Source organism: Clarias gariepinus, chromosome 24, assembly GCF_024256425.1.
Source record: "Clarias gariepinus isolate MV-2021 ecotype Netherlands chromosome 24, CGAR_prim_01v2, whole genome shotgun sequence".
Lineage (NCBI taxonomy): Eukaryota > Metazoa > Chordata > Actinopteri > Siluriformes > Clariidae > Clarias > Clarias gariepinus.
The window spans coordinates 3326599-3441086 of record NC_071123.1 but is presented as its reverse complement, the minus strand read 5'-3'; the positions used below and the strand labels follow the sequence as shown (position 1 = coordinate 3441086).

At 38.0% G+C, this 114488-nt stretch overlaps 7 protein-coding genes across 10 annotated transcripts; 4 read left to right on the top strand and 3 right to left on the bottom strand.

Moving 5' to 3' along the window:
* The first annotated feature begins 8122 nt into the window (after positions 1-8122).
* fubp3 (far upstream element (FUSE) binding protein 3) lies at positions 8123-36058 on the top strand. 2 transcript variants are annotated; one of them, XM_053485487.1, is made up of 19 exons: positions 8123-8330; positions 18277-18388; positions 24169-24202; positions 25348-25397; positions 26476-26547; positions 26828-26885; positions 27908-28043; positions 28151-28249; positions 28475-28582; positions 28877-28979; positions 29899-29999; positions 30128-30266; positions 31870-32030; positions 32784-32857; positions 32951-33027; positions 33303-33371; positions 33580-33651; positions 33835-33962; positions 34494-36058. In XM_053485487.1, the coding sequence occupies exons 1-19, from the start codon at positions 8196-8198 to the stop codon at positions 34500-34502; spliced, it is 1737 nt and encodes a 578-aa protein (XP_053341462.1). In that variant the 5' UTR covers positions 8123-8195; the 3' UTR covers positions 34503-36058. The 2 variants fall into 2 exon arrangements, with proteins under 2 accessions (XP_053341462.1, XP_053341463.1); XM_053485488.1 differs by lacking the exon at positions 33303-33371.
* A 9294-nt stretch (positions 36059-45352) lies between these two features.
* LOC128512525 (PR domain zinc finger protein 12-like) lies at positions 45353-50547 on the top strand. The gene is made up of 5 exons (XM_053485844.1): positions 45353-45647; positions 48152-48342; positions 48537-48692; positions 48984-49098; positions 50097-50547. The coding sequence occupies exons 1-5, from the start codon at positions 45368-45370 to the stop codon at positions 50522-50524; spliced, it is 1170 nt and encodes a 389-aa protein (XP_053341819.1). The 5' UTR covers positions 45353-45367; the 3' UTR covers positions 50525-50547.
* Positions 50548-61796: 11249 nt separating this feature from the next.
* LOC128512320 (vasotocin-neurophysin VT 2-like) lies at positions 61797-63147 on the top strand. Its single transcript, XM_053485540.1, has 3 exons — positions 61797-61955; positions 62311-62515; positions 62893-63147. The coding sequence occupies exons 1-3, from the start codon at positions 61833-61835 to the stop codon at positions 63030-63032; spliced, it is 468 nt and encodes a 155-aa protein (XP_053341515.1). The 5' UTR covers positions 61797-61832; the 3' UTR covers positions 63033-63147.
* A 163-nt stretch (positions 63148-63310) lies between these two features.
* Positions 63311-92884, bottom strand: LOC128512442 (3'-5' RNA helicase YTHDC2). 3 transcript variants are annotated; one of them, XM_053485715.1, is made up of 31 exons: positions 92829-92884; positions 87595-87762; positions 87323-87413; positions 87048-87247; positions 86171-86373; positions 85898-86064; positions 84541-84643; positions 84049-84205; positions 81671-81778; positions 80741-80889; positions 80479-80614; positions 80222-80348; positions 79351-79416; positions 78492-78670; positions 78070-78166; positions 77891-77978; positions 77682-77762; positions 77494-77576; positions 76944-77049; positions 76681-76800; positions 75557-75829; positions 73088-73214; positions 71988-72193; positions 71688-71886; positions 70708-70817; positions 70314-70594; positions 69529-69715; positions 68267-68479; positions 67933-68115; positions 65176-65247; positions 63311-64081 (listed from the first exon to the last, which is right to left on the bottom strand). In XM_053485715.1, the coding sequence occupies exons 2-31, from the start codon at positions 87755-87757 to the stop codon at positions 64076-64078; spliced, it is 4281 nt and encodes a 1426-aa protein (XP_053341690.1). In that variant the 5' UTR covers positions 87758-87762; positions 92829-92884; the 3' UTR covers positions 63311-64075. The 3 variants fall into 3 exon arrangements, with proteins under 3 accessions (XP_053341690.1, XP_053341691.1, XP_053341689.1); XM_053485716.1 differs by lacking the exon at positions 92829-92884 and adding an exon at positions 91719-91783 and having other exon boundaries at positions 69622-69715; XM_053485714.1 differs by lacking the exon at positions 92829-92884 and adding an exon at positions 91719-91782.
* Positions 92885-95194: 2310 nt separating this feature from the next.
* LOC128511795 (homeobox protein goosecoid-2) lies at positions 95195-97192 on the bottom strand. The gene is made up of 3 exons (XM_053484781.1): positions 96934-97192; positions 95388-95620; positions 95195-95296 (listed from the first exon to the last, which is right to left on the bottom strand). Exons 1-3 carry the CDS (start codon positions 97190-97192, stop codon positions 95195-95197), a joined length of 594 nt encoding a protein of 197 aa, XP_053340756.1.
* A 5152-nt stretch (positions 97193-102344) lies between these two features.
* hspa5 (heat shock protein 5) lies at positions 102345-106316 on the top strand. The gene is made up of 9 exons (XM_053485868.1): positions 102345-102473; positions 103154-103294; positions 103386-103617; positions 103722-103859; positions 103965-104077; positions 104168-104558; positions 104651-104888; positions 104980-105147; positions 105267-106316. The coding sequence occupies exons 2-9, from the start codon at positions 103179-103181 to the stop codon at positions 105827-105829; spliced, it is 1959 nt and encodes a 652-aa protein (XP_053341843.1). The 5' UTR covers positions 102345-102473; positions 103154-103178; the 3' UTR covers positions 105830-106316.
* A 731-nt stretch (positions 106317-107047) lies between these two features.
* Positions 107048-110938, bottom strand: rabepk (Rab9 effector protein with kelch motifs). The gene is made up of 7 exons (XM_053485704.1): positions 110844-110938; positions 110529-110683; positions 110252-110407; positions 109988-110149; positions 109329-109478; positions 109092-109241; positions 107048-107414 (listed from the first exon to the last, which is right to left on the bottom strand). The coding sequence occupies exons 1-7, from the start codon at positions 110894-110896 to the stop codon at positions 107191-107193; spliced, it is 1050 nt and encodes a 349-aa protein (XP_053341679.1). The 5' UTR covers positions 110897-110938; the 3' UTR covers positions 107048-107190.
* Positions 110939-114488: the final 3550 nt, after the last annotated feature.

Sequence of the window (114488 nt, the reverse complement as noted above, 5' to 3'; positions counted from 1 at the left end):
TAAGTATATTTAATGTAAAAACTAATCTATCTATCTATCTATATTACTTATTAAACACAAAATTTAGTTATTTTATCTTTATTGACTATTTCGCATAAGAATTAATGTATTTGTGAGAATCAGATCTTTCTTTTTTCACCTCAAGCGGCAATACTGTTCTCTCATGTCTTAAAATAACAACTGACTGTTGTTGCTAGTACTTAATTAACAAAATCTGTTTGTTATTTCGTAGTTATGAAATTGCTAGTGTTGTTCTACAGTAGTATGTACAGTAGGAAATACCTATAAAAAATAAACACATTGAATTATTTCAAATTTTTATACTTAAAAGGAATCTGGATATGTGTGCAAATAATTTCTTCATCAAAGGGGTACAGTAAGCTGTTGGTCATTGTGATACCTGTAATGTGATGTAAAGCCTCACCAAGGACGATCATATACAATACAGTGTTGGTGTGATTATATAATCCGTTCATACTGACCGAAAAGGATGAATCACATTTTCATGAGAGATAACCCAAAAAAAATCATCATTTTGCATCAATAGTCTTCTCTGTACAGGCACTAAAGCTGCATTTGACTGGAGGTCATGATAGACTTCCCAACCCATTGACAATGAAATCCAATGAAAATGTCATCGCATGTCAGAAAACTTTCTTTGGACCTTTCTTTGTCCTCACGTTGAGTTCCTCCGCATCTGTACTGTAAGTGATGTCAGGTCAAAATGGCTGCAAACATCCTCAGGAGTAAACTTGAGTAAAAAGGTACTTCTGACTTACTTAAGATCAGTCAATCAACATACTGTACAAACATCACTATTTTGATGATGTGAATCTACAAATGAGGCCAAAAACAAAATAAACATATGGGCAATACTAAACACCCCCATGATGCATTAGCTTGTAGATCCATCTTTAGCGGCAATAACATGAAGTCATCGTTTGCTGTATGACTTTATCAGACTCTCGCTGCATTTTGGCCCATTCCTCTTTACAGCATTACTTCAGTTCATTAAGGTTTTCAGAAGTTCAGAAGCTCTCTCAAGGTTCTGCCACAGCATTTTGATTGTGTTAAGGTCTGGACTTTAACTAGGCCATTTCAAAACTGTACAATTTATTTTTTTTAGCCATTCTGATGTGCTTCAAAAACAATCCCAGAACATCACATGTGCTTCATTCAGATGTAGTTTTGCCAACCTCTGAGTTCTTTTTAGGCAAAATAAAAATTTTCCTGGCACCTCTGTCAAGCAAACTGTACTTTTTCAGTCTTCTTCTAATTGTGATGTCATGGACATTTAAAATGCTCGGTGACATCTGTAGGGTGTGTATTTCATGATGTGACCTTGGGGTGAATGTGTAGATTGACAACTGTCTTAAATGCTTTTCACTTGTCAGTAATATTTCTCACTGTAGAATGTTGAACTAGAATTGTTTGGAAATGTTTTTACATGTATAACCCTTTCCAGATTGATCTTCATTGCTTATGTCTTTCTTTCTTTCTTTGCATTGTGTTAACACACCTTAATGACTAACAATTTACAAAGCTTCTGCTTTAATAGATGTCTGCACACCTGCTGGTGATTAATTAATCAATGGCTAATGATTAGCAACACCTGGCTGCCACTTGGTCTCTTAAATCCCGTGGAAGCAGTAAGGGGGTAATTAGTATTGCTCACATGCTTCTTTTCTTTCTTTTTGCCTTCATTTTCATTATATAAATAATGACACTATGAACATAAGCTATATGTTGTTTTTTTTGTCTGAGGTTGTATTTGCCTAATACTGAGACCTGAGTTTTATTATGTTTTATACCAAATAATACCAAAGAATTGTATTCATTAGTAATACTGAAGAACCTGCGAGATGCTAAATTTACACATATCTGCCAACCTTGCTCTAAATGCAGGATCTTGCATGTTTAGTGCATTGCAATATCACAAATCATATTTTTCTTCTATCGACTTTTGCACTTTTATGATTGTTAGATTGACTTTTAATCATTAACCACAAACCAGCACCTTTAACCACAGATCTGGAGTACGCTGTGTTTCGGTTTCTATGATGCAAACCGCTTTTCAGTAGGTCGCCGTTCGTAAAATTTCATTATGTCTCTTATTATGTCTGTCTGGAGCTGACAGGCCCACACTCTAGGCAGTGAAAGTTTGATTTTGTGGTTTGGCAGCCATCCCAGACGTCTTGAAACACTCTTGCACTCAACTCAGACCTTCACCCATCTGTTAATACGCACATGCAGATTATTCATGAATTTGCATTACAGTCTTTTGTTGTGCGACACCTGATCAGCCCTGTACCGATGTTTAACTGCCCTGAGAACGTCTACGATTACTGATGTGCAGTTTCCCCTATCCTGCTGGCCTTCTTCTCACCACGTCTGCCCTTCTCACACCTGCTTTAAATCATCATTCCAGCTGAACCGGTTCATAACGGTTGCGACAAGCTCTTTGATGCCAGGATTTGACTTTGCAGCCCCACCTGCTCCAGAGCTGGAGTTCAACAAAGAGCCACATGTTAGTAATATCCAAGCACAGGTCTCATTTAAAATGGAGGTTTTATCTGAATGTGTGAGTTAGGCAGAGGTAAGGGCAACCCCGTGATTCATTTCCTTTCTGTGTTTTTTGGAAGTGACATAGTGCCTGGGGTTAACAGGGAAAGGAAAACATAACTGTCTGCTTTGCTCATATAATCGCACAATGCACAATGCATGATGGAGCAAAAATTAGTCAACTCCACATGCATAACTTTTACATGATTAACTTATCTTACACCCTTTGTCATGGCAATTTTTTTTTTCACTAAAACCTTTACCCCTTTGCCTGTTCGTCATTTTAAAATCACTTTTACGTACTGTACTCTGGGGTCTACAAGCTAAGGATTCCTTTCCCAAGCTTGATCCTGATGTTTCTCACAATATTCAGTGTAACTGCAAGACATTCGTTGTTGTAAAACTTTAATGCCACATGCCAAAAGCTCATATTCCCTGTCACAGGGTGAACGAAATCCAGAAGTCAAAGGCCATGTGGAATTTGCATAAACAGACTTCAGATTTGCACCTATTTTAACACATTTTACTTGCACCACTTCCAAAAATACTTCGAAGTCCTCCAGATGTTCAACGTTAGACGTTTGCACATGTGCGGGATAAGGGGAAACTGCGAATGAGTTCATCCTCTAAATGCAAACGGTCTACAAGAGTATCATGTTCACAGAAACTATATAATCTTTAAATTGTGTTTTTTTTCTTTTGTTTTATGATTTACAAAAGGGCACATCTGATGCAAATATGTATCATGTAATGCAGAATTATTTAATATTTACAATCTACCCCATGTTTAAACGATGACCTAGTGATGTTCCTCTATAACTGTTTCTCAAATAAATACTACAGCTTAATGCAGATCTTGGGACAAAATAAAGATTTTGAAAAACACCATGCATGTCTACAGTGCCAATAAAAATCCTTTACAATAAAGGGTGGCATGAGATTATAGATCATACAGTTCAAACAAAAGGTTTAAATAATTAACATGACCAGCTGTATTGTTGTATGAACTTCAACACCACTTTATAGCCCCTTTACAGCTGTTATAACATAAGACAGTTTATAGCAGCAAAGTGACAATAACAGAAACTATCAAGTCTAATGGATGATGTAATGGAATGTAACAAAATTTAATGTAACTATAAAAGTTTCAAAGTACAATAAGTTGTTTTTTAATTAGTTTCAAAATGAACCATGGCTTAAGTGCGGCTTAAATTTAAAGAAACTTAAAATATAACCAAAAGATTGTGCTCATCACACCCCTATGCACCTGTCAAACATCTCATTCCAGATATATTCTCCTTTTGCTTTGAGTCTTCTGGAAATGGTTTCTACTAGATTTTGGGGCATGACCTAAGGAATTTGTGATCATTCTGTAACAAGAGCATTACTGAAGTGATTTCAAGGCAGGTTCAGGTCCTGTTCATCCCAAAGCTGGTCGGTGGGCTTGTGTACAGTCAGGGCCCTAATCAGGACACTCAAGTTCTTTGACTCAAACATGTCTTTGAAGCATGACTTCATGAAACAGGATTTACACACATGGAGCATTTTTATGCTGGAATATGTATTCTATGAAAGGTATTCTAGGGAATTGTTTACCTTCAACGTTGTAGTAACAGTTCCAAGAACTACATGTCCAGTACTGGGCAGAAGAAACCTGCAAATAAATTCTGTAGAGCAAGGACGGCTCCAAATAAAAGAAGGCACGGTAGTGTAGTGGTTAACACTGTTGCCTTGTACATCCAGGGTCATGGTTCGATTCCTGCTTTGGGTCTGTGTGCATGGAGTTTGCATGTTCTTCCCATGCTTGGTGGGGGCATACTCTGGTTCCCTACCTCAGTCTAAAGACATGTACAGTAGACATGCTCACTTATTGGTCCCAAATTGCTCCTAGCGTGTGAATGAGTGTGTGTATGTGAGCGTGCCCTGTAATGGATTGGCACCCTGTCTATGGTGTACTATGCCTTGTGCCTAAAATGGATTGAATTAATTTCTAATTTTCAAAAAAAGCAGGCCTCAATGGTAAAGTGGCCAGAGAGTCTCATCAGACCTGAGAATTTTGTTTCTCATGGTCTGAGAGTCCTTCAGGTGCCTTTTGGCACACTCCAGAAGAGCTGCCATATGCCTTTTACTAAGGAGTGGCTTCCATCTGGCCACTCTACCATATGGGCCTGATTGGTGGACTGCTGCAGAGATGGATGTCCTTCTGGAAAGTTCTCCTCTCTCCACAGAGGACCTCTGGAGCTCAAACAAAGTGACGATCAGGTTCTTGGTCACCTCCCTGACTAAGGCCCTTCTCCCCCGATCGCTCAGTTTAGATGGCCGGCCAGCTTTAGGAAGAGTCCTGGTGGTTTCAGACTTCCTCCACTTACGGATAATGGAGGCCACTGTGCTCATTGGGACCTTCAATGCGGCAGAATTTTTTTTGTAACCTTCCCCAGATTTGTGCCTCAAGACAATCCTGTCTCGGAGACTACAGACAATTCCTTTGACTTCATGCTTGGTTTGTGCTCTGACATGAACTGTCAACTGTGGGACCTTATATAGACAGGTGTGTGCCTTTCCAAATCATGTCCAATCAACTGAATTTACCACAGGTGGACTCCAATTAAGCTGCAGAAACATCTCAAGCATGATCAGGGGAAATAGGATGCGCCTGAGCTCAATTTTGCAAATGCTGTGATTACTTATGTACATGTGCTAAAATCTCAAGTAAACTTTTTTCATGTTGTCATTATGGGGTGTTGTGTGTAGAATTTTGAGAAAAAAATTTATTTAATCTATTTTAGAATAAGGCTGTGACATAACAAAATGTGGAAAAAATTATGCGCTGTAAATACTTTCCGGTGCATTGTGTATATACACTCACCTAAAGGATTATTAGGAACACCTGTTCAATTTCTCATTAATGCAATTATCTAATCAACCAATCACATGGCAGTTGCTTCAATGCATTAAGGGGTGTGGTCCTGGTCAAGACAATCTCCTGAACTTCAAACATTTGTGAAACCACAACACGCACAACCTTAAAGCGGATGGGCTACAACAGCAAAAGACCCCACCGGGTACCACTCATCTTCACTATAGAAAAAGAAGCTACAATTTGCACAAGCTTACCAAAATTGCACAGTTGAAGACTGGAAAAATGTTGCCTGGTCTGATGAGTCTCGATTTCTGTTGAGACATTTAAATGGTAGAGTCAGAATTTGGCATAAACAGAATGAGAACATGGATCCATCATGCCTTGTTACCACTGTGCAGGCTGGTGGTGGTGGTATAATGGTGTGGGTGATGTTTTCTTGGCACACTTTAGGCCCCTTAGTGCCAATTGGGCATCGTTTAAATGCCACGGGCTACCTAAGCATTTTTTCTGACCATGTCCATCCCTTTATGACCACCATGTACCCATCCTCTGATGGCTACTTCCAGCTGGATAATGCACCATGTCACAAAGCTCGAATCATTTCAAATTGGTTTCTTGAACGTGACAATGAGTTCACCGTGCTAAAATGGCCCCCACAGTCACCAGATCTCACCCAATAGAGCATCTTTGGGATGTGGTGGAACGGGAGCTTCGTGCCCTGGATTGTGAATCAATGCCACGTAGAATTAAGGCAGTTCTGAAGGCGAAAGGGGGTCAAACAGCGTATTAGTATGGTGTTCCATTAGGTATAACATCTTTTAGGTAAGTGGTGTGTGTGTGTATATATATATATATATATATATATATATATATATACACACAGGAAGGTTTGGCCAGTACTGTATATATATATATATATATATATATATATATATATATATTACACATGTGGAGTTATGTACATAACAAAAAAAGGTATTTACATTCATCGGACCTGAACCCAATCGAGATGGTTTAGGGTGAGCTGGACCGCAGAGTAAAGGCAAAGGGGCCAATAAGTGCTAAACACCTCTGGGAACTCCTTCAAGACTGTTGGAAACCAATTCAGGTGACTACCTCTTGAAACTCATCGAGAGAATGCCAAGAGTGTGCAAAGCAGTAATCAGAGCAAAGAGTGCCTATTTTGAAATAGCTAGAATATAAAACATGTTTTCAGTTATTTCATAATAACTCCACATGTGTTCATTTATAGTTTTCCTGGAATACAACTATTTTTCAACTTATAATTTTGTGCTGGAATACTGATGGTTAAAAATAAAAACTCTGAATCAATAATTAAGTCATAAAAATCAATAACAAAGTTTGTACTAAAAACAGAAAAAACAAGCCAAGAAAATTTGCACAGTACTGTAGGTGTGATGGTCAGGGTTTCGCAAAGTGGGTCGTATGTTATAGATTAAAAAAAAAACAAGATATATATATATATATATATATTACATTTTGCAAAAGTCTGCCTGAGGGGTTAACCTGCACCATAAATAAATTACAAAATTTTAAAAGTAATGGTATGAATAGTTTTTTTCTGGATTTAACAATCTACTTAAAAATAAGCTACTAATAAGCTAAATACTTGCTCAATGTAAACACACACCTGCACCAATAGATATTACTTAGAAAAACTAAACTGAATATTTTTCGCTGCTGAAATAACAGCGCTAAAGTGGTATGAGTAAATTTTAACGCATTGGAGTCGTTTTAAGACAAAACTTAACCTTTATCCGATCTACTTTTTTAATTCCTCATCTATGATTCACTTTCCGATTACTGAAGAGGGAGTGAATTTGGCTGACCACGGCAGAAGTACAACTCAGCGTAAACAAGGGATAAGATACTCATCCTTACAGACTGTGATTTTTTTGTATTAATGAGTTAGCCATAGAGTTCTGCCGTACAGAAAGACAGGCAGACATGTCCATGGGCTTCATCCTGGAATAGTAATATTACTGATTACATTAAAGCTCATAAGATCATTTTTAGCTTTCTACAAACTCTTTAACCATCAACAACAGGTACTGATGGTACAGTAGCATAGTGTATATACAAATATATATAGACACACACGCGTGTATATATGCTAGTTTTTATTCTGGCATACAACTATTTTTCTATCATTTTTTATTTCTTGTAGGAATACTAATGGTTGAAAAATAAAACATGTTTTTTGTACCGATTCAGTAAGTGAATATTGTCATAAAACATTAAGTTGATTTATGACAATTAGTCATAAAACATCAATTAAGTTTGTATTTAAAAAGCAAGACTTTTGCATATTATTGTAGATGTGATGGTCAGGGGATCACAAACTTTTGGCTATATTATATATATGTTGTTTTAAGTCTATGTTGTAGATTTAAAAAAAACAAAGAAAGAAAATGAAAAAAAAACTAATTAAAACAAATACATTATCCTTCAGTTATCCTTGAGTTTTGATTGACTAAAATGTAACATCTTAAATGTTGTTTTTTAAATATATTTGTGTAAGTAAATGTGGATTATAGTGTGTCCGTGTTTTGGATGAAATTAAGTTTATTAATCAGTAAAGTGTTAATGAATTTATTTATTTATTTAGCGCGCAGCTAGCCGGCTAGCGCTGACTGTGAGCGTGCAGCGCGTGCAGTGTGGTGTTTCCGGTTCCGGGGTCGGCCTCGCTCGGCGCTCGTCGTGTTGCCGCGTGAGCTGCCGCCGTGGTGCTCGAGAAGGAGGGAGGAGGAGGATGATGATGATGATGATGATGGCGGAGCTGGCGCAGGGACAGGCCTCGGTAGCAGCAGCGCAGGCGGCACAGGCGGCGGCTCAGCCCGGGATGAAGACAGACGGCTTCGCCGACGCTTTGCATCGGGCGAGACAGGTAACGTGAAGTTATGCGTGCAGCGCGAGCGCGGGTGTTAAAGGACACGGAAGTGTTTTTCTTTTCTCGCAGGAGTGAACTTTTCTGTTTTAAAGCGGCGCAGAAACCCTCCTGTACGCACACACTCACACTAAGCTAGCTAGTTAACTTAGCTAGCTAACGGGCTAACTTGGGCAGATTATAAAAAGACTTAATCTAGGGGGTAAAAAAAAAAAAAAAACACGCACGTGCACGAGGCACGCGCAGGTCGACGTGCACGCGGAAGAAACTTTCTTCACACCCTCCCCAAAAAACTATCCTGTTTAAAGTTTTCTTTAAAAAAAAAAAAAAAAAAAAAACCCCAAAGACACAGGAACAACCTGTTGCAACAACGCTGTAAAAGTTACTTAGCTGCTAAGCTACATGCTAAGCTACATGCTAGTGTGGCCTAGTTCCGCAAAAAGCCTCCCAAACACCTTATTTCACGCAAACATCCGGCATTATCGTGTTTCTTTACACGTCCGGGGGTTAAAATGTTCGTGCACACGTTTCCACCCCTGTCTGTCCCTCTCCCAGGGGCACTTTGGGTGTTTGAGCGGATTGGGGGGGGAGAAAATGCCAACTTTAATGGAAATCATTCTGCACGCGCGTGGACACGTGAAATAAAGTTGATTTTGAGCGACGTGAACGCGCTGCCGTGCGGGTTTGTGCGTGTGCACGGCGTGTGACAGGGTGTCACTTGGGATAACTGGCCTGCTTGTAGCATGTGCCTGGGAGCGAACTTAGCTAGCACACGTCAAAGACGTGTAAGAAGACGTGTGTGTGTGTGTGTGTGTGTGGGGGGGGGGGGCTGAAAACGTGAAGCGATTACACGCTGCGTATTAACGTGTGCGTAAGAGGTGCGAGGCCTCGGTGCACTCTGTGATGAACTAAATTAATATAAACCTCTTCCTTAGGTGATGCCTCAGTGCTGACTTTATAAACTCCTTCAGTGAGAAATACAAAAATAATTAAAGCTGAGAGCTTCTGATTTAATTTAACTTGGTTGGCGTGGGGGTCAGAACTGTCTACCCGGGGTCCAGGTGCGATTCCCGCCCCGGCGTCTTGTGTGCGTGGGATTTGCATGTCCTCGCTGTGCTTGGAGGGTTTCCTCCGGGTCTTCCGGTTTCCTCCCACAATCCAAAGACATGCAGGTTATTAGACATTACAAGCTCTAATTGGTGTTCCCAAATTACCCGTAGTGTGCGTGTGTGCCCTGCGATGGATTGGCAACCCATCGGTGTACCCCGCCTCGTGCCCTCAGTCTCCTGGTATGGATTAAGTGGTATCGATGATTAAAAGATAAGTGAGTAGATTAAACTTAATCTAATAATGATAATAATGCAGCCTGGCATATTATTGATGTGTAATGCGTTTGTCGAAATAATCTAAAGGTTTAATAGGGTTTAAATAGTCAATGTAATTTAATCAGTGATATTATTTTAGGTTAAAGCCCAGGTACATGTCTACCTGACTTTGTGTTAGGCAGAACTTTCTAACTTATTCATACTCAGACTTAAAATTTTTTATTTGTATCACTTGACTTGCCCCTCTTAATTATTTGATCAAGTAAGTTCTTATTAAAACTTTACAGGTTTCTAATCCGGCACATAGCTAACTTCCCTTTTACTCAACGTGTTGATTTTACTTATGGTGCAGGTTAAACTTCATGCAGAGTATCCAAATACTGCCATTAAGTGTCATCAAATTCTGTCCCGCTGTCAATTTAAGATGTGCACACAGTTTATAAAACTTGCAGTTTATATATTATCCAGCACATAACTTCACTTCTACACAACATTTAGATTTCATTCATGGCGTCGGTTTAACTTCAGGTGAATGGCAAGTAAAAAATGGACTGCCGAAGTTTCATTAAGTTCTGTCCAGCCAGTTTTGCGGCAAAATCTGGCTGGACAGGCTGGGTTCAGGTCCTCCAATGTGTGAAACGATTTTTTTTTGGTATGAAGTGGACATTTCCACGTTCTCGAATTTGATCCCGAATCTTATAAATATCAGCAATGTAGTCAGGAAGTTTGGGCCGGGGTGGTTCAGGGGGTTAAGGTGTTGGACTGCTAGTCAGGAGGTCCCTGGTTTGAGCCCTGATGCCACCAGGCTGTCACTGTTGCACCATTGAGCCAATGTCCTTCACCACCGAGTGCTCAGATACATTTTGTGCTGGCAACCGTCCCCCCTGCCAGTAACTGTTACCGAAACGATGGATGTGCCTCCAGGGTGGGGTGTATCCCTGTGCCGAGCGGCAGGTAGACGGACCACTCGCTCTTTCAGTCGGTGTGTAATATCTTTTTAGGATCGTAGCAGTTCTTCAGGTCCTCCCTTTGTAATGCAGAATTTGAAAATGTTTGTTCAAATTAAACTATAATCTGATTCCTCTTCAAACCATGTGGTGATACAGAATTGACATGTATGGCACTGCTGAGTCTTTTAGGACATGGAGGATGTTTTCACAGTCACAATTGATGTGTAATTGTGCACAGGAGCAATTGCGGCCCCGTCCATATCCTCCTACTCCCATGTATATTATCTTTGCTCTTCGTACTCTGGTTCGCTTGCAGGTTTCGACTCTCCGATACAGCAGGTGACGGCATGCACCAACTTGATTTGTGAGCCGCCGCTAAACACGAGAGAAGATGAGAACCAGGAAGTTAATCTTCGCGCTATGTTTAATATTATCGATAATAATATAAATAAAAGTCATGCCTTCCTACTGTATTAGATGTGGCTGAGTAGGTCAGAGATTGGGATCAGCACACGCCGAGATTAAGTAGGAGGCCGATGACGTCGCGTCTAAACGGCAAACTGATTTTGTTCTTATGTACTCTGATTCGATTCGTGCTTGAGTACGACGTATCTGTCCTGAGGTGGACTCGGGCACAGATCTCACGGAGTTCACACAGATCTAGACTTTTGGGGTCAAGTGTAGTCTGAAACAATCCCCTGCTATTAATGTGAAAATTTCCGCCAGCAGTTTAGTGCCATTCAATTGGAAGAATGAAGAGATCTAAGGATCGATTCTAAACCAACCGTGAAGTGCTTACTTTTTGGCTAGCTGTACTGAGACTTGAACACATGCAATTTTATTTATTCAAATGTTTGTGTCCAAAAACGGGGGCGTCCTGTCAGAGTTAACTGGTGAGCTGATCTGATGGGGCGGGAATTAAATCTTGGACGCCTTTTTATATGCGGTCCGTGAACCTAGCAAGACTTGACGCGTAGGTCGTTTTGGCAAAATCGTGCAGGACGATGCATAGCGATTCGCAAGGTGTGGTCTGTGCTCCGTGGATAAACTGTAAGACGTTTTGCGAGGGTTAGTTGCAAGTTTGGGACGGGTTAAAAGACCATCGTACGTGATTTGAGAGTCACAAGAACCAAGAATGTTGACGAATTTCAATTAATTTTTATTAATACTAGGGTAAGATTAATACATTTTTAATGAGTTCCATTTTCATTAGCATCAAATTAAGTAATTAACATCTCTAATAAGCGGTCGTTCCCTGATGAGATTCACAATTTTAATCTGAAAGACAAAAAAAGCTACAGCCTGCAACTGCATGTGTTACCAAGATGCATAAACTCTTCTGTCCTTTACCTCTGACTGTAGCACAGCACCGACACTGGAGACTCCTTCCCTGAATGTTTTAATCAGCATATGCTTACAGAAGGTGTCTCAATACTATAGAAACCGGTTAGCTCAAGGGTTTTAAAATAGAAAACTAATCAACACCTTTTGAGGTGTGAAAACTTGATAACCAAGGAACGTGCGAACTGTGGTGATCGAGTTTTGAGTCTTTCTTTTAACTTTGACCAGAAATGCTTCCTGTTTCTCGTCAGTATTTTTCAGGAAGTGGCTGCAGTTCTATAAGTGTTTTTTTTTTTTTTTTTTTTTTATCAGTATCACCCCGCAACAGCGCGCTTGCATACGGCGTGATGTTGCGATTATTAATAATTATAATTTGTGCAAATTGATCAAGGCATCATGCGCAAACGTTACGAGGCCGACCTTGCTTCATTCTGTTACACTTGTTTAGTCACACTGATTGAGATCAGTACTATAACACTAAACAACAGTTTAAAAGCATTAAATAAAGCCGTATAGAAGTCAGTGCTCATTTGCAAAAACGTTAAAATCAGGGGGGGGGAAAAAAACAAGCAGCCTTTGCCTACAAGTTCTTTGTAAGAGTTCTGGTATAACGTGAAAAACCAGATGTGTGCAGCAAACACTCAACCCTGTGTCCTTTTCCAAACTTATTGTATAGCTGTGCTCTGGCTGTGCCGTTCTGTTCCATTAAAATAAACAATTCTCCTGTTGCTTTATGAGCCTCGGTGTGATTGTGGTTGGGTTTCTCTTTAGAAAGTGATTAGACACTTCGTAATGGCTTGAAGACAGTGTGTTAAAAGCCCTTTAATTAAGTTTCACAAGACTTTCAGCCTGTTTTTTTTCTGTCATCGCAGCCAAACTCATTAAGGAATTCTTCGTTCGTGAGCTGGGATTCTTGCTGCTCGCGCTCTGAGATGGCTGCCTCCGTCTGCTTTTACACTACGGACAGGGGCATGGATCCGGGTACACGTTCAATACGTTTTTCAGTAGTGTGAACATGCTGTACCGTGCCTGGTACATGGGCATGGATCAACTTTCCATACCTGTGAGATACCTCTGCTTAGAGAATTTTCACCTTAGGGTCTCGGGATCGTTTCCGAGAACGCTTGGCTCCAAAGTCTGGTTCGTTTTTCGATCAGCGTGAACACAAACGTTCCACACTTCGGAACCGTGCCCGAGTCCGAGTCCAACAGTGCAAAGCGGTGTTTTCGAGATCGATACGACATACTTGGGCATGGATTGAATCGGATACGGAAGCCAGTCGTACCTGAAGACCGTCAGCGCCGCCTGACTCCCCTGAAATCTTCGCGCCTCTTACACCGTAGTAGCTGAAAAAGTAGAAAACTATATCCAAACTATCGCTATCATTAGACATAGCATGAAGATTGACGTCTTCGTTTTCTGTTTAGTGGCGGCTCGCCAACCAATTAGGTGCATACTGCCACCTGCTGTATCGGAGGGTGAAAATATACAACTGCACCCGAGTACAGAGGGCAAAAATAATGTGAAGGGGATGAGCCATCGTTCCTGGAAATGCTAATCACACGTGTGTAGTGTAAAAGTTCCCTTAAAGGTGTGTACTACTGCCAAAAACACAAAAAAACAGAATGTAACAGATGTATTTACTTACAATGTTGAAGAGGGTTTTTTTATGGATGTAAGATGATTAAATGTAATAATCCATTTTCACTATAAAACTTTTCCAGGCAGCCATTTTGGACAGCTAGGATATATATTTTTTTCTTCTTCTTTTTTTTTTTGACCTCAGGGAAGTTATGCGGAACACTGTATACCTTAACTTTGGAAATAATTTAGTAAAAACAAAGTGAACAGCACAAGGACCCAAAATGTATTATTATTTTCCCCTTTTACTGTACAGTAACATTACACACAATAGAATTTGTCCTGTTCGGTTTAAATTTCCGGGTTGAATTACGTCATTTATGATGTCAGTGCGGTCCAACTCGGATTACTGATCCATAGTTTCCTGTTTAAAAAAAAAATCAGTGTGTGTGTTTAGTGTAATTTAACATTCACGATTTAGCAGTGAGAAGTTTTTCCCGGTTTTATTTCCGTTTATTATTGCGTGTCTTCTGTTTTGTCCTCCAGCGTGCAAAAGTACCAACAACGCCATCACCAGGTGCAAATAATGTTTTAAACACTATACTAATATAAATATCCCTTATGTAGAAGAACCGTGGTTTGCACTGGTAGCCGTCACTGGCCCTGTCGGTGTTCTTGCACCAGATACCCAGCTGCAGGTTTGTGTATTTGTGGAGTCCTAATGTGTTCAGGTAATTATAGCCAGTCTGTCACCTTGTAGAAGTTTACATGTTTAAAATTTTTTTTTTTAATGCACCAACCCGTAATTAAAAAACAGAGGTACGTCTTGAACCGTGACTTTTTTTCGTTTCCCTAAGGCGTTTTGCTAAACTAGTTTTATTCATGTTTATTTATTTTTCTGAGAATTTGACTCAAAATTGTCAAAGTATTAGTGTTGCGATATTTCCAAGATTTAAACACTATTTATTTAATTATTTATTAAATTTTTATTTTTTAGTTCCTTGCTGAAGAAACTACAAGCTTTAAGATGATAGACGTTTAATTTTTTTGTACACACTCGAATGCGCTGTAGTTTTTTGGACTACACACTCACACGTGTGCCAGGTTTTTCTTTTCTACCCTTGTCCTGACACTCGGCTTTCAGGTTTCTGAAGGTTCTTTGCCCGTTTCTGTCAACACGCTGAACTTTTATCAAGTCCCGCTGGGTGAAAAATAGACCCGGGCATGACTCCAGCGAGGTTTTACAGCCTGCATGGAAAAGCCAGCTCTTAAAACATGACGTGGCTACCGGCTGGCACAAAGGGGGGGTGGGGGATGTAAGCGTCCTGTCGTTTGATGTTCCAGTGATCCTACACGTTGTGTTCTCCAGTGCGTTTTTTTTACCGACGATGCATTTTTGTATTTATTTATTATTCATATAAAAAAGTTGTTTGGTAGTCGAGCTCCGTTTGTGATTCGTCACGGTCAAAGTCGTCGCCTTATCAGCGAGTTTACTGCTCGAGCCGAGCCAGGCCTGTAAACACACACACACACACTGTACTTCAGACTAATGACAGCTGGTACAGTCCTGACTTTGGCATTACGCCACCACAACTGTTGTAGGTGAGGAATCAGACCCTGGTGCACCAGCTGACTCGCGTTGTTTCGTCTTTTGCGTACATTAATAAGCACTGATGCTCTAGATTAGAGATTGGACGGAGGGTGGGGAAAACTTTGGTTTGGTTATTATTCGTGATTCTTTTCTGTGCTGAAAAGAAACATTTTAGGTTCTGGATCAGCTTTGGACGTAACCAGTTCTGTGCTCTGAGTGCACAAGCTTAAATCGAAAAAAGCCTCTGATCTGACTTTCTCTAAAGTTTGCGTCTCAAAACCCACTTATTACTAACTTACACTTACACCGGTCTCAAAACACCACGAGTTAAAGTTAATAGTCTGGAAACATACCAGACGAAGACACGCAAGAATTTGAGGCTGTAAATTGCCACTGTTTACGACCGAATTATTGGTCAAGTTTAATAAGAAATGATAATTATGGCGGATGACGGAGAAAGTATAATTATAGGATTTTTTTTTTCTACATTGGTTTTAAATTGAAGTTAAATGTTAACCTTTTGTATTAGAAGAAATAGTGCTATGAGTAACAGGCTACATTTAATTACTCGTGTTCAATAACTTTCAAGTTTTCAAAATGTAAACAATTTTTCTTATTGTTCAAGGTCTTTTAAAGTATTACAAAATCAGTCTCCCTCTCTGCTTCAGGAGTTAAAAGGAGATAAAATCATGATACTTAGAGAATGGCAGTATTAAACAAATTGACTCCTAGGTATCATGACATCGTATCATGTGATTACTAACTTGTTAACAAACAAATTTTTTTTTTTTTTTTTCGCCCAACCGCCTTTTTATTCTTGACTGCGTCGCCCTCGTCAACGAGACAGAACGCAGAAAGCTTGACATTCGCCAGTACATACAGATTTAATCTAATCTTATCTGATTGCTTATTAAAGAGCGAGCTTAAGTTTAAGTGTACCGTTTGAGGTTTTAAAATGCGCCCTGGTCAGTATAAAGACGTAAAGGTTTTTTATTTAATTTTTTTTTACTGTAGTTAAAAAAAGGTCCCTTTTTTAATAAGTTTTTAAATTTGCTGAAAACTATTTTCTTCGACACTTTGAGAACACTTTTACTCACGATCTGTTTTTCTTCTTTCTGAACCCCCTGGCATTAATGTTTGGATTTAAATCCTTTCGTTTTATTTCAACAGAACGAACAAACAACGCGCTGACTAGGAGAACTTTTAAGAGAATATAAATATCGTGGCTTTAACTGGGATAAGTTTTGCTTTTCAGGAATAATAACCACACTGCTGGTTTGGAACGGTTTTGGAGAAGCAAACAAATAATTTTTTTCCCTCCTCCTTTCCCTGAGCAAGACGGTACAGCTCTAGTGCATTTCCCTCTCTGGCCTGCGACCCAAAGTTTCTGGGCAACAAGTGGCCGGTTGTTGGGTCTGAATTCCTCCGGCGGCCATCGGAGGCTTTTTCTTGCTTGAGTAGCAGATTTATTCACATGCTCACTCACATTGCTGACATTCCAGCATTCCCAAGGAAGAGGCTTTTCGCCGGAGGGGAAAATGTGGAGCGCTCTGTCTGTCTCTCTCTCTCTCTCTCTCTCTCTCTCTCTCTCTCTCTCTCTCACACACACACACACACACACACTGTCTTGTCTTGAAGGGTTTGACACTCTGAAGGTGATGCAAGCCTCTAATTGAGAGACACTAATTTGGAAACATTATATTTTGCTGATTTTTTTTTTTCCTCCGTTCTTTTCCCCCCTGGTCCTTTCGCTTTGTGAAAAGCCATCAATCATTGCCGCCAGGCAGTCATCTCAATTTTCTGTAATTTTCTGAAAGCCCATACTTTTCAATGTCGAAAGACAACATGAGAAAAGAATGAAAGAATTCAGATAGAACGTACTTCCTTTTGTGTCCGGTTTTTACTTTTGTGTTTAGCGTAAATGCCTAAACTGTGGATCGGAAGCTACGTGACATTTATTTATTTTTTGCTTTCTTTTTCCTCCTCGCTCAGTCAAAAGCGCCCAAACGATTCGCGGGACTCGCTCCAAAAGGCGATCTTGCCACAATGATGGCAAAGACAATTGTTTAAACGTTGGCTCGTAAGAAGGGAATCGAAAATCGGCCGTCGTTCAATGCACCGCTGTGTCGCTTTGTCGTGGCGCTAACGTGGGTGAGGAGTCGAGTGAGTCTTTGTGCCGATGCAGGGTTAGGGTTCAGTCTAAATGAACATCAACTGGAGCTCTTGTGTGCGTTTGAATCGGATTAAACGACAAATCTGACTCTTTAAAACGAGTGTTTGGTCCAGTCCGGTCATGTCTGTTTTTTGTTTCTCCATGACGTCAGGCATGATACATTTTTAGTATTAATAAAGGCTGTAGAATGAGCCTTAAAAACACGTTTTTTTACTTAGAAAAACAGCCAAAGATAATATAATAAAACAAGCATGTAACAACATGCAACACTAGTGAAAATTTTTATCAGATCCTTAATCTCTAATATGTTCTTGTTGATGCGTAGCTAGATAATTTTTTTTTGAGTGTATGTGTTTTGAAGTACCCTACACAGCGTGTTCGCCTTTTGTGAATCACCCTGTACACTCTGTGTCTAGAATGGTAATTCTAATTTGGCAGGGGGAAAAAATCGTCTATGAAACGTTAATTTTAACATGAGTCAAGTCGTGACCTGGAAACGTCAATCCGGTTTCCTGTCTTCACTCACAAAAAACTTCAAGTTTCAAGTCCACTACGGTGATGAGACTCTTAACCACAGTAAAACTTTTCAACTGTGCAAATGTTTTAAAGAACGTGAATGACTATCCCGGATACGGAGGCGACTCTGAGCCTCACCTTGTCGTCTCTAATCTTTATTGACTCTTTGAACTGTGTCCTGTTCTGTTTTGCACAATTAAAAGTCCAGGTTTGACTTGAACACTCCAACATTTTTAGATCTTTAAAGAGAGGGGGATAAAAGATCTGTAAACATGCCAGACTTTTTTTTTTTTTTTTCATTTTATTTTTATGATGGAAATGTATAAAAATTTAACAACTATAGAACCCATGTATATACTGTAAGTGTATTGATAATATGCGTTATATACGTGTGGTATTTAAGTATCTATTTAAATAATAATTTATATCTTTTATGGCATGTTTTTTTTCCTTGTTTGTTTTTTTCTAGATTGCGGCTAAGATGGGTGGTGACCCGATGCCCCATCTGAACCACTCTTCTCCCGTTGTCGATCCCTCGATTTATGCCTATGGAGGGCAGAAACGCTCCCTAGATGAAGGAGGTAAGCCAGAAATATGCAAAATAAAAAAATTTGAGCCAAAAAAAAGAGAGGAAGCTAAGGAAGAAAGAAAAAAAAAAGTTGATTTGTTTTTGGTGGCTTGTGTTTCATATTTGGGACTTTTAATATATCGTGGCTAATGAAACATTTTAGGAAGTTGGTGCGTTAGTTTTGTTTTATTTAATTTGTTGCTATTGATATGTTTATTTAGAACTTAGATCTTCCAAAACGTGTGCTGAGTGCGCCAAGGTTATAAGAGAACAATAACGTCTTATAACCAAATAAGTCTTTCTATCTTGTTGTGCGTAATGATTATTACTATAATAATAATCTGTAAGTTAAACAGATTTGGACAGGAAGACGAGCGCACCCCCTGTCCTCGCCAACGTTGGTCAGCCTTGGATATTTATCAAAGCAGATATAAAGTTTTAAGCACGTCAAGATGATTTTGCATTGCCAAAAAAAAAAAAAAACCTCTAATTTATGCCCTGAGTTTTTTAGGTAATTCCTAAAAGAACAAATTCCCTTTGGTTCATTTTCAGGTTGCCAGACACTATATTGAGCTTTCCAGTGTGCATGTTGGTCTGTCTCTCTGTGTGTGTGTGTGTGTGGTGTACGAGGCCTCTCGGCTCACCGCGTTATTTCTGGTGCGGATTACACAACTGCGCACAAAGTAAATTAAGTGTGTAGGCTAACAGCGGAGTCCAAGCCGCCGCGAGGACAGAGAGAGGATTTATCAGGCCTCCGAGTGCTGACACGTGGCCGTCACCGACGCCGCTGTTCTCCTGCAAGAATTCGCTCCCTCTAAAGCTCCACTACGGGGCAAAAAAAAAAAAAATGTAAAAAAAAAAATCCCGTCGGTCCTTAAATGTAACAGCTGCCTGAAGTCGTTTCAGGAAGTGTGTGTAATGTGCGCTGCGTGAGCCAGACCATGACTTCAGTCTCACACACACACACACAGCGTGTTCAGATTTCCTTAATATGACTTAACATGACTGGAAAAGATTAGACATCGAATTGAATGTGATAGCGTGTGTAAATACACTACATAATACTCACCGATATTGTTTGTTTGCTTATTAGGAAAGTAAATGAGCTGAACTGTAATTGTAAACTGTGTGTTTTGCTGCTTTGAGGCTGGAAAGTGGTTTGTACTGTAATGTCTGTCAAAATGTGATGTATCCTAATGTAGAGGGGAGAAAAAAAATTGGGATAGATTCAAATTGATGCGATTCGATATCACTTTTACGGGTTTTTTAAAAATAATTATTATTATTAGAATTCAGTTTATACAAAGCAACTTTTTTCTTGGTTTAAGCCAACAATTTTTTTTTCTTCTTTACCCAATCCATTACGGTGTTGCACCGTAAACTCAAAAGTACAGGAAGAAGTGATAGTCTCGCAAAAATGAACAAAGATGGAAGTGCTCCAGTGGAAACTGTGGTATACTTTTTAAAGAAATTTGTAATTTAAAAAAAATTTTTTTGTGAATATAACATTTAAAAGTTTTTAAAAAATGAATTGATTCTGAATGTAAATAAATCGAATCGGTCAACCAAAGTGCGATGAAATGGCGTAGTCTATTTTAAATGCCACAGCTCTAATAAAGTTATTCTCTATTGTATTATATAAACTCTATTGTTTTATAATAATAATCTTTTTAATAATTATTGTTCTGTATACTCTATTAAGAAAAAATTATGAAATCTTAACACCACCCAAAAAAGTGTAGATTTAAAAAAATATATATAACATACAATTTATATAAATTAATATATGAATAAAAACATTTTTTTTTATCCAATATTAAAAATACATATAAATCAAACCCTTAAGTATTCCCATTTTTGGGTTATTTTTAAATGTATATTTAATAAAAATATAATCTTTTCCGTGGTCAGTGTCCATGGTGGTCGACGTTTAAACAGATTTTAAGGCAAGATGATTTTCTGAGCAAAACAAAACTCATCATGGCTCTTTTCTCTCGGTGCGTTTTAAACCTTGTCATGATTTCTTTCTTCTGTCTCCTGTCTGTTACTGCGTGACCTAATCCTAGTACAACTGACAATAAATAATCGCTAACATCACGCTATTTAAAACTGCGCTCATATATATAGATATATATAGGGTGTGAGTGAGTTATTACACTTCTGGATATTTAAATTTAGCTTCAGACCGACACTTTTAACTCGTTGTGTGATCTTATCTACGTCTCTGATCGGGTCAGTAGCTTGTTTTTTCACCGTGCTTTGCTCTGCATACTGAGTGTTGTACGCCTCTATGTAGAATTGATTTGAATGTTGCGTGTTAAGTTGTGGTGTTTTTCCTGTGTATTACTGAGAAAGCGTTCACACTTAATAATAACCCAGATGGTTTAAATGAGTTAAAACATGAGCAGGAAGCTTGAGCGCCTGCTTAATGAATAGGTGTGTGAGCCACGAAAAGGCTGAGCGCACATTACACGGCTATTTAGCGTTATGTAAGTGCAGCAGGAGTGGTGTGTGTGTGTGGAGGGAAAGAAGAGTGATTTAAAGACCAGATATCAGTCACTTGATAGGATTTATTTATTTATTTATTTTCAATTCAAGTTGAATTAGATGACTTGAATCATAATGTAAAAAAAATCTGAACTCGAAATGCGATTGTAAAAACGCCGACTCGGTCAGCGTTTTTAAAGATAGGAGTTTGATAAAGCTAACCGTTTTCACGGTGCAAAAGTCTGGTTGTGTGTACAAGCTTTTGTAATAAATCTTTTTATTTTATGATTTCATGATTAAGTCGGTGCAAAAAAAAAAACATTTCTGATTTTGTATTCCAGCAAAAACTCAAACTTAAAACCCGCGGGAAAATATCTTTAGGCCAGAAAAGAAAGCAGCATATTATGTAAAAGAGCAATTTTTAGCCAAAAATGCATGCATGGCAAAAAAGTGATGGTGTGTGTGACAAAGTTCTCAGCAGGACTGTGTGTGGTTCTGCAGGATGTTTAGTCAAACTAAGCACTTTTTCTTGTAAAACTACACAAACTGTACCCGAGACTATATATTTAAAGCAAAACTTTAAAAAAATATATATATTGACTTTGATATTTTATTTTATATGATATAGGTTTTTTTTAATAGTTTTTATATGGAAACTTTTTTTAATGTTTAAGATGCTAAAAAAATTTTGCTCTACTTTTGCACTGTACTATACCGTAAAATAAAAAAAGGGTTTTGGGAATGTAAATAAATAAATGAATGATTAAGACGTATAAAAGGAAAACTTTTTGCAGCCTGGGTGAAGATTAATTTACACAAATTGTGTTAAAAAGAAAAAGTATGGATCTGTGAAATTGTTTAATCTTAACCAGCTATGTCTTATCTCAGGTTTATACACGGTTAGTATTTAGAGTATTTTTTAAAAATAACCTTTTTTAACTACATTTACATTTGAAAACAGACAGGCAAAATGATTAGAAAAACAAATCTTAATTCTTGTGATCAAATTGTGCAGCCTTGACTGTTATCTGTTAGCTGTCCCGTATGAAACCTACTTCTTTACATCGTTTCTTTGCAGGATGTTTCCTCCTTAAACATTATAATGAGCCCTATAGTCACAGGAAATGCTTGTTGTGGGGGAAAAATGCATATAAAAAATTAGACTTCCAGTAAATTTTAATGCATTTCTTTTGTTTTGTAGAGCTTTGTCAAGTTGTGCAAGTAGTTTTTATCTCAGTAAATGTTTGAATCATCATTTAAACATTTATTTATTGATCAATTCTGAGGGCCGTTTCGATCGAACCGGGACTTTTGCTTGTGCAGAATTACAGAATGCTCTTATGAGGGCATAAACAACACCAAAAAAAAAAAAAAAAGAAAAAATGTTTTTTTTTGCTGACGTATGCGGTCACAGCAAAAATTTCTTTACTTTCAAGCACGCCGAAGACGGCTTACTTAAAAAAACCACAGAGGAAAACAGTGTGCAAGCTGAGACACCATTCTCCTCGTCATGCCTGCAACATCGTGTCTGAATGAAGAAAGCGAAAAAATAACTTCCTGTGCTCTGACTGGAAATCACTACCAAATAGCTTTCCGTTTTGTGCACGTACACACACACACACACACACACACACACACAAATGGAAGTGTAAGTAGCGGCTGCGATTTGGTTGCTTTATACGTTTTTCTTTTTTAGCTTTGGCCTTTTGCATGAGCGAGTGTGGTATCGACATGCCCGTTATTCACAAGTCATATTGCACTTTTTTTCACTTAAAAAAAAAAAACATTTAAATATTAAATAAAGTTTTTCATTGTGCAAGTATAATTTACAGCTCCTGTTTAAAAAGTCCTGAAATACAGCAGAACTTGCATTACCATTAGACACGTGGTCATTTCTGCACAGGTAAAGAGCACAATTTATTAAACTATAGAACTGACTTAACCAGAAAGGCTCGTTTTAATATTTCCCGAGCTGTTGATCTCTTGTGATTTTTACATCACGCTTTCCTCAGAATTGCATGACTAACAAAAACATCCACTAGAAACATATAATTCATGAGAGAGTGAGAGAGGTCTGAGAAGAGCGACCAGACCGGTTTGATTTAGTTTAACATGAAGGCTATGGTAAATAAACAGCCACTCTTTGCAGCAGTGGTGAGCAAAAGAGCATCTCCGAGATCTTAGCCAAGCAAATGCGCTCCCTGAAAATGGGAAGAAGACAAGATGTTTGTTTTTTATATGTTTTTTTTTTTTCCCCCATTTGTCAACAGCTGGATTTAAATTGGAGTAGGACATAAAAGTTATTTATGAAGCTTGCTACTCTTACTTTCAGTGAGGAGTAGGACTGCTCCTAGGAAAGCCTTTGTCACAAAGTGGTGGTTGTGGTGCACATTATAGTGGGTGTTGCGGTTCTGACAGGTTTTTGTAGTTTTAAACAGTGGAAAACTTTATGCTTTATGTGCACAGACCAACCCTATAGATGCGCGACTCGAATGCGTGACATCATCCTAATCCGACTGCTCCGATCACAACTTTTTCAAGCTCAAGAAATTTAAAGTCCTCAAATAAATAAAATATTTCAAATTCAATTAATAAATTAAACTGCAATATAAGGTTTGAAGATTATTTGCCTCTTCATTTTTTTATGATTTTTTTTTTTTTTTTTTTTTTTTTTTCATTTAATATTGTTCAGGTTTAAAGGAAGTCGTATGTGGTGTGTGTGTGTGTGTGTTATCTGACTGAACAGGTTTTCTGTTCTGTCTGTGGGGGATTTTTCAGCGTGATCTGGCAACCTTAATGAAATGTAATTTGTGAACGGTTTTTCACTCAGGAATGAGGCACAAATATACCACCATACAGTGGAAGCAAAACTCTTATTTGCTGTAATGGTTAACCTCGCTCCTCTACAGCTACAGTCGGTTACATCACTGACTAAAACGCTGGCATTTATAGATCTTTACTAGATTAACTTGTTTAGCAGATTTTGTCTGAAGCCACAAAACACGAGAAACAGATTGACTGTCAGGCGAGGAAATGTTTCCTGTGGTGCCCTTTAAAAAAAAAAAAAACAACAACATTTATTGACGTCAAGAATGTGAGATTAGAGATTTAGTCTTTTAATATACTAGACAAAAAAATACAGATTGTTCATTTAAAAATTAACAATAGAATTTATTAATAGTGAAAATTAACAATAGAAAATCACCGTCTGTTCATTTCTGCAAATTTCAACACCATTGCTAATATTATTGCTAAATATCGTTAATGTTGTTCTCTGTTTTCATTTTTTATTTAATTTTTTTTAAGTGGGGACCCAGCTTGGTGCAATGGTACATCCAAGGTGAGTCCATCTTTAATCAAATTGTAAATAAGACACAAGCATTCAAATGAATAATACCTTTTTTTTTTTAATAATACATTTACTTTTTGCTTCTAAAATATACATAATTATTTGTGAAGCTATAAAGCTCTGGTCTAGAAACCTTGGTTTTAGTTTCTCCCTCTGTGATGTTTAAATATCCTTAATCACTTGGTTACTTGTATTAATGCTCAAGGAGCTAAACGTGATGTCCAAAATGGTGATAACCGTCTTCTTACTGACGACTCGAAAGCTTTTTCTCATCAGTTCACAATATTCCATACACACAGCTGTTAAGGGCTGTTATCCACCTCAGGATCGCTGTTTTGAGCCCTTTTTAAAACATTTTTTAGTTACAGTCAGATTCTTTTCTTTTTTTCCCGCCCTAAAAATTCCAGTCAACATTGAGTAATGCAGCGTTTTTATTAAATGAATTAATTAATGCATCCTAGAATTTCTTGCAGCTTTCACTCTTCCAGTACATTCCAGTTAAGGCAGTTTTTTTTTAATTGTTTTTATTTTTTTACAGCCATAAATCAAAATCCAAATGTAAATTATATATAATAATAAGCCGTAAGTTGCCGATGCATTTTAATTTTGATTTTCTTATTTTTGGTTTGATATTTTTAGTTAAATAAGTTGCTTCATGTGCTTTATTTGCATTTATTCTTACTTTCTTTTTGACTAAACAATTTTTAATGTTTTTTTCTACACAATTTTTACTGTGCTACTCTTTATTTCTTTTCTTGTTTTACTTTACTTACCTACATACCTTTCTTACAATCTTACACTATTTCTCTTGCTTTTTACTTTCTTACCTTTATTCTTTTTCTTACTTTTACTTTCTTACTTTACGTTTCTTCATGTACTTCATTCGCATGTTCTTTCTTTCCTACTTTTTAATTTCTTTTTAAAATATTTTTCAAATGACATTTACTGTTCCTTTATCAGGATTTTCTTGTATTTAGTTACAAAAAAAATTCAACTTTAAGTTTGATTTCCTCATATATTTTTATTGCACTTTAGAAAGTGTGTAAATTGCAGGTTCTTGACTAATTACATGAGCTGGTCTCCTTTGTGCAGTTTGTGATGTTGCGCTATAATTGTGTTTCTTTCTTTTTGTCCAGGGCTATAATAACAGAAGACTTTAAAGTGCCTGATAAGATGGTGGGCTACAGTAAGTACAGCAGTGCAGGAGGGGGTTTTATGTAATTCTGAGACATAATTGCAATGAATTACAGTTGTACAAACCCAGACGTTTGTCACATGCGCGCGCACACACGCGCGCACAAAGATCTTCACTGTGTTCACCTGCTCATAGACGCAGCGGCAGCACTGTGTCTGCGCTGTTATTTTAATTTCTTAAAAAAAAAAAAAAAAAACAGACCGGTCCAGTATGTGGGTGTGAGGGTAGTAGCTAGGTGATGTTTTGCTTTTACAGTATCAATCTGAACTTCAACTTTGTATCTGATTGATTTTATTCTTCTCTGGCTTTTTAATGGCTTTTTTGTGATATTACATAGTCTTTTATGCATTTTAACGCTAAACTATTAAGAACCATATTTATGAATTTTGTAACTGTATTTAGCTATCATATATTTCTATATAGAATATATTACTGTTTTTCAGTACTGTGGGATGAACACAAAGCAACCGTAGAGGAAAAATGCCACTTGTGATGGTGAATTATCGTATTTACCCTATAGTACCGATGATGAAGAAAACGCGCCTGCATGAATTACAGTACATATAGAGGGGTAACATCTGGACTTTACGTTCTAGCACTGCCGGACACCCAGCAGTATAGTACTGTATAGTATATGGATTTACCTTTACTATTTTTTTATTTTCTTTTAAAGGGTTATGTATTACGCTGAGTTTGAATTTAAGTTAAAGTGTTTTGGGAGCGTGTTAGGAGGGTATATTTAGGGTTTAAACTGTAAAATAGGTTTTTATAGGCATTTTCTGGGGGGGGCACAACCAAAATTCGAGGCAGTATCAAAATTTGCAGGTGCTCTAGGAATGTAATTCCCGCTAATTTCAGGAGTCGACTGTGTAGTGTACTTTTCCTACTAGTAAATAGAGAACTTATAGGGACATTTTGGGATGTGGTGATGAGAATAAAAATAATCAGGTTACGTTAACTTTTCTTTTTTTTTTTTTTTCTCATAAAAGGATTTTTACTATATAATTTTTTTTAATGTATAAATAATCTCATTATATTATATTCATGATGTGATATGTTTTTCCTCCAGTTATCGGCCGTGGCGGTGAGCAGATCACTCGAATCCAGTTGGAATCCGGGTGCAAGATCCAGATCGCTGCCGGTGGGTTTTCACTCTCTTCTCTACCCCTGACGAAACCCCACTATAAACTCACCCTTCCTCATCTATACCTCACACCACAACCTCATCACTCATGTTCAGAGCTAACTTTTCTTACAGCTTTTTTATTTCCCTTTCTTTTTCTCCTTTGCTCTCCTTTGGTTATATTTTATTTTAATTTTTTTGTACTGTTATCTGTTTACCTTACTGTAGGTAAGGTTTTTTGTTTGGTGGTGTTGTAAACTGTGTTTTGTGTGTGCGTGTGTGTGTGTTGCTCCTGTAGACAGTGGAGGTATGATTGACCGGCCTTGCACCTTGACTGGGAGTCCAGAGAGCATTGAGTAAGCTCTCATTATTTCCAGTCTTTCTGTAATGTAATGTTGCTGTGTGTGTGTGTATGTGTGAGAGAGAGAGAGATTTTTGCTGTTTATTTAAACCCCACCTAAATAAAGATTTTGAATGTGAGAAGTGGAAATGCGTACTAATATTAAGAATTAATTTTAAAACAGTTCAGCAGGGAGATTTAGACTGTTTCCGGCTGCAAGTGCAATTACAGATTTTTAAAAAAAATTATTATTCATTTGTTTTATTTAATTAAGACACTGAAACCTTGTGATTTTTTTTTTTGTGAACACAGTGGAACCTTGGATTGCGAGTGTTTTGCAGGATGAGCAGAAATTTGTAATAATTTCCGACTCGATAAATAGGTCTTAACACAAGTACTGTAGTACGCTTTGTCTCCTGAGTATCACATGATCACAACTAAGCCAATGGTGGTTCTCTCACGTGCTGTGGCATTGTGGGTAATAGTCTCCCATCATGCTTAGTCTTGAGTGAGTTACAGAGAGACTCTTTGTTAAAGTCACACAAAAAGTGAAAGATTACAGAAAGCCAGTGATTTTGTTACTGATGGTGAAAGTCATCCTACGCAATAAACCCTCTGCCTCGTCCTCTTCTCCTCTCTCGTCTCAAACCAACCATGATTCTTTTTAAAAGTAAAGTGCAGGTTAATTTTTTACTTATCTTGTATTAATAATTTTTATGAATATTTTCGTGAAATAAATCATCTAGGTTTCCATGATTTCCTTATGGGGAAATTTGCTTTGATATACAAGCGCTTTGATGTACAAGCAACCTTCCTAAAGAATTATGCTCTAGATCCAAGGTTTAACTGTAAATGCAGCTTTTTTTATTTTTTTATTTTTTACACACTGATTGAGGTTTAGCCTTTAGTGTTTTGGGTAGTTTGCATGATTTTGACCTATGTTTAGAACACATGCTAAACACTCCGTGTCCTCAGTTTGTGTGTGCATGTGCATGCTTGGTCCTTTTTGATCCTGATCTGTGTGTTTGCATTTTACAGGCAGGCGAAGCGGCTGCTCAGTCAGATAGTTGAGCGATGCCGAAACGGGAACGAGACCAGCCAGGATGTCCTGATTCCCGCCAGTAAAGTGGGTCTGGTCATAGGCAAAGGTGGAGACACCATTAAACAACTTCAGGTGGGATTTAGTTTTGTTTTATTAATTTTTTTTATTGTAAAAAATTTTTAATTACGCCCAACGTTCCGCTTTGTTAATGTCGAACTTTAATCCGGGGTTTAAATCAGGAGAGGACAGGGGTGAAGATGGTGATGATTCAGGATGGCCCCATGCCCACTGGAGCTGACAAGCCTTTGAGAATCTCTGGAGATCCTTACAAAGTGCAGGTAAGTCCGTTCAGTCATGTGGATGGTAATCGGTGCTCTTTTTTTCTTTTTTTCTTTTACATTTATCATTTGCAGGACGCCCTGATACGTTCATTTCATTATACAATACTGGCAGCTTGGTGGTGCTGAGGTTTGAACCCGATCAGTAGTCCAGCTGCAGAGCTACCACTGCCCCAAACCAGTACTGTATGTAATAACTTGTGGCTGGTTGTGTGTGTTCTGCAGCAAGCTAGAGAGCTGGTATTAGAGATCGTTCGGGAAAAGGACCAGGGAGACTTCAGGCCTGGACGACTGGGAGACTTCGGCTCAAGGCTGGGAGGAGTCAGTACTGAGGTAAGTGTACAAGCACACAAACGGATTTATTGTAAAACTGTCTGTTAAATACCTCATGATCTTTGGTCATGTCATGCTGTAGGTTTATGTTTGACGCAAAAGATCGTTATGCCTTGAAATTTTTGGGGTGATTCATGACTCCACAATCAATTATCTAAAAAAATATTGATCGAACATTATCGGGGATCTGCAGATCAGCCTCTGATTTTACCCTATTTTGTATCTAGTAGTAACGTTTGTTTTCAGTACAGATATTCCTTACGATACTCATTTTGAGTTTGTGTGTGTGAGCAGGTGCCAGTGCCGAGGTTTGCTGTGGGCATTGTCATCGGCAGAAACGGAGAGATGATCAAGAAGATCCAGAATGATGCCGGAGTGAGGATCCAGTTCAAGCCGGGTCGGTACACCTGCATCACGTCACATCACCTCATTTCTGCTAAAAGGAAATGAATGGTTCAGCAGACAGCTAAAAAAAATAATAATAATAAATGATGCACTTTAGTCCATTGGTATGAATAGGTGTGCCATGTTGTTTAACCTAATACCAATCAAGTCTTCAATGACTTTTTAACTAAACTTCAAAGCGAGGATCGCTTCAGTGTTTCTCTATCTGCGCTGCAATCGAGACGTGTGCAGGCACATATACCGCAAACAAATCTCTTAAGTCTGTGAACAGGACACAACGTAACAGGCTGCTTAAGTGTTCAAGGCTTTAAGGCAGATTAACGGTGCCGCTAGTTCTTTTATACTCGCACGTGTCTCAGCATGATCTCAGCATTAAGCCATACTCTGTGTTGCAGGTCAAGCAATTTTTCTTCCCCCCCCCCCCCCCCCCCCCCCCCTTTTTTTTTTTTTGAGACCACTTGGAATGTGTGTGAGTTTGGCATTAATTTGGTTAAAAGATATCGTCATAGATCGGTCCTGATTAATGACTCTGGGTGCTGTCTCTAGGGTTTCTGTTGCTACATACACACAAATGTTTGATTTTATTTCAAAGTCCAAATATAAATTTTATGTAACTTTTAAGTTTTCTGATTTTTCTTTTGTTAGTTTTTTTGGTCTTTGATCACTAATCACAATTTAACTAGATTTTTTCCACATCACTCATCCATGATTCAAAGACATTTTTCTTCCAATTAAAATACATTTGGTGCTTAAGGAAAAGTAATGTCACTCTTAGTTTATATGGATTTGTCTCTTGTTTTAAGGCAGGTGTTATAGTGCCTTCAGCACCCAAAAATACACTAGCTGTCAGTGCTTTATCCTGGTTTACCCTATGTAATATTTAAATTTCCCACCCACACACCTCTCATCAGATGATGGAATCAGCCCGGAGCGTGTCGCTCAGGTAATGGGACAGCCGGATCGATGTCAGCACGCCGTTCACCTCATCAACGAGCTGGTCCACACAGCGCAGGTACTGTGAAACGCAGCCGTGCATTTTTGTAAAACCAGTTTCTTTATGCCAGATTAAATTTTCTAAGCCTTAGCAGAGAAATACAAGGGTCTGATTTTTCTAAAGAGTTTGTTCTGTTGTCCCCTCAGGAGCGTGATGGATTCGGAGGTGCCCTGGGTCCACGCGGACGGGGTAGAGGCCGTGCCGACTGGAACTTAGCTCCGGGCGCGCTACAGGAAGTGACCTACACGATACCAGCAGACAAGTGCGGCCTTGTGATTGGGAAAGGTAGTGTTTGTTTCTGTGCCTCCTTCGTTGCGCGGATTTGGGCCGTTCCTCAGAAACGGCAGGTGAAGACTTGCCCAGGAGCCTGAATTCCTAGTCTCAGTGAATCACCTCAAAGTGGTGTTACATGTGGGTTTTTAATCAACTTGCGACAAAGCGTTGTAAAACATGACTACTGTGAAATTTCTTATTGCACTAATAGTGAATTTTGACAGTTTATTGTATTTGGTTTAGTCATAAGAGTGAATTATTCCTCGTCGTCCCAGAACCACTCTTTCATAACCCAGTTCCACTGATTTCAGCAATCTCCTTAAGTTTTATTTGCTTTGATGCAGTCCCTTCTGAGGGGCCAACTTTTTTATTTTCTTCACCTCGAGACAGTATGGTTTTTATGATTTTTTTTAAAATGTCAATTTACTGTCGAAGGTTATTTTGCATTAGTGTAGTTAGTAGGGTCTTTAACAAGCCCAAGGTATGAAATTAAAACTTTTTATTTGAATAAAACTGAAAATCACATTTGCATCCTGAACAGCCAAGATTTTTTTTATTTAAAAACTACAAAAAAAAAACTTTGCCATTTTTTTTCTTTGTCATTGTGAATAATATAGACAACAGTTCCTGTGATTAGACACTCAAAATGAGACGAGAGCGCCATCAAAACTCGCTTTATTATATCGTCGCAAGAACAATATCTCATGTTTGGTATGTGTGTGTGTGTGTTGCTGGGATTAATGAAATTGTTGGATTTAGATCAGTTGTTTAGAAATAGACACAAGTGCTCTTTTGTCAGGTTTTATTACAAGTGGTGGGGGGGGTCTTAATTCCCAACTTAAGTCTGAAACACACACCTCATTGTATACGCTAAGTGCTTTGCCAGGACGTCTTTTCAAGCCGCATTTAAGACCACCAGCAAAACACTCTCACGCCATTTAAGACCCCTCTCCACCCCCCCACAACAAAATGAAGCCCATCTCGCATACGTCAGGTCCAGTCCATGAACCGTGCGCTCGGGATCTTAATTCCTCTGAAGAGCTCATAATGGCTTCATTATTGCAGAAGTTAAATTTGTTTGACAATAGCTTATGGCTCACGATCAGTCCATCAGCCTTGGCAAGGAGTCCGAAAGAGGCGGGGACGAGTTGAGGGACGTTTTCAGCCGGGGGTCAGGTTGGGTCAAGCGAGTATCAGCCCGAAGTGAACAAACGTGTAATTGATTTTAGGGGACATCCCTGTTTCAGCCCCCCAAGCCCCCCCCCCCTCCATCACCACCACCCACAGGATGCGTCTTAAAGGCTTTGTTTCTGCACAGGGGACCATGAGACAAAGTCTCATCTCCTTGCCAACAGCTTTTCCCTTTAGAAAAGAATGGAAAAGCTCGCACTCTGAGGAGGATACGCTTTAAAATTTGCTTCCAGTGCTGATGGAGCAGATCTTCCCGCACCAGCAAGAGAACAATCCCATGTCTGTCGTGGTTTCAACTTTTATTAAAAAAAATGATAATTTCCTGCCATTAAATATGAAAAAGGGGTTACCTCCTCTATGCATCGTCAGCCCTTTCAAGAAAATAGAGTTGTATTTGAAAAGCCCGTGTCCCTGTGCTCCGCAGGTGGAGAGACCATTAAAAACATCAACCAGCAGTCTGGAGCTCACGTGGAGCTGCAGCGGAATCCTCCCCTTAACACCGACCCCAACGTGCGCATCTTCTCGATCCGAGGTACCCCGCAGCAGATGGAGGTGGCCCGGCAGTTGATCGATGAGAAGATTGGGGTAGGTACCAAACACTCGACTGACTTTTCTTTGTTTTGGGATTTTGCCATGTTGTACAGGGTGTCCCAAAACTTTTTGACAACATTTAAAATATGAATATCTGAGTAAGTACTTGTCCTAGGTGAATGAAATTAAATAGGCCCCAGGTTGAAAAATAAGAGTGATAAGTCAGGTGACCATTTCAACAGCACATTGTCATTATTACCTGATCCAAAAGTAAAATGTTTACCTTAATTAACTTTTACACATCTCGTTAAAATTTAAGATCATTTGAGCGAGAATTGGCTATATTGTTAGACTACGAAATCGTTTTAAGGCGAGACCATTTGCACCTTGCACTCTTTGTATTTAATGCCCTCTCACAATCTGATGCTGTTTTCCATGTTCAGGTTCACCACCTGCTCTCATGAAAACACCATCATCCACTTAATTTTGAATTTTTCTTTTTTTTTAAAGCACCAAAGTCTTCTTTGCATTGATTGGGGTTACAAATTGTAAAATACCACCAAAGTTTTACGAAAGTGTCTCTTTGTTTCCTGATGTTTAAACGTTTGTTAACTCGGCCTCGTTGCCGGTGTTCTAGTCCGGTGGTCCTAATTCTTCCCTAACACACCCCCCACCCCGCCCCTGTTCGCACTCGCACCATGGGTTTATCCTGCCCGCTATTAATCAATTGTTAGTCCTTAATGAGTTGTGTTAGGACCTGTCCATGACCTCTGACCCGTTTCCCCATTTTGCTGATCGACTTTCCAGGCCCCGGGAATGGCCGGCAGCAGCAGCTTCGGACTCAGTCCCTTCACCCAAGGACCGAGCAACCCGCACCAGAAGTGAGCGTCCTTTCTTTTTGTGTAGTACCTCCAGCTTTTTATGCTTGCTTTTTTTGAGTTTTGTTTTAAAATGGTTCTCGTTTTGTCTGACAGTGGACCGCAGACTTTCATGACAGGAGGTTGGGGTACTACATACCAGACATGGCAGCCTCAGGGCCAGCAGGACCCCAGTGAGTACCGCGCCGGCTCATTGTTTCTGTCAGTGCACACACAACCTAGAGCCTCCTCCCCTTTTATCTTGGTTATATTTCCACTTATGGCATTAATTTATTGTTAATGCTGGAAATATCCCCGAGCCTAGGATGCTCCAGTGGGAAGTATTTGTCATCGTAACAGAGGCGCATTGCCTTAAAGACAGGGAAAAGAAAATAGCAACAGTTTGTTGATCATGTGCGCCTTTTTTTTTTTTTTTTTTTCCTTTTTTTTTTTTTTTGTCTGGTTTCAGGTCATAATGGCTCACAGACAGGACAGATGGATTATTCCAAAGCGTGGGAGCAGTATTATAAGAAGCTAGGCAAGTAACATAACATCCTTAGAGCTCCTGGTCTATATTATTTGATTTATTCTTTTATGCAAGGGAAAGTGTATTGACGTTTGTAGAGCAGTAAAACGATGAGCAGTCGAGTACAAACATCCTTGCATGAAAAAGTTTTTTTTGATTTTTTTTTTTTAACGCTTCTTAAAGTTAGCTCAGTTAATAATACCATTTATGTGTGTTGTAGGTCAGCAGAGCCAAGCACAAAGCACTGGTCCCGACTACAGCAAAGCTTGGGAGGAGTATTACAAGAAACAGGGTGAGTTCTTTACCTCCCCCCTCCCTAAGCTTTACTCTACAGCTTGTGCTGTGTGTTCATAGAATTCAAGTGCATAAAATTATACGTCATTTTAAATATTTAACTTGATAGCAGTTGGATGTTTTTTAAATACTCGTGCTCTCTGTCTCTCTCTCTCTCTCTCTCTCTCTCTCTCTCTCTCAGGTCAGGCTGCAGGTCCTGGCTCTCAGCAGAGCTCCACTCCTGACTACAGCGCTGCCTGGGTGGAGTATTACAGACAGGGGGCTTATTATGGCCAGGGGGCCCAGCACTCGCAGGCTCCAGGCCTTCAGGTACGAACAGACACACTTGCGGCGCATACACACAGGCGCGTCGATGCATGCACAATTTATGGACACATGGACAGAGTTGAGTTGGGTAAACACACACACATGCCACATAGGGACTGATGAGTAATAATGATGCAGACACTTAAACAGACATGGAGGGATTGACAGGGACATACATTAACGGAGGGGTTGGGACACAAGGATGGAAACAAACAACCAGAGGGGTGAGTACGCAGGGTCACAAAGGGAAAAGGGACTACTTTGATGAAAGAGACCGGTCCTAGAGGGATGTAGACTGAAACCCACACCCAGATGGACAGGGACATGTACACACTTCCAGAGGCACATTGACTCCGGTGTAGGGGCGACCTTCCAAGAGGCACGGAGACAGGGACACGGAGGATAGGGACATAGTCTCAGAGGGACGGGGACAGACATGTACTGTGTTTGCTAACAGCTCTATGATGCAGAAAATGGTGAATTTGATCTGCTACTTAGCCCTAATTCTTTTTTCTCTCCCCGTGTCTCCTGTAGGATCATTAGATCTGAGACCTTTTTCGTTGAAGATTTTTGAATGATTCAGAAGATGAAACGAACCTTTTGTAACAGAGGTTTCTAGATTTGCAACGCCTTGAAGACTTTTACTTTTTTTTTTCTTAGTGAGAAACACTAGCTGTAGAATGACTTATACAATTAAAAGTAAGAAATATTTCTAAATCAGGAAAGTAAAAAGAAATTGTTACTAAATACTTGTGTACACCATTATTTGAATGAACAATATCCGGGATTCCTTTTTGGACAAACAGAGCTGTTTTTGTTTTATTATAATTTTTTCTATTCTATCTTTTTAATTCAAGTGAAAAGGCCAAAACGAAACCCGGAATTGTGACATTTCAGCAATCGCAATATAATCTATTTTTTCTAGTTCTGTTGCAATAAAATCGTAATTGCTGGCTTAGCAGTCTTGAATCCAATTTTTTTTTGGTTTGTTCTTTTTTTGTTTTTTTCTTGTCGTGAGATGTTTTAAGAATGTGTACAAAAATGTTTTTTTTTTTTCTTTACATAAAGCAATTTTAATTCAGTGTGATGAAAAAAAACTGTGATATTTTGTTACAGGAAAAAATGTGTTCTTTTGTTACACAATATGATGAGTGATGGCGAACGGCAGTCAATTCCTAATTTAATTCCTCTTGTGTTTTGTATTCTGTTTTTCATTGTCATTTTATTGTACTCTGGTTTAAAAAAAGGTGCAATATCTTATTTCATATTTGAAACAAAGATGGATTTCTCTAATATTTTGACAGATGTTTAACTTGTAGGTTTTTTTTTTTTAAAGGAGTATGGAAATGTAACGGATAATTTTTTTATTACCTTGATCTGATGTGGGAAAAGTGTGGGGGGGAATCTTGCATCTTGCATATTGTAAGTTTTTTGCCTTTGCTATCTTGTAAAACTTTGTATGTACACTCAGATACTTGACTAAATACTTTATTTAAATATTATATATGTAATTAAAAATCAAAGAAGTTTTTTTTTCCTCATGGAGTCATTTAGCAGGAAAACTGTCCCTGTTTTTCTGTCTGTTTTCATACTGAAATGGTTTTTTTTTTTTTTCTTCCTTCAAAGATTGTGAATGTGTAATTTGAAATTTGATGTTGCATCTTAATGTTATGGACAAAAAAATGAGAACTGATAGGTTTTTATGTATGTTCTGTACTTTAACTCGTTCAAGACTGCTAAGCCTCCAGATCCTGTCTGTGTGTTAATTGTAGTTTTTTATATTCTAAGTATTAAGATCAAAGTCGTCTTATTCGGTACCAGCCGGCTTTCCGATGCCCCTCCACCAGTACACACTGTGGACTCGTGTACAGTCCGAGATGCTAATAACTTTTTAAGTAATTTTTTTTCTTTTTTCTGCTCTGTGTGATCTAATATATGTATGAGTGATTAGTTATAAATTCGAATCTAGTATTAACTTCATCGCGTAATGAAAAGGGATTATTATAATTTCAGATGTTTAATTTTAGTGTTTTTTGGTTTATTTTTTTCCTTTCCCTCATGTGTACAGGTAACCATGTATTAAAAACATCAAAAGACTACTTACTGTCTTTTTTTCTTTATTTTTCCGGTTTTAGTTTTTTCTTTTTCTCTCATTCTTTTTTTTTCTTCTTTTTTTTTTCTTTTTGTTTTTGTTTTCCTTCCTGTAATTTTCAGATACACACTTGAAGGGCCAAAATCCCCTAAAACTGGACAGTATCGATCTCTTCTGGAAGATGACTCTGTATGTAATTCATTGCTTTGTATCACTTTGGGTGTTTATAGAAGAAATCTATTTTCTATGCTACTTTATTATAACCTTTAACAGCTGAAATAAATGGCGCACATGTTACTTGTGGGAAGATGTAGAGTTTATTGATGTACCTTTGTAGCCATGTGCTGCTCTTTTTTTTAAAAGAAATTATCATAGTCTGTCCTTAGCCATTGCTTGTTTAATTGGCTTAATTTTTATGAGCATTTGAGAAGCATCGCCGTCACAGTGAGTGTAAAATGGTGCTTTAATAAAAGCCTAATTTTAGAAAATTCAGTGTAATATGTAAGGAATAAAGCACTAAAGGTCTTTCGTTATCGAAAAATAATCTACGACGTGACCCGAGTTCCAAGATTTATCTTTCACATCCTGAATTGTTTTCTTCCCCTTGTACCACACCATTATTTTTTACACAAATGACACGTCATACTTTCTATCAGTTATTCTTTTTTACTTGTCCGTGAGACAAGTTCGTCCCTGTTCTCACTTGTTACGGCAGCTGTAAACAATCGCTTTGTCACCAGCATCCTTTTTTTTTCTTCCTCTTTTGAAGTTAAGACAAGAAACCACACACACACACAAGCCTGACTTCTTACCAAGAAACCACAGACTTGAGTAAACCATTGTCTTGGAAGGCTGTTTAATATTGTGAATTTGTTACTACAGACATAATAGTGAGCATGTTTATGTAATATAAGCCCCTGATTTTCATTCATGCTGCTAACTAACATCAGAGCTGCTGTTATAGAAACTTAATCAACACTGCCAGACCGATCATAATGTAGAATTCAGCAAAGCTAAGTTTTCTCAGTCTGTAGAGTTCACAGAAGCACAACAGGGTCCATCCATCATCTATACCACTTAGTGTGTTAAATGAAGGTAGGTTACATGTTTGGTTCCTTTCCTAACCTGCATTAGTTATAGATGAGTGGGTGAAAAAAAAAAAAAGTTCTTCATAGGTGTTTAGTATTTACTGGTTCCTGGGTTTTCAGACACCCATAGTTTCCTTTGATAGCTTTTTTTTTTTCTTTTGCAAATTTTTCCTTTGGTAAGTTGGTTTATTTAAAGTTTCCAGACAAATACAAGTGTTTTTCTTTATTCTTTGGCTTTCCTTCACTGTTTAAAGTAAACTTACAATATTAGTTTGATGCCAGTTTGCACGATTTAATACAATTATTGTGATTTTGGCAATTCCCTTTGTCAGCATATTCAGATGAAATGAGATGAACGCTCATCTGTTCTTCTGTCGCAGTCTGCTTGGACATCACATACACACATCTGCTCGTTTCTGAAATCTGAGTCCTCATAAAATATCGATGGAATCGACTCGATGTCTGTAAGAAGTAAAGATAAAACCATTAAAGTTCACGCTGATCATCAAAGACGAGAAGCCGGGAGTCAAATGGCGGCGCGTTTGACTCGTCAGGCCTCGGGCCGGGCTGATTGCTGTACTGCCTCAGGTGGTGTTTCTCATGCTCAGGGACTCCAGACGGTCCACACTGCTGTCGAGAGCAATGAAAGCCTTTTATTGAAGTGTACAGAGAGCAGAAATGTGGGAACACTGGCGAACCCGTCAGGATGAGGTGTATGGAGACTGAAATCCAAGATGTCTAAAAGGTGAACTATAGATTAATCTATAGAATAAGAATAATCATGAAATCTCTGGTGTCTTGTGGTACTGCAGTGTCTTTAATTATATTATAATATAGAGTAAATTACAAAGTGCTATCTTTGAACTTGCTTGTCAGATAAATGTTTTTCATTGATGTAAATAAATTAGAATTAGCTGCCACCTAAAACAAGAATTTGCTCCATTTTATTAAACATATTGTAATATTTTTTATTAAAGTTACAATATATGACACTACAAGACTTACTAATTAGTAACAAATAAATGTACAAAACCGAGAGCATAAATAGAAACGTAAAAAATGCTGCCAGTAAGTCCTCTTTTTTTTTTCTTTTTTTTTTTTAAAGCTTTAGCTCTTATTTACATTTTTTAAACAAGCATGTACATTTTTTATAAAGTAAGAAATGGGAACAAAATTAATTTAAAATTCGCCCCTCTTAAACTTTTCCTGTGCATTATTTCAGTTTAAATTATATACTTTCTACTTAGTACTCAAGTACTTAAGATTATGGGTCCTAGGTTTAAACCCCAGTACCACCAAGTTGCCCCTGTTGGGCCCTCGAGCAAGGCCCTTAACCCTCAACTGCTCAGAAGTATAACGAGATGAAAATGTTACTCTGGATGAGCATCTGTCAAATGCTGTAAAATATAGACGCTTGTCAAATTTCACTTTTATTTTTTTTTATTTGGACTTAAATAAAATATTTTGGTAAGATTATTATAATGCTTAAGCAGAGTTATCTGAGTAAATTCAAGTTTTTTTTCAGTTTCCATAAGGAAATTTTCTCACACTTTTGCATGTGTTAACTCCTCAGCACCCTGATGGATTGTGGGGTTTTTTCCTTTCTGAAATGTATGTTGAATTTGTTGGTCAGATGAGAATTAATGAAACATAAGAGCTTCATGTCGTTTACAGACATGGATTAAATAAAACCAAACTTGCCTCCAGGTTTTAAACTTGTGTCTGTGAGGGAGAGAGAGAGAGAGAGCATGAGCTAGAGAGAAAGAATAAATCCTGGTACACTTTTGCACTTTCTATCGCCTGTAGTGTTGGAACGATGGCAGGAAATGTTTCTTTAAACCGTTGATGGGAAACATGGCCCATGTCTTGTATTCTCTGTGATTGAGATCATATGGCACATGAAGAACCTTTTTTTATGCTTAGTCTGTCTGATGATTTTGATTCGTTCACATTCCATACAAACTTAAATAATTCTTTTGATTGTGTAAAGCTGGTTTGTGACAATGACAATTGTTAAAATCACTATAAAAATAAAATTAAATTGAAGAGTCCACTTTCTAAAATTTGTTTTATGCAAAAATCCAGTCTGCATATTGTAAAAAAAAAAACTGTCTACTGTGACTGAACTAGTGTTTAACTTTATGAAGTGTTTTTATTATAAAAAAAAAAAACATACAATTTTATTACATTTTATTTATATACAACCTCAATCAACCCACTTTGTTGCAAAGCAGCTTTACAAAATAAAAAATTATGGAATATATTCGAAAAATGTAAAAAAAAAAAAAAGATTTTTTTTTTTTGCTTAAATCTTAACATACTTGGATTCAGAGCTCGATTCCAGGAAAAAGATGGTCATAAGATGAGGCTGCACTTTTATTTTCACTGTAGTTCACGTAAAAAGCTCTATAACACAAGTTCTTGGGTTGAGAGATTCAAAACACATCCAGGACTTCAGGTTATGAGTGTGGACGCCTAAGGAATCAGTGTGGAGGGTGCTTAATAGCAAGGTCATGTGACCCAAGTGGGGTAATGTCCAGGGAGCTGCCCCCCAGGCTCAGTGCAAGAGAAGATGAAGTGATAAAGCTTGTTGTTTTTTCAGAGATGAGCATCAGAACTGAACCATGATGCAATGGAAGGAGAAGGTAGCCTGGTCCGATGGATCATGTTTTTTTTGTTGTTGTTGTTGTTTTTACACATGTGGATGGCCAAGTGTGTGTATCACTTAACTGGCAAAGGAAAGGAACCGCAATACCCATGGACGGTTTAAGAAACATGCCAAATACCCCTTTCCACCAAAGTGAACCAAGTGCTAGCCCTGGTTCAATAGTGAACCTCTTAAGAACTGGCTTTGTTTTTCTATGGACTTTGTTTTTCTATGGACTGGAGAGTCACATTATTACATCCATGTACGTCTCTACTTTCCTAGCAATGTTACCGGCAATGCTAGCTGCTAAAAGCAAAAATAAAAAAGTAATGCTATTGGTAAGCATGACAACAATAACATGGCTTTGTGAGCAGTTCTCTTGGCTTTGGAATCAATCCATTATTACTAGAAAGCATTTGAGCTGCCGTTTTATTTTGAGTCCATTTTTTAAAGATGGTGGTCACAACATTTTAGCTGGTTATGACAAAGAACAACATAAGCGGTTCTTTGTTCAAACCCAGCAAAGTATTGGTGCTGCCATGGAACTGTCTGAGGTGCAGAACTAGCTCCAGAACTGCTTGGTGGAAAAGGACTAAAAGAGGCCAAGAAGATGAGCTGGCCATCCAATTTCCAGGAACAGGAACACAATCTGACTCCGTGTCTGTGAGATCTACTGAACAAGCAAAAATCTGATCAGAAATCAGATCGTCCAGGATTAAAAAAAACCTGATGGTAAAGTCTTGGTGCCAGTCATCACAGCACACCTTCAGACATCTTGTGGAGTCCAGGGCTTGGTGCTGTCCAGAGCTGGCACAATATTAGACGGGTGGTTTTAATGTTATGGCTGATTGCTACATGATTATTCTGCTTTTATATGAAACCTGCATTAGTTTTTATTTTGAACTGTTTCTTTAAGAGCAACAGGTTGCATGCGTTGTAAACAGCAGCTTTAGTAGGAAAAAAAAACATTCATTTCTAATTGGATGCAACTATGTGATGAATCTTTTCTGCCTTTGTTTTATTGCTTTACTTAAATCGCTATATTGATTTCATGCTGCCATGTTGGCTGAATGTGTCCCAGCAGATAGGCGGTGTGGAGGATTTGCGATATTCACATATTCAAATACCTTCTCTGGGCATTTTCCATTCAGGATGATATTTGGACGCAGCAGGAGACTTCGATGCCAGAGAAGATCCTCCCTCCTGCTGACAGCCTGCAGCTGGTCCCTCATTCATACCTCCATTCTCCATCCTCTTGTTTTTTTTTCATCGTCTCTGAAATAAGTCCATGGAGAAATGAAACATGTCTTAGTTGCTTTAATCTCATTTGGGGACTGGAGGGAGGGTGGAGGATGAGAGGGGTGGGGTGGGGGAGAAAAGCTGTGGGCTACCTGCCAGATCCTGAAAATACAGTCTACAGTGTTGTGTAGAGCGAAAAGACACATTAACTCATACAAAGTTCATGCTGTAAACAAACTGGTTGAAATATTTCACAGTATAGAATATGAACTGTAAGAATTATATCAATTGAAATTTTAAGTGAATCAATTGGTCTAAAATTGTAATATCTTTTTTTTTTTTTTGAAATTTGCCTTTTTTTTCTTTTTTCTTTTTTTTTTGTTCTTGGTCCCCAGGGATGATGATTGGCCATATTCCCAACATGCACGTTTCCATCCTGCATAAATAACATGTTCGTTAAATTTAATTCAATTACCCTAAACAATATAAATATCCATATAAACATCATCTTGTGCCTAAGATAAATTTAATTCAAAACTAAGCAGTATTTGAAGTCTACTGATCACCCAGTGTGTTTAGCATGTGTGTGTGTGTCTTTCCACCTTAATCCCTTTTTAATGGGCATAAAAAGAAGATTCCCAGAGGATCATCTCTACCCCTGTGTACAAAATGATAATGATTTACTACTAGCAAATTATACCTCCTAAATTATAGCCTTTATTTAACGCACATGCAAACGCAGAACGAATGATTTGTGCTATTTTTTTCCCTTCCGTGTTTTAGAGACCCAACTGTTGCTCTGGACATTTTAGTCCCACTTTATCGCTGAACACATATTACTTCTGGAGTGGATCATTCTCAGCTCAGCAGGGAACAATGACACTGTAGAGTGTGTGTGTTTGCGTGCGTGGTGCTGGAAGGAGTATAGTAGTTATAGCCATGTTGCTTAGGTTTTTAAACTTCACAATCATCCAAAATCCCCAGCCGTTAGTGGTGCTGTGGTTAGAATGTGACACTGATAAAGGCTAGAAGATGACTAACACACACAGTGTGTATGGAAAACATGAGCTGTAGTGTCTAAGTGTAATGTTACACCTACAAGGTGACTAAAAACCTCTAAGGTCTGTAATGACCTAAAATATATTTTAACTCTTAATAGATAATCATCATCATCATCATCATCATTAGAGCTCTAAATACACCCTAAAAGTACACTATGAAACATAATGCAGATGTATATGGATCTGTAAAGAACGGTCCTGTATGCCACCATAAATGGTTCAGCTTTCTTTTTCCGTATTTATAAAGTGTTTTCCAAAGAGAGAGAGAGAGAGAGAGAGAGAGAGAGAGAGAACTCTAAAAATCTATCTAGAACACTAATACCTCTTAAGGCTGTCTGACACCAAGGTGTTGGCAGTGGATTCTTTGGATGCTATAGATTGCAGGGTTGGGCCTCCATGGATTGGACTTGATCGTCCAGTGCATTCCGTGGGTACTCTGTTGAATTATGATCTGGGTGCACTGATTGTTTTGGTGCCTTTCTGCTGTACTGGCATTTCTGTGGGATTGGACTGGCTGTTGGTCCCTGCAGGCATGGGTGAGACTTAGATTCCCATGATCTTGTCACCAGTTTATTGGTATATAATTAATTGCCAATCAATGTTAATGTTTTAATCCAATTTATGTATATATGCGGCAGCACATAAATGCTTGATGGGTTTTCTTTGAGTACTCTGGTTTTCTTCCACAGTCCAAAGACAAGCAGATTAGACTAACTGGTGTTTCCAAATTGCTTGTAGTGTGTTAATGTGCATGTGAATGTTGATCGGAGATCCTACCACGGTCGTGAAAATGGGAATAAATACAATGGTCACTACAGAAAAATATAACTAATTTTAGTGCATATTTATAGTGTTTTTTTCTATAGGTGTCTATTTACTGTACTTTATTTATGTCTGTTTGGTGTAGATTTAAAACTAATTGATTGCACATAATTTGATTTTAAAGAAAACTGATGTTGCGTTAATGATTTGTTCTGAAAGATAATTAAAATGAAAAAAGCAGTACCCTTGATGGTACCAAAGCACCAAAGTACAGTTTGTGCCAGACAATGTACAGCCTGTAAATCCACACAATCATTACATTATGTACATTCTGTAAAGAGTCGCATAAAAAACATTAATTAGGTAATATGCAATACCTGTTTATTGTTGAATTAAAAAAAAATGCACTTCATATTTTCTCTCTCAGTTACATCATGTCTCCTTAATAGTGCCCTACATAGTGAGCACTACATACGTTTGATTTCAGATACTAAGGAAGCAATGGGACTAGACCCCGGCTTTACTTATTCACATGCCAGGGCAAGTGCGTCAAATCTTCTTGATAAAAAAAAAAAAACACCGTGAAAGATTGATTTAAGCCACTTTTCACGCCGTGAAAGGAGAGAGGGACGGGATAAAGATGTTCACCGAAAAAAACGTGCTTCTTTAAAACACTCTTTCCATCCAGGAAAAACAGAGGGAAGCTCGACAAAAAGCTGAAGGCTTGATATGAACCACTATGAATATTAATCACCTTTTATAGGAGGATAGAGATTGAGAAAAAAAAGGAGCTTTGGGAAAAAAGGAACAATGCATTAAAAGCGCACTGCTCTCTCTTCATGGGTGTAAAACACAAACAAGACGTGAGATGCTGAAATCATGAGAAACGATGTAGGAGAGACTCTCAGGATTAAACTACTCAGGTTTCTGATTTCTTACCGTTTTTGATTTAATAAAAAAAAAAAGAAAGAACAGTGCGTTTCTGCAAACAGAATTGCAGCTTATTTTATATTCGTGCACAACTCATGACGAACAAACACCTATCTGAATCTGAATAACGTAAAAATAAATCATTTAAAATTCCAAGTAATTGAAAAAGACATTTTTTTATTCAGTTAAAACATATATTTCGTTTAAAAAAACTAAAAAAAAATGTAAAAGAATTTTCAACGGAATTGTGTCTTTTAAGTGCACTAATAGAAATAAATAAATAATAATAATAATAATAATAATAATAAACCCTAACTCGACTTTCTGAACAGTCTTGAGGATGCATTTGTGCGACACCTGCAGTAAATCAAGTTAAACTATATATGTGGTGATTTTCTTGCTTAAATATTAATTACGAATCAAAATAATTACAGGATAATAAAAAATAGAAACATAATTGCATAATTCTAGGCATAAAATGTCCAAAAGTACCTGGATAATTAAGCATTATAGCACAGGATCCTAACGGTAGTCTCAGAGAACCTCCGTCTTTTACATTTTTCACTCTAATCAGCTAGGCTTTCTGGATTGAAAATGCTAAAATGTTTAGAACAAATAAAGATACAAGTTATGCAAAAGTTTTATATCCACTGTATCCAAATTGAAAATTAAACAAATATCCTCTTGTTCTTTGAGTTATTGGGATAGGTTTCTGTCCATGGGATCCTTCTAAAAGAGTACTAGTTTGAATGGTAAAAGAACAATCAAAGAATCTACTGTGTAAATGTATAGTAGGCTACACTCTTAAGCATAATCTTGTCAATCTGTAATTTTGTCTTTGTCAGTGGAATGGTGTCATGAAATGTAAATTTTTCTACCTCCAGTATTTTAGCTGGAGATGTGAATAGTGAAAAATTAGGTACAGCATATGAGTTAAACGACCACAGAACAACATTTGAAGCTTTACACAACATGTAAGCTGCATTCCCAGGCAAAAAATATATACACACTAAGGGTACAAAACATCTAACCTTAATTGAACCACCAAAATGATAAGTTCAATTTTCTGACAGAACACGGGTTCTTGTTATAAAGAACCTGGTTTACTTAATTTTTTTAAATGTGCTATAAAATATATATTTTACACAATTTCTCTACAGACAACATACACTCTTAGGAAGAAAAGGGTACTAGAGTTATTGGTATGATTTTCCTATTTGAGATCTTTCTAAATTAGTTCAAAATTCCCTTTAAAAAATGTCAGAGTTTTTTTCTTAACAAATGTCATACAACCGTTGCACTTTTATCAAATCATATTGTATTTTGTATCTGTGTATTACTTTGAACAAAGATGCTTACACACACACAAACAAACACACGAGGTTGTCCCCTACCTACCCCTTAAAGAGAGCACAAGCCCATCAGGCAGGCAGGCAGGCAGGGAGGGAGTGAGGGAGGGCCATTAAGAGCTCATTAGAAACAGGACGCGCACATATAAGAGCCTGCTGGAGAGCCTCTGGAGCTGAGACGGAATATCCCCTCTCTCGTTTCTCTGTCCCTTCTTTGCTTTTCCTCTCCAACCCACCGACATGGGCTCGGTTTTCCCCGCCGACGCGCTGAGGATGAAATCCGGCTTCAAGTCTCCAAATCTGTCTCTGTGTGAAATCATCACCTCGGATGTCCTGCACAGCTTTCTGTACGGCAGATGGAGAAACGCACTGGGAGAACAACCTCAGCCTCATCATCATCCTCCTCCTCACCCTCACCATCATCATCCTCAACTTCATCAGGGCTCCGAAGAGAAGCCGCAGCATCCCGTCAGTAAAACCGCGTTCACAGCCGAGGTCCTGGCGCAGTCCTTCTCCGGAGGTACATCAGTTTCAGCATCTTTATTCATCTAGAACGTATCTCTGTTCCTAACCATAAGCTTGTTGTAACATCTAATTACCTGTTTTAGGACTAGATTTTCACTTAAACGGTTTGGAAATGCGAATTCAAAACTCTTTTACGCACCTTGAGATTTCTTTTCCCATGCTGATGTCCAGGACTTTTTGCTTTCTACAAATAAAACTTCTTTTTTATATAAGTCATAATAATTTATAGATTTGATTAAAAAAAAACTTTTCGGTTTTAACTTTTTTAAAAAACGATATCAAATGTTAAAACGAGTTCAGTAAAGCTCACAAAGGATTATATCTTTCTAATATTAAGCATAAAATAAAACGGCGTTTTAAACAAATGAAACAAATACTTAAATTGATTTTTTATTTTATGCAAACAAATACCTAAATAGATTTTTTTATTTTATGCTGACATGTACAGAGTTACATGAATTAAATGTGCGTTTTATTGTTTTAATAAAGTTTTAAAGGAGTTTTTCGAAATAAATGTCCTGAAAATTTTAAAACAAGATTTAATTCGTAAATATGGAATAACAAGGTCATTCGTTTGATTATTAATGTATGGTCCTGGTGTACTTTCATTAATAGGCCTATTATTATTGTAATACCCAATTATTTCATATAATTAGCGGTCTAAAGCTTTTAATTGTGATTTTCTTAGATATCTTTTTTTTATTCGTTGATTTATTTTTTAATAATGCAGGTGTGTGTAGCAGCAGCATAAGTAAACCAACTAAAAAAGGTTACTAAACTAAGTAAGCTGCATAAAAACATTTCAGAATTTATTTCTAATTTAAATATTTACACAAAACTTAATTATACACTTTACTATCTAAGGGAATACAACAGATCTAGCCTATATATACTGTATATAGAGAGAAGAAAACACCTCCAACCCAATAGTGGATTAAATGATTAAATTAAAAGACAGCCAATTAACTCTTAATTAACATCTGCAGCGCTTCTGTGAGCGCAGCTGGATAGTTACAAATGATCATCTGAAGAGATCAGTTCATTTTAGACAGGATTTGGACTGTGGGATTAGGATTTATTCTCCATGCAGAAAAATCTTTCCCAAGCTCTGAGTCAGGTTTTTATTCGTTTTATGCACAATAAAGAGAGAAAGAGGGAAGAAAGAAAGGCAGTAAATGCATTTGGTTAACTTTGTGCTTTGACCTGAGAAACTTTCCACTCAAAAAAAAGAGAGAGAAAAAGAAGTTCCCTTTCTTTTCAGATAAAAAAAATCATTCATCAATCTCCAGAATCTTTTCCTGCCTTGGCAGCTAATCGCTCCTTTTTCTCCTTCTCTCTTTTTCTCTTTTCTTTCTTTTTGTGTGCTGAAAAGCTGGCTGTTCCTCCTCTAATGCACCATGAAGGCCATTTCTATCCCCATTCACACCATGTCAGCCGTCTAATCTCAGCCTTTCTCTTGTCCAGGGGTTTGTTTGTGAAATTCGCGGCTCTTTGAAAACAAGCTCTGGTTTATTCACAGCAAATTGATGGCTACAAAGTTTCTTAAAAGGATAATGAATTTGGAATTAGCCGAGCCCCCGGTTCTGCAGAGGGAAAAAACTAATGAATATCGCCGGGAGCCATGACAAATCGCTGAGCCTCGAGGAAACAGAGCAGCGTTTAACCTCTGATTTTTTTTAGACCATAGTCACGAATAAGAATTCTTCGAGTGGTACATGAAATAATAAAAGCTCCTGAGCCAGTCCTGAAGTGCAGAGATTTCCTCTTCTCATACTCAACTACACTAGCCGGTAATTGAATTAATCACGGGGAAATACCCGTATGTCCAAATCAGCTGGTCCAATTAACTAATCAATTAAGCATTTACCTTACTAAAAAAAACTAAATAAATAAATGAATGCTGAAGATGAATAGCTTGATGTGTGTGTAGGAATGTAATTATATCGTTTATAAATTTAAAAATGTAAAAAATGTTTCCCATGTTATTTAAATTGATTTTTTTTAACTCTGTCCAATCAATTCTGCTTATTTAACCATTTAAAACAAGGTTTAAATAATTAAAACGAAAACATAAATTAAGAGTTAAAAAAAAACACTCAACTATTATTGTTTCATTATTTATTTTACTCGTTTTTAACAAATGTACAAATGTCAAACAAAAGCAAAACATTAAAAAAATCTTTTTATATTTAAGACTTTTTAAACATGTATTTAAAATGTCTTTAAAACGGTCAGTGTTTGCTATTAAATGTAACAACTTAAAAATGTAAAAATCAATCATAATAAACAATTGTAATGACAATGAATACCAAGAACTAGCATCATTAACATCATCTATGTGTGTTTTTAGAATCATTTCTTAATTTTGGTAATTTTTTCTTTTTTCATCTAAAACTATAAATGTTAATTTACTCCTATAGGCACTAGATTTTTTTGTACATAATGCATTGCACTAAACTTCATCATATTTTTGTTTGCTTTTTTTTTTTTCACCTTTAGAGGTTCAAAAGTTGTCAAGCTTGGTGCTGCCCAGTGAGGTGATCATTGCTCAGAGCTCCATCCCTGGGGAAGGCCTGGGGATTTTTTCCAAGACGTGGATTAAAGCCGGGACTGAGATGGGTCCATTTACTGGCCGCATCCTTCATCCCCAACATGTAGACCTGTTCAAAAACAACAACCTAATGTGGGAGGTGAGACAATTCCTTAAGCTATCAATTGGTTCATAAATCTTTTACACATTGATGATGTCCAATAAAGAATCAATATCCATTGTCTTAGATTTGGATTTTGGGAATCACTGATTTGCCTGTTCAGAAATTGATGTTCTATTGTGGACATGCTTTCAAAACTATTCATACACTTGCATGCAATTTTTTCGCTATAGGTGTTTAATGATGACGGGACAGTACGCTTCTTCATAGATGCGAGTCAGGAGGACCAACGCAGCTGGATGACCTACATCAAGTGTGCAAGGAACGAACAGGAGCAGAACCTGGAGGTGGTGCAGATTGGCAGCAGCATCTTCTACAAAGTTGTGGAGGTCAGAGACTCATCTTTATCAGTTTACCTTAAGGGACACCAATCTAAGGTTGTCTGGAGCAGTTGTGATTCAGTGGCTGATGACTTCCCATCCTAGAATTAATGCTCAAGTGGAACTTTCAATTTGGAGTCGTTTTAGAAAAATAAAATATAATATGCTTCCTGCAGTTTTTTGGATTGAAAAATCTCTTTATACACACAGGCATGTTTACCTCTTTGATTTGTTTAAATATAATCAATGAACAATAGCATTTTGATAGTGAACTATAATTTTTTTTTTATCTTTATTCAGACAATTCCTCCTGATCAAGAGCTGCTTGTTTGGTATGGGAATTCACACAACACCTTTCTGGGAATTCCCGGTGTTCCTGGAATTGATGATGAACATCAGAAAAGAAACAGGAACGGTAAGCAGGATGAAAGAGATTCTGTGTGTTTGTATGTAAGTTATATGCATTACTCTTTTTGCAGATTAACCTGACTATATAATGAAGAAAAAGATTATGATCTTGAAATTCTCTTTGCAACTGCACCCTCTACTGGTGATGTGTGGTATAACGTTTCGATCACATTAAGTTATGCTCAACAAAGTGATTATCTTGTCTCAGAGACTCAGAACAAGGCTCTAATTTTTGCATGCATTTTCTTATCAAATCCATGCAGCTTTATTGTTTTGTGTTTTACTTACAGTGCGTGTGTAAAATCTAAAATAAAATTCCCTAAGCATGCTAAACTTCAACCTTTCTTCCCCTAAATGATTGTTATACACATTTAGAATGATGCAAAATAAAATAGAATCAATTTTAAATGTTTATATTATATGAAAGATCTTCGCAGAATAATATGATTATTAAGTCTATTATATAAATAAACGTTGTAGAAGCATTATAAAATCAAAAGGGCTGTTCTAAATATTTGTTTTTAATTGCTTTAAGGGATTATTTATTTTGCAAAACTGTTTTTTTCTCCACTGATTTCACAAAATAATTGCATAAAATAAATGAAATAAATAAGTTAAATTTAGAACAGAGTATAAGAGTATAAAAGTACTCTAGGGTTCATTATTTTGTTTAAATGTCTCCTTTTACACTTTAAAAAAACAGTTTACGTGCCTTTTATATTGTGAATTAAAATAGATGTATGATTTTGATGTTTATTTTAATCATGATCTTGCAGGCCATTTTTTTTTTTTTTTTCAAAACAGAATTTAACCCCTTAAACTCCTGGATTATTAATCCAATCAAATCAGAGCACATCACACAGTGAGGTAGATTATCATGGGGGAAAAAAAATCAAGAAAAAAAAGAGAAACCAGTCTAAAAGAGTCAAATAATTTTTAGATGAATGTATCAGTTGGTTCAAGCTTAACTCATCCAACATCTCACCCTGTCATGTCTCCTCTTAGATGATTCACACTCGAGCGACAGCAACCCCTCGAGCTCGCCGTCCTCCTCCACGTCCTCGTCGTCGTCCAGCCGCATGCGCTGCGTCATCTGTCACCGCGGCTTCAACTCACGCAGCAACCTGCGCTCTCACATGCGCATCCACACACTGGACAAACCCTTCGCATGTCGCTTTTGCAACCGCCGCTTCAGCCAGTCGTCCACACTGCGCAACCACGTGCGCCTGCACACCGGCGAGCGCCCCTACAAGTGCCACGTGTGCCAGAGCGCGTACTCGCAGCTGGCAGGTCTCCGCGCGCACCAGAAGAGCGCCAAGCACCGGCCAGCAGGCACCAGTACAGAAACCAGGCAGCCGTCTCCTGCCTCTCCGTCACAGATGGCCTCCTCCTTGGTGCCGCTGGTGCACCACATAGCCACCATGGTGCTCTGAGGGATGCGGGGCCGAGTCACGTGACTGGACACGGAGTCGAACAATGTTGCACTTTTGCACTTCCTCCTCAAATGTTGTGCATTATGGGCTAAAATCTAATTCGATAGCCTTACATGCACAGTACAATCCTGGTTATGATCCGGATCACTTTGGGTTCGAGACTTTGCTAGCTACGGTTAGATCACCGCAGTTTGTCTCTTGATCACCTTACCTTGCTGTCTGCACAAGCACATCTCCAACCTTCTGACCACAAAATATTTAAAGATGGGTTTTTTTTTTCCAATAATATAAAAACACAATTATGGGGGACCTTTTACACTTTCTGGAAAGCTAGCATCAGCGGTTGTCCTTTTGTGATGCCATTAACATCCTCTAATCATGTACACAACAGAATGATTTAGGACTCGCTTAATAAAGGAGGTGCTTGTAATTTTAGCAGCCACCGTCTGCTATGTGAAAAGCTCTGACAACCCTGCCTTTTCCACCTTTCTTGTGTTCCCTTTTAAGGGTCTTCTAAGCATGTGACTAGAAGCTGAGGTCAGAAAATGTGTAAACAAAGGCTTAAACCAAAAGAAACATCAAGAATTATAGTCTTGGCACCTCCAGGGTCAAGGGTTCGATTCCCGCCTCGGGGTCTGTGTGCCTAGAGTTTGCGTGTTCTCCCCATTGGTTTCCTTCAGGTCCTCTGGTTTCCTTTCACAGTCCAAAGACATGGTTTCCAAAATCCTCCAAGCGATCCTCTACAAGATCAGCAGTATAGAGAATAAATATTTAAAATGATTTGCTCGTTATAAATCCAAAAAAAAAAACCCAATACATTCACCACTTGCGAACTGCACCATTAATACAACCATAAACTCATCCTCTGACGGTTCTTTACCTGCAGAGACATGAGGAACATGGCGGTCCATTCATTTCACCGTGGATTAAAACCACAGATCATACTAGATGCCTTAAAACCTGAGCCGAATTGTGTAGAGTATTTTACTGCAATGCAGATTTTCTCCTCTTCAATGTGAGCTATACAGTGACAGTCAATCAGGTTAGAAATAAAAGGATTACAGTCATTAAAAAAAATAAAGATAACGTGAATATGATGTGACTATCTATAAACACACACACATGCACACACACGGTTACACAATACATTTGTTTACACAAAAGGTGTGATCTAAAAAAGAAAAACTGTCTGATATAAATGTTTGTACAGTATGTCTCATTTATTGTTAATAAAATCAACTAATTATACTTTAAACACTCGAATCACATTATTTGTCTGTCTATTCATCCATTCATCCCTCTATCCGGATATCATTTTCATTTTCATCTTCAACGTATTTAACGTACTGTCACTAGTGTAAATGATGATTTCTCCTTGATTTATTAATTCACTTACTCAAAAGCTTACACCAAAAATAATCAGGATTTTATGATTTTTTTCAATTAAACACCCGCTTTAAAAATGGCTCTTGGCTTCCTAAAAGCTTCGCACCTCCAGTGTCCGGGTTCGATTCCCACCTCTGTGTGCATGTGCTGTGTTTGCATGTTCTCGCAGTGCTTGGTGGGTTTCCTATGGGTACTCCGGTTTCCTTCCACAGTCCAAACAAATACAGATTATGCTAACTGGCGTTCCCAAATTGCCCGAAGTGTGTGCCCCGTGAGGTGTTGGCACCTTATGCCCTAAGTCTTCTGAGGCTCCAGACCCCCTGTTACCTTAAATACAGGAATAAGCGGTATAAATGAGACAATGACCCAGATTTGTCAAGACAAGTATAAAATGATTTGAACTCATTCAACACATTGTAGATGAAACTTTTGTTGGTGAAACCCATCCAGGGAAAAGCTCATCCACTAATGATTGGATGTCATCAAGTTAGAAAGTTTTCTCAGTACACTGGAGCCATGATCGGATAGCCTGCCTTAATTGCTGGCCTCCCAGGAACTCCTTTAATGTGGAAATGTCTTGAAGCGTGGTCAGGACTGGTGATAACTCCCAGACAAGTTCCTGTAATGTGTAAGTGGTGTTGGTAAATAATTGTGTGTACAGTTCACACAGACATATGCGTCTCTTCTGCAAGTTGGGGAAGATGCAAGTTGGGTTCTTCGTCTCATCTAAGAGTCTCATCTTCTGTAAATATTATTAGATTTCATGCATTCATTCACTAGAAATTTCATCAAAAGTCCCAGTATGAGTTGAATGCCACATCTTCTATAAAGCTGTAAACATATTTTACAATTTGACACAGTGATCTGTGAAGTATGTTTGTTAAAAAATGTTTACAGATTATACAGATTTTACCGTAAAACAGTTTATTATAGCATCATTAACTTTAATTAATTGAATTAAAGCAGAAAGAAAAACTTGTCTGGTTAATTTTACGTTTTATTTTTATTTTGTCACCATACTTCTTTAAGCCAGGCTTCAGTTATCATAGTGAAGCAGGGTGTGATATTTTCCAATTGGAAGAAAGGCTTCTCAATGATAGCAAATATTACCTTATTAAGAAGAGAGGACTTGTGAGCAAGGATAAGGTTTTAAATAACCTGTAAAAAAAAAAAAGGAAATTAGAAAATATATTTTTTAATTAGTGCTATTTGCATTTTTTTTATTTAAACTAATTCTTATATACTTATAATATGTGTTCAGTGACATTTGTGATATATGTTCATATATATTTGTTCATAAAAGAAGAAAATAAAATATTTTATTTGACTACAGAGCTACAAAATAAATATAAAAAAAATGTAAAATGCCTCGGGTCTGTGTGCTTGGTGGGTTTCCTCCAGGTACTCTGGTTTCCTCACACAGTCCAAAGACATGCAGATTAGACTAATTGGCGTTCCCAAATTGCCTGTAGTGTGTGAATGGGTTTGTACATGTGTGTATGTGTGTGTGTCCTGCAATGGATTGGCACCCTGTCCAGAGTGTACCCCACTCCTGGGATAGGCTCCAGGCACCCCGCGACCCTGTACACAGGATAAAGCGATATAGATGATGAGTGAGTGAGTAAGTAATGCATGCAATTTTATGCATCAGATTAAGCTTTCAAGCTGCCCTACGTGAAGTCTACTTTTATTATAAAGTGTTTAGTATGCCACTTTTTGTTTCTTCTTTGCAGAATGTTACGGCTCTTTTTCTTTCTTTTCAACTCTGTGTCAGCCATGTTTATTTCTCAAATATTCTTTTATACCGCTTTATTTTGTATACAGGGTCACGGGGCCCGGAGCCTATTCGATGAGACTTTGGCTATGAGATGGGTACACTGTGATGTGTGGTGGGGTGCCAATCAATTGCAGGGCACACACACACATAAACACTACGGGCAATTTTGGAATGCCAGTTAACCTAATCTGCATGTTTTTGGACTGTGGGAGGAAACATGCAAACTTCATGGACACGGACCTGGGGCGCAATTCGAACCCTTGACCCTGGAGGTGCGATGTGACAGTGCTAATCATTATGCTACCACACCACCTATATATATGGCCTGTATAGTTCTGTTACAGTTAAAAACCTGACAACTCTGTTGCCTGCTCTAAGATAATTCAAATATGTGAAATGTGGTCATAATTCTTTTACAGTGAGGTGTCATGTTTCTAGTTGGCCACTGGGTGGCAGCAGAGTGGCGCAGATTTCCATCCGGTCAGAGTCAAAGGGATTTTTTGTAGTTTATTTTACGGACTAACAGTTTCATAACACATCAGTATTGATAGGTTTTAAGCACATTAACGGACACAGGAGTAAAAATAATTACATATCAGGAGGAAAATCATTAAATAAAACCCTTTTTGCTATGATAAAAGAGTATACAGTATAGTCAGTAATTGCTAAGTACTTTTTGTGTACATGAAAGTGTTTTCAACCAAAATTAGCACAATATTAGTTAATTATTAATGCTCAATATCATTTAAGACATATTTATGTACAGTATAATTGTCACTTATAAATAATAATGATTTTTTTTTAATAATTGAAAAAGTACAATGGCATAACTTTAGCTAGCAAGCTTGTGTGAGGTTAATAAATCCTGCCTTCTGTGTTATGATTGGCTACAATAATTCTGTCTCGTCTCTGATTGGTTAGACCTATGTCATGGAGGCGGAACTTAGTATAATAGTCACTCAGGGTTTTGCGAGATCTCGCAATAGAATATAACAGAATAAAATAAAATAAAATAAAATAATTATTAATCTTTTTTTTTTTTTTTTTAATATTGTATTATTATTATTATTATTTTAAAGAGCTGTCTGGTAAACAAGTAAACGTATGCTTTACCAAAATATAATCAGCCAGGACATTTGCTAGCTACAACGCTTAGCAGCTTAACATCAGACGCTTGGGAGTCTAACTCATGACACAAATCCCTCGACAGTTTAATAAAATTAAATATTTATATACAATCATATAGGGTTTATATTGCATTAAAATTTATTTGTTTACAATTCCTTTGTTTACATTTTGGATGTGACACAAAATGTAAGTTTAGGCCTAGCAGTTCAGTATTAGCATTTTTCCCTCCACCTTTAAGACTTAAAGTATTTAAGCTTATTGTATGCTTAATGTATTTATCTCGTGTCTAATTTCCACAATAAATTCTTAGTCAATGCTGATATGTGTTATTTAATCCAACAAAAACAAGTACTGCGAGTTCATATATTCTGTTCATATATACAGTATATGTTATCTGAATGTTATATACACAATGTTAATGTTATTAACCCGGCCAATCTCACCTCAAAAGGAAACTGCACAAACTGACATGAAATTGGTTCAAAATGTTCAGAAACAGGCGGCATGGCGGGGTAGTTGTTAGCACGGTCACCATGCTCCTCTAGGGAGCCTGGTCTCTGTCGGTGGGCATGTTCTTACCGTACTTGGTGGGTTTTCTCCTGGGTATTTCTGTTTCCTCCCACAGTCCAGAGACATGCAGACTAGGCTAATTGGCGTGCCCAAATTGCCCATAGTGTGTGAATGAGTGTATGTGTGTGTGTGTGGATTGGCACTTTGTCCAGCATGGACTTCACCTCGTGCCCTAAGTTTCCAGGGATAGGCTCCAGGCCCCCTGCGGCCCTGTATACAGGATAAAGTGGTATAGACGATGAGTGAGTGGTCAGGAACTGGGAAATGGACATACACTGTTTTCCAGAATGTGGAATTTACCTCCATCATCATAATCATCATCTGGTACAAACATTATCCACTCCATCATTCTTTTACTTATAAGGAGAATGCCTTCATAGCTGTCTCCAGGCTACTTTAGTTTTAAGCTTCAACACCATAATTGTCACAAGTTAATTAATTTATTTATTTTATGAATGATCTGACATTAGATAAACTGTTAAACAGAATTACAGAATGAGAAGGGATTCAAATATTACTACTTGTAAGTAAAATATGATGTTCTGTTATTGGCTAGCTAGTTGATGTCATAATTTCTATAAATTTATGGTTAAACCTAATAATGTATAATGCCTTAAAAGCATATTAGTTATCTTGTGAGAAACTACAAAGTTGTCAGAAAAACTTGATGTTAAACATCTCCATATCAAAAACATCACATTTAATTAAATAAAAATTTGAACTCTATTTAAATCCATATATCATTAGGTATGAATTATGATTATTAAGCATGTACTGTATGTGTACAAGTTGTAGCTATAAAAATACTTAATTAATACAATTTGCCTTGAAGTTGAAACTACTGCATTAGCAGCTGTAGAAAATTAATCAACACCTTCTAGCTATTCAGAATTAGAATATAAGTGCTGTAGTTAAGTGTAGATTTAATTATGACATTTTACAGTACTTTTATTTAATTTTTTATAGATTTTATATTAGATTATTTACATTCTATCATATGGGACATTATCTAAAGTGGATGTTCAAGTGACTTCTCTATACACACTGTGCTAGAGTGCGCTACTGAAGATTAAATCATAAATGTGATTTATTGCAACTTGAAAAAGTGCACAAGATGGCGAAAGACTAAATGGTTTAGATATGAAGAAGGGTGTGAGAGCTGTGAGAAAAACGTGAATTAGCAGAAGAAAAGAGAAACACTGAAGGAGAGTGAGAAAAATTGAAACAAAGCAAGTTGTCCTTGGAGTAAAATGTGTTGTTAAGAGAAGCATGTGTGTCAGAAGAGAGAGAGAGAGAGAGAGAGGGAGAGAACTTTACAATGATCATCTTAAGGTTTCATTCACATCTGGATCAACAATGGCCTTTTTGCACCAAGGCCATTGGTGTCCATTTTGTGCTACTCACTGGCACGTGAGAGGAAAAGAATAGAGCTGGTGATGCACATAAAAAAAAGGAAGAGAAGAACAACAGCTATTTCATTTTCCTTGGGCTTATTCCATTTCTTGGATCATTCAGTCCATTAGTTGTTGGCACAGGTTTTACTCTGGATGCCGTTTTGATGCATCCATTTCTCCACTGGCTGGGGCACAGGGTTAAGGGCCTTTCTCAAGCTTAAAACAGAAGGAACCTGATGGTGGATCAGGAGCTTCAAACTCCCTCCCCAAAATAATCACATAATTACATGAAATGTAATCTCACTAAACACTGCAAGAGAGTTAGTGAGCTCCTTACGACAGTTAAAAAAGAGCCATATTTTAAGATATTGTCCTTTGTTAAGTAAATACACCTTCATGACCCTTTAGTCTTAGTCAACGTTATGGTTATGGTTTTGTTTCGAGATTCTATTGATGTACAGTATGTGCATGTGTGTATGTGTGTGTGTGTGTGTGTGTGTGTGTGTGTGTATGTGTGTGCACGCACCAGGTTTCTTTTAGCCGTGACCCAGCAGCAGCGTCTAAGATACATGTGCCCTTGGTGATAAAGAACCAATGTTCTCTTCTTTTGTCATTTATGTATACTACATCTTTCTTCATGTGTGTATTAGTTTGTATTATTTTATATATCTATATTCTGGTCTTGCATTGTAGATTTCTAAGGTCAACTCCCGAATCATATCAGTCTTTTAAAAGGGACAAGAAGTACCTAATAAAATTAATCGTACACAAAATGATAACTGCTGTTCATAAAAATGGCCCCCTTTCATGGTCGTTCTAAGGCAAAATTATTGGCACCTTCAGAAAATAGGTAGTTTTGTTTACTAGTTTATTTTTCCAATGTCTCATAATAAAGACACACACAAAAAAAGAAAGTTGAATTGACCATGAATTATGAATCACAATCTTTTTTATGAAGTCATATAAAAAAATGGTCTTGTTGAACTGTAAACCGTCATCACAGCCTGAGATACTGAGGAGGGAGAAGGTTTTGGAGAAGGTTTTCACTCAACCCTGTCTCGTGGGTCTACAAATAATTCTCTCCAACTCATGGATTTGTTTCCATTCTGACTTACACAATCTACTGTGAGCCCTTATATAGACAGGTGTGTGCCTTTCCTAATTATGGTAAATGAAGTGAGGTGGACTTCAGTCAAGGTGTAGAAGCATCTCAAGGACGTCTGATAAGCGGAGGATGCAACAAAGCTCAATTTCAAATGTCAAAGGGCTATTCACAAAAAAAAATAAAAAAACACACCTGTCTTTATTTTATCATTGTGGTGAATTAAGTGTGGAATGATTGAAGAAAAAAGATTTTAATGCATCTTAAGATGAAAACTTAAAAGGGCCTGAATACCTTTTTCAGCACTGTATATAGAATTCTTTATTTAAATTTTTAAAAAATATAGTATTTAGCAAATGTGTTTCTTTTAATCTGATAACAATATAAAGATGTATTCATATTTACAAAAAAATTAGGCATGGATCAGGAGATAAAAAGCATTAAGTATTATGAAAAATAGTGTTATATGATCCTATCTAAAAAAACAACAACCCTTTTTTCACCTAGCTAAGACGCTTTTTAGCAGCAATATCATGTTTTGGCAGTGTACCTAATTTCTTAAGTTGATTTTTATTCTAAGTTAAAATATCGATCAGAGGCCTAAATTTAAAACTTTCCATCCTTTTTTTTTTTTTACGCATGCTAAATGCAAACAGATTTTTTATTCCGATCAGGCAAAAAATAAAAAAAAAGAGCTGCTGATGTGTCATTTGTTACACATGTTTTATATTTAATGCGAATCCATTAACACAATGGAACATGGAGTTCCACCAATCTGAGTCTTTGGCCCTTTTCTGCGTCTCTAAGTGTTTGTGCTTTTTGTGTTGTGGCCTGATGCTAATTATGTTGATCAGCTTCTTAATATGATAAATGTGCTTCTCTTGCTACGTCCTACTGTATCCGGCACATTTATACAACATAATTAAGACTCGAGGGAGGAATTGATTGCTTCAATGTGTTGCTCATTAAAATGTCTTAACCGATTCCAGAATGATGAAACGGCTGAAAATCCTATTAGAACATTACATTAAATCCCACAGTTTGTTGCTGCCTCGCATAGATATGAGTCGTTAAATGTGACGCCTAAACGCTGAGAGCAATTAGAATAATACATGCGTCTGTTTGTGCGCATAATTGATTCATTTCTGATGCAACTAATTCCGCACACTCCGAATGATATTTATTTATTTGAAAACTCTTTCAGTTGAAAAAAATAAAGAGAACTGAGTGGCTGAATCAGAGATGATTGCTGTCCTGAGATATACAAAAAGTGCTTACTTTTTCACACAATAACAACATATATAAAATTTGACGGTTGTTTGAGAAATTAAGAAAATAGAACATTCGTAGATTATTAGAAATGCAACTCATGCCAAAACAATACAGTGGAACCTCGGATTGCGAGTAATGCGGTTTGCAAGTGTTGATAAGCAATGTGTGTGTACAGCGCGCGTGTACTGTTTCTTATAACACGTGTGTGCGCTTGTGTAAGTCAAAAGAAAGTCTCATTAGAGAGCTTAAAGATCCATTTTCTCCCTCTCTGTTTTATCTTTGCAAGATGAGCAAAGATTTTTAATAAAAGTTGACTTGGAAAACGAACAAGTCTTGGTTTACGAGTATCATGTATCACGCATGCGCTTCTTGTTTTGATGCCGAGCGCCACGTGATCACAACTGAGGCATTGTTTTTTCTCTCTCTTGCGCTGCAGAATTGTGGGTAATTGTCTACCCTGCTGGGTCTTAGTGCGCGTCTCTTACTGGTATAATCAACATCCATGTACGCGTGTATTGTTTCCTATAACACTGTGACTACGTGTGTGCATGTAAAACATATTTTATTTTGTGTTCGTAAGCGTGTGTGTACAGCGCGCGTGTACTGTTTCTTATAACACGTGTGTGCGCTTGTGTAAGGCAAAAGAAAGTATCATTAGAGAGGTTAAAGATCCATTTTCTCTCTCTCTGTTTCAGCCTCCTTCTCTCTCTTTTTCTCTCTCTCTCACCTTTACACACCCCCTCACCCTCTTTCTGCTTCACACACACACACACACACACACACACACTGCTCTACACAGAAACACTGCTCTGTCGCAATTCTTTTCAAAGGTAAAGTGCTGGTTTATTTGTTTGTTTGTTTTACTTTACAGCAGTGATTCCATTAGTATGCACTTACATGAGTATTATTAGCGACGTTCCTTGCTAATTTTTTCTGACAAAACAGTCTTTCCGTTTATTTGTGTGTGTGTGTGTGTTTGTGTGAAATTCAAATAAGAAGGGATTTTAAATAACACAATTATACTTAATACGAAGGATTTGACAAAAATATACTTCATTAAAGAGTTACAAATAATCATTTTCTAAATGTGTCTCTATTTTACATGTTCAAAAGTATTTGGACAAACTGAAATAAGTATAATTATTTTTAATACTTAGATGCAAAAGCTATGCAATAAAGTTCTGAAGTCTGGAACTTGTGGAGAATCTTTGTCAGGACCTTGTTTGCCAGGTTTAGGTCCTCTTTGTTTGTAGGTGTTTTCTGAAAAGTGAAAAGCAGCTCATCTGGGTTGGCCCCTAAGAACATTCAAATTATTTGCCTTATAAAGGGCTTTGGTAATCTGTTTTTGGGTCATTATCCATCTGTGCTGTAAAGCACTGTCTTATTAATTTTGACTAAATCTAAGCAGAACATCGAGCGCTACACACTATGGAGTTCATCAGTAAACACCAGTTACCCAACTCCACTGGCTGCCACTAAGTCCATGCCATAACGCTATCTCCATGGTACACTTTAGAACATGAGCCCATTATCTTCTTTATCGTCGTCTATTCCCATTTTTCTGGTACAAGTTAATCTTGGTCTCATCACTCCAAAGAATCCTGTTCGAGAACTCATCTGCGTGTGTTCCTAGAGGTTACATTAATGAAGGTGCCTCGTGATTGTAGACGTTCTCAATGACCCTGTGACTCTTCCAGTGTCCTTGACTTGGTTAGATATCAAGATGTGGCTCTTATTTACCAAGAAAGAATTCTGCCATCATCCAAATTAGGGTCTGATTGTGGTCTACCAAATGCAACTTAAACATTTAAAATCAATGTCTTAACTTTTCATGAAATATTGTGTAAACTGGCCACACCTGGTCATGAAGCTGCTTACAGTAAATGCAAAATTTTGTTTTATGTTTTTGGTATAAATTTCTTTGCAGAGACATCCGATTACAATTTCCAGCAACATACATTGTATAAAAACTTAACGTGAAAAAAAAAAAAAACGGAAAACGGAAAAAATTGTGTGATTTCCAGATGTACAATCCGCTCAGTAAAAAGAATTAGTAGAAATATTAGTCATTTGACCTTTTGCTCTTTTGCAGCTGTTCTGCCACACACCTGACCTTGGGCTGAAGAACAAACAGAGAAACAACCTATAAGCAACCGAAGGACCTACAGGATCCTATACAGACTTAAATTAATCATATAATAAGGTTGCACACACTGACATACAGTTTTGTTCCTTATTCTTATTGGCAAAAAGTTAATACCACACTTCCACATTTCCATTTCTTCATCTACTTACAGTATTAACACAACTCTTAACAATCAGATACAGGAACTACACTGAGAACGAAGCACAGGCTGGGTATTTTACACCCTAATAATATTTTTTAATTAAAAAAATTATGTAATAATTAAAATAGCAATTGAAAAATATTTTAAAATTACTTTTATTTTGTTCTTTCCATTTTTCTTTGAACGTTTCTGTTTTTTTTTTAACATGGATTGATTCATCTATTGAAGGGCCAACTTCACGAAGACAAGGTTGATGATGTGGGAGGGGGAAGTATCCAATGGTGACGGTGAGTGGTGTTTGGTATAAATATGGAAGATTCCGTGAAGACGGACAACACGGAGAAGCAGAAAAAGTCCAGTGAGAGACAGACGTCCAGTTTAAGACGCGACAATGGCAACCTGGGTGCTCTCTCTCCTTTGTGCTTTCGCAGTTCTCTCGCTTTCCTCTGCCTGTTACATCCAGAACTGCCCCAGAGGGGGGAAGCGCTCCCTTTCGGATGCTGTCCCTAGGCAGGTAAGTCAGGGCCAGGGATGTGACGATGAATTGTTTGTCAAATGGTATTGCGATACTTGTCTAGTTTAGCCATAATAATAAGTTTTTATAGAAAAGAATATATTTTAGGGGGATTTTTAAAAACAAATGCAAGAATTATGTAAAAATATTACAGTATGTTGCAGAATGTTGAGTCTGTAATACTTTGCATGTTTCTTTACAGCTTTTTTCATAAAGCTGCTGTATAAAACACTGAAAAAGAAAAGGTTTTTTTTTCATGAAACTCTAGTCTTGTAATTTAAATATTTCATATATAAAGCTACAAATCATGGCATAAAGTGTCCTGTACAAAACTTGTTTTGATATCGTTTTCCAGTGTATGGCGTGCGGTCCTGGGGATAAAGGTCAGTGTTTTGGCCCCAACATCTGCTGTGGAGAAGGACTGGGCTGCCTGATCGGATCTCCTGCGACGGCTCGCTGTTTGGAGGAAGAATATCTGCCCTCGCCCTGTGAGGCTGGAGGAAAACCTTGTGGATCTGACGAGGGGCGCTGCGCTGCGCCTGGGGTTTGCTGCGACTCAGGTGACCTTGTTGTTTTAGATCATTTTTTTAGTTTGTTATTTAATTTCTCTTTATATCATTTTCTTGGTGCAAATAATTAAAAAATACTTTCGTTTTTATTATATTATACTATATAAGGTAACAGTTGTAATATATATTTTTAGATCTTTTAAATCTTTAGAGATTTTTATAGTGATTATATTTACTGTAACTATACATCTTTTCCATCATTAACTTTACTTTCTTGTGTTTAACTTTTTGCCTTTCTTCCTATTACTTTATCGGCGATCTCACACACACAATTACGCTCAGGTTCTTTTTTCTCTACCTTGCTGTGCTGATGATTTCATTGTGGTGTGCGTTTGTGTTGGTGTGTGTGTGTGTGTGTGTGACTACAGACGGGTGTACTCTGGATTCAGACTGCATGGATGGAGGTGAACACGAAGATATAGCTGAAAGGAAGAGCTTCCTGGGTGGGTCGCAGGGAGAGCTCCTATTGCGCATCCTCCATCCGGGCAGGGCACGTGGTCCATACTAAACTTCTACACCTACATCCGTTAACAATTACACTCGCAGGGCCTGGATAAAGCTTACCCACACAAACATACACTCACAGTGTATTGCTAACAAAAGTAGATCCTTTTGTTTTTACCCAAAACACACGAGGCATAGCTTATACAGAAATATGCACTGTATATCTGTTTATGTGGAGTGTAAATACAGTATATAGCCAATAAACTGCCATTGGAACTGGTCACGTTGGTCAAATAAATTTGTGATTCATACAATGGTAAAAAAAAAAATCAATAAAAAGACTGAAGTTGAAACATGAACTTGTTTATTGTGAACTTGTTTGTTTGTCGAACTTGAATCTGTCACAAATTTAAATCTGTCATAAAGCCATGCACTGAAACTATACAACTAGCTTTTTTTTTTTTTTTTTTTTTAAGCTGAACATGTGATCATAACGAATGATTAATAAATATCACTGGTAGGATCAATGAGACAGTTACAAATAAGCAAACAAAAAAAAACATTAAAGATATCATATATGCACTGACTTTTATCGTCCAATTATACAATCAGAAAGCTGGTAAACTTCACAAGGTGAGACATGCTGTTTGTTTAAATTATTATTCCAATCACTCCTCCCTAATGAGGATTCATTTTTACTTAAGGAGAATTCACCTTAAGAAATAAGATTTTATTATAATAAAAATAATTCAACAACTCGAACATAACGTTATCTCATCCGTCTGTGCAAATCTGACAGGAGCAAAGGAAGGAACGTCTGAACAGGAAAATAAAGTCAAATGTAAATAATAATAATAATAATAATAATAGTGCAATTAAAAAGAAACTGGCCCCAAGTTACAGATCAGGGATAATTTTTATAGGATGGATGTAAATGGATTTCACAGTGCAATATCTACGACTCTCGGGTTCGAATGGGGCTCACTCGGATCACCTTATGAAAATACAGATATGACACGCGAGATGACATTTCAGGTGCTGCGTCGTTGCGCGGACTGATGAGGTATATGAGGTCAAGGGTCACAGTAGGTTTGCCAACATCCTTCTTCAATCCTGGAGAAAAAAAAAAAAGTTTGGATGTCATCATTATGGTTTGTTATTTCATGGACAAGCTTCTCTCTCAGCTAAAATTATGCATTAGAAACCGCAATGTGAATACTAGTGAGCATCCAGACCATTTAAGGTTTACCAGGGTTCATTAAATGATGGCACTGTAATATTAATGCAGGCCATTTTTTACATGTATTTTTCTTTTAGCTGTTTACTTTTTTTCCCCAGCATCCAGGGCTTTTTGGGGTCTTAACATGCTCTAAAAAGCCATGAAATTCAGCATCCAGGTTGGAATCTGCTGCCATAAGGATGCCCGAATGGTTTCACACAAGTCTCACACTCATACTCACTTGCACCTACAGTATACACATTTAGATCTCTTTGAGCTAACAACCACTTTTGCGTTGCATGTCCTAGGCTCTACTCAACAGGAAGTCAGTTATTTTGGGTCGTTTGCAAAAACGCACCCAGTTGATTTTCATGTACTCATTCTAGGGGATTCATACAGTCGCCACCAAACCAGGCCTGTGTGATCTCAATATATCAAAGATGCAAAATTGTGGAGGGATTTTTGATATGGCAAACGATTTTTGATCAGCTGTGACGATCATATTAAATTGAACTTATGCCGAAAAGTGGTTGATAACTATATGTGACATTAAATTGAATGACATCATAGTGTGACGCTTTTTACCAGCATCCACGCCTTTTTGGAGGTCTTAGCATAAAATCCCACCCATTCCACAATTATGTCTAATAGAAATCACACAGGTCCATCAAGGAGGCGATGACATGGGTGCTTGGACCCGCTCATCGTTGCTTGCAACAATATTAAACCTTGTTCGTATTGTCCATGTCTACTATATATGCCTTGTGAGCTAGTTGCCTTTTAAGACAATAGGTAAAATTTAAGGCAGCTTCCATTGGGGTGTTAAATGTAGTATACATTGTATGTGTATATTTAGTAATAGTGTGTGTAGTGTGTATTAGGTTGACTAAACCTGGGAAACTAAACTAGTCCTTCAGGTGGATAACCAAGTTTAACTTGTCATGACCAAGAATAAGCCATTAAAAGGTTAGGTCTTAATGTGCTGTACCTCATGCTCCTGTTTGATTGGGAAGCGATCGCAGAGTTGCAACAGTTGTGCTCCAGCCTTAGTCTCCAGCTCCTACATGTCATACAAACACAAATACATGGTTAACATTTACATAAAAAAAATGATCCGGACACAGGTTATATTATACCTTCTGCCGGCCGCACTGTCTTATCAAAGCTTTTTGTTCAAGGCTACTCTCTCCCCGGTCACTGCTGTGCAGGTATGAACGTGTTACACCAGTTTATTAGTAACTGCGGTGCGAGCAAAAAATGTACAATCCACTTGTGATTTGCACAAAAGATGATCAGATTCGTGTTTTTTTTTGTGGTCTGAGGGTGTACCTGTTGCTGAAACAACTCACAGAAGATCAGTGTTCAGATTTCTGCTGAGAGAATTTCGAGCGACACTCTAAGGAAGGTGAAAATTTCTTAAAGAGAATCATTACTGATGACGAGACACGGATTCATCACTTCAAGCCTGAGAGTAAACGGCAGAGTATGGAGCGGAAACATCCTCAATCGTGAACAGTGTTGGGGGACGTAACTTTTTAAAGTAACTAATTACATTACAAAATTAGTCTTTAAAAAGTAACTCCTTTGTGATTTCTCATGCATGTTGTTTTTGTCAAGACCTTTATAATTATTCTACCGTCATCAAGGTTTCCATCTTTCCGCACCTTGCAAAACTTCACAAAACGTCGGGCGGTCACTCGCGGCGGCACATGGGGGGGTTATCTGGGGCGTGGCTTGTAGGATGACTTTCACACACACACACAAACACACTAACTTGATCACTGCTATCTGGCTTATGGATTACATAAATTGTCTAAATAACTGAGTACTTAAATGGCGGACCTAACGCGCGAGATTACTTGTTACATCAAAAAAGTAATTCAAGTACTCTAACGTGTTACTCTGTACACCCAACACTGATCAGGACCGAGAAAAAGTTAAAAAGTCGACTTTAACTGAAAAATTCATCAATGCTTATAGTTCTCTGGGATTCTTAAAGGCCAGAAGTATTGGAACCTTATCAGGAAAAAACTTAAAGCATCCTGCCTAACATCCCCCCTATAGTTCTGATCTCACTCTATCAGACTTTCACCCGCTTCACATTCCTTAAACCACAATGTCAGAAGGCATATCCTGTGGTCATGGAATAGATGTTAATCTGTTTCACAAGGGTCAAATTACTGGCGTGCATCAAGAAAAGATGGAGATACAGATATAGACAAGCTGTGTCTTTAGTACCATATCAAAGAGAAAATCAAGCACTATATTTGGTGCTATATTTTTCTGTATTTTTCTTTCTTTTTTAATGCCATGCCAGCTTCCATGGCTATATCCTTGGCAAGAGTCAGTTTTTGTTAACTAGATAAGATGTTTAAGATTCATTTTCGTCTAAGAACTTTAAAACTGAATTTGAATTTACTTGTTAGAAACTTCTTCAAAAGTTTCAAGTTCCTTAAAGGAGTTAAAGAATTACAGTCAAATAAAGGATGTTTAATGGACAGAAGGGTTTTCACATGATGATGATGATGATAATGATGATGAACACTGCGGTGAATTCTCTCTTGATAGTAAAAATGTGTGTGTAGCTTTTGAGTGTCCTATTCTGCACCCTCTATAAATAACCTAATTCGAATTATAATAATAAAAGGAAATATATGTTTTATTCATGTAGTTTGTTATTCATCCTATTCTAACTGCCGTTTATCGTCTGCTGTATACATTTTAAATTGGTTTTAAATCTGTGAAAGGTATAGAGAGTATTTGTTTTTGTTATTTATTTATTTATTTTTTTTAGATAATTGGCGGTTTTGTCCGATTTATTGGGTGATCTGTTTTTACATTTTGAATGCTTGGAAACATAATTTTGAGTCCTTTATTATTAGCAAAAACTGAACTCTGATCTGGGATGTTTACAGTCAAAGTTGCCGCCAATTTTAAAGATCTTGATGATGTCGGCAATGATTATTCAGTGTAGTGTTTCAACTTAGCGCATGACTATTCATAAAGCTTCAAGACCATTGAAGAAGATTCATAAATTAACACCAAAAAAAACATGTTTTGTAAATACTCAGAGTGTGTTGTCTCTTAATACAGGTTTGTTTTTTTGCATCAGAACTATCAACGTACCTGAAGTGAGATTTAAACTATTGCTTCGTCCTTGACTATTGCAATACTTTATTGTTTTTTTTAAACAGAAATCTGCAAATCCTGACTCCCTTTTAATGGATGCAAAAAAAAACAAAACAAAAAAAAAACAGTTGTGATGTGAGTAAACAAACAATAAAAAAAACAACTTAACTTTAAAGAAAATTAACTTTAAAGTTAATTCTGTTATCTATAGATGAAAATGTTGTATATATTCAATCATCACTACCAATAACAATTATTATTATTATTATTACTAATAATAACATAAAAGATGATGATGATTTAATATTTTGTCACATGTACCTTACAGCAAAGTGAAATGTATTTTTTTTTTTCCGCATATCCCAGTTAGGAAGCTGGGGTCAGAGCACAGGGTCAGGATACAATGCCGCCTGGAGCAGATAGGGTTAAATGCCTTGCTCAAGGGCTTGACAGTTGCAATTTGGCGGTGCTAGGGCTCAAACTGCCAACCTTCCACTGATCAGTAACCTATTGTCTTAACCGATTGAGTCACCACTGCCCAGGTATAAATCTAAGTAATTTGAGCTAATTATAGACCGAAACCTGTTCAGGCTACCGTGTGCTGACCGTGACCCACCTGGCCATCCCGGCTGATCTGCACTTTCTTGTTGTCGTTCCAGGGGTTTAGGATCTGATGAGTGACATGAAAAGAGAGACTCTTTTTACAGATCCATTCTACACTGAAGATTCCCCCTAGACCGGCAGCACCCCAGTCTTTACAGCGCTCTGAGCCAATCTCCGAAGTCATCCGAGCATAACCCTAAATAAATAAAGAACATGATTAACACAAGATCAGCACGAGATTAAAAATGAGATTGCTTATTCGCGAAGGCGAAAACATCAGGAAAGGAATTCCTGCATTATCTTAAACTCATTACAACAAATTACATCTTTTGAGTCTCACTGCACACCTGGAAGTGTCCGGAGCCTTGAACGGAGAAGATAAGGAAGATGGTGCTGCACTCCTGGAAGGCTCGGTTGAGTTTGTGCTCGTTGTTGGGCGTAGTGGACCAGATTCCCCGCTGCTGAGAGAGTTCGATGTTCCTCATGGTACAGCTCTTCATGATGAAGTAACGCACTGAAGATTTTTGCTTTTGTGATGGTGATTGGGAACCATTCTTCTTCTTTAATATTACACATATAAAAAACAGGAATAGATTAAAGTATTTGCTGAGATGAAAGAAATCTATGTAAGCATCAAGGTGAAAAAGGAGGCACTGTCAGATCCTAAACTGTTTTTAAAATTGCATCTGATTATTAATTATATTCCACTATTCATGGGTCTCATCACACTGAATAACGACAACCATTAAAGCACTTTACCATCAACAAAACTAAACTGAATTACAGGGTTTTATTATGAATATGATTCTACATCTCCTTAAACCTTTACTCTCCTGAATACAGGTAGTCCTCGACTTACGCAAACATTTGAGTTACAAATGGACCGCGGGTTCTACCTTCGGTTTAATCACGGAAGTAGATCACGTGTATTGTACAAAAATAGACACTGCAGTGTACCAGATACCAATATTTACAATTATGTAAAATATTTTAAGTGTGTAAGTGAATGCATAAAATGTCAAAGGTCTGGTATATTGTGTGCGCGCATGTAAGGGTGTGTGAGAAATGAGTCGGCCTCATTGGTTTCAATTAATTAGTTCAGGAGCATGATGATCGAAAACATCTGTCCTGTAAAGCTGTCCAGATGGTCAATAATCCTAATTTTAGAAAATCCTCAACAAAACAGTTCACAGACCAATACAGTGGAAAACAGCTCTGAGACACAATGGCTCCTAGGATTTAAAGATGCAGGTGCAAGAACAACACTGTTCATTGTGTGAGATTCATTTCATACACGGTTTAAGGTTTTTGGGGAAGAGGGGACAGAGATTTAGTCAAGTGGATTGGTATGCTTTATATTGTATATTTGTGTCAAAGGCGTATAAGACTCACTTTGTCGAACTTAAGAACAAATCTGACATTGTCGAGGACTACATGAAGTTACAGTTCAAGTTAGGAAAATCCATTTCTTTACATTTTACATGCATATTTAATGGTTTAGAGTGAATTTTATTTCAGCTGAGGGGTGTGAATTTCATAGCAAAATGAATTTATTTTAAATGCACAGTATTCGTTTAAAAAAATAAATAAATCAAAAGGTTTTACCAACCACAGATAAAGGTGACCTAGCTAGTACTTTTATTGAGGAAGAGGAAGAGGGACTAGCACAGGGACTGGAGAAGCTGGCGCTGTCTGACTTTACCGGGAGATGGTCATCAGTTGAACGTTTGGAATGGATGGCACCTTTATCTTTTTGGCCCTTAGACTGAGGGACAGATGATGAGACTTTTGGAGACCTGGAGAATAAAACACAAAGTTTTTTTATTATATTAAAAAATCCTAAGTTAAAAGAACAAAAGTAGAAGTTTTGTGAAATTTACATTTGTAAATGTAAACACCGAATTCTGGAAATGTTGGGATGTTTTTTTTTTTTATTTGAATAAAATGATAACTAAACGAATTTTAAATCACATGAGCTGATATTTTAATCATAATAGAACAAAAAGAACATAAATGTTTAAACTGAGATATTTTACACTTTTATCCACTAAATGAGCTATTTTTAGCTCTAAAAAGTTGGGATGGTGGCATGTTTACCACGTTGTAGCATCTCCTCTTCTTTTTAAAAACAGTTTGAAAACATCTTGGCATTGAGGTTATGAGTTTCATTTTATATATATATATATATATATATATATAAGTGGATAAAAGTATAAAATAACATTTATGTTCTCTGTGTTCTTTTGTGAATAAAATATTGGCTCATGTGATTTGAAAGTCTTTTTGTTTTCATGTATTCAAATTTACAAAACGTCCCAGCCTTTTCAGAATTCAGGTTGTAGTGGATTAGCCATCGTTATGAGCATTTTGTCTTTTTGGAGTTTTTTTCTCTACCTGTTTGTAGACGTCTCATGCTCCCTGACACTCCTGTTCCCGCTATTACTCCTCCAGCTGTCTGACTGATGTTGTGGCTCATCTGGAGTAATGGCTCTGGGTCTCTGGCCGACACCCGTGGGCTGTTGCAGGCCAGCTGTTTGCTCTTCGGCGCTCAGCACCGACACTACGGCGCGGAGCGTTGCCTCATCCAGCTGGGACCACGGCTTAGAGGGGCACCGGATTCTCCTCAGGAACAGGCTGTGCCAGCGCTGTCTCAGCTGGAACACCATTGACGCCATCTTTAGAAAGGAGAGGAAACAAGATCAAATATATTGAAGTTTCAAATCATCTACATAACAAAAAAAAACTTAAATATAGAAGGCTGAAGAAACAAATAATTAGAAATAATCACATCGTGATCCAATTTGAAGTTAAGCCACTCGTCGATCTTCATCTCAGCCAGCTGATCTGTATAGCCAACCTCACTTTCACTGTCACTGCTCTCGAACTGGAAATTATCGGCTATAGAAGATAAACACACACACAGCTATGATGCTTGTACATATACACCTAAATAACAGTTATTTATTAAATATCAGCCGAGACCTCTAGTGGCAACCCACATTAATCCAAATAATTATAAAGGGAAAGGAGAAATTAATTGTAGTTTGTAAAAACAAGAAATATGTAGAGTACTGGTCAGCACTGCTGTTGTACATAAAAAATAAATACTTATATATATATTTTTATACTGTAGCTCTAGGAATAAAAATGTCAGACATGTCTGGAATATCGTGGTTGATTGATATTTACAGCGGTACCTCTGCCTCACGGATTTTCGCCTTATGAACTGAAGCATTTTCGGTTGCACTTACGCCTGAAAGCAGTTCCAAACGTGTTTGTGTCAGTGGAAAGCCAAGCGAAGTTAATATACATTTGGTTTTGGTGGGTTGTTTTGCACGGGTCCCAAGAATGTTAGCAAGGATGGTGGCAGGAAGAAAACTGAGACACTTTTGGTTTTTAAAGCAGCCGATGCCAAGAGGAATCATAAATTAAGGTTAACTGAGGTTTAAAGTCTACTTATTTGATATTTTACTTAATTTACATGTTTTTTTTAAACATTTTGATTGCTTTATATGCAAAAACATGACTATTGTGTTGAAAACTGGTAATATTGGTAATATTTTTGGGTGGCTGGAATAGATTATCTGCATTTACATTATTTTCTATAGGAGAATGCATTTCGCAATACAAATTGTCCCCTTAAAAACACTCCTAAAGCTAGATTAAATTTGTAAGCCGAGTTATCCCTGTGAAAGCTTTCAAACCTGAATACCTCCAGAACAGGTATATGATTCAATCAGCACGATCATTTTGGTGTTTGAGGCTTACCTGTAGAAGGTGGAGAAGGTTCCAGAAGCGCAGAGCTGGGCAGTTTAGCCCGCCCTCCAAACACAGCCACGGTGAGCGGAGTGACGGCAGTGCAACAGCGCACGCTGGCTATCCTGTGTGCGCGAGTCATCTCGTCATAGATCAGCCAGTCTGTAGGCAGGGCCTGAACTGCTGCGGCTTGGCCGTTCGCCGGAGGGATCTGATAAAAGACATGTGTCATGTGACCAAGTCAAACGTACACACGGTCCAGCATCTAGACAAGAAAACAGCGAGTGTGCTTCTATGGTTGCTTGAACTGACCTTCTTGTATTGGGGTTGGCTCAGGACGGAGGTAGGGTGGAAGCGAACCTTCTTCTCTTTGGCGCCTCGGAGTGTTTGTTTGTCTTTGTCCATGTGGATCAGGTTAGGGTACATGCCTGCCACGAGAGCCGCCTTCACCACAGCCCAGTTCTCGGAGTTCAGATTAACATCCCGGATATCGCTGCAACCACGGGCTCGAACAAAACCTAAAAGCCAAAATGTGTGTGTGTATATGTGCTCAGCTATACAGAAATAACAGTAATGCTGCTGTCTAACAGGTCATTTTTTTATCATACAAAGATTTTATAAATAAAATTTTAACTTGATGACCGAGCGAGGTCTTAACTAGTCTTTAGTAGTACGCATACGCTTTGTCTTTTGACCGTCACGTGATTACAACTGAGCCAGCGGTTCTTTTCTCTCTCTCTTTTGCTGCGGGATTGTGGATAATCATCTCCCATGCCCGGTCTCAGTGCACATGCGCCACTTGTATAGTCACACTTTTATATGTGTAAAACATTCTTTTATTTTGTATCTGAGTGTAGTGACTGTTCTTTAGTAACTGTACTGCAACAACAATCCTCGTGAAAAAAAAGGTTAAAAAGGCTGTAGCAGTGCGAGAGATTAATCTGTTTAGCAAGAATGCAATGTCACGTGTGCGAAATCCTCAAGAGTAGACAAAAACAAGTATAATTAAAGAGGTTACTTGTTAAAGTCACGCAAAAAGAAAAAGATTCCAGGAAGCAAACAGAGAGCAGTGATTTAGTGTGTGTGAAAGTTGTCCTACACAATAACCCCTCCCTGCACCTCCTCCTTCTCTCCTCACTTTCGTCTACCTCACTACACTGACGATTTGTTTCAAAGGTAAAGTGCAGGTTAATTTATTTAATTTTTACTTTATATTTTGTAATAATCGTTTTTACACTAATATTTTTGCGTTGTGGAATAAATCATCTGAATTTCCGTTATTTATTATGAGCTAATTCTCTTTGATATACGCTTGCTTTGGATTACAAGCACACTTTTGGGATAATTTATGCAAGGTTTAACTGTACACTGTGTAAAAAGACAAGATTAATTGTTTCAGTTCTGGTGTGTACCTATGGCACGGAGCTGGCCTAACAGGTGGGTGCGCATCTTGATGATGATTTCCATAGTTGCCTGTGACAGGAAGTTCTTCTCACAGAAAGACCTCTCCCAGCTGTCACTGTGGGCCTTTTGCCATGCCTGAAATATGAAACACAGTTTAAAACATTGGAAAACATAAACCTTCGATAAAATTACTTCATATATATATATATATATATATATATATATATATATATATATATATATATATATATATATTAGTGATGCTTTTATGAAATTATTTAGCCCGCCCCAGCCCACCCTGCACCACTGTATCTATTTTTACAACCTGCCCCTCCCCGCGACTATTAAATAGACATACTAGGCATTGTAATTCAAATAAAAACAGCCTTTATTTCAGCCTGAAAGTGCTTGGAAACATCGCCCTGTAAACTGGCAACAACATACGATTATCAATATGAACGATAAATCAGGTCATATTATTAACAAGATAATGATACACATTTTAAACATTTACAAAGCAGTGTTTGTAATCTAGGCTAAACTATTTTTTATTTTAGATTTGTATAGGGCAGGCCTACAGTTTACAGCCTACGCTAAATAACCACTGACATTTTTTTTTTAAATTATCACACGGAAAGGTTCATTTAGCGTTTTTACGTTCGCTGTGCAAAAAAAGAATGCTAAAACATTAGATTTAGCAGCCTAAACTTTTTTTTCTTTTAATCATGCAAATTCCCGACCCCAATTTCTCCCGCACCTCGTCTTCCATCTTCACTTTTATTTCTTTAATTTTGTTGTGTCTGGCAGCTGTAGCTGCTTGGCGCTTTCATGACTTGTCACGTGACGTAACCTTGTCAAAGAACTTAATAAAATATAAAAATAGATTTTCCCAAATATTTAATATATAGGGAATTGCACGCAACATATATGGATTTTTTATTTAATTTTGTTTTTAATTATCAGCCCCAACCCGTCCTGCAAATGAACTGACAATTTCTTTACCTACCCCAACCCCACCCACGGGATACCAGATGACCTGTGCATCACTAACGTATATGTACGTACAGGTACTCCCCGACTTAAGAACGAGGTCTGTTCAGGGAGCACCCTTGTAAGTCCAATTTGTTCTTAAGTCCGAAAAAGTGAATCTTATTCGCCTTTACACGAATATACAATATATAGCATAACAATCCAATTTTCACTGTTTTTCACGATATATGAGATTTTAGGCATTTTATTCATTCACTTACACACTAAAAATTATAAATATTGGTATGTGGTGTACTGCGATTTCTATTTTTTGTACAATACACGTGAGCTACAGTGGTGTTCAAAATAATCGCATGTGTTGAAAAAAGTCAGTAAAGCTCCATATTCACATAATAACTTAAATCACACAAATGCATTGGACACCCTGCACATTCTATTCTGAATCACAACATGAAGAAAAATGTGTTAAATGTATTATTAGTTTTATGTAAGTGAAGAAAAACAAATATTAGTCTGTTAAAAAAAATAATGTGTATTAGCATGTCAATAGCATTCGAGCAGTGCTGCTCAAGTTGGTCCGCGCTGCGCGATCTACCGGGCTGCGCGATCTACCGGGCTGCGCGATCTACCGGGCTGCGCGATCTACTGGGCTGCGCGATTTACCGGGCTGCGCGAATAAACCAAATCATCTCTGCGCTATCCAGATAGTCGCACTGCGCTGTCCACTGGGCCGCGCAGATATTTGGCTAAATGGGGTGTCGCGGTTTCATCCCACTTTTGATGTGTTTGGCTTCACGTACACTTCGACAATGGAAGAAGACAGTGCAGCAGTGAGTTTGCTTACATGTGACGAAACCAAAAACGAGGAGATTGTAAAGAAAAAAGTGCATCGTCTGTGGTGTGGAATTGGTTTGGGTATAAGAAAAGTGATACGAATAAGACAAATGTGATTTGCAAAATATGCAAGTGCACTGTTTTAGCAAGCGGTGGAAACACATCAAACCTTTTCTATTATCTGAAATCCTAAGATGCACAAGAAAGATTAAACTTCAAGCTTTTTAGTTTAAATGGTTAATTCATCAGTTGATGATGAATTTAAAGGGATGAGTGATGATACTGCTATTTTTTTAACAGACTAATATTTGTTTTTCTTCACTTACATTAAATTAATAATACATTTAGCACATTTTTCTTCATGTTGTGATTCAGAATAGAATGTGCAGGGTGTCCAATGCATTTATGTGATTTAAATTAAAAGTTATTATAAGTATTTTAAACACCACTGTACTTCAGTGATTGAACCCTATCTTTGGAAATTCCTAACTCGAATGTAAGTAAGCCTGGGACTACCTGTACTTGTCTTACCTCAAGGTGTGGTATTTCTGATATAGTGCTACTTAGATTTGTCTAAAAAACAGTCAAAATGTGTGTGTGTGTGTGTGTGTGTGTGTGTGTGTGTGTGTGTGTGTGTGTGTTTGTGTGGCTACCTGAAAGGCCCGGAGCAATGCCATGTGGTCACTGAAGGTGTTGGCAGCAAAGCTTCTCCTGCACAGCATGGCGGCTCGTTTTTGTGAAGCCTGAGCTGGTAACACAAACGGTTCTCTGTAGGACAGCATGCACGCTATGGTAAGGATCGGGTCCAGGCATTTAAGCACCACTGCACATAATACCATCTTCCCCAGGTGTGGCTCCACAGGCAGGTCAGCTAGGTGGTAGCCCAGCTCGGTCAGGTCTTCTGACGGGTCCATGGCGTCTATGGTCTTGGAAAGAAACAGACAGAATTTGAGATGCATTTAAGATCATCCCTTTTATATACACATGAAAATAAAATATCCAGAGCATTTGAAACTGGTGCAACATTAAGAGAAAAATGCAATCTTGAAATTCGGATCATTCTTATGATCTGTTCTGTAAATAAAAAGTGTTCCTGGGTATAAAAATGAGTACTGTAAAGTTCCCCAAAAGATTAAAATACTTTGATCTCATCTCAGGACTTCAGAAGCATGTAACATGGGCCTCGCCCTATCATCCGAGATCGCAAGTTCGATTCCCGGGTGATGCTGTAACCTCTCACAGTTGGAGGCCTAGAGAGAGCTGATTGACTGAGCTCTCTCAGAGTGGAGGGATAAGAGTTACTTAGGGCTCCCACATTAATCATGTCTCTACAGCCAATCAGGGGCGGCTGTGAGCTCAAACAAGCGAAAGGAGCGGATAGCGTTGTCCACCGAGTGTGTTACGCCGCCCCCAATAGTGCATGAGCGAGCAGTTCGAAAAAGATGCGGTCGGCTGGCGCCACGTGGTTCGGAGGAAACACGTGATAGTCTTCGCTCTCCAGACTGAGCGGTAGTATTAGCCTTAATGTGGAGCCCCCTAGTGACTGGGAGGAACTGGACATGACTAAATTGGGGAGAAAAATCGGGGGAAAAAAACAAAAAAACATGTAACATACAACGATGATTCGTTTTTGACTGGCAGATGTGGACCCTGTGACATCACATCAATAGCCTAAATAGTTAAGACAGTACAGAATAGCAGATTATGGTGACATTTTATATATAAATAATTTATGTAATAAATTATTAATAATAATAGTTTATGGATATATAAATACCTTGAGCATTTGTACAGCGTTTTTGACAGTGATCAGGTGTGGTGGCTCTGGGGCTTTGGCAAGAAACTCAGCAATGGTGCAGGTAATGGGGGCCAAAAGTTTAGTGTGAAGACAAAGTTCCTGAGGTAAATACAGACAGAGAGATATAGATACTTCATCACTTCTGAATCACTCAAAAGCACAACTTATTAATTCCGGACCCAGCTTGTGCCTTAGAAGTGTGCGACTGCTAAAGAACGCACAAGCACAGTGTGATAAAATACCTGCAGAGGCATACGCAACAGCTGAGGAACCTGAAACTCCAGCATGTTATTGAAGCGCAGCCGGCTGAACAGATGGAAACAGATTCCCGGCCTGCAACGTCCAGCTCTAGGACAAATAAAAACAGACATTTGTTTTATTTTTGTTTTTACTGTTTTCATTTTATATTATTATTATTTTATTTTTTTATCTCCTGATACTTATCTGTGTCCTTTCTGTGTATTTTATTATTTAATTTGACAAATTTAGCCCACATTTGGCATTTTGTACTTTTCTAGGAACCACTTCCTAGAAGTAGTAGATAAGTGCTACATAAATTCAGATTGATTGATCGATCGATCGATTAATAAAATGTAGAATTGTGATTCTGATTGTGAAGCCTGTTTGCTTTATTTCTTGGATGTTGTCTGGGCATTTTATTGGCACTGAAATGGGATCTTCCCATCTTTAAGTTACGTATCATTATGCCTCTAGTTGTATTAGCATTCATACAAAAAATATTGTGTTAAAATGCCACAGATATATGTAAAGTAAATATAAAGGGTTATACACCTTCCTTTCCGCTGCAATGCGCTTGCTTTTGATATCCACACCATCTTAAGCATGGTCACATTATTCAGGGAGTCGAAAGCTTTCTGTCACACACATGCACCAACAAAAAATTATTTATAAATAAAATTACGTACTCGACATTTAACTCAGCAAGGTGTTTTCAATTTAAAAGAATGTTATAAAGTTACCTCTTTAACTTTCCCAGAGTCAATTACAAACACGACATCGTTGACGGTGATGCTGGTTTCAGCAATGTTGGTTGAAAGAATCTTATATTTTGGAAAAAACAAACAGAGAAATTACCGACATAAGAAGCTTCAAGTTATAAAGAAATGTATCATGGTTAAGTGTCCAAAATGTAAAAATGAATCAATAAATTATAATAATGTGCTCTTACAATTTTGCGGACCCCGCTTGGACTCGGCCTCAGAACTTTCCTCTGATCCGAGGTCTGCATGTTGGAGTGAAGCATGAACACCTGGTACCTGATGGACAATAACACAACACTACAGGTTCACTACACGCGAATAAAATGATGCATATTAGAAATTAAGTGAACCCTGAAACTTAACATGCCTGTGCTGATTCTCTGCAAATCTTTTATCATCATAAAGAATGCGATCTCGCAGTCCGACTATCTCATCATATCCTGGCAAAAATATCAAGACGGCACCTGGGGACAGAGAAGAATAACGCATAATCGTCAGACTGATTAAAAGTTATCCAGTAACACATCAGAATATTAGACATTTCCCAGCCTGCAATGCTCAGCTTGAAAACAGTAAATAAAAACAGATATAAACTATAAAAGTGCATTTCTCAGGTGGTGCTAAGGTATCTGTTATGTTTAGGTAGTTTGCCCGATAACTCACAGTTAAAATTACTGCTTTCGCTTCTCATAAACTCAACAATTAAACACTGACAATTTTTTTAACATGCAGGGTTTGTGCACCTGCGAAGTAGAGAAACAAACCCTCGATCTTCATCCTTACTCTCACCTTCATCAGAGCTCTGACAGATGCTGAAGAGGAGGTGAATGATGAGGTCCAGGTCCACCTTCTCATCGTCAAAACTGTGGTGGTAAGCCTTGAGCAGCTCCCGGTCCTGAGTGCTGAGCTCCCCGCTGGCTGCCTGCACCAGGGACGACTCGTCCAGCTGCCCCGCCTCGCGCGACGAGCTACACAGCCGAAATCGAAACTAGAACTTTAGTCTGATACTTTGTGCATGTATGTAGAGTTCCCTTATGCTTTTGCTTTTTTCCTGGCGTGATATGTAGTTTGCATTCATAACTTTTCTAAATACAGACTGTTCTCAAGTCTGACCAAGTGAGTCTTATACACTTTTGACAGACACACACACACACACACATATATATACATACAATATACCAGATACAATATACCTTACTTTCACCGGATTTGGTTTAAAGTCAGTCAAAAAAATGGAAAGACACGGCTGATTTGAAATTGTAAAGGAATTTTTGATAATTTTAATCGTCTTGCTATGGCGAGGATTTAAATAAGAACATTATAGAAAATAACAAATTTTTCACATTGAGTAACATCATAGTGTGATGCTTGTTATCTGCAGCCTATTCTACACACGTATCCATCACAAATGTCAACACAGTTGTACAGTGCAACTGAGCAGTGATGGCTTTTTCGAGGTCTTAATCCACTCAAATAACACACAGGTTGTGCGGTGCCCCCGGGGTGATGACCGCACAGGGTGCTTGGGCCCGTCATCGTTGCTTGCAACTATATTTACATTTCAACTTCTTTGTAATTTTTTTTTGGTTTCAATCGTGTCGACTTCTATCTGTTGCAGAAAATTTGTCAAACCTCTCCAAGTACTCACATGTGAGACTCCAGCAGATCTACAGCTTCGGTCTGGTTAAAGTGTTTGGCCCAGTCAAGAGCAGTCCTGGAAAAAAGAAACTTTATAATTCAACATGTATTACGCTTAAATGGTTCTTTCTATACCACTTGATTCTGATTGGTCAAAAGGTGATGAATGAATTTCTGTTCTATAACAGAACTTAATTTTATTAGTTCCAGAGGCAATATTAATATTAATATTTACACTAGTCCATTTTTAATTTTTTTCAATAAATCAAGTCTAAGAACCAAGTGTTCACTTGCTGCCTAATAATAAATCCTCACTGTAACATGATAATCAAATGTTAATCACGTCACTGTCAGTGGTTTTAATATAATGGCTGATCCGCGCAAGTTTTTTTTCGTGGGCGCTCCACATCATAACTATAAACATTCTTTATTGATAACAATTGTTAGTGTTGGCTGATTGCTTCAGGATAGTGTAAAATAGAAATCTATAATAATGTGGTAACAATAAGTTTCTACAACAAAATGACACATGCTCGTTATTCCTTACCAGTGTTGGGGGATGTTACTTTTTAAAGTAATTACATTACAAAATTACTGTCTTTAAAAAGTAATCAGTTACATTGCAGTGTTACTTTCTGATAAAAGTAACTAGTTGGAGTACTTTTCCATTACAGAAATTGGTGATTCCTCATGCATCTTTTTTTAGTCAAGACTTTTATAATTATTTTACCATCATCACTTAGCCAAGTTTGGCCCATCAAACTTCACATCAAAAAAGAAATCAAAGCACTCTAACACAATACTGTACCTTACACACAAACATTTTCTTCTTAAAACTGGTTTAATACTATATTTATATCCAAGTTCAGCTCAGTCCTCACCAGCCATTAGAAGATTTAGCCTTCACATTGGCCCCCATGCTGAGGAGCTGCTCCATCTGGCTGATGAAGCCTCTTCCTGCGGCCACCATCAGGGGCGTGGCGCTCGTTTCGCTGTGCATGTAGTCCACTTAAAAAAAAAAAAACAAACAAAAAAAAAAAAACGTGACACACACACACACACACACCTTACCATGACATGCCCACGGTAAGTGTTTGACTTTGATTAAAGTGCGAGATCCAATCTGTGAGTACCATACCGCTGATGTTCTCGCTGACAATTAGGTTAAAAAGCTGCATAAACGCATCGGCGTCCTGCTGCAAAAAGATGCTCGAGATGCACGCATCCATTTCCTTCAGCAGCCACGGCTCCAGCGAGGCCACGTCTTTCTCACCCTGGAAGCGAAGGCAGAAGGCATTTTATTTATGCATTTTCTTTCTTAAACGCCACATAAATTTACTGGCTGATATCAATATCACGCGCCGTCGTCCCAAAGGAACGGCGCTTGCTAAAGAAATTACCATCTGGCTATAGACACTGTCCCCTCCGCTGTCTAGAAGGTCAGCTTCCTGCTGGATGCCGGCAGACTGCCGGTTCTTCTGAGACGCTGGCGGGGATACGTCTGCTTGGACCTTGCACCACTCTGTTAGAGACGTCTGCTGCTTAACTTCTGCACAAATCACACACACACAGGGAGATAAAGCATTTATCATGTTGATGGCATAGCAAACTAAATGACTCTAAATGAACTTCTCCTCTGCATTAGAGGTCAGTTTTGGTCTCACTTTCCTGGGAAGGTCTTCATGAGAGACAGTTTCATCATGGAGCTTGATGGGTTTTTTAAATACACCTGACACAATACTGTTCTTGTGAGGACCGTTCCAGAAAGCCTCAATGTCTTAAAATAACAACTGACTGTTATTGTTGAAGTTACTTAATTACCTAATGCCATGTGTGTTATTTCATAGTTTGAATGTAGAAAATAAACACAAAGAAATTTGCAAGTGATCCCAAACTTTTGACCCGTATGTGCTCCCAGTAGTGAATAGGGAGTTGTGTTGTGTCACCATTATGCTAGCAAGTCGTGTCTTATTGCAGGAGTCTGCAACAGACTTTGTTCCGGAGTATGTTTGAGAATCTGAGCGATATAAATGAGGCGATGCACACACAATTCGAACACTTACATTACGCATACCGTGGTAAATCAACACGGTAATAGTGTGTGTGTTTGTTCGTTTTTTCAGGAGAAATACACTCATTGATGACAACAATGCGAACATTGTTCGTCTTTTTCGTTTCAGTACAAAATATATTGGGGCATACTATATCAAAATGTACCGTACTGCATGTGGCCTTTTTCTATACAGAACAGCTTCTAAATCAAAGTCATGAAAAAGAAGGAAACTTTTTTCTGCTGATGTTACTTGCACAAAAACAAGGGTGTAACTCACCTTTTTGCATGTCCGCCTTATATTTGGCCATCTCCTTGTTTGTGTAACCAGTGGTCCGCAGAATGTCCTCCAGGAAAAGTGGTTTGACATCAAAGGGACGTCCCTTGACTTCAAAAAGAACAAAAATACATGGCATCAAATCATGTACCAAACAGTATGTGGACACCTGTATATTATGCACTTAAGAATTGTGTGGGTGTGTCCCGTCTCAGGTCATTATCAGATTATGAAGTGGGAGAAAGACTGACCCTCTCCTTGGTTTCATACAGACTACATAACCTGAGAATATTTGATCGAGACGGCTGAAAGCGCACCCTGTTTATTTCCTTCATTTTTATAAAAACACAACAATGTTGGTGTTGTGAGCATACACAAATTAAAGTAGACCCTTTACAGATTCAAACGATGTATTACTGTAAAATTACATTTTAAGTTCAGGAAAAAAAAAAAAAAATTATGCAAGTGATCCCACCGGCAGGTTTTTAGTTCCCAGGAGGTTTAAAGGGTTTGGATGAGGAAGGGAGATCCTTGAGAATAATTTGAGTATATAGTGTCTAAAGAAAGAGATGATCTATACAATATGTTTATATCGTAGGTAAGGTGTCAGAGGAAGCTTCTTCAGAAGATAGACACGTTTATTTATATCCCGGCTAAAGCAGCAGGTCAGATATAATCCTCATGGGACAAAAGCCATGATGACTAACATGGGAGTGTACTGGACGCAAGTTTGTGCAACAGGTTCACCACGCCTGGTGAAACTTCATACCTGCTTTATTAGTGTCACTGTCGAAGGTTTAAACACACTCAACAAGAATGTAAATATTCCGGAAATATTGGGCTTTTGATGATATTTAAGGGCCAAGCACTAAGACATCAGCCCTATGTTATCTATGTTGTTTTCCTAAGGATTATATATATATATATATATATATATATATATATATATATATATATATATAATCCTATATATATATATATATATTCCAGCATCTGGGGCTTTTCAGAGGTGAAAGACAGGTGACAATCAGCACACAGAAATGAAAACATGAAATCCGCTGCTTTTAGGAAGCCTGAGAATTTGGACATCATAATGTAATTTTGAGCTTTTTGAGAGTCTTCACATAAATTTTCCCCTATTCTAAAATCATAAGGGTATTTTAAAACCATGTTTAAAAATCACACAGGTTGTGTGGTGCACCTGGAAGGCGATGGCGCAAGGTGTTTGGGCCCACTTAACGTTGCTTGCAACTATATTTTTAAACTGGGCTTTTGTTTTGTACAGAATGATTCTACGTCAAATTATACAATTTGACGTACTGAAGAAATCAAAAATCATTCTTAATTAAATAATTCTGTGTTGCTGAAAGTGCCTTTTAATGTGCCAAGCCCAATGTATCTCAACTTCCTGTTGGTGTCATCGATTGCTGGTCACTTCTCTGTCCAACATAAACATGGTTTGTTTGACAGCATTCACTGGATACCTGCAGATTCCAAGATCAGTTTAAACAACTGTAGGTAAGTAGAGGTTTCTGGGAGATGAAGCAGCTTTGTCAAAGTTTGGAACTCTTACTTTTGACTAAAAAGAAATTCAGATGGTCAGAGATGACCCAGGAACCACCTAGGACGGGCCTGCTGGATCACCAGTGTCAATTTAGTGACACTACTCTATCTCATAGACAAAGACTTTTGAAGGAAATGAGGTATGTTTGGAGGAGTAAAGCGTTGTGATTGGAAGCTGTTGTGCTGAGGTCACTGGTGCATTGGACAAGTGGAGGAATAATCTTATAACGTTAAGCTTTTGGAGGTTGATTTATATGAAAAAAACTGTGGACTGTACAGATCCATGCCAAGAAACCAATGCTTTTAAAGAAGAGTGGTCAAACATCCAGCCAGCATTCTACCAGAAGCTTTCATGATGGCTACAAAAAATGTCTGCTTTAGGAGAAACTTGCTAAAGGACATACAAACTTAAAAAAACAAAGTTTGTCAAGTCTTGTGAAGTCGCGGTTTAGAATTCGCGGCCTGGGTTGTTTGCGGATTTTTCCTTAAAACCTATTTAGTAATAGTTTGTAAAAAAAACAACAACAAAAAAAACCGCAATTTTACAGAAAACTGCAAATATCCTTTGCAATTTTTTCCTGGCAAAATATAATTTTACATGCCTTTTAACACTAAACTATTAACAACATTATAATTTACTAATTTTGTAACATAAATTTGAACATATAATAACTATAAAGAATAATAACTGTATACATTTTTTAGTACTGTAGAGAGAACACAAATAACTAACCGTGGAGAAAAAGGCGGCTTGGGACAGTATTTACTCTACAAAAAAATCTTTTGAATTTGCATTTAAATGCATTTATTTCACTCACTGTAAATAATCGGGCAATGGCCGAAGTATCTGATGAAGAGATTTACATCGAGGGCGGCGCTGGAGAGAATAAGCCTCAAAGAAGGCATCTTCTGCAGTATGTCCCGTAACTTGGTCAGGAGGAAATCAGTCAGGCCGTCCCGCTCGTGGACCTCGTCCTGAAAAACGGGAAGCAGGTGAACATTCAAAATAGCGAGTTTGCCATTAAGGGAATTTCGTGATGTTAAATTTAATGTGTTACAACTGACAATCAAATCTGTCAAAAAAGATATTTTACACTTATAAAATAAACTCTCTTAAATGGGAGGACAAAAAAAAAGAGAGAGAGACACTCACTGAAAATGACTTCATTATTGTATTACTGTTACCATCAGCTTCTTATCTGAATGACTAAATCGCTATCAACGGCACACCCATGAAATAGGAACAAATGGGTGAGGCCTTGTCTCGATGGTTAAATAGGAACATGAAATAATCTAAAATGTGAGCTTACCACGATGATGTGTGTGACCTTGGAGAGGACAGAATCACCAGCCATCAGTGTTCTGAGCAGCACGCCGCTTGTGCAAAAAGTCAGTAAGGTCTTCGGAGAAACTCTGGACAAAGGAACCAAATTTTATCATCTGTGAAACTTGTCCGTTAAAGCCTTCCAACACAACAATCACAACAGCCATATGTTTAAATCAGACTCAGATGTTGAATAATATTATTAATGCTTAGTGAAGGTTTTTTTTTAGTCTGTTTTAGTTTTTTTTTTTTCTTTGCTTAGGAAGGAAAAGGATAAATGAAAAAGGTGGGGTAGATAGATTAATGGATTAAATCAGAGGAAATATATAAGTGAATGGACAACCTGAATGAGATGAATAAATGGTCTAAAAAAAATGGATGAATGAATGAATGATAGGATAAAGACATGTTTTAAATAAGAAAGGTTGTGTGAATGAATGGAGGAATGGATCAAATGAGAAATTATTTGGGTGGATGGATGAATGTATATATGAATTAAAAAAAAACGGGAGATGCCTAAGTGGATGGATAGACATCCTGAATTAAATAAATGAATTGATAAATGGTCTAAAAGAAATAGATGGATGTATGGACAGACATTTTAAAAAAAAAAAAAAGGTGTGTGGATGGATGAGAGGTACAGATGGTACTCAACCATAATAGAGTAATAGTTTTGGCATTAGGGTTAAGGGGCCCTATAACTATAGAATACAGACCTAGTTTTTTATTTTTTAAGGATAAAATGAAATATTGAAATTATAATTGTAACATTATCCGATTAAGATTGATAGATGGATGGATAAAGACATGTTTTAAATTGGGAAAAGTTGTGTGGATGGATGGAGGAATGGATTAAATAATAATAATAATAATAATAATAATAATAATGCAAATTATTTATATTGGCACCTTTCTGGTCACCCGAGACCAGATAAAAGATAAAACAAGATGAGATTAATTAAGATAATGTTGAGTAGTAAGTGATTAAAACAATATTAAATCAAACAAGAGACAGAGTCATAATTTAAGACATTTAAAAACAAATGACTATTCAAAATGAAATTTAATTGGAGATTTGAGTGCAGCCTGATATCGATCATGTAGAATAAGCGCTTCTGAATAAATGGGTCTTAAGGTGAGATTTGAATTTGGTTGAAATGAGAGGAAATATTTGGTAGGATGGTAAGATATCCTGAATGTGGGAATCTGGGCACTGTGAAAGGGTATTTTACTATAAGAAAAATGCAGATGTAGATGGTCGGGTGGTACTACATGTGCTAGATGGATGACGATGCATAGATTATTTATTCCTCCTACAGACACTGTGTGCTTCGTCGTCATACTTGCTCTCCAGGCGGATGTGGTAGCCGACGGTCTGGCCCAGGCGCTCTCCTCTCTCTGCCACTACTCTCTCCGCCACAGCGATGGTCGCCAGCCTCCTGGGCTGCGTACAGAAGATGCGACAGGGAATTCCCCTTCGGTTGCAGTCGTCCAGGAGGAACTGGGGAATCTAGGGAGCGCACTTACATGTGAATATCTTATTCTTTGTCAGATGTTTAATCTGACTATAAAGTGATGAATCGAATCCTCCTCATCCAGGATTCACACGGGCTCACCTGAGTGGTTTTTCCTGAACCCGTTTCACCCACTACAAGCACCACCTGGTTCTCACTGATGGTCGTCACAATCTCATCCTGCCGCTCGTAGACAGGCAGTGTTCTCCGAAAATAATCCAGCTCAGATGGACTTCTACACTCAGGGACCTGAGGGATGCCGTTACTCAGACGCCCGCTTGTCCTGTTCTTGTCTCGCCCGTTACCTGAGGTAAGAAAAAAAAAAAACGTCAATGTGAAACCCTCTTCAATTTATTAATTGATAAATAATTTAATACCCGTTAAATACAGGTAGTCCCCGACTTACGAACAAGTTCCATTCCGGGAGCACGTTCTTAAGTCGGATTTGTTTCCTAAGTCCGACAAAGTGAGTCGTTGACACGAATAAATGTTAAGCATAACAATCCACCTAACTAAAACTCTGTCCCCTTTCCCCACACATCGTGAGGCCAAAAGCTGTAACTGCGCCTAAGAAAACGATTCTCACACATCAAATGTAACAATGTTGTCTCTGTGCTTTTAAATCGTGTGGGGAATCCCAGATGCCATTTTGTCTCAGAGCTGTTTTCTACTTTATGGGACTGTGAACTTGTTGAGGATTTTTACGAAATTAGAATAACTGACCGTCAGGACAGCTTTACAGGATAGACATTTTTCCATAATCGTGCTCATGGACTGATTTATTAAAACCAGTGAGGCCGACATTTCTCCCGCATGTTTTCGTAATTTGGGGACTACCTGTGATTGAAAATAATATTCATTATATACATAATACACTTGCAAACAGTATATTATATATACACAAAGCAAATTTTTATTTATTTCTATTTTTATTTATTTATTTTCACAAAACAGTAGCTGATGTTGAATACGTAATTACCGTGAGCCTCCGGCGAAACGGCGAGGTCTCTCTCAGAGCCCTGGAGCAGATCAGTGCGCTCTTTACTAGTAATCGGGAACCCTTGCAGCAGGTTTTGAATCACATGCTTGGAATTTTGGGTAAGACTGAAAGTCATAACGGACTGTGACGATTCTGGACGGTCCTTCTTCCATAAGGTGAGGAAGCGCTGTAACCCTTTACTGCAATGAGAACATTCGGTTAAGTTTTAATAAAGATGGGTGCATATCCTTCAGGTGTACTGTATATCCACTTACCCTTTGCTTTTTGAAATGTACCCCAGGGATTGTGCGAGGCGATGTACGAACGCTCTCTCTGTGCTCGTCAGCGAAGAAGGAAACTCCATTTCTACGTGTATATACAGAGGACAAATATACAATACAAACCTGTATGTACAGTAATGCACAAATATTACATGAAAATTCACTGATTGCACTTTTAACAACATCTAAAACTCAGCTGAAGCCAATCTCCAGAAGGAGAAAAAAAGAAAAAAAAAAAAATTCAGTTCCTTTTCAGGTGAACACACCTCTCTCGTCGCTGTACTGAAACCTCTCGAGCGCAAGGTTCACCGCAATTTTAACTTCTTCACTGATCCTGATGTCCTTCAGGCCTTTGGCTTTACGTGGACCAGACATCTTCGATGAATTCATACTTGCTCTCCGAGAGGAGCCGGAGTTTGACCGATACATGACACCTTGTAAGAAGAGGAAGGAGAAAAAAGATTTAAAGTGTTTTTTTAATACAAGTACATAAACAGATCGATAATAATAGGGACACATACATAAAGTTGGAGACACAGATACACAAGGAGATAGGCAGAAATATAGACAGCCAGGTAAAAAGAGAGAGAGAGTAACCTGTTGGTAAACAGATGATGAGAAAACTAATAAGAAAAAGCCTTCGCTATTATTGTACAGAATACTGTAAAAACAGGAGTGCAACATCTAAAACAGTGAATTAAATTTTTTTTTTTATACATTTAGAGCAACAACAGACAGACAGGCAAACAACAGGACAGTAAGACAGAGAAACAGACAGATGGACAGAGACAAACAGACAGACAAACAACAGGACAGTAAGAGAGAGAAACAGAAAGAGATAGACACACACACACACAGACACACAGACAGACAGTCAGGCAAACAAACCAAAAAACGGGTAAGTCCACGACAGGTCAGTCCAGACCCAGCCCACCTCTAATTAAGGTTGCAATTATACAGTGTAATAAAGTGCACAGTCGTGGCCAAAAGTTTTGAGAATTACATAAATATTGGAAATTGGAAAAGTTGCTGCTTAAGTTTTTATAATAGCAATTTGCATATATTCCAGAATGTTATGAAGAGTGATCAGATGAATTGCAGAGTCCTTCTTTGCCATGAAAATTAACTTAATCCCGAAAAAACCTTTCCACTGCATTTCATTGATTTCATTGCTGTCATTAAAGGACCTGCTGAGATCATTTCAGTAATCGTCTTGTTAACTCAGGTGGTAATGTTGACAAGCACAAGGCTGGAGAAAAACCCACTAATTCTAACAAACTCCAAGTAGTGATTATGAAAGAATGGGTTGCTTTCAGTCAGGATTTGGCCCAGAAGTTGATTGAGAGCATGCCCAGTGGAATTTCAGAGGTTCTGAAAAAGAAGGGCCAACACCGCAAAAACTGACTCTTTGCATAAATGTCATGTAATTGTCATGCAAAGGTCTCAGAAATATACAATTAAACATGTAGGAATTGTAGGTATTTTTATACTCCTCATTTCAGGGGCTCAAAAGTAATTAGACAAATAAACATAACCCTAAGTAAAACTTTCAATATTTGGTTGAGAATCCTTAGCAGGCAATGACTGCCTGAAGTCTGGAACCCATGGACATCACCAAACGCTGGGTTTCCTTCTTTGTGATGCTTTGCCAGGCCTTTACTGCAGCTGTCTTCGGTTGTTGCTTGTTTGTGGGTCTTTCTGCCTTACGTTTTGTCTTGAGCAAGTAAAAATGCTTGCTCGATTGGGTGGAGATCTGGTGATTGACTCGGCCACTTCTTTGCTTTAAAAACGCCTGGGTTGCTTTTGCAGTATGATTTGGATCATTGTTCATCTGTACTGTGAAACGCCGTCCAATCAACTTTGCTGCATTCGGCTGAATCTGAGCAGAAAGTATATCCCCATACGCTTCCAAATTCATCCGGCTGCTTCTGTCTTTTGTCACATCATCAATAAACACAAGTGACCCAGTGCCACTGGAAGCCATGCATGCCCATTCCATCACTCTGCCTCCACCATGTTTTACAGAAAATGTGGTGTGCTTTGGATCATGAGCTGTTCCAAGTCTTCTCCAAACTTTCTATTTTTGAGGCTGATTAATGGTTTCCACCTTGTGGTGAATCCTTTGGATTTACTCTCATGAAGCCTCTACTTTATGGTAGACTTATATACTGCTACACCTACTTCCTGGAGAGTGTTCTTCACTTGAGTGGATGTTATGAAGGGGAAACAATTCTGCGATCATCCACCACTGTTATCTTCCGTGGACGTCCAGGCCTTTTTGAGTTCCCAAGCTCACCAGCGCACTCTGTTTCTCTCAGAATGTACCAAACTGTTGATTTGGCCCCTCTTAACATTTCTGCTATCTCTCTGATGATTTTTTTCTTTTTTTTCAGCCTCAGGATAGTCTGTTTCACCTCCTTTGAGAGCTCCTTTAACCGCATGTTGTGTGTTCACAGCAACAGTTTCCAAATGCAAACGCTACACCTGGAATCAACTCCAGACCTTTTAACTGCTTAATTGATGACAGGTTAACGAGGGAAGAGCCCATGCAGCCTTGTTTTTTTTTTTTTTGCCTTCTGAGTCAATTGTCCAATTACTTTTGATTTGTTGAAAAAGAGGCGGCTCCTCTTGAAGAGCTGTAATTCCTGCACCCTTGCTCCAATTTGGATGTGAATACTCTCAAATTACAGCTGAGAGTCTGCACTTTAAGCCCACATTGATTATATAATTGTATCCTGAATATGTTTTCATAAACAGCTAAAATAACAAAACTTGTGTCACTGTCCAAATATTTCTGGGTCTAACTGTGTATAGTACACCTCAACTATAAGAGATAAAATAAGAAAAAAAATCCAGAAAATCACATTGTAGGATTTTTAATGAATTAATTAGTAAATTCCAAGGTAAGGTTTCCGGCCCTCACAGACCTGTAACTTCTTCTTTAGGAGGCTCCTCTGTCCTCCACTCGTTCCTGTTTGAACTCGTTATCAGTATAAAAGACACCTGTCCACAACCTCAAACAGTCATACTCCACTATGGCCAAGACCAAATAGCTGTCAAAAGACACCAGAAAAAAAATTGTAGACCTGCACCAGTCTGGGAAGACTGAATCTGCAATAGGTAGGTGTGAAGAAATCAACAGTGGGAGCAATTATTAGAAATGGAAGACATACAAGACCACTGATAATCTCCCTCGATCTGGGGCTCCACGCAAGATCTCACCCAAAATGATCACAAGAACTGTGAGCAAAAATCCCAGAACCACACGAGGAGGGACCTAGTAAATGACCTGCAGAGAGCTGGGACCAAAATAATAAAGGCTACCATCAGTAACACACTGCGCCGCCAGGGACTCAAATCCTGCAGTGCCAGACGTGTCCTCCTGCTTAAGCCAGTACATGTCCAGGCCCGTCTGAAGTTTGCTAGAGAGCATTTGGATGATCCAGAAGAGAATTGGGAGAATGTCATATGGTCAGATGAGAAAATCTTTAAAGGAAGTTGAAAGTCTGTGTTGCCCAGCGACAGCCCCAAAACATCACTGCTCTAGAGAAGATCTGCATGGAGGAATGAACCAAAATACCAGCAAGAGTGTGTGAAAACCTTGTGAAGACTTACAGAAAACGTTTTAGAAGAAGAATACTTATTTTCCACGATAATTTGTAAATAAGTTCATTTTGGTGGCTGACTAAATACTTTTTTGCCCCACTGTATTTTTAAGGTCAAGGTTTAGGCACATTGCCTCCTTTGCGTGCTCAACAGTGTTATTTTAAATGAAAATGTGTGATAAGCACTCATGATAGCGAGCCAAATCGTTGTGATGCTCATATGTTTTCTCTGTGTGTCCACGCCGCAGTCAGATAAAACATGCCAACTTTTCACAATGCGGCAAGTGCACTGCAGGTCATGTGTTCATGGTTTTAAAAAAAAAAATAGGAGAAAACTTGCGATTTATACATTTTTTTTAGGCTTGACATTTGAACAGGCTTTTAGAGCCATGTAACTTTTACTTAAAATTAATTTTGATATTCTAGTATCTTCTTGTGTTTTCTATCAGGATCAGTTTGTTTTACTGGTTTATACAGTTTGTTTAGGCATGAAAGATTTTATGAAGATTTTTCTCTAACAGGTAAATTTTTTCCTTAAACACCTGTAAACTTTGTAATGGTAAACGTTGGACGAATTTTTTCATCTTTCTGACACTTGACGCATGTTGGTTTAAGCATCTGATTACACTCAAATAGTGTCATTAGTGTCATAGTGTTCCGAACCTTTGACCTTTGATATAAATTAGATTTCGGACCTTTGAATATTAAGTGTGAGAACCCCCGTACTCGAGGTTACCCGCGTCTCTGTCCGTGTGCAGATTCTGACGCCTGCGTGCTAACATTACCTCCGAATGGAGCGTGTGGTCAACTCTGTGCCGCTCCTTACTCAGTTCCAATGTTTTGGGATGCCTATTGTGAACGGCTTAGCTGTAGATACTCCCGCACTTTGATCTTGGGTGTTAGTAGCTGATCAGCTCGGCCTGACGTCCCAGTTACATTTGGTGAGGAATGCCTGTGACATGGCCACAGTATGACATAAGAGCTGATCGTTGCCTGTGACCTAAGCCTGCTCTAACAGGAAGCCTATGATAAAAAGTTGATGATGATGATAATGATGATGATGATGATGCCTACTGGCTACCCTGAGCAAACACCCCGCCTGGCACCCGCAGCCGCAAACTAAGATAGATAGATAGATAGATAGATAGATAAACAGTCAGACAGACAACTGACAGATAGATAGAGTATAGATTGATAGATAGACAGACTGATACAGACAGATCACACACAAACAGTCAAAAAGATAAACAGTCAGAGAACCCGACAAATAGATAGATAGATAGATAGATAGATAGATAGATAGATAAACAGTCAGACAGACAACCTGGTAGATAGACAGACTGATAAAGACAGATAGGCAGAGATAAAAAGACAGCAGACAAACAGATAAACAGATAGAAATAGTCAGACAGACAGATAGAAAGATAAACAGTCAGAGAACCCGACAAATAGATAGATAGATAGATAGATAGATAGATAGATAGATGAACACAGACAGATTAAATCATTGTCTAATGTCACTCATGTTTGTCTGAGGACACAAACACATGTTAGCTCTCAGCTCTCTCACAGCTCTCTCACTTTCAATGAAACGAAAGTAACCCTATTTTTCTTTCTAACCCTATTTTATATCATTGTTTGTACACAGTTAACTCTTAGAGCCATGTAACCACCACCACAACAACAACAACAAATTAGCAAGAAAGTCAACTAGCTGAAACTAGCCAGGTACACCGGCTAACAACAACACAAATACATATCTATGGGTGTCGAATGATGACATGACAGTTCATGCTAACGTTACGCAGGACTGGAAAGAAATATATCCGTTGGTTAATTTTAATAAATTAATAAATTCGCTAAAAACATCCATAGTGAAGGAATTCTGTACTTACTGTTGGCGTTGTGAGCTGAACTAGCATTCACACTGAGCCGGCTACCCTGCGTGAAACTTAGCGGCTTAATCCCAAACGGTTTCGTTTAAGATTATGTGTACACTAGGGAGAGTGAAAGGTTCGAGTCAACCGTCTTTCGTTGCCTAGGTAGGGAGCCTATAAAGAAAATAATCCGCTATTTAAACTCTCTCCTCTGCCGGAGCAATCAGGCTTAAAACTGGTGCCAAGTAAACATAAGACATTTGTAATACTGTATAATAATGATAATAATATTATTATTAATAATAATAATAATAATAATAATAATAATAATAGTATAATATTAATAATAATAATAATAATAACAATATTCTTATTGATATTATAAAATAAAAGCAAAATTAAAACATAATAATAAGTATTAGCCTATACTAAAAATAAATGTATAATAATAATAATAATAATAATAATTACAACAATAATAATTGTATAATAAAACAGTAATAACACTATTCTTATTATATTTTTTTTGTTATTATCTAAATATAATAATACATATTAAAGTAAAATAAATGTATAATAATAAGCATAATAATAAAATTTTCTATAATAATAAATAATATTTTTTAATAATTATTATTATTTATTGTATATTTATTATTATTATTATACAATAATACTTGTAAAATTTTACATATATCACACAGGAAGTACAAAAGAGGAAAAAAGTTTATGAATTTTATGGGTAAATTAGTGGTGAGGATAATAATCGATTCAGAGATGTATACATGAATTGCCACACTGACTGCAAAATCTATTATTATTATTTTTTATTTATATGTGTTTACGTTTGACGTAGGGTGCAGTTCCTTTATGATCCTACAGGTGGTGCACTGGAACTATTCATACACTGTTTACAATTGTAATAAAATCTGGGGGGAAAAATATCATGACACAGAATCGTGATCCAAATCAAAATCAGCATCTATGTATCGTGATAATATTGTATCGGGGCCCTGGTGACTCCCATCTGTTAAAATTAAAACATCTCATATCTTTATGCTTCATGACTTAATTTGCAAGTCTTCATTTACTATAACCACAGAGTAATATATTGTAACCAAGAAATAATACTGTATTAATCATATATTTAAAAAAAAAACTTTGTGGCCTCACACATCCAGGGTCGAATGTGTAGATCCCATGTCAGGGTCTGTGTGCATAGAGTTTGTTCTCTCCGTGCTTGGTGGGTTTCCTCCGGTTACTCTGGTTATTAACAGACTAGGTTAATAGGCGTTCTTAAATTGCCCATAGTGTGCGTGTGCATGCGTGCCTTGTGATGGATTTAAACCCTGTCCAGAGTGTACCCTGCCTTGGGATAGGCTCCAGACTTCCCTTAACCTAGTCTAGGATCAGCAGTGTAGAAGATGAATAAATAAATGAACTTTGAAATAACTTTAGAATGTAAAAATAATCACTAATGAGCCAAACTCAATGTAGAAGATTTCTCAATAGGAATATGCAAATGTTTGCATTGTCTTGAGAAAAAAGAAATAAAGACAAATACATTTATTTTATATTAACCAGACAATTACAGTAGCATGCTTTTTTTTAAACTCACATTCCTTTATTATCTATGACAATTACTAAAAATGGTCCACAAGATTAAACAAAAATAACAAATAAAAACTATTTTCGTACAAAAGTTTCATTTCCCTTTTTAAATGGGATTTAAAATATTAAAATTATTCACCATACATTTTTCTTAATATTTCTGTGCTGTTCTTTCAGTGTACAACTACATTTCATTATAACTTCCTGGAATTGATTTAGTTCTTGTAAATATCTTGCAATAGCCAAAAGTATGTGCCCCCATTGGCCATCACGCCTGTTTATGCTTGTTTGCTGTTATAATAAACATTAATATAATATGATATAATATAAACTATAATATAAATAATGCATTCTTCTGGGAAGGCTTTTCACTAGATTTTTAGAGCATAGCTGTGGGGATTTGTGCTTGTAAGAGCATTAGTGAGATCAGGTACTGGTGTTGGGGTGTCGAAGAGACTCCAGTTCCAGTTTAACAGTCCAAAGATGACGGTTCAGTGGGTTTGAGTCCAGTCAGGGCTCTGTGCAGGGAGGACACTCGAATCCTACAGCAATACATAGACACTATTATAAAATGCTACTGCGTGCTTCTAACTTTATAGAAATAGTTTGAAGAAGAAGAAGAACCACATATGGGTGTGAAAATCATGGGTGCACATACTTTTTGTCATATAGTGTCATATATATTATAAGGTAGTGCTACATTGTTTTTTTTTTCCTAAACACTATGGGGAAACAAATCTTTTAACTAAAATTAATACCAGTATGAAAGTCTTTCAATCACCATGCAGGACATTTTTCCACTCATCCTGTCCATGAAGACTGAACTGTAGTCTCTTCTGTCTTCGCCACTTCGCTCGACGATTTTTGAACCACACCTAAAGGTTCATCACACTAATTAATCACAGTTTCCTGATCAATAACCAGTTCCAGATTTTTTTAAATAGTTTTTTTGTACACAGCTCTCACCTCGACCCTCTCCTCTCTCAGGTGAGTCCTCTCTGCGAGCTGCTCACGCGTGTGTATGTCCGGATACTGGTTCTGCACAAACAGCTCCTCCAGAGCGTCTAGCTGCTCCTCGGTGAAGATGGTGCGGTGACGCCGGATCCGCTTCTGGATCTGACCGAAGCTCTCTCTCCTCTGACCTTCTCCTGCCAGGCTTGTCTCAGACAGAGCTCTCTTGCTCCAGGCAAACTGACAGGCTGAAAACGGAACACAAGCACATGTGTATGTTTTGGACGGTTTTTGAGTCATTCTTCCAATGATAAAGTAATGTTTAGTTTTCTTTTACATCAGATGGAAAGTAAAATACTTAGTTTTTTTCCTCTTGTAGAACCTTTAACTATTTATGATTATGGAAATATGTTACTATCAGAAAGCGTTCATGGAAAATAATAATAATAATAATAATAATAATAATAATAAATAATCATTTTTACATTTTTTGGAATTTTAAACATTATCATTTACGTGGTAAGGTGCAGAGTCTAAGGCTTATGATGAACAAATAAAACCGTAATTATTTAACAAAAGAATACTTTTAAAAAATCATTGATATGGCAAAATTTTCTGACAATTATTTATATAAGTAAATATTCAGCATCACATTCATATGATTCTTCTGCCCCTTGTGGTGACTATGGATGGTTCCACTTGAGCATGAAGATGGTCTTGGATGACTTTTGAATACAGTCGCTCAAGGACTGAATTTTCTCTTTTATTAGGTATACATTTGTACCAGAGCCTCAAATACTGAAAGTGGACTCCATATTTAATTTAAACACATCTCCTGATACAGTATAATGAACTTCCAGCCTCTTAACACACAGTATGACTGCAGATCAATCCCTGCTATCCGTTATCACCCAGATGAGGATGGGTTCCCTGTTGAGTCCGGTTCCTCTCCAGGTTTCTTCCTACTGCCATCTCAGGAAGTTTTTCCCTCAGCACCGTCACCCTCGGCTTGATCATCAGGGACATCATCTGATCTTTATGACTCATATATTTCCTCCCTTTAATTTCTTTTTGTTTCTGTAAAGCTGTTTTGTGACAAGGTCCATTGAATCATACCACTCCGTTGTTGATGACTTTCCTATCACAGCATGCCAGTTTGTTAAACTGCAGTCACCTCTTCAGTCACTTAAACTAATCTTACGTCTTCATCAAATAGATATCATTGTATTTTAGACGGCGATGTATCATATTAAACAGAAATAAAATAACAACATTCACTGATAAAAATAACTTTAATGCCTTTGAACTCTTGATCTTTTTTTTTTATTATTGAATCACGTTTAAAGCCATTTAACATTGACTAACCTGACACAGACATTAGTGCATGCTGTGGTTTTACACTTAAATCATCTTAAATCATCTTCTTCTTATAAACGTAGTGGGTATTTAAATAGTTGACAAGCGTTAAAGATTAAAATTATAATTCCTCTATTATGTGTAAAGTGGAAATGAGTATAACTAATCTAAGATGAGATAATCAGAATTAAACAGCGAGTCTTACACATAGCAGGCAGGTAATCAGCCTGGAGCATCTCTCCACAGTGTGAGCAGTAACAGCAGCACACACAGACGTGATGAAGAGGATCGACTGGATTCGTGCTCGCTCCTGACTCCGGGTCCGGACCGTCCTTCGTGGAGAGTCGTGAGTCGGACCCTGTGCTGGCTTTACTCTCGTCGCTTCTCTCAAACGTCCTGCTCAGGATGCTGTCAATGCTGAAGGCGAACATCTTCTTCTCCACCTGAGCTTCTTCCATCTCCATGGTCGGCTCAGCTCCTCTGCTCCGGGATGGCAAAGAAGCAGACTTTCATATAAAACTAAATCCTTTTCCCTCCCTCTCTCTCTCTCTCTCTCTGCTTCATGTCAAACCTCTCATTTACTCGATAGATTAAAGAAAGGAAACAAAACATAATCCCTCTATACAGAAAGCACAAAAAAAGTATAAAGTGGCTAAAGAAAAAAAAAAAATCCCATTTAATCTGGGCAGTTTTGTGAAGGTGTTAGCCAGAACAGGACATTCAGCTAATCTGGCTTTGGCCTGAAATGAAATCAGATTTCACTGTATCAAATGAGAGGTGCAGAGGCCCTGAGAAATCCTTCTTGTTGGGGTTTTAGAAGAAGGATAACCTGCCTGGCATTAGAGGCTTTGATTCATTGAGGCTATAACAGACATCAGAAGTGACCATGGTGCTTCAAAAGGATAGTGTGTTTGTATGTGCATCACACACCCTGGTGTGATTTACCTGGTTCATGGCCTAAACCGCAAGATGTTAAACGTCATGATTGGCATAAACGAGTAGCTTGAGCACACCTTATCACTAAAAGACAGCGTCCCTCGTACCGCACGCCGGCTATTATACGTCCCTATTCTTTTCCACAACAAATCCCTTGTAATCATACAAGTCAGAAGCTCTTATTCATCAAGGTATTAATGGATTTTCAAAATCTGCCTTAAGCCCCGCAGATAAGAGGGGGATCAAAAACAGATAACAATAAACAGCTTCCATCCTTCACACAAATATTCATTGCTTTTACATTGTTAGAGTTATAGTCTTCAGTATCCGTGCGATCGCTATCACAGTCTTTTGTGTCCGTCTTGGGAGAAATGTATCATGTCCGCTTATTAATGCTATTAATTTCACCAGCAAGCGATTTTCAAATCCTCTTTTTTTTTTTAAGTGAGATTGAGAATATGGGAATTCAGTGTAAGAGCGTAACAGACAAAGCTTTTTTTCAAATGAACATTAAACTATGTGTTTATTTACAGCAAACGGTAACGGGATCCTATTCTGCGTGAGATGGGAATACACCCGGACATCACGCAGCGGACCCCAGTGAACACAAAACACTACACAGACAGTAACCCAAAGGCACAGATTCAGGAGGTTCTCATCAATATCCCGAACAACTTCCTTTAAAAGAACGTGCATTCCATCCCCTGCCATTTAGGGAAACTGGTTGACGCAACTGGTTGGTGCCTATGTTGAAATTTTAAGATTTACTTTTATTTCCCCTGTGTAATCAAGTACTGTACATGTTCAATTTATTTCAATTAATTTGTATTAGAAATATAAACTTTATTACCAATTGTTAATGCCTAGATACTTTTACACACCCTGCATATGTTGCACGGTATAAGTTGATCGCTCAACCCTAATGAAAAAATACTATTTTGATTATACCAATATGTGGAAATCTAAGAATAAGAGTGTACAGTGATTAGGGCAGAAATCAATGGCTACTTCTATAATTTTATTTTACTTTATCAAAAAGAGCCGGTATGGAAGCATTTTAGAGAATAAACACACACACACACACAACACACATACATACACAGCAGAACAGGCAATTATGGAAAACGCTAATCAGCCAACAACACGTCTTTGGACTGTAGGACGAACTTAAGCGCAGAAGAACGTACATGTCCACACACACAAACTGGATGTGTGTGGATTTTTGTCTGTGAGACAACCTGACGTCTTGTTGAACCAAAAACTATTGTACTGTTTATTTGGAACCTTCTGCAAATTAAATCTCATGAATAATAATAATTGATGTAATGTGTTTCAAAAACATATTATGGTCTAGAAAATGCATTCAGTATTTGTAAATTATCCAAAAGACCTTTGGTGTACTGGTAACTTATTTGTAATACAGTAGTATAGAAGACTGTGTGTACTGTATGATATAATAAAGTATATTTGTATTACACACACAGTGTATTTTTTTAGTATTAGTAATTACCAGAAGTATAACAGCATGCTGCTGCTGCAATAGGAATATATTTATGATTTATTACTCATGTATATGTTACACAGTAAAATTTGCTGTGATGTACTTATAATACATTTGAAATATACTTTAATTTTTATAAATTACTGTCAAGTACAGTATGTACGTTAGTACACACAGCCATATACTTTAAGCGTACTAAGTATACTTAAAGTTTTTCCACTTTGGCACACAAAAGTTTACTTAATACACTTAAAACTGTGCTTTTGTACAATTAAATTACAACTTAAATGCACTTAGTAAAAAATTAGTTGTTCCAAATCAGCAAACTACAGTACAAGCATACTAGTCATTAGACTGATTGCAAGTACACTTTAGTATGCTTTGGCATGCTAGGGTTTAATAAACCTAGCATAAGTTTTTTTTTACTTAGGTACTGACACACTTATACTAATACATTAGCATTTCCTTGGTCACAAATCTGTCACACATGGGCTGTTATAACAGATGTTGGAATATTTAAATCTCACAACTACAAGAAAAAATGCCATAAATCTTACTTCTTAATATCTGTGTGAATGTGAAATATTTGTGGTACGACCTAATTTCCTAAAACTCTGCAAAATTTCTTTTTGTTTTGTACAGTACCTGTTCTCCGCTCAGTGATAATAAAATCTAATCTAATTTAATTTAATTTTGATTCTCTATTACTATTAAACAACTTTGTGCTCCTACTGTACTTCCTTTATTGTGTTTTCTTTTGGAAGAATATCCTAATTTTAAATCTGATACTATAAAGGTGCCAGTGTTCTGTAGGATAAACTCTGGACCCCTCGAGACCCTGATCAGGATAAAGAGGCAGCCAAATTTAGAGTGATGACCACCGAGAAATACTATACAAATAATTACACTTTTATGACTTTACATTCATCAGACATGCTTTTACTTATGAGCCATCAACTAAATACTCAGACATAACAAATATATCTAATAGTAAGGAAAGCCCTTGATATATGAATCATTTTGAAGATAAATGAGTCATAATCAGGGAACCTCTGGCTGATGTAAATATCTGATGTAACCCGCAATCACAGTTTCTGTTTTGTTGCATCAGTGCGCTGAGGTGGATTTTATTGATTGCGGATCACTAACAGTATAACATGATAAGTGTATATGTGAATGTAAACCAAAACTTAATTTAGCTTTACCAACCTCAATCATCAAATAAGAGCGACAATCCACAGATTAAAACTGTTATAAAGGCTTTATAGAGCATAAGTAGCAGACACATCTCAACATCAACTGCTCAAATAAGATATTCTGGGCGCCTTCAGCATTGTTTTACAGTGTACAAAGAAATACAAATCGAGAAAGATCTTGTAATTAGAACTTTTTTCCTGGTGGAAAATTGGTTTGTAGCTCTGATATTTAAAATAGTCCTCATGCACATAGTCATTCATATAAATCATGCATCAATTCAAGGGTATTAAATCAAATCATATCAGATCACATCATAATGGATTTAGGGACACTGCAAATATATAGTTTTATGTTCTAAATCTGATTGGCTCAAAACAAATGATGTGTTCTCATATATGTTGCCTTGTGCATAAAAGTAATACTGTGTTTATTCTCTGCAAGTCGATGTTAATCCACTTTTGTGACTTTTTCCATCTGTCAACAAGCTTTCGCATTCCCTCTGTAGTTGTCATGTTTTAGACTGATCTGCGAGCCACAAATGCAATGCTGTCTTCACTTCATCAGAATTGAATCTTTGTTCTCGTATGGCTGCTTTCCAGGAAACAAACTGGTTAAAGTACAAGGGAGCAAGAACAGGGTGGATGCAATGTTGTTATCCGCCATGAACGTAGGCGGGCTATATATATATACCTAGAGTAGAACCTCGGCATGCGAAATAAATTCGTTCATGAGGCAAGTTCATAAGACGAAGATTTGTATTGTGATACAAATTGTCCCATAGGAAATAATGTAATAGCAGACGATCCGTTCCAGCCACACAAAATATTACCAATATTACCATTTTCAAACAGTATTAAAACACTATACATTTACATGTCTTTTTTAAATGTTATATTTATTTTTTTGAAGGAATGAAGTAAAAATCTGAAATAAAGAGAGATTATTAAACGTGTGAAAAATTTTCAAATGTTGACTCTTTTGCCTTCGCTGACCTGACTGAAAAAAGAAAAGGTCCTTATGTACATAGGAAAATTAGTTAACTTCACTTGGCGTTCCACTGATGCAAACAAGGTTTGAATGGCTCCCTGATGTACGCGCAACTTAGCCGGTGTTTGGTTCGGTTCGTTTGTTCGTTCATATGTCGAAAACCCTTCAAATTTTAATCTATCCATATCATCCATCCATTGATGAATCTCTGTAGTCCAACTAAGGACTGTGAAAGCCAATGGTGAGCATTATACTTATTCCCATTTTATGACCATGGTAGGATCTTGAGTCAACATTCACGCACTACGAGCAATTTAGCTTGATCTGCATGTTTCTGGAATGTGGAGGTGCAAGGCGACAGCGCTAACCACTAAGACACTGTGTCATCATATCTATCTAAAACACCTACATACACATATACACACGCGTTGTACCTCACCACATGTCAAGAACCCTCTACAGACTTCTGAAGTAGAAACCTAATGGTACAAACTTTTGTAGAGGTTTCGAGACAATGACAAACCTCTAGAAACCTCTCCTCACCTCTGGAAACCTCAACAAAGGTTTGTACAGCTAGGTTTCAACTTCTTGCTGAGGCACACAAGTATACAAGGTACACAAACACAAACAAATTGTGTAGATGTATGTATGTATATATATATATATATATATATATATATATATATATATTATATGATAATAATATTTGACATCTAAACCACAGATTTCCTGTTTTTTGTTCATACGTAGCGGTTTTTACAGTAAACTCATCTTCCGGATATTTAAGAAAATGGCACACCCGCTGTCCAATCACAGCACGAGGAATTGCTTTTCTGTTACATCACATACGCCGGTACGTGTGCCAATGAGGAAAGGCCAGCGTGCCGGTCTCAGCCAATCAGCGTCTTCCAACGAGATGCCCGTGGACCAATGGCGAGCCTCCACGACGGGAAAGCAGTGACAGCTTATATACAGGCGCCGTCATTCACCCTGTTTCATTTCACACAGCGAAGCGAAGAGAACAGAGTAAGTCATAGTGTACAGAAACATCCTTCCAGAGAGTTCGAGCGACAGCGCCGTTAACGCATTCTCATTACTCCGGTTTATCTTCTCCAACATTTAGGGTAAGATTTTTGTATTTACTATTTTGTTTTAGGTTGTTAGAAACGCAAGGCATGCGTATTATTATATTAAACTGTGGGAGAAATAATAAAGTCGGTGAATTGTTGGCGTATTAGACAGCGTTAGACAATTTTTTTGCTTGTTTGAACGTTAATTTTGTGTGCTTTTATCATAATTTAATATCATTTGTGTTAAAAAATGACAAATTGTTAAAGCGGCATCCAGGTGGTCTCGCGCACATTCTAGCTTTTTCCATAGCTGCTAAGGGCTTGCTAGCAAGCTAGTAGCTTAGCTTAGCTTAAGTCTAAATATGATAAAAATTACCCTGTTCATTAACAAGCATGTCGATCGTTTTTAATTAATTGAAACATTTCAATTGCAAGTACTATTTATAGCTATGTTAATTAGGCATACGTGCTAACATGCTAGTTTCTATAAGCGTGCAGTTAGCCTGTTAGCTTTGCAATGCAAATGGCTTTTGCATCTTCTGTTTTGCTTTGGGTATTTTTTTTGTTGCTTACTTGTCTGAGTTTGTTATTCTACATAAATGTGTTTATAACAATTAATTGTTCATTCATTTTTTTTTAAAATAATAAAATCTCTTTTATGGCTAAACCCACGTGACTTCAGGGCGGCACCTGCTTTGATTTCTAGTCTAATCAAATTCCTATGTGTTTTACAGAGTCAAGTCAGGTACTGGTACCAATATGAGATTACTGGGCCTGTTTCTGGTGGTGGTCGGCTGCGTGTACGCCGATGATGATGACAAGAAGGAAAATGTCGGCACTGTGGTGGGCATTGACCTTGGCACCACATACTCCTGGTGAGCATGCAGCGAGGTCCTCATTGCATTCCATCATTCATTAATTTCTAAGCTCAGCTGTATCTAAAATGTCTTTTTTCCCTCTGTCCAGTGTCGGTGTCTTCAAGAACGGCCGAGTTGAGATCATCGCCAACGACCAAGGTAACCGCATCACTCCATCCTATGTGGCCTTTACCAGCGAGGGCGAGCGTCTGATCGGAGATGCCGCAAAAAACCAGCTCACGTCCAACCCAGAGAACACCATCTTTGACGCCAAGAGGCTGATCGGGCGTACATGGGGTGACTCCTCCGTGCAGCAGGACATCAAGTATCTGCCATTCAAAGTGAGTGTTTATTGGTTATCAATGTTATCAGGTAAAAAGAGGTTTGTAGAGAATACTGGGGCTTAAGTAACGTTTTTAATTATTATTTTTTTAAACCCTTCCAGGTTCTTGAGAAGAAGACCAAGCCCCATATTCAGGTAGAGGTTGGTGCTGGGCAGTTGAAGACTTTTGCTCCTGAGGAGATCTCCGCCATGGTGCTTACTAAGATGAAGGAAACTGCAGAGGCTTACTTGGGAAAGCCGGTATGTTTTTAAGATTTTTTTTTTTGTTTTTGTAAAACATGTTTGTATAACACTGAATAGTATATGATACTAATGGCCCCCTTTTTATTATTATTTTTTTTGTAGGTGACGCATGCTGTGGTTACAGTCCCTGCCTACTTCAATGATGCTCAGCGTCAAGCCACCAAGGATGCCGGTACTATCGCCGGCCTAAACGTGATGAGAATCATCAATGAGCCGTAAGCCCTGATCCTTAAAAAAAAAATTCTTGTATTTGAATTTATTGTATGATGACACAATTGCTTAGACTTCTGTTACTGTTCATGCAGAACCGCTGCTGCCATCGCCTATGGTCTGGACAAAAAGGACGGCGAGAAGAACATCCTGGTGTTTGACCTCGGTGGTGGTACCTTCGATGTCTCCCTGCTGACCATCGATAACGGTGTCTTCGAAGTGGTGGCTACCAATGGAGACACTCACCTTGGAGGTGAAGACTTCGACCAGCGTGTCATGGATCACTTCATCAAGCTGTACAAGAAAAAGACCGGAAAGGACGTCCGCAAGGATGTCCGCGCCGTCCAGAAGCTGCGTCGTGAGGTGGAGAAGGCCAAGAGGGCCCTGTCCTCTCAGCACCAGGCCCGAATTGAGATTGAGTCCTTCTTCGAGGGTGAGGACTTCTCAGAGACCCTGACCCGTGCCAAGTTTGAAGAGCTCAACATGGTAAGACCTTTCTCTGGTCTCCACAAGTCATATTTTATTCAGCTTGCTTTGAATTCACCTTTAACATTTATGTATGTTATCTTCTTTCACAGGATCTATTCCGCTCCACCATGAAACCCGTGCAGAAAGTCCTGGAAGATTCTGACCTGAAGAAGTCTGACATCCATGAGATCGTCCTTGTGGGCGGATCTACTCGTATCCCAAAGATCCAGCAGCTGGTGAAGGAGTTCTTCAATGGCAAAGAGCCGTCAAGGGGCATCAACCCTGATGAGGCCGTGGCTTACGGAGCTGCTGTGCAGGCTGGAGTTCTCTCAGGAGAGGAAGATACAGGTGAGATTTGGAAAAAGTCCTCAAAAGTTGTGACACCTTTTAAGTTTAAAAAAAGTACGATTAAGCTAATGATGATCGATCACGTTCACAGGAAACATTGTGCTTTTGGACGTGTGCCCTCTGACTCTTGGTATCGAGACTGTTGGAGGTGTGATGACCAAACTCATCCCTAGGAACACTGTCGTGCCCACCAAGAAGTCTCAGATCTTCTCCACAGCTTCTGACAACCAGCCAACTGTCACCATTAAAGTTTATGAAGGTAAGATAGGATTGTAAAACAAAAAAATATTATCATGTGCGATGTTGGTTATGGAAATAATTTTAATCAGCCTGAGCTGTTTATTGATGATTCCGGTCTTTTTCTCCTCCTTTTTCCAGGTGAACGTCCACTGACCAAAGACAACCACCTCCTGGGCACCTTTGACCTAACAGGCATCCCTCCAGCACCCCGTGGCGTTCCACAAATCGAGGTCACATTTGAAATTGACGTCAACGGCATCCTAAGGGTCACGGCTGAAGATAAGGGCACGGGCAACAAGAACAAGATCACCATCACTAATGACCAGAACCGGTTAACGCCCGAAGACATTGAGCGCATGGTGAACGACGCTGAGCGCTTTGCGGATGAAGACAAGAAGCTGAAGGAGCGCATCGACTCCCGGAACGAGCTTGAGAGCTACGCCTACTCGCTCAAGAACCAGGTAGGAGACAAGGAGAAGCTGGGTGGCAAACTGTCCTCTGAAGACAAGGAGACCATCGAAAAAGCAGTGGAGGAAAAGATTGAGTGGCTCGAGTCGCACCAGGATGCTGAAATCGAAGACTTCCAAGCTAAGAAGAAAGAGCTGGAAGAAATCGTCCAGCCGATCATCAGCAAGCTGTACGGTAGCGCAGGCGGACCACCACCAGAAGAGGGTGGTGAAGATGAGAAGGACGAGTTGTAGGTTGCTGCCTGATTCCATTTTTCAAGCTGGGTTTTTTTTCTTTTCTTTTTTTTCCTTTCAGCTCTCCTGATATGCCCTTACCCTCTCTGGATTGAGAAAAAAGAAAAAAAAAAAAAAAAAACAGGACAGATGTACATAGTTGATGGACAATTGTGAGGCGAAGGTATAAACAGGTGGGGCAAGCATAAAATCACAAATTACTTCTGAAAAGGACTTTGAGCACATCAAGAGTTGTTGCTCTTCACCGAGGTGGAGATTTAATCAGCCTGGATTGAGGCTTGCTGCTGTTCTCAGGCAGTTGGAGAGGAGTTCTGTGGATTTGGGTGGGTTCGGGCAGGGTGGGTGGGAAGGGGTTAGAATTTAGTGGGTGTGTTGGGTCCTGGGGAAAAACATCAATGTTCACAAACTCAAGTTATTTATTTAAATCTGGCGAATGTAGAGCGTTTCTACCGCAAACTCATGGAAATAAATGTTTGATACAAAATGACTTGCTGTGTGTTTGTCTTTGCTTGAACACTTCTGATCTGGGAAAAAAAATCTTGGCTCTTGACTGTGAACATTTAAAAGTAATAGTTATAAACTATAATTATATTAAACTGAGTGTATGTTAAAAGTTCTTTTCAAGTGGGTCTTAAAAAATAAGAGGCACCATGGTGATTTTCTTTTTAAATGGTCCCATTATATTCTTATTTACAAAGTGAAAAAGCTTACTTTAAGCTTATTTAAGTATTAAATCCAGTAGTGCATTTCCTTTTATTGTTTGGGCATTTTGTATTCAAACTTGTACTAACTTAATGTTTCCAGAAGTATTGATCACAGGTGAAATTTCTTACAAGACATTGATTTATTTATAATTAACTCAGCTGATTCTGAATCAAAATCTAAAACTGATGCTCACTTTCATTATTTAGGTAACCTTTCAACTGTTAATCTAGAAAACTTATTCTCTATAAATATACCAGTTTGCAGAAAATCTGTGGGGGGGTTATTGATTTTTTTTCTTTCTAGGCTCACTTTTTTTTTTTTTTTAAATAAATCCGATTTTGTTGGGTTAGGGTTAAAATGAAGATGGACAGTTTTTTTTATTTTATTTTATTTTTTTTTATTCAGCTGTATTTACTGTGCAACTTAACACCAACATGTCAGGGGGGGGAAGAATAAATAAAATCACAGAACCAATCAATTTTAAATCTTTTAATTTGTATGCAGTTTAAAAAAAACTATTTTTTTTTTAAAGGTTTAACAGCCAACAACTTCTTACATTTAATTACATTACCCATGAAATTCTTCAATTTTCACACTTGTTTAGATCTGGGTTTAGTTCAAAGTAAAAAATTTTATACAGTGCTATTTAAAGAGTGTTATGTTTTTATCACTGTTACTAGACAGTCGTTGAAAATTATACCCTGAGTGTCCATGCCTCCAAACACAAAGCACAGATGCTTGCTTTCCCCGTCACAGCTCTGTGCGTTCTCCCCGCCGCTGGCATCTATCCCGTCCCGCCACGGTAGCACGCACATGGAGTGATCGAGTCGGTTAGGCGGAAGGTCACCTTTAAACTTCATCAGAGTCCAGCGCTGTTTGTCTAACGATAAAGGCAGCGTTATCTTGATTATCACAAGGTCGATCCTGTTCGTTGTTCGTGTAACCGGTTCTTTCTGCATAACTATATCTATGCTGCCTTATGCATTAATGCAGTTTTGCTTATACACTCACCTAAAGGATTATTAGGAACACCATACTAATACGTTGTTTGACCCTCTTTCGCCTTCAAAACTGCCTTAATTCTACGTGGCATTGATTCAACAAGGTGCTGAAAGCATTCTTTAGAAACGTTGGCCCATATTGATAGGATAGCATCTTGCAATTGATAAAGATTTGTGGGATGCACATCCAGGGCACGAAGCTCCCGTTCCACCAAATCCCAAAGATGCTCTATTTGGTTGAGATCTGGTGACTGTGGGGGCCATTTTAGTACAGTGAACTCATTGTCATGTTCAAGAAACCAATTTGAAATGATTCAAGCTTTGTGACATGGTGCATTATCCTGCTGGAAGTAGCCATCAGAGGATGGATACATGGTGGTCATAAAGGGATGGACATGGTCAGAAACAATGCTCAGGTAGCCCGTGGCATTTAAACGATGCCCAATTGGCACTAAGGGGCCTAAAGTGTGCCAAGAAAACATCCCCCACACCATTACACCACCACCACCAGCCTGAACAGTGGTAACAAGGCATGATGGATCCATGTTCTCATTCTGTTTACACCAAATTCTGACTCTACCATTTGAACGTCTTAACAGAAATCGAGACTCATCAGGCCAGGTAACATTTTCCAGTCTTCAACTGTCCAATTTTGGTGAGCTCGTGCAAATTGTAGCCTCTTTTTCCTATTTGTAGTGGAGATGAGTGGTACCCGGTGGGGTCTTCTGCTGTTGTAGTGTAGGTGTTCCTAATAATCCTTTGGGTGAGTGTAAGTTTACACACCTCTGGCAGAATCTTAGATTGCATTTCTTAAAAATAGAAAAAAAGTGATCAGACTAGACTAGGTGCCTACTGTCCTTAACCCTGTCTGGTCCAGGGGCACCGTATCATAAGATCAAGAATTTCACTGTGCAGTAATGTACTGTATATGTGACGAATAAAAGCCTAACAGTCTTCTTCTAATAGCTTTGGATAACTAGATAATCGATTTTGACCAAACTTCTAGCAGCCATTTCCTGTAGCTCATGCAATCGCAGAACGGTAAAGATGAAGTTCAGCGCAGTAGTTTTCGCTGACTTCTCTCTAAACCATAAACCTTTATTTTTGCCTTGTCACTCGAAATGAATTAAACCTCCTGAGGTTTCTCTAGACTCTACATAAAGGGGTTTTCTGGCAACTTTTCTACCACGCAGACAGTTTTTCAAACACAGCCACTTCAGTTTGTTTCATACAGTATACTGTAAACCTGTACTGTATTTGCATACACACTGTGATTACATTTAATCAAACAAGACAACCTTTAGTCATCTCAATATATTTAAATAAGTATTATCAGACTCTAAATAGAAATGTATGCAAACTTGACATCTATTTTTAAAATTAATATAATTCACAGAAATGTCAGTAATGATAAACAGCTTTATCTAAGCATTATGTACACATTTACTTGTGTACAAAACTATTCATTATTAGCAGTCTGCTAGTTCGATCATTTTTGTTCTATTGTCCACATTACATCATTCTTCTACGGCGTCACGCTGTTCACGTATACGTACCACTCTGAAACTTGTACATGGCATTAGTCGCTCCGTCTGCTGTCAGTCCTCCGAAAATATAAACGTTCCTCTGCAAAGCCACGACGGCGTGAGCTGCTGTTCCTGGAGGAACGTCTCCTTTCGCCTTCACCCGCTCCCACGTCATACTCTCTGAGGAACACGTTAACATTTCTCAAGGCGCTTCTAAACTCTTCTCCAGAGAAAGAAAGAGAGAGAGAGAGTGTGTGTGTTGTGTACCTGTGTCCAGAGAGAACATGTCGGAGTGAAACGTCTCTCCTGACATCCCTCCGTGGATGTAGATGACAGATCCGACGGCTACGATCACGTGACCTTGCCGTGGCGCTGGAGGCTTACCTTTGACCTCTGGCTGGGACCACGTGTGGGTGGCTTTAGAGAGAAAAACACACTTTAATATCTGCTCTCTGTTTCTAAAGTGTAGAAAAAACTGTTACTGATACAGTTCTACAGTATTTCTTTCACCAAGGACAAAAAAATACAACATTTTTGTCATTTATAATCATAAATAAATAAATAGAAATTGATTTACACTGGGGTAGCAGTGATGCATTTTAATTATGTCTATGATTCATGATATTTGGTTAGATAACAGGAGGATGGATAATTTTTAGCATATGTCTAAAGCATAAGTGTGGGTTGGTGCCCCCTAGTGGGCTGTCAGGGTACTTACAAAATATAAATAAATACAGTACAGTACATTAAAAAAAAAAAAAGAAAAGAAAAATCAGTTTCCAAATTCTGATTTTGACAGTTGTGATTATGGTGATTATAGTTGTGACATTTCTAACTGAGCTGCAGCGAGGTTAAATTCTAGAGAATTTAAAGGATAATGCATTTCCCGAACAAATGTAAATAGTTTTACATAAAAACATATAAACCTGTGTCGAAGACATGCACCTGAGGGTCCTTCACCGGCACGGCCCCTGTGTCTCCACCAGAGAAGACGAACAGTCTGTCTCTGACACACGCCGAGTTAGTGTGGTACGTCCTCGGGCTCGGTCGTGTCCCTTTCACCTCTACTGTCTTCCATTCTACACTGTCTGCACACACACCACAGCTACAAGATTTAAAAATAAATAAATAAATAAATAAATAAATAATCTACATTTAAACCCACTCGCACGTTTCTGTACAGTTATTACCTGTGGTGTGTAAAACCTGGATGCAGTCTCGTTTAGCGCTCTGTTCAGCTCCTCCGAACACCCACAGGCTCTCAGGATCGCTCTCCGACACAAAGCTGCAGTGTTCATATCTTGCCTGCAGACCTGCCCAGTCTGGAAAGTTCCACTCGTAACTATCTAAAAAAATTGAAGAAATCAATTGTCACACATTCATTTCTTTTATTCATCAAGCAACGTTATGCATAACTGAGGTAGATTGTACGCGTGATCTAATGCATAATTAATTCTCAGACATTACCGAGGTTTATAAGGGAGGAGTGTGAAAAGCTGCCGCTCGGATTGGCCCCACCGACAATAACGATCCGTCCTCTTCCTCCGCTACCTGAAGGCATGAACGTGCAGGTGTGACCGACGCTCAGCCCAGGAGGTTCACCTCGGGGCATCAGAGCATACCTGCAGGATTTAACAAGGAAAGAAACATCACTAAATCACAGCTGTAGTAAAAAAAAAAAAAGAAGAAAAAAGATGGTAAATAAACCATGATTTGTGTGTGTGTGTGTGTGTGTGTGTGTGTGTGTGTGTGTGTGTGTATATATATACACATGTTATGTACCATTGCTTTTCTCTAGGTGTGTCTTCTGGGCTGAGGATGGGCAAAAGCTCCATGAGTCTGGGAAAAAGCCCCGGTAGGGAAACGGTGATGCAGATCAGTCTGTATGATAGACAATACACATACATGATAGAAGATTAGAACATATTTCATGAATAATGGAATGAGAAATTTAATTAATGCTGAATCTCCAGCGTCAGCGCTTTGTAACAGACTAGAGAAGGCGATGACTCAGATTTTCTACAAAGAATTAATGAATGTTTCGTCTGTACCGTGACAATCAGGCACTAAAATTATCTACGACAGCAGCTCATTACTCACGCACTTAATTCATTTTAACGACCATACTGCATTTTCCTGTGACACTGTAATATTTAAAGTGGTAATCCACAACACTCATTAATTAATGAGTTTAATGTCCCATGGTATGTTTACTGTCTCACTGTCATAACCTGTGTGCACCCCTGTTACTTGCCGTTTGTTATATGCGAGTTATTTGCAATACCTTTTTATTTATTTATTTATTATTATTTTTTTTTATCCTTTTGTGCACATCTGGAGTCTGAAGAACGAAATTTCGATCTAATGTGTAAATTCTGTTTGCATGGTCATATTGACAATAAAGTTTACTTTTCTATTTATCTATCTATCTATCTATCTATCTATCTATTTGACTTCCCAATAAAATATGTAATACAAGATTACATACAATAATACAATATTACATAAACAATACTAGATTACTGTGCAATACTTACAAGTGGCCCTGAGTCATATTCTTATGGTACTTACTGTTTTAAGAACTGTTTTTTTTTTTTAAGATTATTATTATTATTATTTATTACCTTTATTCTTTATTACCTTTCTTAGTTAACAACTGTGAGCACCTGTAACCGAGCATAAGCAATTTCCCTCTGGGATTAATAAAGTTATTTGAATCTTGAATTATTTGAATCTATCATCACACTCACACGGTGACTCGGAAACCAGAGTCGGCTCCCACACGGTGACTCGGAAACGAGAGTCGGCTCTCTCATACGGTGACTCGGAAACGAGAGTCGGCTCCCACACGGTGACTCGGAAACGAGAGTCGGCTCTCTCATACGACGACTCGGAAACGAGTGTCGGCTCCCACACGGTGACTCGGAAACGAGAGTCGGCTCCCACGCGGCGACTCGGAAACGAGAGTCGGCTCTTACACGGTGACTCAGAATCGAGAGTCGATTCGAAGTGAAACAACCCATCAATGGTACACACACACACACACACACACACACACACACACTATTAAATGCACATTACGACTCCGATAGAGATTTGCGTTTTATTGGATTTTCTCCCTCATGTTTATGAGTGTTCTGTGATTTCTGTAGCTTACATTTACGACCAAAAAAGCATCAAGGAAAAAACGGACGTTTTGTCTATCAAGCTGTCTCGCTAACGATCTAACAATTTAACTAACACATCTTATTTTTGTTGCAAAATGACAAAATGTAAACCTACCTTTCGTAATTAACAACAATACGGATTACGAGCAAAAACTTAAGCTAACACTGCTCACATCGCGTATGAAGCGGCTGCGTCCCAAACGCCTTTATAGTGCACTATCTAATATCGCACTCCACCAGTCTAAGAAACACTATGCAGTATGGAGCAGTACGCTATTTGGAATGAAACCCAATTTTGTCACCCAGAGCAACTCTCACTTTTTCTGCGCTGTGTATGCGTGTGTGCGTTGGAGAAAAATGGCTGCTCTCGCCCTCTAGCGGATAATCATGATAATTTATCGATAATGACCTAAAAAATAGGATATAGTCAGGTCAAGTTCAAGCTTTTATAGGTTTACTTTTAAGCTCTTTAAGGCTTATAAAGAGTTACTATAAAATGAGCATTTTTTAAAATTGTCTTTACAGGATTATCTCTTGTAAATACAGTATATACAGTATATATTAATTATCTTGTGTAAATATATAAAGTAGTGGTTTGGGATTGAGTCATATATTTAATACTGATTTGATTTTAAATATTAACATGGTTAAATACTAGTTATTGTATTTAAATAATATAAAAAGAGAAACATTTTTAATTTTTGTTTAATCATAAGCCTAATTTTCTATTAAAAAAATCTTATTTCTTATTTTTTTATTTTTCTAAACTTTCTAATTTTTATTACCCAACAAGGAAAAAAGGTTTGTGCTTAAAATGTACACCCTTGTGTAGTTTATTTATATGTTTTTATCCGTATTTATAGGGAAAAAATAGGTTTTTCATGAAAGTCTGAAAGTCTGGTTTGAGAGACGTGCATAAAAAAAATTCTCTCTACAGCCTTGGTGCCAAAATGTTGCGTTGAATTAATATTTCTTTTACAGAATTTGCAGTGTTTATTTAAGTGTTAAGTTTGAATGTATGAACATACTTTTTATTTTCAAGATTCCCAGAATAAAGACAGATGATTATAAAGTGTGACTCTACACCACCACAGGGGGGCGCTGCTGGAGAAGATGTGAATGATTGATTTTTTTTTTCACACACAGCTGGGACTCTGACTGTATTTATATCACCATCTATTCACCCCTGCCACCCTGTGTTTACCCCTGTGTCCCTCTATCCACCCCTGCCACCCTGTGTTTACCCCTGTGTCCCTCTATCCACCCCTGCCACCCTGTGTTTACCCCTGTGTCCCTCTATCCACCTCTGCCACCCTGTGTTTACCCCTGTGTCCCTCTATCCACCCCTGCCACCCTGTGTTTACCCCTGTGTCCCTCTATCCACCTCTGCCACCCTGTGTTTACCCCTGTGTCCCTCTATCCACCCCTACCACCCTGTGTTTACCCCTGTGTCCCTCTATCCACCCCTGCCACCCTGTGTTTACCCCTGTGTCCCTCTATCCACCTCTGCCACCCTGTGTTTACCCCTGTGTCCCTCTATCCACCCCTACCACCCTGTGTTTACCCCTGTGTCCCTCTATCCACCCCTACCACCCTGTGTTTACCCCTGTGTCCCTCTATCCACCCCTGCCACCCTGTGTTTACCCCTGTGTCCCTCTATCCACCCCTGCCACCCTGTGTTTACCCCTGTGTCCCTCTATCCACCTCTGCCACCCTGTGTTTATTTCTGTGTCCCTCTATCTACCCCTGCCACCTTGTGTTTACCTCCGAGTCCTTCTATTCACCCCTGCCAGCCTGTATTTTCCCCTGTGTGCCTAAATCCACCCCTGCCACCCTGTGTTTAACCCTGTGTCCCCGGTAACCCTGCCACCTTCTGTTCACCCCTGCCACCCTGTATTTACCACTTTGGCCCTCTATCCACCCCTACCCCATTGACTATCCCTTCCCACCAGATGTGACCTTATGCAGCTAAAACCAGAACAGCTTGTATTATATTTTTACCAGAAGCGGCTCAGTTGCTTAGTATATCTCTTACATAATATGTTTGATGTATTGATTGTGTGTATTTGTGTGTGTGTGTGTGTGTGTGTTATATAGATTAGATGTCGGATGTCTGACTGATTCAGGTCATTCTCAGGCCAGTATGTCAAAAACACCACCACCACCGCCACATACTGAACACCTAATCATCACCACCAACCACCACCACCACCACCACCATCATCATCACCATCATCATCACCATCATCATCACAATCAT

What these genes read in the sequence shown, in the direction of transcription:
- LOC128511795 (XM_053484781.1), bottom strand. Translation starts at nt 97,192, where the DNA reads ATGGAGATGGAAGAAGCTCAGGTGGAGAAGAAGATGTTCGCCTTCAGC. An exon ending in TGATTACCTGCCTGCTATGT is followed by an intron (nt 95,621 to 96,933) that starts GTAAGACTCGCT and finishes TTCCGTTTTCAG; the next exon opens with CCTGTCAGTTTGCCTGGAGC. An exon ending in TGAGAGAGGAGAGGGTCGAG is followed by an intron (nt 95,297 to 95,387) that starts GTGAGAGCTGTG and finishes ATGAACCTTTAG; the next exon opens with GTGTGGTTCAAAAATCGTCG.
- LOC128512320 (XM_053485540.1), top strand. Translation starts at nt 61,833, where the DNA reads ATGGCAACCTGGGTGCTCTCTCTCCTTTGTGCTTTCGCAGTTCTCTCG. An exon ending in CGGATGCTGTCCCTAGGCAG is followed by an intron (nt 61,956 to 62,310) that starts GTAAGTCAGGGC and finishes ATCGTTTTCCAG; the next exon opens with TGTATGGCGTGCGGTCCTGG. An exon ending in TGGGGTTTGCTGCGACTCAG is followed by an intron (nt 62,516 to 62,892) that starts GTGACCTTGTTG and finishes GTGTGACTACAG; the next exon opens with ACGGGTGTACTCTGGATTCA.
- LOC128512442 (XM_053485715.1), bottom strand. Translation starts at nt 87,757, where the DNA reads ATGTATCGGTCAAACTCCGGCTCCTCTCGGAGAGCAAGTATGAATTCA. An exon ending in GATCTGCTGGAGTCTCACAT is followed by an intron (nt 78,671 to 79,350) that starts GTGAGTACTTGG and finishes TCGGCTGTGTAG; the next exon opens with CTCGTCGCGCGAGGCGGGGC. An exon ending in GCCAACCCCAATACAAGAAG is followed by an intron (nt 71,887 to 71,987) that starts GTCAGTTCAAGC and finishes GTCTTTTATCAG; the next exon opens with ATCCCTCCGGCGAACGGCCA.
- LOC128512525 (XM_053485844.1), top strand. Translation starts at nt 45,368, where the DNA reads ATGGGCTCGGTTTTCCCCGCCGACGCGCTGAGGATGAAATCCGGCTTC. An exon ending in TCTTCTACAAAGTTGTGGAG is followed by an intron (nt 48,693 to 48,983) that starts GTCAGAGACTCA and finishes ATCTTTATTCAG; the next exon opens with ACAATTCCTCCTGATCAAGA. An exon ending in TCAGAAAAGAAACAGGAACG is followed by an intron (nt 49,099 to 50,096) that starts GTAAGCAGGATG and finishes GTCTCCTCTTAG; the next exon opens with ATGATTCACACTCGAGCGAC.
- rabepk (XM_053485704.1), bottom strand. Translation starts at nt 110,896, where the DNA reads ATGGAGCTTTTGCCCATCCTCAGCCCAGAAGACACACCTAGAGAAAAG. An exon ending in GGTGCATGTCTTCGACACAG is followed by an intron (nt 109,479 to 109,987) that starts GTTTATATGTTT and finishes TTCTCTCTAAAG; the next exon opens with CCACCCACACGTGGTCCCAG. An exon ending in CATGTACAAGTTTCAGAGTG is followed by an intron (nt 107,415 to 109,091) that starts GTACGTATACGT and finishes CTTTATCGTTAG; the next exon opens with ACAAACAGCGCTGGACTCTG.
- fubp3 (XM_053485487.1), top strand. Translation starts at nt 8,196, where the DNA reads ATGATGATGATGATGATGATGGCGGAGCTGGCGCAGGGACAGGCCTCG. An exon ending in ACACCATTAAACAACTTCAG is followed by an intron (nt 28,044 to 28,150) that starts GTGGGATTTAGT and finishes GGTTTAAATCAG; the next exon opens with GAGAGGACAGGGGTGAAGAT. An exon ending in GCAGTATTATAAGAAGCTAG is followed by an intron (nt 33,372 to 33,579) that starts GCAAGTAACATA and finishes TGTGTGTTGTAG; the next exon opens with GTCAGCAGAGCCAAGCACAA.
- hspa5 (XM_053485868.1), top strand. Translation starts at nt 103,179, where the DNA reads ATGAGATTACTGGGCCTGTTTCTGGTGGTGGTCGGCTGCGTGTACGCC. An exon ending in CTTGGCACCACATACTCCTG is followed by an intron (nt 103,295 to 103,385) that starts GTGAGCATGCAG and finishes CCCTCTGTCCAG; the next exon opens with TGTCGGTGTCTTCAAGAACG. An exon ending in ATGAGAATCATCAATGAGCC is followed by an intron (nt 104,078 to 104,167) that starts GTAAGCCCTGAT and finishes CTGTTCATGCAG; the next exon opens with AACCGCTGCTGCCATCGCCT.